General features: G+C 36.3%; 1 protein-coding gene across 1 annotated transcript; it reads right to left on the minus strand.

Moving 5' to 3' along the window:
* Window positions 1-3,886: 3,886 nt before the first annotated feature.
* On the minus strand, window positions 3,887-110,942 carry LOC131860134 (uncharacterized). The gene is made up of 5 exons (XM_059214507.1): window positions 110,518-110,942; window positions 110,320-110,388; window positions 110,139-110,207; window positions 109,939-110,016; window positions 3,887-3,973 (listed from the first exon to the last, which is right to left on the minus strand). Exons 1-5 carry the CDS (start codon window positions 110,914-110,916, stop codon window positions 3,887-3,889), a joined length of 702 nt encoding a protein of 233 aa, XP_059070490.1. The 5' UTR covers window positions 110,917-110,942.
* Between the last annotated feature and the right edge of the window lie 33,237 nt (window positions 110,943-144,179).

Here is a 144,179-nt window from a genome sequence, read left to right on the forward strand (position 1 = left end):
ATAATTATGAGGAGTTAAGAGAGGAAACTTAGGAGAACCCATAACAGCAAAAAGGAAAAAACAAAAGATCACAAAAGCACAAGAGACACCCCCCAAATTCAATCAATCAAAGTACCCCCCAAAAATGATGATTTTGGCACTTTACAAGTAGTGCGTGTACAATAGACCACTTGCAAACAATGGAAATGTGAAATTCTGATTTAAATTTTACAACTTCTCAAAATGAGATATAAGAGACTTCAACAAATACTACTAGTGATCTAAATTGAGATCCAAGCAAAATACAAGTATCAAATAGGCCAAAAAATGACCAAATACTGAAAGTACAATTTATACTCAAAATCACCGCAAACAAATGGCAGATTATGAAAGTAGACAAAAAAATATGCACTTTCAAAAAAAAGGGCACCTGAAAAAGAGTCTATATGAGCCCAAACGAAGCCTCCAAAGTTGTAAAAAATGAGATTTCACAATTTCAGAAAAACCTGTATCCGAAAATCAGAAAAATCCTGCAGCACTGTACAGATCACAAAATTATAATGCAAAACAAAAAAAATTGCTCAAACAAAGGAGTCCGGGTGATTCAGATATCACTATTTGAAAATTGCTTGCAACATTATAATTTCTGGAAAATTTCCGTCGCAGCTTCAAACTTCAAATGCCTCTAGATTTGGCCTCCGAAGTCTAATTTGGATGAAACAAAAGGCAAAAATGACTTTCTTGGACCTTCTCAATCCAATGGCAACCTCAAATTTGATCAATCAAGCTTCAATAATAACCTTGTAGAGCCCCTCCCTGATCAAGCTTCAGTTAACTCGGTTGACCATGGTTGACCTTACTAATAAATGCTATAATTCAATAGGATGGGCTATGTTAGATGGATAGATTGGTAAGAAAAGAAATTGAAAAAGGTTACGAAATCATTTCACCTTGAGGTGTACATTTTGATGTGTAATAGATACATAACTTTATATGATTCTAGAATAGGATATCTTGAGATGATGTATGTCATTATTGGATTTGCAAGACTTTACTATGATGATAGAAATAGGATGCATGTCTTATGTATGGATCAAAATTATGAGGATTATGATAATTGCTTATGTGGATCTAGTTGGATATAAGATATATCAATTTGTTTAAAGGTAAATTGTATGCAGAGTGTTTGATGTGTATTCTTATTCAGGTGTTTAATATTATATGAGGTTATTTGGAACTACTAATGTGTAATTGAGATGCACAGGAAAATTATCCATGTGACCATGGAAACATTATGGAGAACCAAACCTAGACCTATGTACGTTCGTAAAGCCACGAGTTGTCTATTTAGAGAGACAACACCCCGTATGTATCGTATTTTATTTGTGAAAGTAAATGTTGCATGTGTGTTAAATGATATTTATTGATTTATTTAAATCCAACAAGAGACAATTTCTATGTGTAATTTTGTAATGTATTTTATTGTGTCACTTGACACGTGTTGATTTATGTCTTGAATTTTGACTTGTCTCTTGAAGGGAGTTGTTCAACTATAGCTTTTTCAAAACATTTGAATGTGGTTCTAAATTTTCCTTGGGTAGAGAGTCTTTGGAGTGGTCAACATAGGTTGGACCCGAAATTTAACTTCAGATGGGTTTATAAGGGGTCAAATGGACTCCTAGGGGTAGTTTAAAGGTGTTTCCTAAAGCCCATAAGGTATACCTATGAGTTAGGAGTGTTTTTAGGCATGTGTCTACTCCTTTGTGACTATTGAGTCATCCCAAAAAGTGGGTTTTCTAAGATGTGCGAAAATTCAAAATTAGAAGGTGCCATCTAGGTTAGATAACCTTCCCTTTTGATGAGAGATCCTTTTTGATCTTTTTCTTACTTTTTCCTCTTTCAGTTTTAGAAACCTGTGAGAACTCTCACTGAGGGCTTCTCAGGCAAGAATGAGAGATTTTGTGGGTAATCACCCACTCTCCATTTTTGGAGACTATGCATTTTGAAAAGTTTGGTTTTTGGATTCAAAATTTTGGCTAAGTGTGGAAGGAAGATTTGTGGATTTGGGCTGCTCATCCTCAAACTAGTTCTAGCATACCTTTGGGCAGATTGAAGGTTGGTTCACCTCTTTGTTTTTACGTTGCATGTTTATGTTGAAAAGATTGCTTGTATGTAGAGGTTGGTTTCTTGTATTTTCCTTTGTGAATTATTTTTTGTTCTATCTTTTATTTTCTTGTATGAATTTTCTGTGTATTGGGGGTAACCAAGGCCTTCTACTCTTGGGAGAGTAGGATGGTCTTGCGAGTGGTAGAATTTTGACATCCCTCAAGTGAGAGACTCTCTTTATGAGAGTGAGCTCATGGGGTGTATTTGTGACACTTGCTAAATGGCTTAGTTTGTGCATTTGGGGGTCATAAGGGGAGAAAGTGTGGCATAGATGCCTTGGGGGGCATAAGGAATGAGGGGTTAATGATCTTATGAAATAACTTTGTTTGCCATGAGGTGGCATTGTGTTCTACCATTCTTGCAGTCTCCTCAGGGTATTTGGTCCACTACCACCCGTGTAAAATCATCACATTTTGTGATGAAGTGTAGCCTTGGTTGGGAAAGTGTTTGCTATATGTTTTCTCTTGCTTGTTGTGTTTACATGTCTATAACCTATCTAGGGCTTGGTTTTCTAAGCTCGAGGGTGGCTTCTAGTAAGCCTAGGCTGGGAGGTGAGCACTCCATGGTCATAGCCTATGATTTATTTGTAGGTTTTTTGGAAGAAAAGAAAAGGACAAGTAGAAGTTGAAGGATTTATTTGTTTGCAGAAAAAGATTTGGAAATGGAATATTTTATATATTCTTTTAGTTGCAGCAATGTAAAGGAAACTATATGTTGTATATATTTTGAAAGGAAATGTGCCTATTTTATTTAAAATCCTCATTTAATAGAAATGAGGGACTAGTTTGGGTATCTCACCCTCTTGTAATGTTGACTATATTATACTTTAAAAATGCCTTAAATATATGCATTATTTCTGTTAAATTAGTATTGCATAAATGAAATATTCTGTTGGGCTTTAGCTATGAAATGTTCTTAAAATATTAATGGTTGTATGCATCTTACTTTAGAAATCTAAAAGTTTATTTTACCCCCTTAAGCATTTGGATTATTGGAAATGAATGAAATAAGAAAGCTTGGATGTTAGTAAAAGAAAAAATTAAGCATTTAGTCCCAATCATTTATTCTCAAATACATATCATGGTTTAAAGAATTTACATGCATATCTCTAAAGTTAAATTTAAATGATTCTAGATTAATATAAGTTTATTTAAATCTGTCATTTACTTATTTGCAGAAAGTAAAATCTAAAGTTAAATAGTCTATCTAATTTAAATAAAAACATATTTATATAGTTGCTGTATAAATTTATTGAATTCTGTCAATTAATTAATTGCAGGAAATAAATCTAAGGTTATATAGTTTATCTCAGATTTTAGCAAACATGGAATTTAAAATAAAGAAAAAAAAATATACGTTGATTTAAATTAGAATATTTTAATCAATCTGTTTTAAAAGTTTCAAAAAAAAAAATATAATATCTATAATTTTGCGTAGTAAAGTTAGTTTGGTTTTCAAAAGCATCTAATATATATATATATATATATATATATATATATATATATATATATATACTACATTTATATATTTTTTTAAAAATGTGTTTATATATGTATATATATATATAATATATTTTAATTAAATAAATAAAAAAAATGCATGACAAAAGGGGAGCCTCAGCCTTGCGAGTCCCCGCTAGGCGGCCCCCTTCGCACTGTGGGCGGCGACCCCCAGCGGTGGCCGCAACCTACAGTGGGGAGGCTTTGGCCCCCCCTGTGGGCGGCATCCCACAATGGCGATGCTACCGAGCTGCGGGCTGCGTCCTTGTGGGGAGACCCCCACCCCCCATGTCCACTCCTCCATGGCCGCCATTCTTCTTCGTTCGGCCCTGCAACTCAAATAAAAGAAGAAAAAAAATTATAAAAGCCCTAACCCAAAATTTGGGGTTAGGGCAAGTATTGAGGTTTAAAAAAAAATATAGGGCATTTTTATAATAATAAAATTAGGGTTCATGGGTATATTGATAATAGTGTATGTTTAAAAAAAAAAAGGAATATCCTCACATATAAATATATAGGTGTTTAATAGATATATATGTATATATATAAATATAATCACATGTATATTGATAAATATACATATATATATTTATATATGTATGGGACAAATTGTGGATTTATTTATTTTATATTTTATATATGTTTTAAAATAAACATATGGGTATATTTAAAAATGTGGTTTTGAAATTTATATTATTATGGAGTTTAATCTTTTAGGATTAATTGACCCTTTTGTTGAATTAGTTAACTCCATTTTAATTATTGTTAAAATAAAATTTAGGCATTAATAAATCTATGTGCTAGGACTAATTTAATTAGTTCTTAAAAGCAATTAATGATTATTGGAGATTAATATTATCTTCGTCAATTATTTTAGAGAGTTTTGTTTAAATTAAGTTATTGATTAACATTGCTGAGATAATAATATTATTCTTTTAGAATTCTGCATTTTATTTAATTTATTTTCGCTTACTAGAGTTAGTGGTCAGAGTTAACTCAAACATAGTCAAGACAAAACTTGATAGTCCGTCTCGTATTAGCAACATTTAATGTTATTAGGTTGTTATTTAATGTTAATAAACAAAGTGCTAGGATTAATTTATTAGTCCCCCCAAAAAAACAATTAATGGTTATTGGGGATTAATATTAACTTTGTCTGTTAACTTAGAGATTATTGCGTAAATGAGTTTATTTATTTATTAAATGGTGAGATTATAATAATTTCTTTGGAAGAGGATATCGTGGTGGAATTATATATTTTCGAAAATAAGTCCAAGACCTTGATCTTGTGAACTCATTTAGCCTGGATGGAATCTTATACTAAATAAAGCAATTAACATTTTAATGTTTGACACTTCAATTTTCAATTGTTCGATTAATTAGAATTATTACGTTAAAATCATTTTAATAATTATTTTATAGATGCCAGATTTAATCAAGTTATAAAGGGAGGATGTATTATCATGGATGAAGGAAACTTGTTAGGAGATAAATAATTATTATTGAATCTAGTAATTATACTAATGCCTATTAGTAGAAGTCGATCTAATTAAGGATTATAATTTGTAACCGTAATAAAAGGGACATTCGATGTGAATATGTTATTGTCCCTTTAAAAATCATTTTGTTCCATTTGATTATAGGAGTTATCGTAAATTGATATGTTAGGAATATCCTGACTTTGTCGTATAGGAGTTTTATAGAAACCTAAGGCTTCTAGATAATTTTGTTCTATTCATCACTCACATTAGAAAAATATTTTATTATAATTTAAGATTTCGCTTGGAAGAACCTGTTAAGTTGTCACATCTAATTAAACAGGTTTTGCATATAATTAAGTGTATTGAAAAAAATTAGTTGTGTGTGTTTTTGCCCAAAAATTTGGGCATGACAAACCTGCAATAGAAAGCTCCAAAATACACAACCCCAAATAGCATCAAATTTCTCTCAATTGGCAAACCAATGACACTCTAATGGATCTGATACCATGTGAGATTTTGCCAAGATCTAGAGGCAATGGAAAGCACAAATTAGAGACAAAATATAGGTGATAGGAATAAACTATATTCTATCAAGATGCAAAATGTGATCAGCTGGATCATCAATCATTACATACAATGAATATGAGCTTGCTTATATAGGCAAGGCTATATGGATATGTGAGCACACAAACATAACATGTGGCTCAATAAGAAATAAGGGTAGGTAGGAAATAGGTGTGGTAGGTAGGAGAAACAATAAAATATTCCACATGAGGTGGATCACCTAGCGAAGGTGGAATTATCACTCCACAATAAGTGGATATGATAGAGTAGTAACAATATCAACACCATAAAATGTGGAATTTCTCCTACACACACTATCCCAATGTGGCACAAACACCCAAGTGTCTCATACCCAAACTACTATGAAACACATTATCCTAAGTAAACTTAAGTAAGGTGTAATAATATCCAACATGAATAATTATTTACACCAACACATTGCATAGAAAGGGTTTAACCTTATACACTGGTTTACCAGTTGAAATCACAAACTTAACATACTAGTTTACAACATCTTCCATAAAGCTCTTCCTACCGGTTACAAGCCAATATCAATAATAACAACAATATGAGCAATATCATAAATACCATTACTGGTTCAATTGACATCAATGACAACATAACATATCATTAATGCAATCTTCATGCAATTGCCAACAATCTCCCCCTTTGGCATTGATGGCAATACAAATATCAATGCCTCTGATTGCTGCTATGATTGATGAATAGGAATCCTAGTTTACATTACCAAGTATTCACCATGCTTTGTCTGTCTTCAGCCTGTCACCAGTTTCCCTTTGCTAGTCACATAATTCTTCTCCTCAATCACGTAATTTTTTTCCCCCTTTGACAACAATGCCAAATTGAAAGTAAAACATGTAATGTCAAATTTTCACTGTGCATCAACAACATACTACAACTTGATGCTCCCCCTATGGAATACATCCACTTCTTCATCAATCCATGCAAAATTTTAAAGTGATTCAAGGATTGATGCAACTAGCATCATGCTCAACTAACTTCATGAAGAGGGACAATCCCCAATTGACTTCTAAGATACTCAAAAGTGGTCTTAGGCAGACGTTTGGTAAAGATATGTGCAAGTTGTTCTTGGGTAGAAACATGCTCTAAGATAACATCTTTACATAGAATTTTTTCCCTCAAAAAGTGATACTTCAATTCAATGTGCTTGGTGTGAGCGTACAAAACAAGATTCTTAGAAATATTAATGGTAGTTGTATTATCACATAAAATGTTTATAGGTTCTGAGATCTTCATCTTAAAACCTTCCAAGATGTGCCTCATCCAAATAGATTGTGTGCAATTCATATAAGCTACAACATACTCAGCTTTAGCAGTAGATTGTGAAGTACAAATTTGCTTCTTACTACTCCATGAAACTAGCCTTCCTCCTAGAAAGAATGTTCCACCGGTAGTACTTTTCTGGTCATCAATATTTCCTGCCCAATCAACATTTGTGTATGCCTTCAAATAAAAGTTTCCTCCATATGGATACCATAATCCATAGTCAACTGTACCTTTTAGATACCTAAAAATTCTCTTTGTTGCTATCAGGTGTGCTTCCTTTGGATTCTTCTGAAATCTTGCAACTATACCAACTGCATGGGCAATATCCAGCTTGATGTGAACAACATAGTGTAATTTGGTAATCATTGACCTTTATTGCTTTTCATCAACAAACTTAGATGCATCCTCCTTGGACAACTTACAACCTGTAACCATTGGTGTTCCAACTGGTTTACAATCATTCATGCCAAAAGTCTTCAAAACCTCTTTTGCATACTTAGATTGAGTAATGAAAATACTATTCTTCATCTGATGTATCTTTAAGCCTATGAAATATTTTATTTCCCCTACTAAAGACATTCAAACTCATTTTTCATTTCATCTACAAAACTATTGCTCATGACATCATTACCTCCAAAAATAATATCATCAACAAATACTTCACTAACCAATATTTCATCTCCTTCAGACTTGAGATAAATATTACTATCATCACTAATTCTTGCAAAGCCTATCTTCATCACATGTGTATGAAGTCATTCATACCATGCTCTGGGTGCCTGCTTTAATCCATACAAAGCTTTATGCAATTTGCATACCATTTCTTTCTCATCAGTCAATGTCTAACCATCAGGTTGCTCTATGTATACCTCTTCTTCCAATATCCCATTAAAAAATGTAGAATTAACATCCATATGGTATACCTTGAACTTCTTATGGTCTGTAAATGCAAGTAAAGTTATGACACCTTCCAGTCTTGCTACTGGTGCAAAGTTTCTCCATAATATTCTCCTTCTTCTTGAGCATAACCCTTGTAGACTAATCTCGCCTTGTTGCGAACTACACACCATCTTCATTTAACTTGTTTCTAAATACCCATCTAGTACCTATAATATTCTTGTTTACTAGTTGGGGTACCAGGGTCCAAGTGTTGTTCTACTCAATTTGATCCAATTCCTCCTCCATAGCTTTAACCCAATGATCATCAACAAATGCCTCCTTAGCACTTCTAGGTTCAATGGTGGAGATCATGCAAGAGTTCTCTCCTATTCTTCTTCTAGTTATTACTCCAGCATCCTTATCCCCAATAATTTGCTCAAGACTGTGGTTCAGTCTTACATACGTAGGAATAACATGATAATTCTCTTTAGATTCAGCTTCTTCATTATCATCTTCTTCTGAATTTATTTGTTCTGGTTGAACAAGTACATCGAGATTTGCTTTACCAGTTTCTGATTTAATAGTTTCAGGTTCCAAAAGAAAAATGGAAGGATTTTCATCCTTTTTCTTTGAATTAGTTCCTTCTGAGACTTCAGGACATTCATCTACATGAACATCATCACTCTCAACAATTCTCTATGTCTAGTTGTTGAAGCATTTGTAGGCCTTACTCTTGGTGGAATAGCCAAGAAATATGCCTTCATCACTCTTAGCTTCAAACTTGCTTATGTAATCACCTCTTTTAATAAAACACTTGCTACCAAATATCTTAAAATAACTAACATCAGGTGATCTCCCATACCAATATTCATAAGGGGTCTTGTCCTTACCTCTTTTCATCAGAGTTCAATTCATTGTGTAGACAGATGTACTTACAACTTCTTTCCAAAAAATTTTCGCTACATTTCCTTGTATCAACATTGTCCTAGTAGCTTCAACCACTGATCGGTTGTTCCTCTTTGCTATACTATTCTGTTGTGGTGTCCTTGGTGCAGAAAGTTGCCGCTTGATACCATTTTCATCACAATACTTAGTGAATTCCTCAGAAGTAAATTCACCACCTTTTTGCCACTCTCTTTCTTAGATAAGGCCCTGAATGCCTTGAATTTACCAAAAGCTTCATTCTTATCCTTCAAGAATGTGACCCACATCATCCTTGAACAATCATCAGTGAAGATCATGAAATATCTATCACCTTGAATGCTTCTTGTTCTTATTTGTCCACATAGATCTGTATGCACCAAATCTAACAAGTGCTCTGCTGAGAAGGACTTGTCCTTGAAAGTTGAAGAAGTCATCTTTCCTAACTGACATTCTTTACAAAGAGCATTAACTGGTTTGTCTAGTTGAGGCAGACCTCTTCCTGTCTTGGACTTGCTCACTTTAACAATGTTATCAAAGTTTATATGACAAAATCTCCTATGCCAAAGCTAGATATCATCTATCTTTGAAATCAAATAGTTGCTAACTTTAGGATTAAGATGAAATAGATTACCTCTGGTTTGTTTCCTGGTTGCAATCAATTCACCTTTGTTGTCAAAGATTTTGCATATACCATTTCTAAACTCCAGTGGGTACCCTTTGTCATTAAGTTGTGCCACACTCAGAAGATTGTGCTTTAGGCCTTCAACCCAATAGGCATTGTCAACACTACTCTTCCCATTAAGAGAAATATATCCCTTACCTTTAACCATATAGGGTGAGTTATTGCCAAATTTGACAACACTTCCATCAAATTCCTTCAAGGAAAGAAATTTGCTCTGATCACTGGTTATGTGATGTGAACAACCACTATCAATGATCCAATCATCAAAGTTATCCATCCCAGACACTAGTGCCTTTTGATCTGATATCTCTTCCTTAATAGCTACAAACACAATATCTTCACTAGCATCATCATCAAATTCTTCATTAGTATTACCACTGTCAATAGCAATAAGACAATCTCTCTTGCCTTTGCCCTTATACTTCTCTCTTGTATTCATTTTCACTATTAGGACAGTTAGCTGCTATATGACCAATCTCGTTGCATGCAAAACACTTTAAAGGTAGTTTACCTCTATATTTCCCAATGCCTCTAGGTAGTCATTTTGCCAACAATGCTTCAAGTTCCACTAAGTTGTCTTCATCATCAACATCTCTGTTGGATCTAGATTCATAACCATGACAAGTATCTCTACTTTTTCTCACAGATGGGTTAGAGATAGAAGCTCTGAATGCAGATTTTGTTTTTTGTACACTACCATCATAACCGTTTAATTCAAAAGCAGTAAGTTTACCAATGATAGAGTCAAGAGTTACCTTAGTTTTGTCAATAGACTTTAGCTCCTGAATAGCTACAACTCGGATAGCATAGATCGGTAGCAGGGTTCTCAGTACCTTACTGATCACTATGGCATCTTCCACTTTCCCTCCTGCACTCTTTATTTCACCAACTATCTCTTTTATCCTTTGACCATACTACTGGATATTCTCAGCTTCATATATTCTCATGTCATCAAACTTTCCTCTTAGACTCTCCTCTTTAGCAATATTAACATGTTCATAACTGCTATAAATCTCTTCAAGTTTTTTCCATACTTCATACGCAGTTTCAAGACTACGAACATCTACATATTCAACATCAGACAGGGAACTGATAATAGCCTCTAATGCTTGATGATTTTATTGTTGTTCTTTCTCCTGATCATTAGTCAGAGTTCTAGTAGGTGCAATATACTTAGTTTCTACATGATCCCAAAACTGACTTCCCAAACCCTTAATGTAAATCTTCATTTTTTCGCTCCATATCCTATAATTATCTTTGTTGAACTTCAGATCTTCTTTCTTCATCATGATCTACAAGATCTTTTCCTCAAGCTGCTAAGATTTTAGGTTAAAGAGGACCTGAGATGCGCTGATATCAATTGATGGTATGATGAAAGAATAAGTATCTGGTAGAATATTGAGAGGGGGGGAGTGAATCAGTATAATGAAAAACTGATACAAACTTCCCAATCTCAAATTCAAACTCACAAAGTAAACTTTCATTTATCAAGATCAATACTCAACATTAACCGGTTAACTGTTATAACAACTTAATAGTAAATAACTTCAATCTTGTAAACATCAAAATACTTAATCACATCTCAACATATTTAATCTCATAATGCTTCTAGTTATCATGCCTTATCAGAATAGTTAATTAGTCAATCAAATCAACAAATAAGATCATAACCACAAAAACATTCACCACTTGATACAAATGTTTATACGTGGAAAACCCAAATAGGTAAAAACCACAATGAGATGAGACTCACAAGGATAGCTATCTGAACTCTTCTGAAGTTCACCCTATTAGGAGCCAAGCCTGTTAAAGCGTTTACAATAAGTCCCGTTAAAAACTGATTCTGTTAGTAGTCACCCAGTTAAGGGATTTACAAAATGCCATGATGAAAAAGAAAAATACCCTATTAGGAGTAACCTCGATAGAGGGTTTGAGAATCCAAGCTAATGGACCACATTGTTAGAGGATTTAAGAAGTAACCAAGCTTGTTAGAGCTTACCCAGTTAGGGGATTTCAATTCTATTGTAATTGTTAGAAAACAATAGGTTATCTTGATCTGTCTCAATAGCACTACATTTGCTTGATCAGATCCGTTTAAGCTTTAATCTGCTTCTATACAAACTACAGATCTATTCTTTGGTTAGGCAACCACACACTTAATTGGTTTTAGCCAAAACTTTGCCAACAATTTTACAAACAACTTCATCGACCTTAAATACAAATCAATTAGGTCGGTAATACAACAAAAACCTAATTCTCTCATAGAGATTACAAACAAGTTGGTTCAATCTTGAGCGCTAGAAATCATAACAATCTCTTCACATTCTTCAAGAAAATTCCAACCATTCCATGATCACCACTTCATCGGACTTTGTAACTCATCAGGCACTATGCATTAGATGCAATCCACTTTGCTCATTCCCTAGACAATCAAATAAACAAACAAACATGCCAAAACAATATGAATTTATCCTCATTCAATGATCACATGTTTTTCCATCATTATAGCTCATCATTAGATCTTAAACCAACAAACTTGATTGGTTAGGGTTTAACAAAAAAACAACTGGTAGGGTTTACTTGTTACATTGCATAGAAAGGGTTTAACCTTATACACCGATTTATCGGTTCAACTCACAAACTTAACATACCGGTTTACAACATCTTCCATAAAGCTCTTCCTACCGGTTACAAGCCAATATCAACAATATCATAAATACCATTACGGTTCAATTGACATCAATGACAACATAACATATCATTAATGCAATCTTCATGCAAATGCCAACAACATGTACCAAACCCTCATGGGGAAACTTAAGGTATTTATGAATCACTGATGGGATGACCTCCATAGAAATTAATTAGGGAATACCTAGCTTAGCTCTGAAGAGGTCCGACTCAGGAATGATCATAAATGTGGAAGATATAGGCTTGGGTCCCACAAGGACCATCAAGGTGATATTACCCAAATGAGGGATGGAGAAGCCATCGTGTGTCCTTAGGGTCGCTCAACACTCATCCTATGTAAGCCTATGCCAACCATTCACAAATAGAGTCCTTCATAATGAAATCGACCCTGCATAACGATTCAACCATCACACCCATGACAGTTTGGCCATTCAGTTTGGTAGGGATGTATAAAGGAGCAATCTCTCCCTAATACAGAGCATCCAGAGGGGTGAATGGAAAGGACACGTAAGACACCTTTCTCTTCTAACTAGGAGGTGAGAAAATAGGAGTGATGGTGACCATGTTCATAAATGGACCATCATCCAAAGAAGGATCTAATGCAGAGATGAAATTTTCTGAATGCGAGGGAAAGGGGTTGGTATAGATTTACAAATCCTTGTTAGCTTGATCAACAAATTTGTTTGACCTATTTTTCTGTGCATCAACTTTGATTGCACCACTATTGATGTGGTTCTGGACAATGTGTCAAAGATGATAACATCACTCAGTGTCATGGATAGGCACATGATGGTAATGGCAGAATTTGGATCCATTGTACCAATGCGGATAAGGTATGCTATCAAACAATGATCTAATATTAGGAAGGGTGATTATATTGTGATTCAACAATCATTGTATTATTCTCAAATAAGAGATTCAATTTCGGGAAGACTATTTTTTTGCGATCCTTGTGCAATAGCTGTCAGAGGAACAATCACAACATTGGCTATGACTTTATTCTTCTTAGACCCTTATGTGGGCATGCCTACAAAGGACCCACCACAAGGGTTCAAAGTACAATCTCCAAACTGTGACATGGTGTGCTAGTAGTCCGTAAGCATGGAACACATGTTAGAAAAGTTTCAATGCCGATAAACACCATCTTCAAATCACTATCTGGTAGGGAAAAGGGGATCCTATTAGAGATAAATTGTTATCTCAAGATAAAATTGATAATATTTTCATTAGGTTTTTATTTACAATGAACAAGGTCATCGATGGTGACCCTGCTGCCAATGTTAGCCCAAAATTGTTTAAGAAACAAATCCATGAGCTGATCAAAGGTACAAATATAGTGATCTGATAAAGAGCTATACCATTCTAATGCAGTTCCCTTAAGAGACCGCAAGAATAGCTTAAATAGAATGAAGTCCAAATTATGATAGTCACTACACGTGGTCATGAAGGAATCAATGTGCATATTAGGCTCCCCATCACCATTTAACTTATTGAACTTCAATGACTCAACATTGGAAGGAAGGACATTGTTCACGATGGTGATGTCGAGGAGACTCTTCTTGTAATATGCTAGCATGGATGACTAACTAGAGGCAGAGGCCAAGTTGGTTAACTATAACTACAACTGGCCCATGTTTTGTAAGATGGTGTTCAAGACTGGATTAGTGGATGGAGGAGGCAAATGTGGGCCAGATGCGCCACCACCTCCACCGACATCTCCAAGGAAACCACCACCACCAGCAAAGGTAGTACTAGTGTTGATCATAGAGAATTGAGATGTAGAAGAGGTAGAGGTAGAGGTAAAGCTACTAAACATACCTATATACCCCAAGGGAGTGGTTGATGCATTGATGCTAAGAATGGTAGGCCCAGGGTCGACCATGTGCACTATCAAATTGGGTATGTCAACACCTAACTGTGAACCACAAGTGTCAAACTAGATATCCTGTGGGGGTGGATCTACCAAGGGTACATGGTTTTTAATGATCATAGATAATGCCCTCATCATCTCTAAACCTTTCTTTTCTGAGATGAACATGTCTCTCAAGGTATTAACTACATTCCCAGCTTGAGGGAGGACATTCTTTTGATTGAGGAACCCTTAAAAATCTCTCAGGTTCTCCTCTAAAGACTAAATCCAATCAATAGTGATAACAAAATCGTGATAAACAGTAGGAGGAGAAGGTAGTGGAGAGTTCATCGGGAAGTTGTTCTATGAACTAGCAGTTGACGAGCCTCCCATGAAAGGTATGTAGAGAGTATAAAAAGGGAAAGGCTCGATAGAGTCAGGCAAAGGGTTTCTAATCATCGCATTAGATAAAAGAGGACCGTAACGATTAGGAGGGAAACTCCGTCTAGATGTCCTCCTGACTACAACTCTTATGACAATCTGGGTCGTGAACCTCATAGAAAAGTCTTGCAATGTTGAGACCAAACTATAGGGACACGAAGGATCTTGTCTCATGGTAAAGTTTGATACTCAAAAAAATGAAGAGGGTTATGCAAATGTTAGAACAAGGATGCAAAATAGGATTTATTTTTTAAATTTAAGTTTGATTTTAGCTAAATTAATGCAATGATCTAAATGACAAATGCACAATACAAAAGGAAAGTTGCTTCATGTTGGGTTTACCAAAATGTAATGGAGGGAATTTTCTACCTCAAGGATGATGAATCCCTAAGAACAAATCCACCATCTGATACCTCACTCAAACTAGCACTAAGGTGATCTAGGGGATGAAAATAGTCAAACTAAGCTATTAAATTACAAAGAGGACGTCCAGATGGCTATGTTGAGTCTCTATCCCCAAGATGAGCATGCAAAGTTGGGACACCAATGCGACGTGCTTTTGTCCTGTACAGACAGAGCACCGAAACCATACCAAAATGACAAATACAATTAAAATACTAAATTCTCATAGGAAAATGATAAAATAAAATAATAGTGTGAAGTACAAAATGAAAGAATAACTTAATAGGATGGAATATATGAATCTCACAAAAGGTCCACAATTGAAGCCTCTCATTAAACAATCTTCTTCCCATGATCAAGATCCTACACACAAGCAAGAAGGAAAATGTTGGGGGTTGTGTTTTGGAGCTTGCCTAAGTCAGACCCCTGTTTTGGTGTTTCCACCTCCACATAAAACCTAGATAAAAGCCATAGGAAAAATAAATGATAAAAATAATTGAAAGATGATGCAAAATAAAAGAACAATAATGTGTGAAATAAATGGAAAAGAGAACAAGTAAACTCCCGTTTTTGAGATGCTATGACAATGGTACTATGAGCTATTTAGAAAGCTACAACAATGGTGGTCTTCATAATAGGAAATGTGAATTTTGTCCAAGGAGATATCACCAAGAGCTTCAACCTATAAAAGATAATCTCAAAATGACAAAAAGGTCTCAAAAATGCCTTCAAACGGGAGAGATATAGGCCATAGAAGGCAAATTGACATCGGTGGGTGCATGCAGGGGCATTACAATTCTTTCCAGGTGCAGGCGTAATGCTCAAATGGCCACCTATGAACTATTAGATTCGTGGGATGCTAGAACACCATGTGAACGTCTTCGCATCATGCCCTAGTCCCCAAAGGTGATAGTTTGGCAGAGTTGGTAAGGACTAATTTGGAGTTGATGAGGTGATCCTAGGTAGACAAAAGGACAAAGGTGGCAATGCCTAACCTCCGATGACATGGAGGAAGGAACCATTTGTCATGTTGAACCACAAAGGGATAGATTTTTGACACTACAATACTTACCGACACCCTTATGCAATCTTCTGGCAATCAAAGCTTCACGCTCTTCAAGATCTCTTTCTTCTTATTCAAGCTCTCTCATCTCCTTCTCATATCTGGATACTCTTCTAGAACTTTCTCCTGAATCATATTTCTGCTTCCCGGATATGGTAGCTTTAAATGCAGATTCAGACTTAGGAGGGACTTCACCAAATTCACTCAACTCAAAAGAAATAAGCTTTCCAATTAGCATGTCTCTAGTCACATCTGTCATAGTCTAGATCTCCTCAATAGGAGCAGCCTTATACTTGTAAGTAGGAGGAAAGGATCTCATCACTTTAGCTACAATGTTAGATTCTTCCAACACTCCATTGACACATCTAATGTTCAACACCAACTCATTCACTTTCTACATAAAGGACGTAATGTTCTCATCTTCGCCCTTCTTCAGCATCTCATACTTACCTATCAAGCACTACAACTTAGAAACTTTCACATGGTTGCCACCTTCATACAAATTCTCTAGCTTCTTTGAGATCTCATGAATAGTCTGCAAATCCATTAGACTAGTCATCTTAGAATCAGACAAGACACTCAGAAATGCTTCCTTAGCTATAATATTGAATTCAACTTTCTTAATCTCATCCATAGTAGTAAGACCATTCTGAGGAGCATTATATACATTCTTAGTAATCTTCCAATAGTCTTCACCAATGCATCTAAAATGACATTCCATCTAGTTCTTCCAGATAGTTAATTCATTCCATCAAATCTCAAACTATCATTCTTAAAAGCAAAGGTTTCCATCCCGGATCTCCTGAAGCGATCAAGCTTCTTCTGGAGGATCTAGCTCTTATACCAATTGTTGGCAACAATGCAACAAAATGTGAGGGGGGGGTGAATCAATTTTCTCTCAAACTCTACACAAGTCAAACATAAATTTAGAACTGATAATAAAGAATAAATCAACACCACATCAATAACACATATAACACCAAGATTTTAGATTTGGAAAACATGGTTAAGGGAAAAACCATGATGGGAACCTACCCACAATGAGATAATACCCTGTTAGGAGTAAGTATAAATATTACAATGGGGAATGTGTTAGGGTTCCCACAGACACTAAGAGGGGGGGTGAATCAGTATCTGACCGGTAATGAGATTTTCTTAAAACAGAACATGCAGAACATAAAGTAACAGTATACCGGTACGCAAGAATTAATGTAATAAACAGAATCAAGAACATCCACATGAAAAGAACACCATAACACAAGATGTTTAATGAGGAAACCCGATGTGGTAAAAACCTCAGTGGGATTTGTGACCCACAATATTCACTTACTGGCCAATAAGAGAATATTACTTACAATAGGGGCCTGCACATGCAGGAAGGCCAACTGCCTAGAGCACACTGCTCAATAAGAAGTCACACTAACTTACAATGAGGATTATGCAAATCCAATGATCTGTATTGCTTTACAATAGCATCTTCAATGCTAGATTTAGTATCGGTTCTTGCTCTGTTCTTTACATATACCCTTGACCTATAATTCGCACATTAGGTCTGCCTAATAATTTTCTTTTTGCTTCCTATCCATATACTACAAATGTCTACAATGATCTCTTTTATATACAAGAGTCATTTTACAATTTGCCAAGTCGGCTTACAATAATAAACAAAATATTACATATCAAAAATTTTGTCGGCCTCTGTGCCGGTATACATCTTTTCTTCTATGCCGGTGCCGGTGTAGATTGTTCTTGCTGATGTCGGTGCACTGTCTTGCTTGAATAATGCTTTGCTGGTATAATGTCTTGCTGGTGTCATAGGATTGCAAGGTTGCTTGTGTAATGCTTTGCCGGTATAATGTCTTGCCGGTGCCATAGGATTTCAGGTTGCCATCAATGACAAAACCTTCAATCACACACAATGTCTCATTGGAGTGTCCATATGCCAACAATCTCCCCCTTTGGCATTGATGGCAACACTCATGAGAAATTTCAAAAAGATATCCAAAAATGTGTAGACCAAAAATGGTACCAAAAATGCGAGAACTCCCCTTGAGCATATGATCCCTATGTTTTGAATTTTCTCATCCTACTACTCCCCCTTTGGCATCAATGACAAAGGTTAGTAGAGTTTGTAGTTGTACCAATCCATAACCTTAACCTTGTAGTTGGGTAGTTATTATCTGAAGAAGATCTCCCAAAATTAAGTTTATACCATCCATAAACTTCTTACTGTCTTTTATTGTTGTCTCAGTTCTTTTTACTATACCGGTGAGATACTGCAGGAGCTCTGCCAATGTTTTGCTTCCCTGTATTAATGCCTTTGAGATTTCCTTCCGCAGAGATGCTAAATAGTCCAATCTTGGACTTAGTTTAGATCTCAAAAGTTTTGCCTTGTTTATTATTGCCTCTTTCTCTCTTTCCAATTTGAGCAATTCTTTCTCAAAATTTTCTATCTTCTCTTCAAAAACTGATAATGAATCAGGTGAGTTGACAAAATTGTCTGCAAGTTTATTTATCTCATCCTGTGCCTTGCTTATCTTTTTGTCAATATCTATAGTCAAAAAGTTTGTTTTACATGTATCTTTATACAGGTTTTTGTACTCTTTTAACAAATTACACAGTTTTGGTAGAAGTGTGTCTAACTCCCTGTTACACTTCTTTATTCCTTCCTCAAAGAATTTCTGTTTCTCTTTTTCTACAATTTTCTTTACAGATTCTACCTTTGTTTACTCAAAATTTCTAGAAATATATTTACAAAGTGTATCCAACTATCCTAAAGAATCTTTATTGTCTATATTACAATTAGGAGCTATTGATTTCAAAAATGGGATTGAATCATCTATTTCTTTATAAGCTTGCGAGCTATAATCAGTTATTTTCTTGATAGATTCAAGTAATACCTCAGTCACATTTGATGGTGACCCAACAAACTGAGTACCGGTGGAAGTGACCAAGCTTGTATTGACCTTTGGTAGGTCTGTTTGTGTCTGCATTTCTTTAAGCACTAGTTTTCCTACTTCATTTCTTACCGGTGGCATCTGTTCTAGAGCCTTTAGCTCTGTCGGTTTCTCTGTTTGTGTTTTAGATTCCACCTTTTTCCCTGTATCCATTGCCATTTGTTTTGTAGTTCCGGTTACCAGAGGCTCTTTAGCTATACTTGATTTATCTATTGTATCCTTATCTACCATTATGTTGATCTTTTGAGTATCAACATTCACAGTATATAGGACTTCAGGATTAGTATTATTATCCTCTGTATCCATGCTCTCAGCTGCCGGTTGATCTTCAGTGGTTGTTGATTTTACCAGTGGATTATTTAAGGGAGGTGGGGGTAAGTTGTCTCTAATCTTGATACTTGGTGGTCCACCAACTTTACCTTTCCTTTTGTCCTTCTGATATACCTTAATGGGCTTGGGATTCCTATATTCTTCTTATTTTTCTTTTTCAACCAAGAATATATCCCAACCATCTTCTATTTCCTTTCAAACCTTTGTAACTCTACCTGCCATCAGTGAAATTTGCTGGTGTGCAATAGAGAATACTGACCGGTTTGCTTGAGCAATTAGGTCATCAATTTCTCTAGGTGAGTTTACCGGATATACTGCAAGTAGTTTTTCTATTTTAATTTTCTTATCCAATTCAATTATTCCTTGCCTTCTGGTCTCAAGTCTTTTGTATAGTTCATCAGGAATTTTATTTAAGACTTGCATCAAAAACTTTTTATACATGTCCATGTGTAATATTACACTCTCCTCTACTTGCCCTTTCTCATCATCCGATAGGGTGTCATAAATTTTCCCTATGTTCTTCAATTTTCCTTCCTTTGTGATCTCATTCAGTAATATGTCAAGAGGGGCCAAGTCTGTGTTTGTCTTTTTCTTCTTTTTGGCTGTCAGCTTCTTTTTAGGTGTGACTTTTTTGACCGGAGATCTCACAGCTTGTTGCTTCTGCCTTGTCCTTCTAGGTGAAGGAGTGGTTTTCGGTGAGGGATCTCTTTTCCTAACAACTCTTTTAAAATTTGTTGGCATATCTCCTTCTGAGGAAGTACCTACCGGTGATAGATGAGCTTCAGGTTGTTGGGCTGCCAACTCATCTTCAGTTATGCCGGTTTTCTTTAATACATCTTCCTTTATGGCTTTTGCTTGTCTGGATCCTTTTCTCACAAATGCCTCAACCTTTTTCACTCTCTTCTTAAATTTAATTTGACTTTCTATGGTCTCAGCACTACCAAATACTTCTTCCTTTGGTTCCCTGGGTGCTTCCAGAAGTGCTTTAGCATAAGTTTCACTGATATGATCATCGGTCTCATAACCCATCTCTGTTACCCAAATTGTTCTAGGGATGACTGCTTCCATCCAGATCTCATCCTTTTAATTACAAAACATATATCATCCTTGTATTTGTTGACAATTTCCTATGATAGTCTAATTCTTTTGTTCATTCTGACCTTTAGTGCTTGAAAATACTCATTGATATTCTTTTCCTTGTTTTCACCCATGTTGTTGAATAAGTCTGATAACTGTTTTCCTACCGGTAAGTCAAATCCAAAATCTTTGTTGCCTATACCGGGAACCTGTTTTGTTATATGTAGCATTAAGCATACAAGTAAATTTCCAAACCTAAATGTTCCTTTCTTATCCTTCTTGATTTTGGCTAAGTTATCAATCAACTCATCTTTTAACCATTCACATACATCAATTTTCACATTTTCTTTTACCATATCATGAGCACTCTTAATGCATAAACTGGAAACTGATTTAAGTTTGTTTGCATGAGTTGCTTTGTACCCTAAAATCATGCTAACAAATCTAACATTTATATCGGTCACATCATTAACTGTTAGAGACCTTTTGTCTGATGTTGCACTAGTTAAGTTCATTACTAGGTCATTGGAGACCTTCTTAGTCTTGTCGGGTCTGCTACCGGTGGAAGGTAACCCTGTTACTACTTTCACAACTTCCTTAGTGATTTTGTGAATTGAATCAAGCCAAAAGAATGAGCCATGTACCCTTCTTAAAACTATCCTAACCACTTCCTTGGGAAATTTAGGATTGCAGAGGATTTCAGTGAATCCTAGGGTTTCAACAACTTTATGTTCAGGTTTCACATTTCCAGAATTGTCACATATAACAGTCTTATACATCTTTTTAATTTCTTCATCACCTAATTCCTCTATGTTGCAATGAGTATACATTCTAGGGTCTTCTGCATATACAACACCTTTTGGAATTTGGGAAAAAGCACCTGTATTGTCATCTTTCTTAGCTACCTCGGGAACTAGCTGAAACATGGGCCTAGGGCATTTTATAACCTCGACTACTGTAGGGTTTGCTATGAATTCAAGTGCAGAGGAGAATTCCATGATGATAAATACCCTTTTCTACCTTTGGATGGATTGATTGCTGAAATGCTTTGCCTCTTTGCTCAGAATGCCTTAGCTCGGAAATCTTCGTGCTATCTGAAAGTTTGAATGCTCGGTGAAGTGAAATGGAGCCAAAACCTTATTTTATAAAGTCTTTTCTGCTACCTACCACATTAATTGCTTGCCGGTAATGGATTAGCTTAACTTTATTTACCGATAATGAGTGATTTTCAACTTCTTTTCTCTAACTGAGGGAATAATAGCATATATGTCATTAGATTTCCAAACCCTCAAGATAATTTACTTCAATTTAATGAAGAACTTCCTACCAGTGGAGCACTGCTCTGTCCTACCGGTGGAGCATCACATTGTCCTGCCTGTGGAGCATTTGTTGGTTCTACCGATGGAGGAGTATTCCCAATATTTAGATCACCTTTTCTAATCCATTGCTTTGAGAATTCTTGCTTAACCTCTTCAACCTTTTCTTTACCTTGCAAGCTAGTACTTTTGTTGTCTACCAGTGTACCTTTACTTCTACAAAATTTAGCAATATGACCAATCTTGTTACATGCATAACAAGTTACATTATTTTTCTGAATAGCTTTCCCACAACCTATGCCGGTTTGTGTTCTATATTGATTTGATAAATGTCCAAATCTTCCACAAACATAACATCTTACATTCATTCTGTAGTTTTCAGAGTTATGACCAATTTTGTTGCATTTGGAGCATTCACCGGTGGGAGGATTGATATTCTGATAATTCCTAGATCTACATTCATTTTCCCTATGACCATATTTATTACAGTTAAAGCATTTTCCATTGAATTTGTAAGTATTAGGAGGTCTTACTGGTTTGCTGTGATCCTGAGTATTTGCAGTACCGGAGCTTTCTCCAACTTCAATTCCGATTCCAGAAGTGTCACGTTCGGGTTTTTGATTCTTCAATAAGGTACCAAGTTCTTCTGAGCTTTTCTTGAATTTTTCTTTGTGTTTATTTGTAGTTTCCAATTCCCTTTCCAAGATTTCTTTTTGTCTCATTAGTTCATTTGAGTCATTCTGAGTATGCATCAGATCTATCTTCAACATGTCATTTTCATAGCTAAGTCTTGTGTTCTCATTTGTTGCATCACTTAGTCTTCTGGTCAATTCTTCTTCATTCTTCTTTCTATCCTCAATCTCTTTGCAAAATCTCATAGTCATATCCTGCATTTCATTTTTTGTTGTCGTGATCTCTTGTTTCAATTTGCTTATCATATCATTAAGTGATTCCTTTTCATCATTCTCATTTTGCAATTTTTCACAAAGTTCTCTTCTCTTATTTCTTGTAACAGTAAAATTTTCTTGAAATGCTTGAATAATGTCCTGAGCTACTTTTAAATCATCTTCTAATTTGATATTTTCCAACTTCTCTATATCATACTCAGTAAGAGCTCCTTCAAGTTGCTTCATCAGAATTTCCATCTTTACCGGTGTCAAGATCTTCCTCAAGCTGTTAGGCTTCTGAAAATAGAGGACCAAGCTCTGATACCAATTGTTAGGGCTCCCACAAATACTGAGAGGGGGGGGGGGGGGGGGTGAATCAGTATCTGACCGGTAATGAGATTTTCTTAAAACAGAACATGTAGAACATAAAGTAATAGTATACCGGTATGCAAGAATTAATGTAATAAATAGAATCAAGAACATCCACATGAAAAGAACACCATAACACAAGATGTTTAACGAGGAAACCCGGTGTGGGAAAAACCTTAGTGGGATTTGTGACTCACAATATTCACTTACTGGCCAATAAGAGAATATTACTTACAATAGGGGCCTACACATGCAGGAAGGCCAACTGCCTAGAGCACACTGCTCAATAAGAAGTCACACTGACTTACAATGAGGATTATGCAAATCCAATGATCTGTACTGCTTTACAATAGCATCTTCAATGCCAGATTCAGTACTGGTTCTTTCTCTATTCTTTACATATACCCTTGACCTATAATTCGCACATTAGGTCTGCCTAATAATTTTCTTTTTGCTTCCTATCCATATACTACAAATGTCTACAATGATCTCTTTTATATACAAGAGTCATTTTACAATTTGCCAAGTCGGCTTACAATAATAAACAAAATATTACATATCAAAAATTCTATTGGCCTCTGTGCCAGTATACATCTTTTCTTCTGTGTCGGTGTCGGTGTAGATTGTTCTTGCTGATTCTGGTGCACTGTCTTGCTTGAATAATGTCTTGCCGGTGTCATAGGATTGCAAGGTTGCCTGTGTAATGCTTTGCTGGTATAATGTCTTGTCGCTGCCATAGGATTGCAAGGTTGCCATCAATGATAAAACCTTCTAGTTAGAGTTACAGTTAAGCACATATCCTCAAACTCTTCTCTTCCACACTTCTTCACACTCTTTCACACTTCTCCTCTGCTACTAAAAGATCAAATCAATGATTGCACATGCAAATACACCTCTCACATGAATATTACATATATTTATACGAATCATCAACCTATATTTCAAAGTCGGCTAAACCCTCAACACAAATTACAAAACAATAACCTCACAAGATACAACAATATATGTAGACCAAAACAATTTTGGCTAAGATATAGTCTAGACCTAAATCAATACCGCACACAAGAAACACCTCCGAAGATTGTGCCTTGAATATCCGCAACACACTACAATAAACATGAATGTCGCATAGCATGAAGAACTCTACCAGATCAAGAAAATGATCCACAACATGGACAACAATCAATGCAGACCATCAACATGGATATAAAACGATCTAGAAACATCCACAAGCAACATGAATAACCACATCAACAATCACAACATCACCACTTACTATAATATTCATCATCATTATACCAAACCTTAAGAACACACACTAAACTGACTTTCAAATTGAAAGATTCACTTGTAGACTTCCAAATAACAAACCATCTAAATTGAGGACACGTATGAATGTCCCAAACACTCTGCCAAATCTAAAAACCAAGATATTGCAATTCTAGAGTAGTGGAGAGCAAAATCTAGAATACCAAATAACACGAACAACTGAAAAATGAATCTCAATATCAGATCTCACAACTCGATCGAATCACTATGTGAACCTCTGAAACTTTTGCTGAATCAACTAGAGATACTTATCTTAAAACCCATTAAACCGCAACAACTTTTCTGCAACGCACTGACCAAATGAACTCATTTAATCTGACTACAACACTAGAATACATAGAAGAATATGTTGACATCAATGAAAACACATCATTCCAACAAACTTCTAATCAATATCCAATATATCCTTATCTATAATTGAAGGGATTATCTAGTGCTTGAATGTGTGGAAAGAAACTATTTTGGCCCTTACCCTAGGCTCCTCTGTAGAAATATATTTAAGCTCCTCAATCTCTTTTTTCACCATTCTTTTTGTTGCTTTGATAGTAGGGGGAACACTTGGATCTCTTTGTAATACTATGCACAATGTAATTAGATTATGATGTATTGGTTGCCACCTCTTGGACAATGATTCTAGGATGGGGCTATTCTCTTTGAATATTTCTAATGCTTTCAACAATGACTCATACCCTTTGTATGCATCCTCTACCCTATCCATGACATACTTTACCCTCTGCATCAATATCTTCTCATATATAAAAAGAATCCCTTGTGAAATTTTCAACTTGTTGTCTTCGTTGAATTTCCTCAAATCTGCAATTTCCTTTTCATACTTCTCTCTTTCTATAGTCCATCCCTCACTATCAACACTTTTACCCATGGTCTTTGGTGGTGTGTGACTATGAAGGACTAGTGCCTTAATGTGGCTTGCTTCTCCACCTTTCAAGTGATCCTTTAACATTTTTAATATACAACCTATTTATTTTCTCATTCATATCAACCTGAATTTTTTCATATTCAATCAACTTTTGCTGCATATTTTTCACAACATCCCTAGTGAACATGGAAGAATGCATAGTCATGGTGGCTGCCTCTAATGGGGAGGTATCTTTGAGTGTTTTCAATATAAAATTTCCTTTGGTCTCCTTGACCATATCAACTAGCTTTGGTTTATCAATGCTCTTGAATCTCACCCATGGTGCTAGAGTTTTTGTCTTGGGGTTATACCCTATTCCCCTCACTCTCTACTCTGATTCAAACTCTGCTACCAGCATTGGATATTCTTGATGAATAACTTAATATAATAGGAACATCTACTTTACAGTCATCCCAGGAACAATTAACATATTGGTTTTTAACAATATTTCTCTAGCTTCTTTTGGGGTGACATCTATCTCATCAAATCTCAACTCTTTAAAAGATTTCCTTGCAATATCATCATGCTGAGACTCATCAACACCCATCATATTCAATTTTGTTCTTCAAACTCCTCCATCTTCATCTTAATCCAAAAATATCCAAATTCAGGACTTTTTATAAATTCACCATCTTTAATAAATCTCAAAGAAATAGCCACTCTTTCCTCTTCTTGATCTTTTGGTAGCACACCTCCTTCAACCCGAGCCTCATGCCAATGTGTCTCCTCCTCATACCTAGGGGGTGATCCTTAGGTTTGATCAACCTCCTTCCTTCTTTCAAATTTCTTAAAGAACTCACTACTTCATCTATGTCTCCTTCTCCCTAAGGGTCATCATATGATACTAAGGGCATCAACTCATCTCTTTTCTACCTTTTTGGTGGAGGTGGACTAGGTGTAGACTCCTAAATAGACATAGTATCTTGAAAATATACAATTGGAAACCCTTTGGGCTTTCTCATAGTAAATTTTGCCTTTTTAGGTGAGGGAACTTCACCAACCAACTTTCCATACAACCTCTCAAAATTATTTATATATTATTCAATTCTTTTGAGGATATTTGTCTCCTTTGAATAGAACCTGAGGAAGCTTGGATCTTTTTTTATTTTTTTCTTTTCCAATTGCACCAAAATATTCCATTTCCTTTTTCTTTGAAAAATTTCATCAAAGGTTTCATAATTTTTGATAACATCTTCATCTAATTGCACTTCATGGGAGACACCTTGGCTAGTTAACACTTTTCTTTCCGCATGATTAATGTGACCCTCAGAGTCACACAATCTTTCTTTGCCAAGTTTTAAATAATAATTTATATTTAGGTAACCTTGGAGCTCTTCAAGTACATCTAATCCAATGGAGAGTCTTGCACATCTAGCCACATGGGGTAAAAAGGCCCCCTTCTTCATTCTCTCCATGACCTCCTTCTCCATCCACATTATTTGCCACATGAATTCCAAGAAGGAAATCCTATCAGAAACAAATAATGGCAATTGGTGTGGGGCTTCTAGGAATCCATATGCTCTGATCAGAGTATGATTAGGCATGTAGAACTAGTCACCAAAATTATGAGTCTGCCCTACTTCTGGCTTCATCACCAAAGATCTTATAATCTCCATTATCTATGGTGACAACCTATTTACTTGTTGATTGAATAACATAGAATTGACACAACAAAAACATCATGGAAAATTTTGTAATCATTGTTGGGGCACTTCTTATCCCATAGGTAACACCACAACTGCATTGGTACCCTATTTCCTATCTTATCAACAATGCCCAATTTTAGTTTGTCTTGTATCACTTGTTTGTTTTGATACAATATTATAACACACACCAAAGAATAATGGTGAAAATTACAAGCTCCCTTTTTCTCTTTTAATGCCACAAACTGCACATGGATCATCCTCTCAAGTTCCAAAGAAAAATCAAACTCCAAGTTCAATTCTGAATTCTAAATCCTCATAGCCATATACATCATGGCAATTGGTATCTTGCCTTTAGCATCCTCACCCAATATTTTTCACAAAGAAAAATAAGTTCTCTAAAAGTAAACTTGGAACTCATCAATAGGAAAAGGATCATTTACCACAATCTCCACAACATGGTTATTAAATCCCCTCCTATGGTATAGCGGGAGCTCATCTTTTCTATATGTCTTCCTTAACCTATTATAGTCTTGCTCAAACTTTAGCAACTCAATTTTGGTAATGGTCTGATTATTTAACATAAAGAAGTATACAATGACTAACCTGGTGATTACCAACAAAAGTTTCCACTTGGCATCCTCACTATCCTAGTGATAGGGAGATAGTTCTCAGCCAACACTTGAATTTTCTCAGCATCAACAAATACATTGGGTACTACCAATTTGGCCAAATCAAAGGTCCAAGGGTTTGATACTGAAACCTTTCCATCCCGAATCTTATAAAAAATACCAAAATAAATCTCTACCAATTATGGGAATCAAATAATCTCTACACCCCTACATACTGTCCTTAAAAACCTTTCATGACCCAATATCTTTTGACTACGGTAAAGCATCCAATAGAGATTTTTGAAGGGTCTCCATTTTGTTTTGAGCTCTCTCCTTTCTTAGGCATTGTTGCTACCCTATCTCTAGCTCAAATTTAACTGTCTATCCTTTAAAATTATCACAGTTCACATAGGTTTGAGGATTACAGTACTTGTTAAGTGTGTGGTTGCTTTTGTGTCTCCCTTTGCCATCACAGAGCTCAAATATTCAATTACTTAGGTGTATAATGAGGCATTCAAGTGGGAATTTTGGATTTAATAAGGATCTATGATTGTCACCTTAACATTTAATTCGTGCGTGCCAATTTACTTCCGCCACCCTTTCTGAAGAACTCAGTTATGATGTGTTGATGTCATCATTCATTCGTGTTTTCCCTTCACCACTATGTCCCAAGTTTTCCCTAGCATTTATCCTGACCACTATGATATTGCGATAATAGTCACCACATTACCACAATTCCTTTTTATGTTACACTTGTTATCTCTATGGTAATGTGGTATTAGAAGTTTTTTTCTTATCACCTTATTGCAATGTTGCTTTCACCCGGTTACCAATGTCTTGTGGTATAGCTCGATAACTTTTTATGTTATCGCTCTACTGCGGAGCTCATAAATATTCAATACATTAATTATGTGGGACTACAGTGGTACTTTATTCTTTTATCACCATGTTGGTAGCATGGTGACTATTAAATTATTTTATTCTTACCACTACACTGCCAAAGATTTACTAAGCTACAAAAAATGCCTTGCGGGATAGCGGTGAATTGATCTAACACCTTTTATAATTGTTATTGCCATCCCACAACCCTTTGACTATTCTTGAGGTTTAACTTTACGGTATTGTAGTGTGTTGCATTAACACTTCTTTTTTCTATCATTGTCCCATGACTTCCTTGCAATCATGGAATATGGTGCTTGCAGTATTGTGGTAATTTATGGTGGTGGATTATTTAGCCAATATAATGGGACGATTATAGCCAAAGAAGGAAAGATAAGGTTTTTATGTTTCATGACAATGGGGAACTTTGAGGCAGAAAGGATTTTCATAGGTTTTTAATACTTTAGAATGGAAATAGATAAAATGCAAGCTTGAAATTAATGGTCATTCAAAAATATTTGGGGGCTTCTAACATGACCCATGTGCTTCGAGAGGCCTATTAGCTCTGACATGTCAGAGGGCTCAAGAGCCTATTGGATTATTGGGAAGATTGCTTGATTTGGTTGGTCATTGTTGCTGCTAGGATATGTTGTTGTCATTGATGTCAACATATTCCTGTGACTTATTTCGGTGAGTTTGGAAAAGGTTTTTGGTCCGGTGTTGTAGTTTGGTTTTGTTGATAACTGTTTTGTAGTATCCGATATTCCCTCTAGTATATTCCGGTGTGATCAGATCTTGTGCTGATATTTTGGATTATTGTTTGGGATGATCTTGTGTATCTTCATTTCAGATGGTTCATGATTTGGCACACCGCAAGTTATCTTTCTTCGTGACAGTTGCTGATTGGTAGCATTCTTGAGCTTTGAGATGTTGACATATGAAAATTTGAAAAGAGATGATGGTGCAACTATTCCAGATGATTCTAACATTCTTGATGGTGTTTCTATTGGCATTATACACTCAAATGAGAATAGTTGATTTTGTCATTGATGGCAACCAACTAGTAATATGGTTCACAGGTTACACCGACGACAAACATCATCTACTAGCACCGATGGGCACTACAAGCTTATTCCCACTAGCATCCAGTCTACACGGACAATAGATCACACCGACACTCTAAGCCGACATGGAAATAATATTGTTTTGTATTATAATTATATTGTATAAACTGACATGATGTATTGTAAAGACTCATATATGTATGAGATCTTGTAGGTCATTTTGGAATGTAATTAAAAAATGAATGTAAGCGGTATATGAGAGCGAATAACTATATATGCATTATGATGAAATTATTTTATGAGTGAATAAGAGCAAAGAAAAGCGAAGAAAGGTTTATGGCAGAGGTATCTGACAAAGCTTAAACCGATACTGAATCTAGCATTGGAGATGTTGTTTTGAGCAGTACATTGTCATTGGATTTAACTATCCAATTGTAGTCAGTGGGACTCTATTTTTTATATTCAGTAGTGAGGTCTAGGTTGTTGGCCTTCCTTCATGTGCATGCCCCTTTTGTATAAGTAATATTTATACATATTGGCCAATGAGTAAATATTGTGGGTCACAAATCCCACTGAGGTTTTCCCCCCACCGGGTTTCCTCACAAAAAATATATGTGTTATGGTGTGCATTGATGGTTATACTTTTATTTCTCTTTATTGCATTATTATTTTCTTACTGGTATATTAATTTGGGTTATAAAGTTTCAAACAAGTTCAAATCTTTCATTCACCGGTTAGACACTGATTCACCCCCCCCCTCTTAGTGTCTTTGGGACTCATCAAGTATTTAACAATTGGTATCAGAGCCTAGTCCTCTATTTGTAGGAGCCTAACAGCTTGAGGAAGATTTTAAAACTAGTACTGATGGAAAGTTTGAGACAACAATTGGAAGGAGATCTTGAAGATTTTGATGGAGAAAAATTGAAGAATATCAAACTGGAAGATGAACTCAGAACTGCTCAGGAATTCATTAAAGGTCTTCAAGATAACCTGGTTATTGCAAAGAATAAGAGAAAAGAACTACATGTGCAATTACAAAATCAAGATGATGAAGAAAAAGAAACTCTTAGAGATATTGCAGAGAAATTGAGACAAGAGAACAGTAACATGAAGAATGTGATGCAAGATTTAACCATGAGATTATGCAAGGATATTGAAGATAGAAAGAGGAATGAAGAAGATTTGGCCAGAAGACTAAATGAAAGATCAGATGAATCTCTAAGGCTTAGTTATGAAAATGATATGCTTAAAACAGATTTGATTCACATGCAACATGACAAAGAGGAACTTATGAGAAAAGTTAGCACTTTGGAAAGAGAGTTGGTCACTGCAAATGAATACAAAGACAAAGACAAATACAAGAAGAGTTCAAATAATCTTGATGATATGCTGAAAAGTTAGAAACCTGATGGAGAAACAGTTGGACTTGGATTTGAACATGGAGAAAGTTCTAGGACTGCAAACAATCACGACCACAACAAACCTGTAAGATGGTTGCAAATGTTGAAGTACCTGATTTCAAACCAATTCAAGGTGAGGATGAACAAGTCTTCTATGTTGCTCCAAGAAGACAAATTTTTCAAAGACAAGGTATGCCACCTGATCCACTTTCCTTTTCTGGTTATAGTGGTAATTCTTATGCACCAAATAACCAATGTCAACCACAGTATTCTCAAATACACCCCATTCCACATTGGTATGGGTCACAAGGACAAGGACAACAATTTGCTAATCAAGTCCCCCAATGGCAGTAGCCACAGGGAAACTAGTATCCACCTCAAGGTCAAGGAAAAAAGTTTCAAGGGAATTGGCAACCTACCTCTCAATGGAGGGGAAACCCATCATGGCCATCCCAATCTTTTGGATATCAGCCCCTTGCTCAGCAGCCACAACCTCCTGCTTTAATGCCTCCTCCAGCGGCTATAGCTGCACCTCCTAAGCCAACGCAATTGCCTACTCAACCGTTGCCTAATCCAAATATCAAATCTCAGCAATCAATACCCAACCTATTGTTTATAACTAGATGATATTCACCTCCGATCTGCGACAAGTCTACCTAATCCGTCTCATCCGATTATTACTGAGGTACAAGAAGAGCAGCCAATCTTTGATCCTAAAGATACAATACCTCATAATCAAATATTACCACCATTTCCCCATAGACTAAAAGACAAAGAAGTTTCCACTGAACAACAACAAAGCTTTGATATTCTTGATCAACTGAAGCACATTTGTGTTAAAATTCCATTGTTGCAAGCAAAAAAGGATGTCCCTATATATGGTAAGGCATTGAGAGAAGCATGCCTAAAGAAACTTGACAGAAAGAAAAAGGATCCACAAACAGTTCATGTTATGGGTCAATTGGCTGATATTATGTTAGGAAAAATTGCCATTCCAAAGTATTCTGATCCAGGTAGTGCTGTTGTGAGTATAGTCATTAATAGCAGTCAAATAATGAAACATCTAGAGATTGATAGTTTAAGGGATACACCCATAGTTCTCCAACTTGCTGATGGCTCTGTAGTAAGACTTGATGGTATCATAGAAGATATAGTAGTTATTCTAGATTCCTGGGAATATCCTGCAAACTTTGTGATTTTATCTCCAAAAGCAACATTGGGGGGATATCCAGTCATTTTGGGTAGACCATGGCTTGCCATAACTGATGCATATATTGGGTGTAGATTAGGAGACATGACTATTTTAGATGACAGTTCCACAAAAATATTAGCCTTGTATTCCCCAGCACAACCTCAACTTGAGCAGCAACAGGCTATTTTGCTTATCTTGGGAGAGGAATCTGAAGAAATTGACTCTATTAATCACCTTATGATGATTAATCAAGGGCCACTCATGCAGTTATATGATGAAGAATAAATTCTTTATAAGGTCCTGATAAATGAATTAATAGAAGATCAAGAATTGCAGGAATTGGTTCCAAATATTGTAGGTTTGGACTTTCCTGCAGCCACTGATATCTTGCATACCTTGTTGCCACATGAATTGTCTTTTTTTCATTTTTTTGATATAAATCAGATTGATCTTACTATCAAGATAGAGGTGGAATTGAATAAATATCAAAACATCAATAAGAATATATCAAATACTCAAAAGGATAGGCTAGTGGACTTGCTAAAACTCCATAGAAATGCTTTTGCATGGGATTACAAGGATATGAATGGAATTGATCCAGCAGTTTGTACTCATCATATTTACATAAAGGATGAGTGTTGCCCCCTCAGACATCCTCAAAGAAGAGTCAACCCTACCTTGAAGGAGATAGTTAAAGAAGAATTACAAAAATTGTTGAAAGGTGGGTTTATCTATCCTATCTCTGACAGCCAATGGATATCACCTTTGGTGACAGTTCCTAAAAAGGGAGGCAAATGGAGAGTATGTGTTGATTATAGAGCCTTGAACTTAGCCACAAGGAAGGATCACACTACCATTTGTGGATTAGGTATTGGATTCTCTTACTGGTAAGAGATATTTTTCATTCCTAGATGGATTTAGTGGCTATAATCAGGTACAAATAGCTCCCGAGGATCAGGAGAAGACAACATTTACTTACCCATGGGGCACGTATGCATATTTTGTTCTTCCTTTTGGGTTGTGTAATGCTCCAGCCACTTTTCAAAGGAAAGTGATCAACATTTTTTCTGATATTTCTCAAGATATTATGGAAATTTACATGGATGACTTTACAACTTATGGCTCCAAATTTGATCAAGCATTGGATAATTTGAAAAACGTTTTGCAGCGGTGTGAAGACTACAACTTGTCTCTAAACAGTGAGAATTGTTTCATTATGATGGAAGAAGGAATAGTCCTTGGTCATCATATATCTGTACAAGGCATACAAGTGGATCCAGCAAAGATTGAGGTTATTCAGCATATTAATGACCCTATGAAGCAGAAAGATGTGAGAAGTTTTCTTGGCCATGTTGGGTACTACAAAAGGTTTATCAAAGATTTCAACAAAATTGCAAGTCCCTTATATTCACTGCTTACTAAAGATGCATAATTTAAATGGACCTCAGCATGCAATGAAGATTTTTTAAAGCTTAAGCATGCTTTGACTCAAGCACCAATTCTAAAAGGACCAAATTGGTCTTTACCATTCCAAATCCATACTGATGCATCTGATTATGCCATAGGAGCAGTGCTGGGACAAAAAGTTGACAAGTTGGAAAATGCAATATATTATATTAGCAAGAATTGGTAGGGACCTGAATTGAATTATACAGTTACTGAAAAGGAAATGCTAGCTATCATATATGCCCTTAACAAGTTTAGACACTATATTACAAGGTATCACATATCTGTGCATACAAATTATACTACAGTTAGATATCTCATGAATAAGTCATCAATCACTGGTAGATTAGCTCATTGGTTATTATTGATGCATAAATTTGATATCACAGTTGTTGATAAGCTAGGGAAGTCTAGTGTGGTTGCAGATTATCTTTCATGTCTTCAATTGTGGGAAGATTCTACAATGATAGATGACACTTTCCAGATGAGCATTTGTTTCTCATACAAGCTCATACTCCTTGGTATGTTGATATTGCCAACTATTTAGCTGCAACTAAGATGCCAATTTCTTTTTCTCCTAAGGAAAGAAGGTTGCTAGTTGAGAAAAGTTTTAACTTTTCATAGATTGTTGATTGTCTATTTTATATTGGACCTGACCAAGTCATGCGAAGATGTGTTAGAGAAGATGAAACATATGACATCCTGCATGCATGTCATGATGAGCCATGTGGAGGTCATTTTGCCACCAAAAGGATAGCACTGAAAATACTCAATACCGGATACTATTGGCCTACATTGCACAAGGATGCAACTGAATACACAAGGAAATGTGATAGATGTCAGCGAATGGGCAGACCTACAAAATCTGATGAGATGCCACTATATCCTCAAATATCTGTTACACCATTTGACAAATGGGGATTAGATTTTGTTGGCTCCATTGATCCACCTTCTAATGGCAAATCTTATATCTTGGTATGTAAAGACTATGTAAAAAAATGGGTAGAAGCTAGAACTATGCAACATACAAGAGATAATAAGGTGGCTGAGTTTCTTTATGAAGAGATATTTACAAGGTATGGAGTATGAAGGGAAATTATCTCAGATCAGGGACCTCAATTTACATCAACATTGATAAAAGCTTTGGTCAATGAATACAATATAAGCCATAGGAAATCTACTCCATATCATCCACAATCTAATGGACAAGTAGAAGTTACCAATAGAGAGCTTGAGGCTATTCTTACAAAAATAGTGTCTATCCACAAGAAAGATTGGTTTCATCAACTTTCAGAGACAATTTGGGTATATAGAACAACATGGAAAACACCAATTGGATTCACACCTTTTGAGATGGTTTATGGCAAAACAACAATGATGCCTATTGAATTTGAGCATAAAACCTTGAGAATAGCTCTACAACTGAATATGACATTGTCTGAAGCACAGAAAGAATGCATTCAATAGTTAAATGCTCTTGATGAATGGAGGAAGAGAGCTATTCAACAGATAGAATTGACTCAAAACCAAAGAGCAAGATGGCATGATAAATATATCAGAGAAAATAAATTCAAAGTTTGTGACTGGGCACTCTTGTATGATTCCAGATATAAAGATGCTATTGGAAAACTCCAAACAAGGTGCTTAGGTCCTTATGAGGTAGAAGAAGTTTTTCAGAATGGAGCAGTCCATTTGTTCATAATAGATCCTGTTCGATTTAAACTCTTAGTGAATGGACACCGCCTATGACTTTATCACAAGCCAGCTACTAGAGAAGAGTTCTTGTAGTAGTTTGTTCCATAAAGTGAAATAAAAGTTCCTACAGAAAATGGCAAGGTTCCTGTAGCAACTGCGGATGATGCTGTATCAATTCATGAGCTTCCTGTTGTACTTGAGCAGATTGATAAAGGTGATGTTCCTGTAGCCACTATAGTGAACTTATTTATCATATCATAATAAAATATTTCCATGGGAAGATTGTTCTCCATACGTAAAGTTCCATCCACTACATTCCATCCCACTTTCTCACCTATCACTTCCTTTCATTTTTCCATCATTTTCGCCCAATTGTAGGTACGTGTATATTGTACTTTATTTTAATTATGCATTTATTAGTTCATTATGATTTTATCCTATTTAAATTTGCTCCAAACCCAAAATCTTGTCAGCTTGTGTGCACACGTGCTAGGTTAAGTTGGGGGGGTACTTTATGGTCCTTTTTCCAATGAGATTTATTATCAGTTTTTTGGTACTCCGAATTGATTTCCTAATTGACATTACTTATGATGATTATTATTTCACGCAAGTGAATAATAAAGTCTGCAACCAAAATTAAGATATGTATGTAGATTTTAGTTTTTTTGCAAAACTGTCAAACATTTTGGTAAAGCTATGGAAGTATCAGAGTAAAAGATGGGAGGTGATCTAATTCACCTTGAGCCAATGGTCCATGAAGGGTTGTTGCAGGATGTTGTCTGTGAGCATTATTTCTGAAACCCTGGCTGGTTGGATTATTTCTTGAAAATCAGGGATTACAATGACGAAATTGCTAGATAATTCATGCATTCCTTTGAGGAAGGAGAAGCTAAAGTTAAAGGGTTGAGGGTAATTTCTATGGAGCAGTGAATTGCAGAGGTCATAGGGTTGCTATAGGAAGAAGATCTCTTTCCAGATTCAAAAGATGCAAGGAGTGCCAGGGTAGAGTTCACAATTTCTACTAACAAACCCTTAATGGTGGATAGACAAGGGATTAGAAGGGTTTCTTTACCAGCACATTGGCCTTAGGTAGCTTTGTATGTTATGAAATATATTACATGTGAAGGGTGGTATTCAAATCTGCATTCACCTCATTTTAAGTAACTTAGTTATCTGCGTCATGGCCAGCGAGTTAATGTCCCTAATTTCTTATACCATCTCATTTCTATAAGTGCTAAGGGGACTCAAAAGTATGGAAATCGCTCTGTTAGCCATCATGGACTGGTTAAGTTGTTGTACAGTGGTCCCTGAGAGATGTTTCACAAATGGAATGGGGTGTATTTGAGGATATTCTACAATTTAGGGTTGATGATGCCCCTATTGCAAATAATCCACCAACTCAAGAAGAGATTGTTGCAGAAGATCCTTCTAGTGAAGATGAGGGTTTGCTTATTGCTGAAGGAGCCACTATTATTATGGATGAAAATATTGAAGTAGAGTCATTTGAATAACAACTCTTTACTTGTCTACAAAGAGATTCACCCGTTTTACAAAGGGAAGGAAAAGAGTTGGAAAAGGATGAATCAGATGAAGAATTTATTAACCGACCGCAGGTAACTCAAATTCCTCTTACAGCCAAGAGGCATCAAACAAAAACAAAAACTCCTGCATCCATTTCAAAAGTGTATGTAAAGAGAACAAGAAGGAGGACACAGAAGACTCAACCTGTGAGTAATCCTATAGAGGTAATTGCAGTAGAAACTTTGGAAGAAGAAGATGTTGCAGAGAAAGAAATACAAGAAGATGTCATAGAGAAATCAATGCAAGAACACCCTGTGGAAGAAGAAATTCAAGAAAACCCTGCAGAAGAAAAAATCCAAGAAGAAATTCAGGAAGAGGTTGTAATGGATAAGCTAGCAAATCTTGCTTCCGTGGCATTGCAATGTGAGGAGATTGTTGATGATGTTCTATAGCAACCTAAAGAAAATGTGGGAGATATGTCAACTCAGAATGAGGAGTTTATTGAAGAAATTCCACGGTCTAAGATAGGACCTATTAGACCTCCTTCATCCCTAAGTAGTTTATCTATTGCTTTAACATTTTTTAGGCAATAGGAAATAGAGAAGGATAGGTTGCATGAGATAATTAATAAGCAGCAAAAAGAGATTGAAAAGAGAGATAATAGAATTGAAGAATTAGAAGCTAAGGTAGAAGTGATTTATGGTATGGTTGTTGAGTTGATGTAGTGTAGGGTACCCCCAAGAGTTTATGCATACATTTGAAAGAGCGGTATCTGAACTTCAAACTAAACTGTATTGCTAGGGACTTTAATCCATCCTTGGAAACACCTGAGGAATTATATCATGCTTAACAAACCTCTCCACATGCTGTGAGAAATTTGTTATGTGAATTATATTTACATAACTATGTTGTACCCCAAGATAGAGAATGAAATCCTTTATTATATATTGGGGATATCCATCTCAGAGCTTTAATGTAATGGATCCAAAATGAGATTATCATAGGGCCACAAGCCAGGGAGTTTGAAAAATTAGAGCTTGACTATCCATTACCATTGAGAAGGGAATCAGAAGCACCAAGGGTTCTTTATTATGATTGACAAAAGTTGCTAATAGGAGATGATGTTAGTAAGATAGTACTTCCAATGAGAGAGGAAGTCTATCAAGCGTATGAGCATTTGGTTCAAACACACAGGACAACTGTACTATAAGGGTTAACTCAATGCTGGAATAATCTACCAGATCATTAAAACTAGGAGAACCTTACTTATTACAAAATTTTCATGCAGCCATACAAAGAGCCTCCAGATACATACAGTTAGACAGGGAGAAAGCCAACAACTGGTTGCCATTGATCTTTCAGCCTCCGATCCTTATGTGGCCACTTTTGGCATGCCAACCAACATAACAAAATTATGATGCAGTTGCAGAAGAAATAGCTAGATGGTCCATGTTAGAAAAATGAAAGGATTTTATTAGAATTTGCCTTCCAAGGGAAGAGGACAGGACACTATTGGTGATTTTAGAGTTTCAGCGAAAATAAAAAATTTTAAAGTTGGGGGGCATGATAAGTTGATGCTTTGACATGTCTTTTATCATGACTCTTAGGTTTTTGGCATCTTTTGGGTTGCATTGTGATAGTAAAGTATTGTGAATTGACTATATGTAATCTATGTTTTAAATCTAAACTTATGAAATCACGTTTGAACTTTGTTAGTTAATTCTTGCAGCCATGCCAATTTATTCCTGTAGCCAAATGATTTGTCCCTATAATATGCAAATTATTTAGGATAATGTCATATGTGAGTTAATGAATGTATTAATTGAATAAGATACATATGCATGTCCTTGTATGTTGTTTTTGTTTTAGTGCAAATAATAATTGATGCTGCGGTGGATGATTTTCTTTCATGCCTAAGGACTGGAGAATCACGTTCAGATAACTAGAGATTAAACTGAAGGGGATCCGAGCAAGCGCAATGTATGGCATAATCGAAGCAGTTATACTTCACCATGGGAGTTTAACTCTAGTGCATATTGAATTCACAAAATATCACTTTGGCATGCAAAGACTGTGGTTCGGTTTCAGATCCACGGTTCCGACAGCCAAGCTCTTAGTTATCTCCTTCATCTGACAATCATCTGCCTCTTCTTCTGGGCGTGATTTGAGTTGTCCATTGTAGTTGATCTTTTCTTTATAATAAGCTCTTCCTTCTTTCTTAGAGTTAGACAAGATGGAAAGGAATTGAGTAGAGTTTTGACAAGCATTTTGAATTTTCTCTTTTAGAATATGTAATCATTTTCAGGAAGAAATGAGTAAAGAATATATTGTTCTGATCTATTAAAAGTATTTTGCTGGAAGTTTGATATCACTCATCCAAGGGGGCCCACTTGGTGAGTGATCCTATGTTTATGATCATTGAAGTTAGTTTTTACTTAGTTGTAGTAGAAGTTCATGACTGGATTGTTCCTACAGCCACTGGAAATAGATCCGCTGATTGTTCCTACAACCAAGACAGAATGATATGATTTCTGTTATTTTCATTAGATCATTCCAGCATTGTTTTGTGAAGCTTTCATGTAGCCTTTTATGATTTCCATTCTTGCCTTTCCTTTCTACATAATGTTAGTTACTGCAGTAATGCAGAATAATCATTTAAGGAGCTTAGTGCATATATATTGCAGACCCATTTCAAGTTTTACGTTCTTGGATTGATAACTAAATAAACACCAGCCATGAAAATAGTAAACTCTACCATATGAATGTCCAAACTTCGGATTGAGATTTCAATTAGAGATATTATTATCATTATAGTTGGGGTAGACATTTTTGGCGCAGCTACTAGAGATGGTGTCAAGTTAAGAACCTTTTATGATTATTTTAGTTTCTAGTTAATTGTTTGAAATTTCATGAATCTTCATGCATAATAGAAGAAGAGATGCCAGAGGTAGATTTCTACCCACTCATCCTACTCATGCAGAAGATAATTTTCTAGATATAAATCCTTTTGTTGAACTTTACCAAGCCCCACATAATTTTAATCAACCTAAGTCTGAATTTCTAGAAGGTAGCCTTCAATTCCTTTTTGGTTCACAAGAAGAAGAATTCCCTATAATAACAACCCCCACAAGTCCAATGCAAGGGAATCCTCCTCCTGGTGGGAATAATCCACCACCACCAGGTCCAACGTTTGAGTTTCCCATCTCTGACCAGCATGACAATGCTAACCTCAAGAATATTCCAGTATCTTCATTTCCTAAATTCTATGGGTTGGTGATAGAGGATCCAGATACATTTCTGTTTGAGTTTGATGTTCTTTGTAGGAGTTTTGACTATACTACAGATGCCCATAGACTCAAAATTTTTCTAGCCACTTTGAAGGAGTTATCCTTGAGATGGTTTATGAGCTTGGGTAGTAGCACAATCAACACATGGGATGAGATGAAATGGTTGTTTCTTGCAAAATACAAAGATTATTGTAGAGGTACTGATCGTCATGGGGATGATATCTTTAGAACTACACAAACTGAAGATGAGAGTCTTGAAGATTATCTGGAAAGGTTCCTGTTTAGTGTCAAGAAGTCCAAGCATAGTACTCTCAATGAAGATTCCCTCAAATTGATATTTTTGAGGGGCATCAATGATGAATGCACCGAATCCTTAGATCTTATTGGAGGAGGTGACATTACACAATCTACTTGGGCTAAAATAGGACAAATTTGCAAGAAGTATTCCAGATCTACTTCTAAGAAGAATAGGAGATTTAAGCCAGGGGCACCATCATCAACATCTAGAACTGGAGTTTCTAGACTGGAACTAAGCCATCTGTTAAAATATTTCAAGGAGGACATTATAAACAATATGGCTACTCAGTTGGATACATTGGCAGCTACGAAGAAGAATGAGGAAGCTGATGCATTTCTTGTAGAATTCTATCCTTATTGTAAGCAACGGAAGAAAGATTGCAGATGTAAGATGGTTGCAAATGTTGAAGTACCTAATTTCAAACCAATTCAAGGTGAAGATGAACAAGTCTTCTATGCTGCTAAAAAAAGACCAATTTTTCAAAGACAAGGTATGCCACCCGATCCACTTTCCTTTTCTAGCTATAGTGGTAATTCTTATGCACCAAATAACTAATGACAAACATAGTATTCTCAAATACACCCCATTCCACATTGGTATGCATTACAAGGCCAAGGACAACAATTTTCTAATCAAGTCCCCTAGTGGCAGTAGCCACAGGGAAACTGGTATCCACCTCAGGGTCAAGGGAACCAGTTTCAAGGGAATTGGAAACCTACCTCTCAATGGAGGGGAAACCCATCATGGCCATCCCAATCTTTTGGATATCAGCCCCCTGCTCAGCAGCCACAACCTCCTACTTTAATGCCTCCTCCTGTAGCTACAACTACACCTCCTAAGCCAACGCAGTTGCCTACTCAACCATTGCCTAATCTAAATATCAAATCTCAGCAACAACAACAAGCTTATTCAACTGATGCTAATCAATACCCAGCCTATTCTTTATCACTAAATGATATTCACCTCCAATCTGAGACAACTCTACCTAATCCTTCTTATCCGGTTATTACTGAGGTACAAGAAGAGCAGCCAATCTCTGATCCTAAAGATACAATACCTTAGAATCAAATATTACCACCATTTCCCCATAGATTGAAAGAGAAAGAAGTTTCCACTGAACAACAACAAAGCTTTGATATTCTTGATCAACTCAAGCACATTTGTGTTAAAATTTCATTGTTGCAAGCAATAAAGGATGTCCCTATATATGGTAAGGCATTGAGAGAAACATGCCTAAAGAAACTTGGCAGAAAGAAAAAGGATCCAAAAATAGTTCATGTTATGGGTCAATTGGCTGATATTATGTTAAGAAAAATTGCCATTCCAAAGTATTCTGATCGAGGTAGTCCTGTTGTGAGTATATTCATTAATGGCAGTCAAATAAAAAATATTTTAGTTGATCTAGGGGCAGCCATTAATGTAATGACAAGGTAAGTAATGAAACATCTAGAGATCGATAGTTTAAGGGCTACACCCATAGTTCTCCAACTTGTTGATGGCTCTATAGTAAGACCTGATGGTATCATAGAAGATATAGTAGTTATTCAAGATTCCTGGGAATATCCTGCAAACTTGATGATTTTATCTCCAAAAGCAACATTGGGGGGATATCCAGTCATTTTAGGTAGACCATGGCTTGCCACAGCTGATGCATATATTCGGTGTAGATTAGGAGACATGACTATTTCAGATGGTAGTTCCACAAAAACATTAGCCTTGTATTCCCCAACACAACCTCAGCTTGAGCAGCAACAGGCTGTTTGGCCTATCTTGGGAGAGGAATCTGAAGAAATTGACTCTATTAATCACCTTATGATGATTAATCGAGGGCCACTCATGCAGTTATATGATGAAGAATCAATTCTTTATAAGGTCCCAATAAATGAATTAATAGAAGATCAAGAATTGTAGGAATTGGTTCCGAATATTGCAGGTTTGGACTTTCCTGTAGCCACTGATATCTTCCATACCTTGTTGCTGCAGGAATTGTCTTCTTCTCATTTTTTTGATATAAATCAGATTGATCTTACTATCAAGATAGAGCTGGAATTGAATAAATATCTGAACATCAATAAGAATATATCAGATACTCAAAGGATAACCTAGTGGACTTGCTGAAACTCCATAGAAATGCTTTTGCATGGGATTACAAGGATATGAATGGAATTGATCTAGTAGTTTGTACTCATCTTATTTACATAAAGGATGAGTGTTTCCCCCTCAAACAACCACAAAGAAGAGTCAACCCTACCTTGAAGGAGATAGGTAAAGAAGAATTACATAAATTGTTGAAAGGTGGGTTTATCTATCCTATCTCTAATAGCCAATGGATATCACCTTTGGTGATAGTTCCTAAAAAGGGAGGCAAATGGAGAGTATGTGTTGATTATAAAGCCTTGAACTTAGCCACAAGGAAGGATCATTTTCCACTATCATTTGTGGATCAGGTATTGGATTCTTTTGCTGGTAAGATATATTTTTCATTCTTGGATGGATTTAGTGGCTATACTCAGATACAAATAGCTCTCGAGGATCAGGAGAAGACAACATTTACTTGCCCATGGGGCATGTATGCATATTATGTTCTTCTTTTTGGGTTGTGTAATGCTCCAGCCACTTTTCAAAGGGCAGTGATCAACATTTTTTCTAATATTTCTCAAGATATTATGGAAATTTACATGGATGACTTTACAACTTATGGGTTTGAATTTGATCAAGCATTGGGTAATTTGAAGAAATTTTTGCAGCGGTGTGAAGAATATAACTTGTCTCTAAATAGTGAGAAGTGTTTCATTATGATGGAAGAAGAAATAGTCCTTGGTCATCATATATCTGTACAAGGCATACAAGTGGATCCAACAAAGATTGAGGTTATTCAGCATATTAATGACCCTATAAAGCAGAAAGATGTGAGAAGTTTTTTTGGCCATGCTGGATACTACAGAAGATTTATCAAAGATTTCAACAAAATTGCAAGTCCCTTATATTCACTGCTTACTAAAGATGTAGAATTTAAATGGACCTCAGCATGCAATGAAGCTTTTTTAAAGCTTAAGCATGCTTTGACTCAAGCACAAGTTCTAAAAGGACCAAATTGGTCTTTACCATTCCAAATCCATACTGATGCATCTGATTATGCCATAGGAGCAGTGCTGAGACAAAAAGTTGAAAAGTTGGAAAATGCAATATATTATATCAGCAAGAATTTGTAGGGGCCTGAATTGAATTATACAGTTATTGGAAAGGAAATGCTAGATATCATATATGCCCTTAACAAGTTTAAACACTATATTATAGGGTATCGCATATCTGTGCATACAGATCATACTACAATTAGATATCTCATGAATAAGCCATCAATCACCGGTAGATTAGCTCGCTGGTTATTAATGATGTAGAAATTTGATATCATAGTTGTTGATAAGCCAAGGAAGTCTAATGTGGTTGCAGATTATCTTTCACGTCCTCAATTGCAGGAAGATTCTACAATGATAGATGACACTTTTCCAGATGAGCATTTGTTTCTCATACAGGCTCATACTCCTTGGTATGCTGATATTGCCAACTATTTCATTGCAACTAAGATGCCAATTTCTTTTTCTCCTAAGGAAAGAAGATTGCTAGTTGAGAAAAGTTTTAACTTTTCATGGATTGTTGATTGTCTATTTTATATTGGACCTGACCAAGTCATACGAAGATGCGTCAGAGAAGATGAAACATATGACATCCTGCATGCATGTCATGATGAGCCATGTGGAGGTCATTTTGCCGCCAAAATGACATCACTGAAAATATTCAATACCAGATACTATTGGCCTACATTACACAAGGATGCAGCACAGTACACAAGGAAATGTGACAGATGTTAGCGAATGGGCAAACCTACAAAATCTGATGAGATGCCACTATATCCTCAAATATCTGTTACACCATTTGACAAGTGGGGATTAGATTTTGTTGGCCCCATTGATCCACCTTCTAATGGCAAATCTTATATCTTGATATGTACAAACTATGTAACAAAATGGGTAAAAGCTAGAGCTATGCAACATGCAAGAGATAATAAGGTGGCTGAGTTTCTCTATGAAGAGATATTTACAAGGTATGGAGTACCAAAGGAAATTGTCTCAGATCAGGGACGTCAATTTACATCAATGTTGATAAAAGTTTTGGTCAATGAATACAATATAAGACACAGGAAATCTACTCCATATCATCCACATTCTAATAGACAAGTAGAAGTTACCAATAGAGAGCTTGAGGCTATTCTTACAAAAACAGTGTCTATCCACAAGAAAGATTGGCCTCATCGACTTTCAGAGGCAATTTGGGCATATAGAACAACATGGAAAACACCAATTGGATTCACACCTTTTGAGATGGTTTATGGAAAAACAACAATGATGCCTATTTAATTTGAGCATAAAACCTTGAGAATAGCTCTACAACTGAATATGACATTGTCTGAAGCACAGAAAGAATGCATTCAACAGTTAAATGCTCTTGATAAATGGAAGAAGATAGTGTTTCAACAGATAGAATTTGATGCTCTGCAAAAAGGATTAGAAAATCTGTTTGATGGCAACACACACAAGAGCACAAGAAACAAATGTTAGTGTTAGCAATAAAAGATTATCCTAAACATGCATATCAAGAGAGATATTAAGCATGAAATAGAAAGCATATAAACATAGAATAAAATAGCTAATCAAGATGCTCATAGTTTCTCCTCCCTTGTTCCTCTCCTCTCCAAGTCTCAAATGAGTGTAGCTCTCAGCTTTTAGCACTAGCCATGGATGCCATATGAAGATTCAAGATAGTTGAATATGATAAGCAAATGCTATGCAAGTGTAGAGAGTGATGCTATGAGAAAGCTCTATGCTAATGCTAGTATAACAACAATACTCTAATGCTTCTCTTTTTTTTGCTTGAGGAGAAGGGTTCTATTTATAGAAGAAATGGGGAAATGAAGGGTTAAGATTGAGTAATCTTAACAAGGGTTAGGATTGAAAGATATTCAATCCATATGAGACTTTCAACCCAATCCCATGTTGACAAGTGTCACCATGAGGAGGCTTGAGAGGAGAGATAAGGAGCATTAAATGCTTGAGGGGACATGATGGTTACCCTAGTCAAAGAAATAAATGCTTTGAAGAGACACATGGGTTACATAAGGGTTAAGTTAGGGGTCAAAGTCCTTAACCATGGGTGCAAGTGGAATTAACCATTAATGGTCATGTAAGAGCCATAAGTGGTTTGGAAGACTTTAGAGGTTAATTTGTTGAACACACAAAGCATTAATTGCTTTTCAAAGACTTTGGAGTCTTTGAGAAGTGACTCCAATTTTCTTAGGAATGTGACAATATTTAGGGGATGGATTAGGTTAATTAGGAAAGGTTTAGAAGAATCTAGAAGGGGTTTAGGCATGCAAGTGGATTTTGTAGGAAAATGCAAGTGGGAGGAATTTTGGTATTTTCAATTAAAATAAAATCATTTATTTCAATTAAATGGTGTAATTTGCATTTGGATAAATATTCAAATAAATATTAATTTATTTAAATGAGAAAAAGGAAGATAAAGCATTAAAATGCTTGAAGACTTTGAGGGAAACCATTAAAGACTTGAAGACTTTAAGGGAAGCAATTAAAGTCTTAAGAAGACTTTAAGGGAAGCCATTAAGTTTGAAGACTTTAAGGGAAACCATTAAAGGCTTAAGAAGACTATAGAAGGAAGCCATCGAGTTTGAAAACTTTAAAGCCATTAAGTTTGAAGACTTTAAGGGAAACCATTAAAGGTTTGAGAAGACTCTAGAAGGAAGCTTTTAAGTTTGAAGACTTTAAGGGAAACCATTAAAGGTTTCAAGTGGGTGAGGATAAATTGGATTTTAAATAAATAATTTTTTTTATTTAAAATAGTTGCAACTTGCATTTGTAGGAAAATGCAAGTGGGTGGAGGATAAAGGTGATTTAAATAAATAATTTATTTAAAATAATTGTGCAACTTGCATTTGTAGGAAAATGCAAGTGGGTGGAGGATAAAGGTGATTTAAATAAATGTTAATTTATTTAAATGTGAGAGGTGAGATTTTGGGGGATTTAAATAAGTATTAATTTATTTAAATGTGAGAGAAAATTTAATTAAATAAATATGATTTATTTATTTAATTAATGGTCTGAATTTGGTTAAGTGAATTAAATCAAATAAATTGAATAATTTATTTAATTAATAGGAGAAGAGGGTTAAGATGAATTAATTAAATATTAATTTAATTAATTATTAATTGATGGTTAAATAATCAAATAAATACTAAATATTCATTTAATTAAGTGGACAAATTTATGTGACTACATTTGCCCCTCTTTGAGACGGTGCAGTTTATCGCGTCATTTCAAAGAAAGAAAAATAGGTGTGAAGAAATGCCCCATAAAATATAAATTTAATGGGTGGTATGCCCCCTCGAGAGATGGGCCGAATTTTTTTTTTTGAAAAATCGGGCGGTCTCTCGAAAAAGAATGAAAAGTGGAGGGGATGTAGAATAGAAGAAATTAGAACTAATGATGAAAGAATGGGAGAAAATGGAGTGAATATGAAGAAACAACAAGCCAACGAGTACCCTGAGGTCATGCAAGAGATACATAGCAGATGTAGTGTGGGGTTTGGATTGATGCTATACAATTGATCAAAATTGGTTGGACAATCTGGTGCAATCGGTTTAATTGCCCCAGTCAAGTCAAAGCATGACAGTTGATGTCAGTTGGTCGCTTGGACATGATAAAGTCTGAGTAAATGAATCAAAGTGACCTGATGTGACTTAGACAATTGATATAATTGCCTGATGAAGTCAAGGTATATGAAGCAAAATACTCGTTGAGACGTAGACAATTGATGTAATTGTCCGTTGGATTGTGTTTGATTGGTTGATCAATTGATAGTGTGTGCGTGTGATGGATGGTTGTGGCTTAATTTTGTGGATGAGTGAGGATGGGAAGCGATGAAGGGATTAGGATGATGTTGATGATCAAGATAGGGAGGGTGAGGGGGGATTTGATGTTAGATAGAAGATATGGAGGACTAGGACCGAGTCCTATGGAAGAAGATGAGTAAAATAGAGTATGCATTATTATGACTATGTATGCATGATATGCAGCTATTATGAATGTATGGATGGGTGGAATGCAACGAAATGCAATATATACAGATGAGATGAGATGACGATCCATGGTGCTTTATTTTTCATCATTGAGCTTTAAAATGTTGTAAGAAAATACAAGCAACTTGACATAAAGATTCAAGATGACCAGAGTATTTCTTACATGGATTTGATATAGCAAGTTAATACAAGCAACTTGATATAATGGATCAAGTTGACCTGAGTATTGCTTGCGGAATAGACAAGGATTATCTCCTTTCATGCATGACTTGGATTGTCCTCCTTGATCTTAGGCTGATCATATCCTGAGACAAGTGCATACCGTAATAAGAGATAAAACCTTTATCCAGTTTGGATGAGGTAGGAGGAACCAAAGAAAGAGCATTGTACCTACAAACAAATAATATATACATAAAGAATAAAGAATATAGATCCTTGGTAATGGTTCATGCTCATATGGTCGAGGTATACGCTGTAGTCAGCAAGCCGTAGTGATCTATGACTGTATTTTTGCCTATGATCACATAGCTTAGTGAACTTCCCACGTAGACACCATTAGTACATGCCCCAGAACTTCATCGGAATAATGTGTCGAAGATACACAAACAATGCCGTAGGAACCTGATATAAATTACTAGACCATAAATCAACCAAGTATTTGATAGCGTAAACAGAATTTTCTTGTCAAAGAAAAGGTCATCTTGTCTTTGTTTTGGTAAGGAAGGATGCATCCTTGTTGAAGACAGTTTTGAGTGTTGATGTTGATTGTGTGGTTGATTGATAAGTGGTCATTTTGTGGAGTATATCACAATGTTTGTTTGGTATCTGTGCGGATGAGTATGTACAATGTGTTGCCATGTTTTTGTTTTATTTTTGATGTTTTTTTGATGTTTTTTGATGTTTTTGGATTTTGTGAGACGTTTTTTGAATATTTTTGGATTTTGTGAGACCTTTTTGAATGTTTTTGTCAATGAATCACCAGTAATGTAGAATCCACTTCCATCATCTAGATTTTTTTAAGGGTATTGCCCCCAAGTGTAGACATGACTATGAAAAAGTGGGATGCAAGACGCATGAAGTACTATCTTTGATTAAAGATCAAATAACAAGCCATGGTTTGGATGGATGGATGTGTGTATGTATGAATGTGATCGCAACGAGCCTGAAAGATACTGGAGCCATTGTCTTTACGAGTGGCGCCTGTTTGCCAGGTTTTCACCATTGCACTTACCCAAGGTGCCATCGGAGTGGTTGTTCACCATTTGGATGCATGATTTTTCTTTACTTTTTGAATGTTTTTGTATTTCTTTAGGACATTTTTCTGAATGTTTTTGGTATTTTCTGATATGCAGGGGAGCCTGATGCTTTGTACAGCTTAGGTATAAAACCGTTTGAGGTGCATGCTGTTAATTGGATCTGCGAGCGGTTCTCCTTCTGATGTAGCCAACTGATATGCCCCGGACCCGAATACAACAGTGACAACATATGGGCCTAGCCAGTTTGATTCAAACTTTCCCTGATGTTCTCTGTGTGGTTGGTTGCGAGGATTCTCTCGTAGAACAAGATCACCTACCTCAAATGTATGAGATCTAACTCGGTGATTGTAGCTTCTACTCATGTGCTGCTGATATGCTTTGAGGTGATTGTATGCAGCTTGTCGTTTCTCATCAAGTAACTCTAAGTCCTGAAGACGGGATACTCTGTAGGCTTCGGCATCGATGAGATTGTGCAAGGAAACCCGTAATGATGGTATCTCGACCTCAATAGGCAAGATAGCTTCTGCACCATAGACCAATGAATAAGGAGTTGCACCTGTAGGGGTTCGAATGCTAGTTCGATATGCCCATAGTGCCGGATTTAGTTGAACATGCCAGTCACGACCAACATCATTGACTATCTTCTTTAGGATCCTCAATATGTTTTTATTGGATGCTTTGGCCTGACCATTGCCTTGTGGGTAATAGGGAGTGGAAAAGCGGTGTTGGATATGAAATTTCTCACAAAGTTCGCGGACATCCTGATTTTTGAAAGGAAGACCGTTATCTGTGATGATGGACATGGGTACACCATACCGGCAGATGATGTAGTTGAGGATGAATGAGGTGATCTGCTTGCTGGTGACTTGGGTAAGTGGAACAGCTTCGATCCACTTTGTGAAATATTCGGTGGCGGTAATAATGAATTTATGGCCATTGGATGAAGATGGATGAATCTTACCCACAAGGTCAAGACCCCATTGACAAAAAGGCCATGGTGTTGTGATTGGTTGCAATTCCTGTGCTGGTGCATGTATCAGGTCACCATGAACTTGGCATTTCTTTCACTTCCTGACAAAGTAGTAGGAGTCTTTTTCCATAGATGGCCAATAGTATCCATAGCGCAGGAGTTTCTTGGCTAGTGATGGACCACTTGCATGGGTTCCACAAATTCCTTCATGTACCTCTTCCAAGGCCTTTGTTATCTCACCTTGTTCCAGACATCGAAGGAGAGTACCATCAAGACCACGTCGGTATAGGGTTTCGGCAATAATGGTATATCGAGCAGTTTGGCGAATGAAGGTTTTACGTTGGTTATTCGATTGGTTGGGAGAAAGGGTGTGATCGCGGAGGTAGGTGTAGAATTCACCGTACCATGGGGATTCAGAACCGACAAGGTGACATATCATTTCAGATTGGGGGATATCATAAGCGGGGATCCAAAGTTGTTCTACCAAGAACTCATAGCGTGTTGAATTCTATGGAAGATCTAGGAGAGATACGATGGTAGCCATAGCGTCAGCAGCTCGATTCTGATCTCTTGGTATCTGCTCAAAAGTAATAGTAGTAAATGATGTCTTTAGTTTGTCCACCATTTGCTTATATGGCATGAGTTTATCATCCTTGGTCTGATATTCATCTGTTGCTTGTCGAATGACCAGTTGGGAGTCACCATATACTTGTAGTTCTTGTAATTTCCATTGTACGACTAGCCTGAGTCCCGTGATCAAGGCCTCATACTCTGCTATGTTGTTTGTGCATGGAAATGTGAGCCTGTAAGACTTCGGGATGCTATCACCCTGAGGTGTGATAAACAGAATGCCTGCCCCCGAGCCGTGCCTAGTGTATGAACCATCAAAATATAGTTTCCATGGTTGTGCTGTTGTGATCATGAATATCTCCTCATCTAGAAAATTGGAAATGAGAGGATGATCGCCTATGAGTGGTGCATCGGCCAACTGATCTGCAATAACTTGACCTTTGATAGCTTTACGGTCCACGTACTCAATGTCAAATTCACTTAGAATCATCACCCATTTGGCCAAGCGGCCTGTCAATGCTGCTTTGTTAAGTAAATACTTGAGTGGATCAATCTTTGCAATGAGTTTTACTTTGTGTGTTAATAGATAGTGCCTCAGTTTAGTGGCTACTAAGATTACTGCTAGGCAAGCTCGCTCAATAGGCGTGTAATTGAGTTCATAGCCCACTAGTGTGCGAGAGATGTAGTAAACAACACACTCTTTTCCTTCTGCATTATGTTGTGCCAGTAGTACACCTAATGCTGTACTTGTTGCTGAGATATAGAGTAACAACAGTCTACTTGGATCTGGTGGGATCAGCAATGGTGGATTCATGAGATAGTTTTTAAGTGTCTGAAATGCTTGTTGGCATCGGGCAGCCCACTGAAAGTGGATGTTATTGTGTAGCAGGTGTGTGAATGGGTGACACTTATCAGCCAGTTGTGCGATGAATCTGGGGATAGATTGGAGCCATCCTTGTAGTGTCCTTAGCTGGCTGATATTCTTTAGAGGTGGCATGTCCATGATTGCCTTAACCTTTGCTGGATCGACTTCAATGCCTTTGCTTGAGACAATGTATCCTAGAAGTTTCCCAGAGGTTACTCCAAAGACACATTTCTTTGGGTTGAGTCGAACATGATATTGTTCCAGTCTATCAAAGATTCTCTCTAATATGTCCAAATGACCTTCTCTAGTGAGTGATTTTGCTAGTAAGTCATCCACATAATCTTCCATCATAGTATGCATCATATCATGAAAGATAGTAGTCATTGCTCGTTGATAGGTCGCTCTTGCATTCTTTAGACCAAAAGGCATTACATTCCAGCAGTATGTGCCCCATGGACATGTGAAGGTTGTCTTATGTTGATCTTCTGGTGCGATCTTTATCTGATTGTATCCCGAAAAGCCATCCATGAGTGAAAGCATGGCATGTCCTGCTGTCAGGTCTACTATGATGTCGATATTTGGTAGGGGGAAGTCATCCTTAGGACATGCCTTATTCAGATCTCTGAAGTCAGTACAAATGCGGATGCCCCCTTTTGGTTTGCCGATAGGAACAATGTTGGATATCCATTCTACATAATCAATTGGTCTAATGAAACCAACATCTAGGAGTTTCTTGAGTTCTATTTTGACTAGCACTGCAATTTGAGGATGCATCTTACGAAGCTTTTGCTTGATAGGTTTGGCTCCTTCTGCTACGATGAGGTGATGCATGACTAAATTAGGATCAAACCCAGGCATGTCTGCATATGACCATGCAAAGTTGATCTGACACCGTTGAAAGAACTCTATAAATTTAGGTTGTTCCTCTGGAGTGAGAAGAGATGCCAGATGTATGAGATGAGGATTTTCAAGAGTCCCCACATTGTATTCTTTGGTTTCCTCGCTGAGAATCGTTGATCGTTCCTATTTTGTACTAGCAGGGAGAATGTCAAACCCTTCATCCTCAGGCGCCTCAGAGAGGTTTTCACCATTGGATACACTCTTTCTTTTTACTTTTGCCGGATCAAATAGTGCCACAGTGTGGTTTTCACTAGAAGATCCATGTTTTATTGTTATATTTTTGCAGCTGAAAGGTTTGGCATCCACCCCGAAGTATGCTGCGCTATTAAGTTCTATGGCGAATCCAGCTTTGTGATCCCCACTTGGTAGGTTATCCCTTAATTCCAAAAAGTCAATGATGGCCTCATCATTTTGGAAGAAGTCAAGACATGGAAGATTTGGTTGGTTCCATTCGATGAGTTCAGGGTGGATAATGGGCATTACTTCATCGATTAGGTTAAGTGTGCTAGATGTATCAGTGAGGGTTAAGACGTTATGGTGAAGGTCGTTGATGGTACTCTCCCTGTCAGAATCAGGCATAGGATGAGATGTAGGGTCTGTGGAAGATGTTTCTAGCTCAGGAACCCAAGAAGTCATTATCTGTGCTTCTCCATAAATAGGGATGTCTTTGTGTGGTGGAGGTAGTGATGTGTCTTCCTCATCTGAAGTGTTAAGCTGTATAGAATCAAATTCCCACTCATGTGAGTCGGTCTCTGAATCACTTTCCAGCATCCGATTACTATACCATACTGGGATGTCCTTTGAGTTAAATACTGCAGGTGTGATTGGTTGATGTACCTTTGTAGATGAAATGATCGGTGCTGCAGGAAGGTCAATGGGGATTAAGGAATCCAATACGGGGAGTATCGGTAGTGTTGACTCAGTTGCTTTTGCTAGAATTGCTAGTGCCATAGATGCTGCTGCGAGCTTTGATACAGTTGTTGCTGCTAATGGTACTATGGATGTAATGGCTGTTGCGTATGGGATTACTAGTTTGATTGGTGGGATGATTGGTATTGTAGACAGTGGTGTTGGGATTTTGAGCTTCGGTGGGGTAGTTGGGATGGTGCTTGAGGCTGCTTTGATAATGAAAGGTGTCCTTTTTGCAGTAGGCTGACATAATGGTTTGCTGGGTTTTCCTTTGAATTTGAGCTTAGGAAATATCTCCTTTTCAAAGCCTAGGCCTGTATTATCTATGGGCTTTAATTCTGGCAGTAGAGGTTCATGTCGTCCTTGTTTGCAATATCCTAAAGAACTCTGACCATCATACCCCATTCTTTGCATAATGAGGAGGCCTTTGCCATACTGCTTTTTAGGAAGTTTAACTTTCGGTATATCAATGGTGATGGGATCTTTATAGATCCATTCTGCTAAGTCCTCATCTTGGGTTTCTTCTTCTTGACTCTTTGTAGGGATGAAAGGTGTCAAATCACATGCTAGCGTGATCAGTGGTTGTTGGAGTAACTGTTGTGGTTTACCATGTGTTCTAGGAGAAGTGGGCATTTGTCCCACACAAAAGAGTTGACTCAAGTTGTATTCCCCAGGACCTTCCTCTGCTATCTTCATCTTAAGATTTTCTTGCTTGGGTATAGTGGTGTTTGAACTGGCAAGAGAGGCGGGACTTATATATGATGTGAAGGAAATGGCTTCTCTATTATTAGGAACAATAATCTCTAGTTGATGGCTGATATTATGACAGTATGCAAGATGGGAGGTGATTTAATTCACCATGAGCAAATGGTCCATGAAGGGTTGTTGCTAGATGTTGTCTGTGAGCATTATTTCAAAACCACGGCTGGTTGGATTATTTCTTGAAAATCAGGGATTACAATGACGAAATTGATACAAAATTCATGTATTTCTTTGATGAAGGAGAAGCTAAAGTTAAAGGGTTGAGGGTAATTACTATGGAGTAGTGAATTGCAAAGGTCATAGGGTTGCTACAGGAAGGAGAACTCTTTCCAGAATCAAAAGTCACAAGGAGTGTTAGGGCAGAGTTCACAATTTCCACTAACAGACCCTTAATGGTGGATAGACAAGGGACTAAAAGGGTTTCTTTACCAACACATTGGCCTCAGGTAGCTTTGTATGCTATGAAATATATTACATGTGAAGAGCGGTATTCAAATCCGCATTCACCTCATTTTAAGTCACTTAGTCATCTGCGTCATGGCCGGCACATTAATGTCCCTAATTTCTTATACCATCTCATTTTTATAAGTGCTAAGGAGTCTCGAAAGTGTGGAAATCGCTCTATTAGCCATCATGGACTAGTTAAGTTGCTTGTACAGCGGTCCCTGAGGGATGTTTCACAAATGGAATGGGGTGTATTTGAGGATATTCTGCAATTTAGAGTTGATGATGCCCCTGTTGCGAATAATCCACCGGCTCAAGAAGAGATTGTTGCAGAAGATCCTTCTAGTGAAGATGAGGGTTTTCTTGTTGCTGAAGGAGCCGCAATTATTATGGATGAAAATATTGAAGTAGAGTCAATTGAAGAACAACCCTCTACTTCTCTTCAAAGAGATTCACCTGTTTTGCAAAGAGAAGGAAAAGAGTTGGAAAAGGATGAATCAGATGAAGAATTTGTTAACCAGCTGCAAGTAACTCAGATTCCTCCTGCAGCCAATAGGTGTCAAACAAAAACAAAAACTCTTGCAATAGTTTCAAAAGTTTATGTAAGGAGAACAAGAAGGAGGACACAAAAGACTCAACCTGTGAGTAATCCAGCAAAGGTTATTGCAGTAGAAATTTTGGAAGAAGAAGATGTTGCAGAGAAGGTAATGCAAGAAGATGCCATAGAGAAATCAATGTAAGAACACCCTCTAGAAGAAGAAATTCAAGAAAACCCTACAAAAGAAGAAATCCAAGAAGAAATTCAAGAAGAGGTTGTAATGGATAAGCTAGCAAATCTTGCTTTTGTGGCATTGCAATGTGAAGAGATTGTTGATGATGTTCTACAACAACTTGAAGAAAATGTGGGAGATATGTCAACTCAAAATGAGGAGTTTATTGAAGAAATTCCATGGTCTAAGGTAGAACCTATTAGACCTCCTTCATCCCTAAGTAGGTTATCTATTGCTTTAACATTTTTTAGGCAATCGGAAATAGACAAGGATAGGTTGCAGGGGATAATTAATAAGCAACAAAAAGAGATCGAAAAGAGAGATTATAGAATTGGAGAATTAGAAGCTAAGGTAGAAGTGATTTATGGTATGGTTCTTGAGTTGATGTAGTGTAGGGCACCCCCAAGAGTTTATGCAGTACATTTGAAAGAGTGGTATTTGAACTTCAGACTAAACCACATCGTTAGGGATCTTAATCCATCCTTGGAAACACCTGAGGAATTCTATCATGCTTATCAAACCTCTCCACATGCTGTGAGGAATTTGTTATGTGAATTATATTTACATAACTATGTTGTACCCCAAGACAAAGAATGGAATCCTTTATTGTATATTGGGGATATCCATCTCAGAGCTTTAATGTCATGAATCCAAAATGAGATTATCATAGGGCCACAAGCCAAGGAGTTTGAAAAATTAGAGCTTGACTGTCCATTACCATTGAGAAGGGAATCAGAAGCACCAAGGGTTCTTTATTATGATTGACAAAAGTTGCTAATAAGAGATGATTTTAGTAAGATAGTACTTCCAATGAGAGAGGAAGTCTATCAAGCATATGAGCATTTGGTTCAAACCCACAGGACAATCGCACTAGAAGGGTTAACTCAATTCTCAAATAATCCACCAGATCATTTAAAACTGGGAGATCCTTACTCATTACAAAATTTTCATGCAGCCATACAAAGAGCCTCCAGATACATACAATTAGGCAGGGAGAAAGCCAACAAGTGGTTGCCATTGATCTTTCAGCCTCTGATCCTTATGTGGCCACTTTTGCAATGCCAACCAATAGAACAAAATTATGATGCAGTTGCAGAGGGAATAGCTAGATGGTCTAGGTTAGAAAAAATGAAAGGATTTTATTAGAATTTACCTTCCAAGGTAACATGGTAGGACACTGTTGGTGATTTTAGATTTTCAGCGAAAATAAAATTTTTCCTTTTGTTGCAGGAGCAACAAACCCTTAAAGCTGGGGGGTATGATAAGTTGATGATTTGACATGTTTTTTATCATGACTCTTAGGTTTTTGGCATGTTTTGGGTTGCATTGTGATAGTAAAGTATTGTGAATTGACTATATGTAATCCATGTTTTAAATCTGAACTTATGAAATCATGTTTGAACTTTGTCGGTTAATTCCTGCAGCCATGCCAATTTATTCCTGCAACCAAATGGTTTGTCCCTGTGATATGCGGATTATTTAGGATAATGGCATATGTGAGTTAATGAATTTATTAATTGAGTAAGATACATATGCATGTCCTAGTATGCTATTTTTGTTTTGGTGCAGATAATAATTGATGCTGTGGTGGATGATTTTCTTTCACGCCTAAGGACTGGAGAATCACGTTAAGATAACTGGAGATCAAACTGAAGGGGATCTGAGCGAGCGTAATGTATGGCATAATCAAAGCAATTATACTTCACCATGGGAGTTTAACTCTAGTGCATATTGAATTCATAAAATATTGCTTTGGCATGCAAAGACTGTGGTTCAGTTTTAGATCCACGGTTCTTGCAACCAAGCTCTCAGTTATCTCCTTCATCTGACAATCATCCGCCTCTTATTCTAGGTGTGGTTTGAGTTGTCCATTGTAGTTGATCTTTTCTTTATAATAAGCTCTTCCTTCTTTCTTAGAGCTAGACAAGATAGAAAGGAATTGAGTAGAGTTTTGACAAGCATTTTGAATTTTCTCTTTTAGAATATGTAATCATTTTTAGGAAGAAATGAATAAAGAATATGTTGTTTTGATCTATTAAAAGTATTTTGCTGGAAGTTTGATATCACTTATCCAAGGGGGCCTACTTGGTGAGTGATCCTGTGTTTATGATCATTGAAGTTAGTTTTTACTTAGTTGTAGTAGAAGTTCATGACTAGATTGTTCCTGCAGCAACTGGAAATAGATTCGTTGACTGTTCCTCCAACCAAGACAAAATGGTGTGATTTTTGTTATTTTCATTAGATCATTCTAGCATTGTTTTGTGAAGCTTTCATGTAGCCTTTTATGATTTCCATTCTTGCCTTTCCTTTCTGCATAATGTTAGTTACTGTAGTAATGCAAAATAATCATTTAAAGAGCTTAGTGCATATATATTGTAGACCCATTTCAAGTTTTACGTTCCTGGATTGATAACTAAATGAACACCAGCCATGAAAATAGTAAAATCTACCATATGAATGTCCAAAATTCAGATTGAGATTTCAATTAGAGATATTATTATCATTATAGTTGGGGTAGACACCATCCAGTGGCACTAGGCCTGACAAGAAGAAGAAAATCCCTAACAAATAGGTTATGAGCTTAACTGGTGCTACATTTGACAACAAGTCACTTAGGTTCAATGATATAAAAGATAACAATTTTTAAATTTGCAAGTATGATCATCGGTTATAAAGTTTCTCATACTAACAGGTTGAATTCTGTATCTAGTTCCTGCATTCATAGTGCTCATGAGATGATTGTAAATAATGCTAAAATTTGCATCTGTGAATGGTTAAAGGATGAATTTCTAGAGAATTTGGATAAAATAAAAGGAGATAAGAAAGGAACTTTTAAAATTGGAAGTATGATTGTGTGTTTAGTTCATTACTTTTCAAAAGAGATTCCCGGTATAGGACATAAGGATTTTTCCTATGATATTTCTATTAGAAAATAGATAAAGGAGGCAAATAATAGTATGGGATCTAATGGCGATGAGTTGGTGAAAGACTATTTCAAGAATTTCCAAACTAAAATGAGACAAAGGGAAAGGATTCCCCAAAGCATTATGGATAAATATGATAAACAGATATGCTTTGTAGTGAAAAGAGATGAAATTTGGATGGAGATAGTTAGACCTAGAACTATCTGGATTATAGAGATGGGATATCAGGTGGATTCACACATCTTGGATTCATATGCTAAAATACTCCTAGATGCTCCACCAGAACCAATAGAAGAGATATTTGATAATGCTAAAACTATTGAAAGTGGTGTTGCTATGATGAAGTAGAGAAAGAAAAGAAAAAAGGACATGAAAGATGCTTCTAAGTTTTTTGAGATTGTCAAGAAAGGCTTATTGAAACTAGATCTAATGAAATATATTACTGAACAAGAAAGAAAATCAGAGCAGAAACCGGCAGCTCACATTTCACTTGTGGCTACTTAATTTGATTTTGATAGTGGTAAGGTAGCTGAATTCAAGAGAGTGGATAGGAAGAAAAGAAAATCTTCACCGACACCTGCTCCATCTCTCAAGGAGTCAAGGACATAGAGAAAGAAACAACAGGATGTAAGAGAGCCTAGTGGTCTGAAGAAGAAAGTGACTCCAAAGAAGAAACCTGAACCTAAGGCACCAGATACTCTTTCACCGGAAGAGTTGATAAATGAAATCACCCAAGATTGTAACCTTGGTAATGTACATAAATTTAATCATTCTTTCAAGGATTCAGATAAGGATACCATAGAAGAAAGTATTATTTTATATCTTGATATATATAAGAAAGTTCTTATTGAGGTTGTAGATGATTTACTGAATGATTTGTACTTAAGATTAGAGGCTAAGAGAATGTCTGTTATGGAGATTGACAAGAAATTAAAGATAGAAGCTCTATTAGTTGTGCATCCTATAAATTCCAAGAAGGAAATTAATGATCTGATATCTGAAGTGAATAGGACAGTTTATGTGAGTGGTCACCGACAAGTTAGTCTTATGGCCGACAGAGTTAAAGAAATAGCAGATGAAACAACAAATAAATGGGATATATTTTTTGTTGAGAGAGAGAAGAAAGAAGAGAAGGATAGACAAAAAATACATAAATATTTTGCTAAGATATATCAGAAAGATAAAGGTAAAGGGAAAATTGGAAGTGTACCTGATATCACGGTCAAGGATAACCTTCCTCCATCGGCACAGGACACCCCACCAATAACTGCAGCGACACCAACACAAACTGATAGTCAACCTAAAGAGAAGGCAATGGAAATGACAAAAGATAACATAGATCCAGAGTCAAACATTATTTTTACTATGAAAGTGGACACTCAGGACTTTAATATTTTCATGGATAAGGAATCAGCTAGAGTTAAGGAAACAAAAACTATCCCTGATAATACTCAGCCTAATATTGAGATGTCGATAGAAGTAGAAGCAAAAACATGAACTGAAACTAGAACAAGGCATGAACAAAATATATCTGAACCGACAATCAACAAGGCAGACAGTAAAGATGATGGTAAGGATGGTGGTAAGATTGAAAACAAAAGTGAGAATAAGGAAGAAATAGTGAATAAAGAAGTGGTTAAGGTTAATATGCAAACATCTAGAGAAGATAAGAAACCAACTGCAGAACCTAGGACTTCCACCATGGATTATAGACCAACAAATGTTATAGATGTACTTATAGATTCAATAAAGAATATCACAGAATGCAATGCCTTAGCATTTAAGGCTATTGATGATACTTTACCAATTTTGTAGATGATTGCACCGACATGTAAACTTGATCACATTGTTGGGTCTGTGAGTAAATTAGACACATTGTCCAAATTCATTTCTTCTAACATTCAAATTGTGGACAAAATAAATGAAGAGATCATTAACAAAAGGGTGAATAAGGAGAAAGATGAATTCTTTGACAAGACAATTAAGGACTGTACAAGACAGATTGATTCTTTGTTACCGACACTAAATTCCACCATTTTGGAATACAAAGAGTTGTACAGGGAAGCATGTAAGCCTCACCATCTAACAGAGGATATTGATGATGAAATAAGGAAGACTCAAAAGGAAATTGATGATATAGGTGATAATATGACAGGTTCTTTAGAACTTCAATTTTGGATTAGGAAATGGCAATCTATGAAGAGAAGATTGAGAAATTGGAAAGGGAGAAAGCAAGGCTAAGGATAAAAATCTGGGAGTTGAAGAACAAGCTTGGTCCTAGATTGGACAACTTACTAACATACCAAAATGAGATGTCTAAAGCATCTATTCAAGATAGTAGATCACTGGAGCAACAGATGCATTATTTGACTAGGATGATCTGACAAACAAAGACCATAATTTCTGACAGTATTAAATTTTTGCAAGGTCTTAACTTGGTTTTGGTAGATTTTTTTCAGATTGTACATAACTGGTTACAAGGTCTCTAGGTAAATTTTGAAAAGGGGGAGTAGTGGTGTATAAGAAAAATGTACAGAAGGAGATTATTTGCTTAGAGGGAGCACAATTAGTTTTTGGATTTTTCTCATGAGTGTTGCCATCAATGCCAAAGGGGGAGACTATTGGCATTATACACTCAGATGAGAATAGTTGATGTTGTCATTGATGACAACCAACTGGTAATATGGTTCATAGGTTACACTGGCGACATACATCATCTACCGACACCGACATGCACTACAAGCTTATTCACACCGACATCCAATCTACATCGACAATAGATCACACTGGCACTCTAAGCCAACATGGAAATTGATGCTCTACAAAAGGGAGATTGTTAGGAAAATGTAAAGTTGAACACAAACAACAAGCAACAAAACTAGGCATTAGTGTTAGAAATCACAATTTAAAGAATAGCCTAATCACTCATATCAAGAGAGATACTAGATAAGAAATGGAAAGTATGCAAAGACAAAAGATGTAAACTAAACTCCTACAAATGCTGACCAAAACATTCATAGTGGCTCCTCCCTTGTTCCTCTCCTCTCCAAGTTCCAAAATGAGTGTAGCTCTTAGTAGCTTTTTGCACTATTTTTTGGACGTCTTATGGAGGTTCAAGATTGTGAATAAAAGCTCATGAAAATGCAAACATGAACAAGCTAAAAATGAGATATTATCTAGTCTAGTGTTGATTTTAGTCCAAAAGAGTAAATGTAAATGATTATGCTAAATTCTCTCTAAAATTCACTATAAGTTAGATGCATACAAGTTTTCAGGATCTGGATTATGAAATGAGCTTTATTTATAGATAAGATGGAGCAATGGAGGGTTGAGATTGAATAATCTCAACAAGGGTCAGGATTGAAGGGCTTAAGATCCATGTGAGGACTTTCAACCCAATCCTAGGATGACAAATGTCAACAAGAGATGGGTTGAGAGGAGAGGGAATAATCATTAAATGCTTGACATGACTTGAGGGTTAACTTGGGAGGTAAGGTTAATATTAAGTTTGAAAGAATAAAGTCATTATCCAATAAATAATGTCTTTATCCAATGGATAAACTCTTGTGCAAGAGTTAGTAAGGATAACCATGGTCAAAGCAATAAATGCTTGAAGAGACCCATGGGTTAAATGAGGGTTGAGTTAGAGGTAAAGTCTCTAACCATGGGGGCAAGTGGATTTAACCATAATGGTTATGTAAGAGCCATTAATGGTCATGTAAGAGCCATTAGTGGTTTGGAAGACTTTAGGGGTTATCTTGTTGAACACATAAAGCATTAAATTCTTTTCAAAGACATTGGAGGTTTTGAGAAGTGACTTCAAGTTGCTTAGGAATGTGACAATATTTAGGGGATGGGTTAGGCTAATTAGGAATGATTAGAAAGTGATTAGAAGGGTCTAGAAGGGGATTTAGGATTGCAAGTGGATTTGGTGGGTGAGGGAAAAAGGGATTTAAATTAAAATAAAATTAATTTATTTCAACTTGTGGTTGCAACTTGCATTTGTAGGAGAATGCAAGTGGGGGAGGGGGGGTGGGGGGGGGGGGGGGATTTAATGATTTAAATAAATGTTTTATTAATTTATTTAAAAGAGGAAAGGAGATTTAATTAAAAAATAGGATTTATTCATTTAATTTATTGTGAATTTGGTGTAATGAATTAATTAAAATAAATTGAATAATTTAATTAATTAATAGGAGAATGTTTGAGGATGAATTAATTAAATGTTAATTTAATTAACTGTTGGCTAGTGGGTTTATTAATCAAATAAATAGTAAATATTCATTTTATTAAAATGGACAGATTTATGTGACTACATAAATAATATTGTTTTGTACTACAATTATGTTGTATAAGCCGACATGATGTATTGTAACAACTCATATATGTATGAGATCTTGTAGGTCATTTTGGAATGTAATTAGGTAATGAATGTAAGTGGTATATGAGAGTGAATATCTATATATGCATTATGATGTAATTATTTTATGATCGAATAAGAGCAGAGCAGAGTGAAGCAAGGTTTATGGCAGAGGTATCTGACAAAGCTTAAATCGGTGTTGAATCCAACATTGGAGATACTATTTTAAGTAGTACATTGTCATTGGATTTAACTATCCAATTGTAGTTAGTGGGACTCCATTTTTGTATTGAGCAGTGAGCTCTAGGCTGTTGGCCTTCTTGCATGTGCAGGCCCCTTTTGTATAAGTAATATTTATTCATATTGGCCAGTGAGTAAATATTGTGGGTCACAAATCCCATCGAAGTTTTCCCCTACCAGGTTTCCTCACCAAAAATATCTGTGGTATGATGTGCATTGATGGTTATAATTTTGTTTCTCTTTATTGCATTACTATTTGCTTACTGGTATATTAATTTGGGTTATAAAGTTTCAAACAAGTTCAAATCTTTCATTCACCGATTAGACACTGATTCACCCCCCCTCTCAATGTCTTTGGAACTCATCAAGTATCTAACAATTTCCTAGTTGTGTCTTATTTATTTTGGTGATAGGCATTGATAGTTGAGCGAGTTTTCGGTGATTTCTGTGAACTGGTGATAATTTTTGTGTTATGCAGTATTTTTGGTGGTGTAGCATGTTGTGGTTGATCTTGGCCGGATTTCTGGTGGATGTAATCATTTGGGAATTTGAATTTGGTCCATGCTATGTAATTTTAATCTTAATATTGGTCTGGTGGTCGCTCTTTGTATCCTATAATGTAATTTTTGTAATTGTGAGTTGAGGGTTGACGATTTAGCCGACCTTGTTACCAAGGTTGATGATTTGTATATATAGGTGATATGTTTATGTAATTTAGGTGTCAGTATTCTGTCTGCATTGTCAGAGAAAGGTAAATGTGTGAATAAGGATATATCATTCAATGAAGTGTTGTTGTGAGTTTGGTGCTGCAAGGCAGACAAATGTGCTTAACCAAAATTCTCATTGGGCATTTTTAGATGCTATTATTGTAGTTCATTCCTTCTGGATTGTAGTCTGAATCATTTTGTAAGTCAATGAGACTTCCTTGAGGGTTGTAGCCTTTTGGGCATATATCTTTTGAGCAGTGTGCCTAAATGCATGTGCATTCCCCGTTGTAATATTTTCACATACTACTATAGAGTATCATCTTATTGTGGGTAGGTTCCCACCATGGTTTTTGTCTTAACCGGGTTTTCCATGTCAAAATCTTGGTGTTGTGTGTTATGTTGTTAATTTGGTTATCTGTTATTGTTGTGGTTTATCAGTTAATGTTTTGGAAGTTTATTTGTTGTGCATCTAGTGAAGACTGATTCAACCCCCCCTCTTAGTCTTCCTTCTTTATTGCTGCTATCAATTGGTATCAGAACTAGATCCTCTGGTAGAAGCTTAATGGCTTGAGGGTATTCGAGATGGTAGCTCAAGGTATTCTTTTCAAGAAGGATAGTCTGAGGTTGGATGGAAGCAACTATACTATATGGAAGAAGTGGATGGAGGTGCATTTGAAATGTCTTGGAGATGATTATTGGAAGATGAATAAGAATGCCTATGTTGTTCCTCGGAATGGACCATCCACTACTGATGAGATTAAGGAAGATGAGTATAACATCAAAGTGAAGGAAGCATTACTTAGTGCCTTGGCTGATTCTGAAATGACAAATGTTATGGAACTTCAGACTATACATGAGATCTAGGTGAAGCTTGAGATCCTATATGAAGGTGATAGTCAAGTGAAAGTTTCCAAGTTGAAGAGTTTAAAAGGGAAATATGAAACATTGAAGATGGGAGATGATGAGAATGCACATTTATACATGGCTAAGGTGAATGAGCTTGTCCTTGGTATTAAATCCGTTAGTGGAAAGATTGAAGAAGATGAGATTGTTGCTAAGGTGCTAAGATCTTTGCATCTTGCCTATAAGCATAAGGTTGTTTCTATTGATGATATCTAGAGTGTAATTACTGTGACAAGGGATGTATTAGTTGGAAAAATTGTTGCATTTGAGCTGAGTGAATTTGGTGAATACATGGAAAGTCTGAGACAACATTCAAAGCATCAACATTTGTGTCTGGAAAGCATAAATTTGATCCTGATGAGTGTAGGATATACAAATTTGAAAGAGAAAGAAGATATATTGCAGAGCAAGAGAGAGAGCTTGATGAGCTTGAATCATTGATTTCCTAAAGATTACCTAAAGGTGTCTATAAGTATGATGGAAATTTGCCCTAAAAATGTTTTTCTTGAAATAAGATAGGACATTTTTCTTCTACATGTCCAAAGAGAATGGCTAAGTATAACATACATGATAAGTTTGATAGGAATGATAAATATGAGAAGCATGAGAAGTATGATAAGCCTTATAAGTCTAACCAAAAGTTTAGGAGCCAGAAGAACTATTATTATGTTGTAGATGAAGGTGTTACAGATGAAGAATCAAAAGAAGATGAAGTTGTGTTTATTACCATTAAAGAAGATAGTCATGTGCCTATTGATTCCACAAGCTTTGGCTGCTAAGGTAGAAGAAAAAGGTCAAAGGGTGATTAACAACAATTGTTCACATCACATGACTGGTGACAAAAGAAAATTTGTCTTGCATGGCAAGGTATGATGGTGGAATAGTTAGATTTGGAGATGACAAAGCCTATGTAATCCACGGGAGAGGTTCTATTTCTTTTGATGGTAAGCATAACACTGATGATATCTTGTATGTTGAAGGTTTGAAGCATAATCTTTTGAGAGTTTGATAGATGGTTGACAAGGGTTATGATCTACAATTCAAAGATGGTAAATGAAAGATCTTGAATGCCTCCGGTATAGAGATTGCATCTGGAACTAAGACTGAAGGTAAAATTTTCCTTTGAATCCTAGTGAGAAAAGTTGTTTGATTGCTAAGATAGATGAGAGTTGGTTGTTGCATAGAAGGATGTGTCATGTAAAATTTGATTCATTGATCTAGATCAGTTTTACACAAGTTGTTAGGGATCTACCCAAGATTGTTAAACCTGTTAATTTGGTGTGTAAGGAATGTCAGTTGGGTAAGCAAACAAGGATTTCTTTCAAGAGTAAATTATACACATCAAATGGATTGTTAGATCTTGTGCATACTGACCTATGTGGACCTACAAATGTTAGAAGTGTGTAGGATGATAGATACTTTATGTTGCTAATTGATGATTATTCCAGAATGATGTGGGTTGTCTTTTTGAAGAAAAAATCAAAAGCATTTGAAAAATTCAAGATATTCAAAGCTAAAGTTGAAACCGAGTGCAGATTGAAGTTGAAGTGTCTGAGATCTGAATGAGGTGGATAATTATGTTCTGGTGAGTTCAATTCTTTCTGTGAGATGCATGGAATCAAAAGACAATTATTTGCTCCTAGGAACCCACAACAAAATGGGATTGTTGAAATGAAGAACTGTATTGTTTTAGATGCTGCAAGAACCATGTTGATTGAAGGAAATGTTCTTAAGGTTTACTAGAGAGAAGCTATTAGCATTGTAGTCTATATACTCAATAGAGTTCATATCAAAGGTGATACCGGTAAGACTCCTTATGATATTTGGTTTGGTCATGTTCCTACTATAAAATATTTCAAAGTCTTTGGTAGCAAATGTTATATCATGAGAGATGAGGATATTGGAAAGTTTGATACTAGAAGTGATGAAGGTATCTTCCTAGGATAATCTACAAATAGAAAAGCCTACTGGTGTTACAACAAGAGACTAAGAAAGATAGTTGAAAGTGCAAGTGTGAAGGTGGATGAAAAGCTTGGGAAAGATATCAGAGCTTATGATGAAGGTCAACATATTGTTTTAGCTCCTATTCAGCCTGAAGAACCTAAGTAGAATGATTTAGTAGAGATAGAGACTGTTGTTTTTGCTAGTGAGGATATTCATGAGCTTGAGTCTAAAAATCAGAACAATCAGAAGACTCTGAGTTAGGTAATATTAAATCATTCTAAGAACCAGATTATTGGTGATAAGAATAAAGGTGTGATGACTAGAAGATGGTTAGCTGCTAAAGAGATATGTTTGATTTCTAAAGTTGAACCTAAAGATATTGTTGAAGCTTGTAAAGATGATAAGTGGATTAGAGCCATGGAAGAAGAGTTAGATCAAATTGAAAAAAACAACACTTGGGAACTTGTGCCTAGACAAATGTTATTGGTACTAAATGGATTTTTAGAAACAAATTGAATGAAGTTGATGAAGTAGTCAGAAATAAAGTTAGAATGGTCTGCAAAGGTTATTCACAACAAGAAGGGATTGATTATGAAGAAACTTTTGCTCCGGTTGCTAGAATTGAAACTGTTAGATTGTTGCTTGCTTATGTTGCTTATAAAGATTTCGAGGTATATCAAATGGATGTCAAATCTGCATTTTTGAATGGCGATCTAGAAGAAGAAGTTTACATTGAACAACCTGATGGATTTTCATTATCAGGTGATGGAGACATGATATTTAAGTTGATGAAAGAACTTTATGGATTGAAACAAGCCCCTAGAGCTTTGTGTGCTAGGTTAGATAAATACTTGCTAAAATTTGGATTTGTCAAAGGTGTTGCTAATAGTAATTTGTACTTTAAGATTAAAAATGATAACATTTTGATTGTTGAAGTCTTTGTTGATGACATTATTTTTGGTGGTGATGATGATATGAGCATGAAATTTGTGAGTGATATGCAAAAAGAATTAGAGATGTCTATGATTGGTGGGATAGAAAAATTCTTAGGTTTGCAGATTGCATAGGTAGGAAAAGGTATCTTTATATCTCAAACTAAGTATGTGAAGGAATTGCTGAAAAGGTTTGGATTAGATGATTCCAAACCGGTTGGGACTCCTATGGTGACTGGTTATAAATTGTCTAAAAATGATGAATCTCCTAAAGCTAATCGGAGTTTGTACAAATCTATGGTTGGTGGACTATTATATCTTACTCAAAATAGGCTTGACATTATATATGTTGTGTGTATGGCAGCTAGATATCAAGCTGATCCAAAAAGAGAGTCATGTTACTGTTGTTAAAACAATATTCAGATATCTAAAAGGAAATGAAGATTATGGTTATGGTATTCAAAGAATGATGATTTCATGTTATGTTCTTATACTAATGTAGATTGGGTAGGTGATGTTGATGACCGAAAGAATACTACCGGTGGAGCATTCTTTTTAGGTAAGAAGTTGGTTTCATGGGCTAGCAAGAAACATGATTCAATATCTTTATCTACTGTTGAAGTTGAGTACATTGTTGTTACTAGTAATTGCACTCAGATAGTATGGATGAAGCAAATGTTGAAAGATATCAGAGTTATTTATGATGGGCCTACTATTATATACTGTGATAATTCCAGTGCTATAAACATGTCTAAGAATTTGGTGAAACATCCTAAGACTAAGCATATATCAATCAAAAACAATTACTTGAGAGAGTAAGTCTATGAACATAAGGTGAAGCTGGAATATGTATCTATAAAGGAACAAATTGCTGATATTTTTACTAAGCCTTTGCTTTTAGATACATTTGTCTATCTGAGAGACAAGTCAGGGGTCTTCACCCCTCCTGATGAGAACTAGATGCATTGAATTGCATCAATCTAGTGATATTCAGATATTTAATCTTTTATCCAGATTGATGTGTTGGTGTTGCTCCTCTACTGGAGTAGTTTGTTGATTTGGTTGTGTGTTTCAGGGAGAGAGATTCATGCTTCCATGTTTTAGTGGGAGAGAGTTTGATTTTCTATTTTGGTGATCTTTGGCATTGTTGTCAAATGGGGAGAGAGATCTGTGAAAAACTACTTTATCTATCTTGATCTTAGGTGGAGTTTGTTGGTGATATCTTCTTTCTTTGCATTGACTCTTTTTAACATTCAAATATTGCGATCAATGCCAAAGGGGGATATTATTGAATTATTGGGAAGATATCCTAATTTGGTTGGTCATTGCTACTGATAGGATATGTTGTTGTCATTGATGTCAACATATTCCTCTAAGTTATTCCAGTGAGTTTGGAAAAGGTTTTTGGTCTAGTGTTGTAGTTTGGTTTTACTAATCACTATTTTGCAGTATTCGGTATTCCCTCTGGTATATTTCGGTGTGATCAAATCTTGTGCTAAGATTTTGGATTATTATTTGGGATGATCTCATGTATCTTTATTTTTGATGGTTCATGATTTGGCACACCGCAATTTATCTTTCTTCATGACAGTTGTTGATTGGTTGTGTTCTTGAGCTTTGGGATGTTGACAAATGAAGATTTGAAAAGAGATGATGGTGAAACTATTCCGGATGACTCTAACATGCTTGGTGGTGTATCCTAGTCATGTCTTATTTTTTTTGGTGATCAACATTGATTGTTGAGTGAGTTTTTGGTGATTTCTATGAACTAGTGATAATTTGTGTGTTATGCGGTATTTTTGATGGTGTAGCATATTGCGGTTGATCTTGGCAGGATTCCCAGTGGATGTAATCATTTGGGAATTTGAATTAGGCCCACGCTATGTAATGTAAATAATAATATAGTCCGATGGTCGATCTTTGTATCATGTAATGTAATTTTTATAATTTTGAGTTGAGGGTTGAGGGTTTAGTTGATCTTGTTATCAAGGTTGATTATTTGTATATATAGGTGTTAGTATTGTGTTTGCATTATCAAATAAAGGTAAATGTGTGAATCAGGATATATCATTCAGCAAAGTGTTGTTGTGAGTTTGGTACTGCAAGGCAGACAACTGTGCTTAATTGGATTTGTCATCAGGCATTTGTAGATGTTATTATTGTAGTTCATTCCTTTCAGATTGTAGTTCAAATCATTTTGTAAGTCAGTGAGACTTCCTTGAGGGTTTTAGCCTTCCGAGCATATATCTTTTGAGCATTGAGCTCTAGGAAATGTGCTTGAATGCATGTACATTCCCCATTGTAATATTTTTACATACTACTACAGAGTATCATCTTATTGTGGGTAGGTTCCCACCGTGGTTTTTCCCTTAACTGGGTTTTCCACATCAAAATCTTGGTGTTATGTGTTGTGCTGTTAATTTGGTTATCTGTTATTGTTGTGGTTTATCAGTTAATGTTTTCGATGTTTATTTGTTGTGAATCCGGTGAAGATTGATTCACCCCCCCCCCCCCCCCCCCCCCTCTTAGTATTCCTTCATGATTGTTTCTATCAGATCCCCACTAGATATTGATATAATATTTTATAAAATGGAAAAAAACACAAACACAAACTTAGGAATAAAAGAGAAACAAAAAGACCAAGTCACTCGGAGAAGGGGTTGGTGAATGACAACACTTTGATGACATAAACACATAACTAAAAATTGGGAACCTTCTACCGTCAATCACTGGTAAAATATTACACAAGGCTTAAGGAATATAATATATTTTGCAAGCCCAGGGTTTGGGGTTTAAGGCATAATAAAGTGCTATTAGTGGCTCTAGTTGGGGATGTGTGACCAAAAGGGTAATAATAAGGATTTAGATCTCTGGAGAAGTAGACTAAACAAAGACAGATGGAAAACCCAAAACAACGCCTAAGGGTAGAACAAACTAGAAAATAGAAACCCCAAAACTAAACACACCTATATGATATGGTACAATTGCATGGAATTGGACCTTATTTCAAGATAAATAGGGTTTTGGGAATTTTCTATGCATTGGGAATTCCAAATATTCACTATTTAGGCTCTATAGAAAATATGAGTCATGCTCATGAGTCTCCTTGACAAAATAAGGACCTATCAAGAGTGCTTCAAATTTTTCATGCTTTCCATTGTCCTATGCACTTGCATTCCATGTTAGGACCATATCCTCCACCTTAAACTTCCTTTCACTTGCCTTTTTATCAAATAGTTATTTATCTTTCTGTTGGCTATTTAGATTATGCATGTGTGTCATTCTCCTTATTTCATCCAAACATGTCAATTGATCAATCTACACTGTGTGTGTGAAAAGTGGGTAAGTCTGCAAGCTGTAAGACACAACACTTCAATTAAGTCATTGCATTCATGGTTAGACAGATATAATCATGAATATAAAAAACCATAACAAATCGACCTATTGCCTTCTAAAAGATGCGAGTATAGACTTTCTCTTAGATTTGTCTAAGCAATACCAAAGACTAGACTACACCAAGACGAAGGATTTAATCTATATGAGCACAAGAATAAGCTAAAATGGATGCAAGATTAAGCTAGATGGATGAATATTAAGCTAGATGAATGAATATTAAGCTAGATAAATGAATATTAAGCTAGATGAATGAATATTAAGCTAGATAAATGAATATTATGCTAGATGAATTCAAGAAATCATGATTAAACTAAGTATGCAAAAAGCTAAACTAAGATGCAATAATCTCAAAGCACAATATTTCAATGACTCTAGAGAAAGAATTGCACAATAACAATAAATCTCTAGGGTGTCTTGAATGAGAGATGAAGGGCTGAATTTATAGAGACTAAAAAGAGAGACCAAAGGTCAAGATCACTTAATAATGAGCAGTTGAGATTTCTCAAGAAAAAGCACAATCCAAGTTAATTGAAATAATTGAGAGATCATATTAATTTAATCTTGAGATAGATTCAATTATATCTTGATTGAATGCATTCAGATTATAAGTCTGAGTTTGCATTGGAGATAAAATTAGTTGATTCCATACACTTGAGATAAAATTTAGTTGATTCCATGCACATGAGATAAAATTAGTTCAAGATTTTTATTTAGAAAAAGCCTTTTCAACGCAACTAAACCTCTTTCCTTAAGAAAAGCTTTGAGTTCTAAATTTATTTTTAGAGAAAATGATTAATTCAATTTAATTGCTTTTCTGAAATTCCTCAATGTATCTCAATTTTAGAAAAAGAAATATCTTAAGTTTGATTTCTTCTCTCAATTTAATTATTTTCTTTACTTTCAATTTAACTCTATCTTTTGTAAATTTATTCCTCTTTTTGTGATTAATCTCTTTTTGTAAATTAATTCCTCTTTTTCTTTAAATTAATTCTTTTTTTTGTGATTTAAATGGAAAATTTATTTATTAATTAAATATGCTAGGATATTTAATTAAATAAATAGGATAATTGAGTAAAATGATTATGATTAATTAATTAAATTAATATTTAATTAATATTGAGTGATTAATTTGCCATGTAACATTAATGATTGAAGAATTAATTAATTAGGTCCTCAAGGTTGATTTAATTGCCTTTGGTTAGGACCTTGGTGATGTTGTTGAGATTAGGGGCCCATGGTTTAGGTGATCATTTTTAGGGTATTACATTTGCCCCTCTTTGAATTAATGTGCGAGCAGTGCATTGGTTCAAAGAATAGTTGATGTCAAATAGATATCAGTTTTGAACTTGATGGATCACAAACCGATGAAGAGCAAGATGTTCAGCTTGATTTGAAGCGATGAAGCTAAACAAATTGATTAAAGCGATACTGATCCTGAACTTGATTGAACTAGGACCGAGCAGAATGAGATACCATTCTTGAACTTGATTGATCAAGAAACGAGCATCGATCTAGAACTTGATTGAACTAGATTGAGCGAAGAAACAAAATCGATTTTGAACTTGATTGAACAAGAATCGATTGAGCAAATCAATTAAAATGATTTGAAACTTGATTGAACAAGAATCGACTGAGAAAAGCGATAAAACCAATTTCAAACTTGATTGAACAAGAATCGATTGAGCAAGAGATAAAACCAATTCCGAACTTGATTGAACAAGAATCGACTAGCAAGAGAGAATGTCTAGCTTGATTTGATGTGATGAAGCTGAACACCGATTTGAAGATTGATTCAGATAAGGACAAAAAAATTGTTATGCCCCTAGAGATTGATTTATTTGTCATCGAAGAATCTCAACTTAATATGATATGATTTAGTTAAGATGCCCCTAGTAACAAGGTTTAATTGATTTTCTTTGACTGAAAAGATTTCTGCTTGACTTTAGATGAAGATTTGAAAAATTTCTTGACTTTTGAAATAATGATAATCACTGAAAGGATGGAATGAGAAAGATGTATGAGTATGTCCCCTCAAGAGCAAAATCGAAAGATAGTGAGGGTACAACGATTTTAGGCAATTTTGAAAAGATAAAAAGATTTAGTGATGATAATTTGAGCACAAAGATTGATGTAAAAATTAATTTGAGATCAGAGTTGAATTGAGCACAAAATGATTCAAAAAGTGACTTGAGGATGAAAGTGCTAACTGGTTGACATCATGAAATTTTGACTAGAAAATTGACGTCAGATTTTGATTTCGATCCCAAAAATGGACTTAGGATAGTCGATTTAGGCAAGGGTAAATTTTTTATGTCCATCGGAGAAAGTTTGAAAATTAGGGTTTGGGCTATATAAGGGGTTCAATGTGTCATTGTCAATTTATTTTATATCTCAAAGTTAAAAAATGGAAAAACCTCCTACGAAGAAAAATTACAATTCCTATTCAAGAGAATCAATTCAAGTGCTAGAGATGACATAATTGATCATGGAACTATCCCCCAACAGTAAGTGATCGAACATAGACCTTGTGCATTTCTCATTTTTTAAATTTTTTGTTGAATATTGCATTTTGAATATCATTTGAAGTCATCTTGTATCGTTTTGTCGTGCGGTTTATTACTGTTTCTTGTATGAGTATCTTTCACTTTGTATTTCATCGTATGGTTATATAGGGTTTGTCATCTGATTTTTACCCTTGTATCATATGAGAGTGTTATTCAAGACCATTTAATCGTGCGACATGTTACTATTTGTCGTATAAGACTATTTACTCATGAGGGTTGTAACGTTTGCTCATACGAGTTGCTACTTGGCTGTGGTAACTCATATGGAAAACAACAAGTAGTTTTGGAGGTTGAAAGAGCAATTTTTGATTTTCAATGTTATAAATTTGGATTCTATAGAATGTTTAACACATTCTTAGCACAAATCTAATCACGTACTGACAATTTTTGTGTTCGATTTTGCAAATTCAGTTGCTTGATATTCAGTTTCAGTGTACATATCTGCTGACTATGAGATTAGTGCATGACTTATCAGATGCATAGAGAGGTCATATTGGGTTGTGTGGATTCGAATACTTGTTGCAAATATTGGATATCTGCGGGAATCATGGTTTGTTGACCGCATTGGTTGAGCGTTTCCATTTCGAGCATAACACTTTTCATTTAACGGTTGGAGAGATGATGATCACTCCTGAGGATATTAATAGGATATTGAGGATTCCTTTTGTTGGAGATAAGGTAGATTGCAATTCGACTCCATGACCGAGCATTGAGGCTCTTAGATGCATTTTTCATGATGATACTTTCCTTGATCATGCTATCACTTGGGACGATTTGATGAGTAGGTATGGTGCAGAGTACCCTTTTGCATACTGTTAGGATTCCCATAGATACTAAGAGGGGGGGGGGGGGTGAATTAGTATCTAACCGGTTATAAGATTTTCTTAACTTAAAACATGTAAAGCATATCAATATTGTATACTGGTAAACAAGAAATAATGTAATAAACAAAGATAACAACAACCACATGAAAAACACACCATAGCATAGTAGTTTAACGAGGAAACCCGGTGTGGAAAAAACCTCGGTGGGATTTGTGACCCACAATATTCACTTACTAGCCAATAAGAGAATATTACTGCTACAAGAGGGGCCTGCACATGCAGGAAGGCCAAGTGCCTAGAGCTCACTGCTCAATTACAAAATGGGAAGTCTCACTGACTTACAAAATGGATTATATAAATCCAATGTCTTGTACTGCTTCAAAATAGCATCTATTATGCCAGATCTAGTACGGGTTTATAGCTCTGCTTCATACATAAACCCTTAACCTATAATTTGCATAATAGGTCTACCTTATTTCGCCTATATATTTTCTTCCATCTATTTTTTTTGAAATGTTCTACAATGATCTCTTATATATATGAGTCATTTTACAACTTGCCAAGTTGGCTTACAATGATTTTATAATAATTAACCAAATATATTACAAACAAAATTCCTATCAGCTTTTGTGCCAGTATGCTTCCTTTCACTGCCGGTGGTCTCTGTGCTGGTGTAGAGTTTGTCTTTGCCGGTGTTGGTAAATTGTCTTGCCAGTGTCATAGGATTTTAAGGTTGCCATCAATGACAAAACCTTCAATCACCTACAATATCTCATTGGAGTGTGCATTTTCCAACACGTACGTTTTGGATAGCATGACTGGTTGTTTCGCGATGCCTGACAGAGGATGACAGAGATTCTTATGTGGATGGGGTAGAATGCTAGAGAGATTGCTTACTAATCTAGTTAGATTAGGGTGGGGTTCATGCTTACTCATGCATATGTACCGTGAGATGCATGAGATTGCCTATCGAGAAGGGAAGAGCATGGCAGCAAGTGTTCTAGTTTTGTAGATATGGGCATGGGAGCATATCCCAGTTTGCAGACCTATTATGGATGATTCGAGGGAGGCACAACAACCTATCATATACCGGTATTCAGGTTATGTCACATAGCCCCACCTGGGAAAGACTAATTTTTGGAGGAGGCAGTTAGATGACTTGATAGCTGTAGTATGGAGACCATATAGGGGTCTAGAGCTGTGGGATGATTGGAGGGTACAATAGAGAGATGTGTTTATGACTAGACCTCTCATTGACACATTGACTACTATTATTGAGTGGTTTGTAGTATCTAGGGTTTTGAGGCAATATGGGAGACCACAAAGTATATCGCAAGAGTTTACAATGTATGCTAGATATGGGGACAAGGAGAAATGAGGATGGGTACCTAGACTCTCATATACCTTGACCATGTAGGAGATAGTGGGTTCGTAGCTACAGAGATGGGAGTACCTAGAGGATGTGGCACACACAGGGGTATTGCCCCAGTATAGAGATTGGTTTTAAAGACACCCCTTTCCTTGATTTATAGATTCGGGAGAGCATGCACCTCTTATAGATGAGGTTGAGGAGGATGCACCAACATAGGTACAAGGACCAAGGAAGGTATGGGGATGAGTTCAGGCATAGGGACAGAGAGATGATCCACCTAGGTGGACCAGAGGGGATCCTAGTGCTAGTAACAGTAGGGAACCAGTGAGAGGTTGACAATGACAAAGAGGGGAGGGTGGATCCTTAGGAGTTGTTGGGGGTGAGACTAGAGATACTAGGGCAGTAGAGGTTGGAGGTGAGGAGGAGAGAGCGGCTCCTCAACAGGTGAAACAACAGAGGGAGGAGCAGGGAGGTGGAGAGGAGGAGGTGGGGAGAGACATGGTTTGGTCTTTGAGGGTGAGGGTGACAAGTTTGCAGTCATAGTTGACACTGGCACAGACGCAGTTGGTAGAGTGAGACCGACAGATTGTTGATATCAGAGCTGAGCATGATCGACAAAACACAGAGATGAGATCAGAGCGAGATTCTCTTTAGCAAGAGGTTTTGAATCAGATGAGCCGTGCAAGTTATTATGTTGGATCTTATAGCGTAGCAGTCCTAGTAGCGCAACAAGTTGTGCCATATTCTTAGTATATGGCTCGATCTGAGGGAGCTAGGGTACTTAGAGAGGATGGTAGTCAACAAGCACCACCTCCTCCACCTGACGATGAGGGAGAGAGAGAGAGATAGATTTGGATGCCTCCTAGATTTTGTTATATACCCCATTTTCGTAGCTTATACAATTCTTGCTCCGATGAGACATTGTATATGACAGTTGATATCATTTGTACTCTTGAATGCTAAGATTATGATGAGATATACAAGCTCTTTATTTGATTTCATCATACTTGTGTTGATTGATTATGAGATGTCTTTCTATATGCTTTATTCTAAATGTATGCATATATTTTTTTAGTATGGATGTATGTAATGGAGATGAATATGGATGTTATTTTTTTGTTAATGTTTCATATGCAAATAAATGATGAAAATGAGTAACTAGTAATGCAAATGTTTATTTTTCATGCAATAATATGAATTCAAATAAATATATAATGAAATGTATGGATCTATATAAGATTTTGATGACTGTATGCAGCTAACATCTCAATACACAAGTACTCGATCAGAGAAATGATTATTAAAAAGGGTACCACTTAGCTTGGAAATGACGATTGCTTCAGACTCTCATTCAAAAGATAAAGAGATCATTGTTATCATGCCAAAATCATCTGAAATGCAAAAAATTTAGAATGAATGCAACTTAAACTTAGTCATTGGATTTGGTATGCTTACTTATCATCATTGAGCCTTTTACAAACATAGCTGGCAAAATAGAGCTCCTTCCTTTTTATATACAACTATTGATTATCTTGTCCGCAATGACCCTTTTATCATTGATATCCTTGGACAGATTATGCATGCATCTAGATTACACATTAAAGAAATTCCCTCAAAACAGACAAAGAAATGACTCCAACCTCCCTATAGCATACAAATAAGCAGAGCTGAGGTATGTGTGGTGATTTCACCTTGATGTGAAGATACTTATCACAAAAATCTAACTTATTAGATGTTTCTAGATCATCGGAATCATTCCTACAAGTAGGAAACAAAGAAAAAGTATTATACCCCCAATCCTTGCTCCTCTTAGTCAAGATAGACTTCCTCGAGTAACTCAGAGAGAATAATAATCGAAAACCAATTTAAAAGACAACACAAAGAAAATTTCAATCATATCTCAAACAATTTAATAATTGTTTTCATTAGTCATGTTTTGTTTGTTTATTCAGTGATAAAACTTGGCAATAGATAGGTGACTGACTTAGAGTGGATGACCTGGCACTACCGACAGAAAGATGACTTGGTTACACTGCTTAGGGTATTTAGATTGATCAATTGATTACCTTAAGTTTAGGATATTCATTGGTTTCAAGCCATGAGGGTTCCAAAAAAACCAGGATGTCACAAAAGTGACTAAAAAATATGTACAAGCTAAAGCAAAAATATAGGAGAGCGGGAATAAAAATAGGAAATGCCAAATTTGAATTGATAGATGGAGCACTTTAAGTGCAAGAGGCACCTATTTACCAAGGTGACTATTTACTAGGTTTTCACCAGGGCATTTGATTTTTTAATTTTTTCAGGACTTTATAGTTGTTCAGATTGCTGGAGCAGAGAATACTAAGTGAAGAATTTATTCAAGTGGATAGTGTTGATCAGTTCATAGAGTTGTTCTCCTTCCGATGTTGAGAGTTGATAAGCACCAAAGCCAAAGACTGCAGTAACAATGTAGGGACCCAACCAGTTGGGTTCAAACTTCCCTTTGTTGTCTCAAAACTGTTGATTTTTAGGATTCTCTCTCAAAACAAGTTCACCAACCTGAAATTCTCTTTGTCGAACTTTCTTGTTATAACCTCTAGATACTCTCTTTTTGTAAGCTCTCAGATGATCAAACACCACTTGCCGATGTTCATCTCGCAACTCGAGCTCTTGCAATTTAGATATTTTGTAGTCTTCATCAGTAACAAGACCTTGCAAAGAAACTCTCAAAGAAGGTATTTCCACCTCAATAGGCAAGACTACTTCGGATCCATACGCCAAAGCAAAAGGTGTAGCCCAAGTAGGTATTCTGATACTTGTTCTATAAGCCCATAGTGCAGTATTGAGCTACAAATGCCAATCCTTTCTAGATTTGTTTACCATTCTATGCAAGATAGTCAGCAGATTTTTGTTAGATGCTTCAGCTTGTCCATTACCTTGAGGGTAGTATATGGATGACCAGTGTTGTTTAATTTTGAAATTTTCACAGAGCTCATCTATATCTTTGTTTTTGAACTGCCCTCCATTGTCAGTCACAATTGATGAAGGTATTCCATACTTGTAGATGATATAGTTAAGGATGAACATTGCCACTTGTTTACCAGTTGCTTTGATTAGTAGAACTGCTTCAACACACTTAGTGAAGTACTCAGTAGCAGTTATAACAAGCGGGATAGATTTGGCCAATGAGGTCAAACGCCCATTATTGAAAAGGCCAATGTGTGAGAAAAGGTATTAGATCCCTTGTTGGAGCCAGCATGTATGAGATTCCCATGTAACTGACACTTCTCACAAGTTTTAGCAAATTTAATAACATCTTTTTCCATATTTGGCTAGTATTAGCCAGCCCTTAGCAGTTTTCAAGCTAGAGTAAGACCGTTTGAATGAGATCCACAAATACCTTCATGGACTTCAGATAACATGTGTTGGGATTCTTCAAGTTCTAGACACCTAAGAAAAGTACTATCTAAACCTTGCCTATATAGATCATTAGTTATGATGATATGTCGTGAAGCATTTTGAATAAGGTTTCTTTTCTCATTATGAGTAAGATTAGTAGGAATAATTGGGTCATGCAAGTAAGATTAGATATGACTATAGCGAGATAAGTCATGTCCAATGATAGAATAAACCATTTGGGACTCATGAGAATCATAAGAAGGATAATGTAACTCTTCCACCAAGAATTCATAGTGGACCTCAGATTCTTGTAGCTGTGGAATAGATGCCAAGGTAGCCATAGCATCTACTGCTCTATTTGTTGATCTAGGAATTTTCTGAAATGATACAAAGCTAAAGTATTTAATAAGGTCATCAACCATTATTTTATAGGGCATCATTTTTTGATCCCGAGTCTGATATATATCATTGATCTAATTGATAATCAACTAAGAGTCTCCATAGATGTATTACTCAACAACCTTCCATTTACCAAGGCTTCATATTCTGTAATATTATTGGTACAAGGAAAGAGAATCTTGTATGCCTTTGGGATTGAATATCTCTGAGGAGTGATAAAAATTATTCCAGCACTAGAACCTTGTTGAGTGAAAGATTCATCAAAGAACATTTTCCAGGATCACTGAGTAAGATGCATGATGGATTCATCCAAAAATTCTATGTGAAAAGGTTGATTAAAGAGCAAAGCATCAACACATTGATCTACAATGACCCATCCTTTGATAGCTTTGCGTTCTATATATTCAATGCCAAATTTTGTGAGTATCATGACCCATTTAGCCAATCTTCCTATAAGTGTTGCTTTTCTTAGAAGGTATTTGAGCAGATCAATCTTAGCCACCAGTTTGATAGAATATGCTAGTATGTAGTGTCTTAAGTTTTGTGACGGAAATACCAATGCCAAACAAGCTTTCTCAATAATAGTATAATTCATCTCATAGGATACCAATGTCCTACTAATATAATATATAGCTCTTTCTCTTTTGTTCTCATCTTGTTGTGCCAAAAGTGCCCCCAATGATGTATCAATAGCTAATATGTAGAAAATCAAGGGCTTGCCTTGAATTGGTGGCATCAATATAGGTGGATTAGAAAGATATTCCTCGATCTGCTTCAGGTGATGTTCACAATCTTCATCCCAGTTGTATGTAACTCCTTTCCGCAATGCCTTTATGAATGGTTGAGCCTTATCTACTAGCTGAGAAATGAAGTGTCTTATTGATTGGAAATGTCCTTGTAAACTTCTCATTTGACTGATATTCTTTAGAGGTGGCATTTCCATTATAGCCTTAACTTTTTCTGGATCCACTTCAATTCCTTTTGCTGAAATGATGCATCCTAGGAGTTTACTAGATGTAACTCCAAATCCACATTTCTTAGGATTTAGTCTGAGTTTAAATTTTTCCATCCCATCTAATATTGGACCTAGTTCTGATAGATGTCTTGATCTTTTCATAGATTTGACTAGAGTATCATCAACATAGCCCTCCATATTTTTGTGCATCATGTCATGAAAAATTGTTGTTATAGCTCTTTGATAAGTAGCGCCTACATTCTTTAAGCTAAAGGGCATTACATTCCAGCAGAAAGTTCCTCATGCGTAGGTGAATGTTGTTTTCTCTTGATCCTCAGGTGCAATTTTGATCTGATTGTATCTGAAAAAACCATCCATTAAAGAGTACATTTCATAACCAACAGTCATGTCCACTATCATGTCTATGTTGGGTAGTGGAAAATCATCTTTTGGAAAAGCTTTGTTTAAATCTCTAAAATCTGTGCAAACACGTATTGATTTGTTAGGTTTGGAAATAGGTACAATATTAGATATCCACTCAACATAATCAATTGCTCTGATGAATCCAACTTTTAGTAACTTTTCTAGCTCAGCTTTAAAAAGTAATGCAACATGAGGATGCATTTTTCGGAGTTTTTTCTTAACAGGTTTAACTTCGGGAGTGATAGAAAGATGATGCATTATGAGGTCAAGATCCTGACCTGATATATCAACATATGTCCATGCAAAATTGATCTTTTTTTCCATGAAGAAAACAACATATTATTCTAGTTCTTTGACTGACAAGGATTGAGCTACATGTATGGTGTGTTGAGCTTCTTCTATTCTAATGTTTACTGGTTGTGTAGGTTCAATTAGCACTGATGATTGCTCTTGAAAGTGATCAGGCTAAATGTCAAGTATCTCACCTTTAGGTGCCTCAAAGAGGTTTTCACCATAAGGTATGTGCTTTATTTTTACTATTTTTGATTTTGACACCGCCACAGTGTGGTTTTCGCCATCAGGACTTTTATTTTTCTTTTTTTGATTTTTGAGACTAAGATGACATCTGGTGCTGTCATTTTCTCACTTTGTTCACTGGTGGAAGAGTCCATTTGTTCAACTCCATTAAGATAACAGGCTAATGTATAGTTATTGGCAAAGGTAGGTATATCCAAAGGTTGATCTTGGAGAGTACAATCAATAAGCTTAGGATGTACCAGGGATAAAGATTTAACAGGTTCAAGGGAATTCATGGTATTGTCATCACAACCTCGGACTGACAAGTTGACTTCTAGAAGACTACCTTACGTAAGCATCTCAAGACCAAGAAGAGTTAGAACACGATTATCTAAGTTTATGTTAGTATTTAGGGAACCTAACCCAACAGACCTACCACTAGCATCATTCTTTATTTCGGACTGGACTACATATCGTGGTTTGACAATAATAGGTTTAGCAAACAAATTTTTGACATTCATGATGAAATAGTCATAGTTTGGTGTCGAATAGGTAATGTCATTAATAGATCTTATTTCAAAGTGATCGGAGTTAGAAGATGAATCCTCTGACTCTTCTTCAAGTGGCTTAGTGAAAGCATGTACAATATCAATATCTACATCTTTGATGCTGCAAGTTCCTTCATGATTTGGTTCAATGATCACTTGTAGTAGGCATACCTATTGACATAACGTTGATGACTCCATTAGTCTCTATTGTCTTTTTCATTGAGCTTCCTCTGGACTAATGACCGGCCCTGCTTCTGTAGCCTCCAATTCTTCATTTGTAGTCCCATACCTAGTTTTCTCCATCTCATTAGAGGGAGATATAGTAGGTGAATAATTTTCTTGTGCACTTCCTTCTTTCAACTATTGATCATAGTCTTCTTGTCTTTTTAGTCTGATTTCCTCTATTTCCTTTTGTAGTTTTAAGTGCACTATCTCTTGTGCTTCATCTATGATATCACTAGGCTCTTTAGGATTTTCTTTAGTAGATGCATCTAATAAAGGTTCGAGACCCCATTCATACTCATTAGAGTCAGTTTCTGAATCATCTACTTGCATTCTTCCTATATATGTGACTGAAATGTTTAGTGGTACAAACAATTCTTTAATTTTGTCTATCTCTTCTCTCATATCTTCTGGGATTTTTACTCCTTGTAGTGTTATTGCTGATATAGTTGGAACTTGGTTACAAGATGCTTCTTCTCTCTTGATTGCCAGTTCTTCTTGTTATTTCTCATACTCTTCCTGAGTTTGTTGAGTGTTTACTTCATGTGATGTTTGATGTAATATCTTTTTCCTCCACTTAGACTGGTGATGAGAAGTATGTTTTTGATTTGGTGACTCCTCTAAATGGCATCCAAGTCCAACTTTATCATTTGTAGACATAGTTTGTAGCTTAATAGGTTCGAAACTTCCTTCTTGATGCTTTCCCAGAAGATTGGTACCTAAATATCCCATGCATTAAATCATCTTATAGCCTAGACCATATTGTTAAGGGGAAATCTCATAGTGTTGCACTTCTTTGATTTCACTTTCTTCTTTGAAAATCCATTTGAGAACAACCTCCTCTTCTATTTCATTTGCAAGGGAAGTAGAGGACTGTACAAAATACCATCATAAATGACATTTGGAGTTGAAGTTTCTAGCTTCATAGCCTCAGATGGTTTTCTAGACTGTCTTGGTGATGGGGGAAGAGACATTAGTGAAAGTACAGGTTCTATCTTGTATCCATCCATGCCAATACTTGTGATTTTCAATTTCTTTTCTAGGTCTTTCATCAATTTTTTTGAACTTTCAGCTATAGAGGTTGCTTTCTTATGAGGAACAAAGGTATCGGCACACTATTTCAATGCACTACAGGTGTATCTTGTATCAGCAGGAATGTTGACTTCAACTCCATTATAAGGAAATTTCAAGCACTGATGATATGTAGATGGTACTACTTACATTTCATGAATCCATGGCCTACCCAGCAAGATGTTGTAGGAAAGAGGAAGGTCAAGCACTTGAAAAATAATATCTCTTTCCACAGGTCCTACCCTGATCAGTAATAGTACTAGACCTTTAGAGGTTCTCTCTTATTCATCATAAGATTTGATTGTTATTTTCTTTGCTGGATCAATGACATTTCTAGAAAATCCCAACTGTATCAATAAATTGTAGGTACAAATATTCAACCTAGTGCCTCCATCTATCAACACATGTTTGACTTGGTGTTTATGGATCATAGCTTCGATATGTAATGGCAGGTTATGTGGATGATTCAATGAATTGTCATCTTCTTTAGAGAAGGTGAGGTAATGAGGTGAAGTTAGGTGACCCACCAAATATTGAAACCGATCTACATCTAAATCTTTAGGGGCATTAGTTAGTGAGAAAAGCTTTGTCCAGGATCTCTCTATGAGTGAAGAGATCTTAAGTAGTTCAAAAATGGAGATTTGAGCGGTAGTTCATTTTAATTGTTCGACAATGTTGTAACTAGGAGAGGATGATGAAGCCAACTTCTTAGATTTAGCCACGATCGTATCTGGTTGTCTGTTTGAAGAAGCCGATAGTTTTGATGTTGTTTGATCAGGAGTTGAGGAACTAGCTCCTTGGAGAGTAACCTTCTTTTGAGCACGGGTTATGATATTTATAGTTTATGTTTTATTTTGTTTATCTTTGACTATGATCACATTGCAATACTCAGATTGGGAAGATTTAATCATGTTTGTTACATTTTCATTGTTGTCATAGGTTTAATTGAATTTGGCACCTCCCTTGGATTTTGAGGAATCACCTTGTTCATAAGCAAGTAAAGGATCTTTGAAGGATTTGTGATTAGCATTATTCGTGTGATTTCCAACAATAATTTTGTCAGCACCGATGAGGTTTTGAATCTTGTGTTCGAGTTTCATGCAGTTGTTTGTTGTATGACTCTTGTTTTGATGATATTAACAATACTCATTTTCCCTCCACCATTTGGGTTTAACTTCTGGATCATATGGTCTAGAGTTATCAGGCAATGTGATCAGATCATTTGCCGAAAAATTCTTAAGAGCTAATTCATAAGATTATTCCAAAGGAGTGAAATCGCGTTTAGGCTTTGAAAGCCAAGGCTTCTCTTCAAACTACTCTTTTGATTTCTTAGGAGGGTTTTCTGCAGCAGTTTCAGCTGCTTCGAGGGCTTGTGTGCCGCTAGACAAATTAAATATTGCGGGTTTTGATTATGGTTTAACATTATCCAACACTCCATCATTAACCACAATAATGTTGTTATCTTTCTCGTATTTCCAGTATTTGTTCTTCTCTTTGGAACTAGAACCTTGTCATGTTTCTTTATAAAGTGATATATCTCCTTTCCTTATAAGTACATCTTTCATTTTAAGGGTACTATCTACAATTTTGTTTAATGAAAGGTATACTTGCATTTGGATATTATATTTCAATTCAGGGATCAGGTCATTGACAAAGATGTCCATCTTCTCAGAATCTAGAATAGGCTGTGAATATCTAGAGAACATCTTTCTCCAACGTTGAAGGAAAGTGAGAAAAGGTTCTCCTATTTTCTGTTTGGTATTTCAAAGCTTGATCATAGTGATTGGATGATGAATGTTATAGGATTATTGTTGGAGAAACAATTCAACCAATTCCTCAAAAGATTCAATTCCCATAGGTAGGCTTGAAAACCACTCCATAGTTTGTCCTCCTAGACTCCTCATGAAAAGGCGCATAAGATATGTTTGTCCATGCATGAAATCTAGACATAAAGCACAAAAATCTTTGACATGGTCTTGAGGATTTGTAGTACCATCATATTTGTCAAACTTAGGAATTTCCACTCTTGAAGGAAATGGAGGCATTTGAAGGTTTTTGTCAAATGGGAACAGGAAGATCATGTCCAAAGAATATTGTGTAGATGATTTATCCTTTTTTTTCATTTCTTTAATTTCAGTCTATAATGCTTGCAATTGTTTGTTTACCAATGCTAGTGGTGTATCTTCCTCTTTAGTGATAAGGCTTTCAACATTATAATTAGTGGGAAGTTTAATGCCTTGTTTTTCTAGCTCTAGAAAATACACTTTTTTTCTCTAGCCATGATAATTTTCATCATTTTTCAGAAATCTTTATCATTTTGACAACTATTTATAATAGATTTTGTGGGTTTAGAGGCTTCATACTCACTAGATGAGGAATCACTTTCATAAGCATGGGTATTGATATTGTCATAAGTATCGTGTTTAGAAGCTTCTCTTTCTTTCCTTTCTCTAGACATGGTGGGAGTTAAGGGTTGATCAAAAATTGGTATACTTGATGATGAAGGTTTGTTAGAGACAGGATCTTCTATAAAGAATGGATTAGTCTGGAGTGAAAAGGAATGTCCTTTACCTTTTGTAGCTTTCTTATGAGAACTTCTGGTTTGAATAGGTATTTATAACTGATGTGACTGAGAGCTAGAAGTGATGTAGATGTCAAGATCAAATTGAAGCTAGTTGTTCGTTTGACATAGCGATTTGAGAGAAGTGACTAGACTCGATCTGGTTTTAGGAATGATCTATCCTATATAAGACGTGATCTAAGTAACTTAGGCTGACTAAGTTTGATAAGTAGTTGATTGAACTAGTTGAAAGATGATTGACAAAATCATGCAACACAATGGCAGGGGTACACTGTCAAGATTGTTTATTCTCATGATGAAAAAGACAAGATATACACTCACTATAGACCGATTAGACTAGTATGATAGCTCTGGAAAAGTATGCAGCCAAACAAGGTTTGGACTAACAAAATCAAAAATTCGTACGATAGAGTATTCTGACCCAGACAACAATTTAGCAGGTTCCAAAGGATACAGGCAGTTTCTCATATGATTTGTTGCCTATACTCGAGAGACAATTTAAGGTTCTCTAGATGACAAACATATGTGGATAATTATTACTCGTACAATGATGTTTCTAATGCCAGGACCAAATGACAAACTGATAGGATGAATCCAGACTCGTACGACAGTGTTTTTAAGGCCAGACTATTGGCAGTATTGGCATTAAGTTATCATTAATGTCAAACTAGTTTGGCAAGGTCACCAGTAAGTAAGAAGTGTGACCGGTATAGGAAGAGCAATAAATATGATAGAAAATGCACATATGAGTAAGCAAATAGAAGTAAGGCTATCGGTACACATGAGTTGTGTCATCTACAAGTTATCAAGCTTACCGATAAGGTACAAACCAGGATGAAGTTTGTTTTGTTTGTTATTTAGGCACAATACTGATGAGCAGAATAGAGAGGACGTGTTTCCAATACAAAGGACATTTGTTAGCCATACCGGTAAGGTAACCTTAGCCATTAGTCAACCTTGGTCGACAAAGAATGTCAAACCAACATAGGAATCCAAGCCGGGGTGGATGTTGCCAAGCATGACAGTAGGATGTCAGGTGGAGGTATTGCATAGGTCGGTGGAGTGTGCATCGACGTAACAAATTAGCAAGTAGGTCAACATTTATGAGGAACCCGCAAGTCATGGAGGATGCTAGAGGATTGGGGCTCGAGGAAGGCAAGCTGGCAAAGCTACTGCAGTGATCCTGCAAGAAGATTTGATCTTTGTACCGATTTGATGAAGGAAACAACAAAGTCATTAATGGCGAATGACATAGAAAAGAAGAAAAGCATGATGCAGACCTCTAGGTTAAGAAAATGCACATTGGAATGCAAAGCTTCACTAGTATTGATTTATGTCATGAAGATCATATCCTTGGAAAAGCAAATCTAATCAAATCTGATTAAGTTTGAGATGGAGAAGGAAAAACCTAACATGGCAGTGTTGAATACAGTTTTAGGCGGGAATCCAAGATTATAAAGAGAGGTGCTCGAGACATAAAAGAATGATGCTTAAGGAGAAGAAGGAGAGTGAAGAGAGCTTGAGTGGAGGAAAGAATCATCTCCCTTAGAATTTATTCTAAGAAAGTTGTAGTGTGAGTTAATGAGAAAACCAGTGAGAGGGTTTAACTGGTAGTGATAGAGTACCGGTAAACTATAGCAGGTCTTACAGTTGAGCTAACCAGTGAGGTGTGATTGATCAAGAAGGCATCCAAGTATGACACGGTGTGTTGTGAGGTTGTGAGAGAGAAAGAAAAGAGGTGGAAGAATCAGAGAGAGCAATCTGTTAACCAACAGTGTGAGATCCAGTGAAGAAGAGAAGATAGTTAACCGGCAGAGATCTTTTTGATCAAGAGTTGCAGAACTCATTTGCAACCAGAAGCTATAACTATATCAAACTTGTATTTCACTATAAATCACCAAATTGGATCTTGGTGCAGGGGTTGTTTCTCCTTGGGTTGGTGCCCTAAATCGATAGGGGTTGGTGCTCCTTGGGTTAGTGCCCTAAATATTTGTAATTCAGTGTTTCACTTATGAGGCTAGATTGGAGTAGTAGTCTCCAGTAGCATTTCTCACCGAGGTTTTTCCCATATTGGGTTTTCCTTGTACATCTAGTATTGTGGGTTGCATTTGTGTGTTTTTCTTCTTTGGTATCCTCATTTGTCTGAACTAGTTTGACTGTTTAGTGATAAGGATAATTATCGATATTCTAAGGTTGCTTTGAAAAGGAAAAGAATTTAGGAACCATTGGTTCACCCCCCTCTCAGTGGTACTTTGTGTTCAACATAGACAACAAACTACCAGGATGAATCTAGACTTGCACAATAATAGGTATATAGTCACACAACAAAACAATAGACTCATACGACAGAGGACTAGATAGAGATGAGTTTTTGACAAGGACAGAGTTTTGATCACTGATTTTTTTGACATTTTTTTATTGTTTTCTCCAGTTTCAGTATTTCAGTTTTAGTTTCAAGGATGAAAACACAACAAAAACACAAGATGTATAATGACTTCAAGCACAACATGCTAACCCTACAAAGTTGGCTGAGAGAGAAAACCTTTGCTTGCAGACTTAGGTACACACCTAGTAGCTAATCAGAATATGGCCATAGAGTCTCATGCAATGGACTCTCAATGTCGTATTAGCCGAATCCAAATGCTAATGGGGGCATGAAATGGCAAGTATCTTGGGAGAGTTACTATCTCTCTTGCACAAAGATTATCCCCCTTTCGAAGGTGAATCGGGTAGATTCTATCTTAAATTTCTTAGTAAGGAATTTCTTTCAAAATTACCCCTTGAAGTCACGAAAGCATGATTGAGGCCTATAGCCCAACAAGGTACCGAAACAAGCTGTAGTCATGTAAATGAGATTGAGACTACGAGGCCCTACAAAATTCCCAATATGAGAGATCTCAAAGAGAAAATTCAAATAATCTTGTCCTCTGAGACTTTAATCACCTAAGGCCTATTTATTATAGTGAGTTGGAATGCTCAGGTGTAGCTGTACTTACTTGGTTCATTCTCATAGGGTGATTACTTTTTCCTACCATGAAAATCTCGCTAAAGGTACATAAATCTCAAACTTAGAAAAACTTTCAAGGTTCTAGATTTCTGATTGTCTGTGTAGACAAGAGCATACTCTCATACCTCTTGTTTTTTTCTTAAAACACAAAAGACAAATTTGTTCATTAACCAAATAGCAAATCAAGTGCCTAAAAATGAATTTAAAGAATACATGATATTCACTTGAATATCCACAGGCAACCTGCAAAAAATGAATCAGTAGTCATATTGTTTTTGTGCGACAGGCGTGTTCTTCGACAAATGTTATGCAAAAACTGGTTAGGCTGTAAAAAAAATCTCTCAGGGAGACAAAAAACAAGCTAGTGTTAGCATTAGTACCATCAAAATTCAATAAGAAAAACCATAAAATGCAATTTGTTTTAAAATCAGAAACCAGAATATCGTGTGATAATTATCATCCAGTCATACGATAATTCACCACAGACCGTACAATAACCTATAGATTGTCATACTAGCCTCTGTGAAAACTTGTACGAGTTTTTGCAATAACTGTACAGATAAAATCCAAAAAATAAAAATAAGTTGATCTATAAGGCTGAAAATTATAGTCTTCTGCCCCACAGTGGGCGCCAAAAATGTGTGTGAAAAGTGGGCAAGTCTGCAAGCTGTAAGACACAACACTTCAATTAAGTCATTGTATACATGGTTAGCTAGATATAATCATGAATATAAAAAACCATAACAAATCGACCTATTACCTTCTAAAAGATGCTAGTATAGACTTGCTCTTAGATTTGTCTAAGCAATACCGATGACTAGACTACACCAAGATGAAGATTTTAATCTATATGAGCACAAGATTAAGCTAAAATGGATGCAAGATTATGGTAGATGAATGAATATTAAGCTAGATATATGAATATTAAGCTAGATGAATGAATATTAAGGTAGATAAATGAATATTAAGCTAGACGAATTCAAGCAATCATGATTAAACTAAGTATGCAAAAATCTAAACTAAGATGCAATAATCTCAAAGAACAATATTTTCAATTACTCTAGAGCAAAAATTGCATAATAACAATAAATCTCCAAGGTGTCTTGAATGAGAGATGAAGGGCTAAATTTATAGAGACTCAAAAGAGAGACCAATGGTCAAGATTGATTAACAATGAGTGGTTGATATTCCTCAAGAAAAATCACAATTCAAATTAATTGAAATAATTGAGAGATCAAATTAAGTTAATCTTGAGATAGATTCCAATTATAGCATGATTGAATGCATTTAGATTATAAGTCTGAGTTTGCATTGGAAATAAAATTAGTTGATTCCATGCACTTGAGATAAAATTTAGTTGATTCCATGCACATGAGATAAAATTAGTTCAAGATTTAGAAAAAGCCTTTTCAACACAACTAAACCTCTTTCCTTAAGAAAAGCTTTGATTTCTAATTTTATTTTAAGAGAAAATGATGAATTCAATTTAATTGTTTCTTTTGAAATTCCTCAAGTTATCTCAATTTTAGAAAAAGAAATATCTTTAGTTTGATTTCTTCCCTCAATTTAATTCTTTTCTTTTGTTTTCAATTTAACTCTTTCTTTTGTAGATTAATTCCTCTTTTTGTAAATTAATTCCTCTTTTTCTTTAAATTTAATCATTTTTTTGCGTTTTGAATGGCAAATTTATTTATGAATTAAATATGCCAGGATATTTAATTAAATAAATAGGATAATTAATTAAAATGATTTACTTGGAATGATTAATTAATTAAATAAATATTTAATTATTATTGACTGATTAATTTGCCATGTAACATTAATGATTGAAGAATTAATTAATTAGGTGCTCGAGGTTGATTTAATTGCCTTTGGTTAGGACCTTGGTGATGTTGTTGAGATTAGGGGCCCATGGTTTAGGTGACCATTTTTAGGGTATTATACACTGCATTAAATCTAGAATATAATCATCATAATCTTGGATGAATCTATATATAGGGAGAAGATTGCTCACTAGCAGTCTTGCATCTGATCCATACACTCATTCATATGGTGATTTCTCAATCACTTTCTTCATTGTTACCCTATCTCCCCACTCAACCATTTTCAACTTTGAATTTCAAGCCTTTTTATTCTTTTCTAAAAGTCTTTTAATTATTTTCATCAAACTTCTACTGCTTGACTCTGTATGTCCATTTCCTTGAGGGTGGTATGAAGATAAAGGGAAAAGTGATATCCCATATTGATCACATAGTGAATTAAACTCTTCTGATCTAAAACACATAGCATTGTCTATGGTCAGCCTAATAGGAACTCCAAATCTAGTTATGATGTTATCAAAAACAAAATTAATAACCACCTTACTAGTCACCTTCTTTGTTGGAACTTATTCTATTTATTTGGTAAATTAATCATTGTCAACCAATATCCACTTGTGACCTCCACTTGATGTCTCTTTGATTTCTCCTATGGAATCAATTCCCCACTATTGGAATGGTGCCTCAAAGTCATGGTTCTTAGTAGAAGGGCTCCTAAATGCATCAATTTACTTAAATTTTTTTAACATGGTTCACACTTCCTTATCATTTTGTGTGTAGTTGCAAACATAGACAACAACCAATAACTAGCTCTCAAAACCTTGTTAGCAGTGGTCTTTGCAATGTAATGTCCCCCACAAACTCCTTCATGCACATCTTTTAGGACCTTTTATGCTTAATATTGATCCAAACAAAACAATAAGACCTCAGCTTTGTTTCTTTAATATAAATCTTCTTCCATGAAAACATACTAAATTACATGAAGCTTAAGTGTCCTCTTCTAATCCTCAAACATTCCTTCTAGACAATTCATATGGAACAAGTAATAGATAATATTAGTGTACCAAGGACATTGTGACAAGCTTACAACCATTTCCTCACTATCAGCTGCATTTACCTCTGCAACTTTCAAATTTTATTTTGTTGTGAGATTTACCATCCCCTATCCTCTCACTGGCTTAGTGATTTAGATTTCAATGTTAAACTCTTGAATTTTATTAATCCACCTAAACCTTCTTGATATCACTTCTTGTTGAACAAAGATATCCTTTATTGCAGTAAGAGGGACATAGGCAATTATCCTTGCACCCATTAAGTATGGTCTAAAAAATCTCACTACCTTAATTAAAGCATAAGATTTCTTCTCCATTATTTCATTATTCAATTTTGTTGCTTGCAAATTCTTGCTAAATAATTCAATAGGTTTCTCATATCCTTCATCATTCTTCTAAAGTAAAACTGCAACAATTGTGTGAAATGAGGCAAAAGAAAAGATTTGGAATGGCTTAGTGAAATTAGGAGACTTCAACACGGGTTCTTTCTTGTTTACTTCCTTGACTATATTAAAAGATTGGACTACTTCATTTCCCTAATCAATCTTTTATCATTTCTTTAAAATATTTAATATGACCTTATTCATCTTTGCAAAATTTAATACAAATATTCTCACAAAGTTAATTTGATCAAATAAAGATTGGATTCCCTTAACGGACTTGAGGACTATCTATTTCTTCAACTCTCTTAGGATCTATTTTGACCCCATCTTTGGATACAATGTGCCTAGAAGCTTCCCCTCTCTCACTCCAAACTTGCATTTCTTTGGATTTATAGATATATAGTATTCTAAGGCCCTAATGAAAATTTTCTAGTGTGCAACATGATCCTCTACCTTTTTGGAGAATGTACTCAAGTAATCTTGGTATACAAGTAAAATATGATTTATCAATCCTACAAATGCCACATCCATTGCTCTTTTAAAAGTTGCTCTTTGAAAAGTTGCTCCTACATTTGGTAGGCCAATAGGCATCCTCTAATACACAAATGTTTCCCATGGAGTAGTGAAAGTTGTCTTGTACTGCTCTATCTCTTTCACCTTCACCTGATTGTATCTGGAAAAACCATCCATCATTGAAAGAAACTCATAACCAATGACCTTTTGCAGCATGGCCTCCATATTTGGCAAAGGGTAATTTTCCTTCAAAGAAGACATATTCAGGTTCCTAAAATCAACACAAAGTCTAATATCTCTATTTTTCTTTCTAACAGGTGTAGACACCTATTTCTGTCCACTTAATTAAATGAATTTTACATTTATCCAACTATTAATTAAATTCAATATTTGAGTAATTAACCCCTTTTCACCTTTCTACTATCGATTAAAAAAAAAATTCAATTTATTTGATTCACTTAGCCAAATTCTTCTAGTAAATGAATAAATCATATTTATTTGATTAAATCTCCTTACCCACATTTAATTAAATTTAAATTTCATTAAATAAATTTTACCATATAAATAAATCAATATTTACTTATAAATCCCCAACCCACTTATGTTTTCCTACAAATTCAAGTTGCATCATTTAATTGAAATAAATGATTTTATTTTAATCGAAAATCCCAAAATCCCTCCCACTTGCATTCTCCTACAAAACCCACTTGCATGCTAATCATTCTTCTAGAACCTCCAAAATCCCTCTTAATTAACTAAATTCTATTCTAATAATTGTCACATTCCTAAATAAGAAGAGATCACTTCTCAAAAGCCTCCAAAGTTTTCAATAACCATTAAAATCTGTATGTCTTCAAATGGTTAACCTCCAAAGTCTTCCAAACCATTAAAGGTTCTTACATAACCTTTAATGGTTAACTCAAGCTCAAACCTGGGTTAGAGACTTTCTCTCTAACTTAACCATCCTTTTAACCCAGAGGTCTTGTTGGCAATTTTTGTGCCAACCCTTGCAAAGATCAGTTCAGAGATTTCAGTAACAATAATACATCATGTTAATCAATGAGGCTAACATGTCATGTTATTGCATTCTATAGAGTTAGTTGCTTCATATATTTTTCGTAATTCATAACACGAAGGTTATGTGATGCATCAATAACATGATATGATATTGACCGGAGCCCACAGTTACACCAGCGTCGTTGTAACCACTTCATGTTATTGATTGCCTCGTGTTTATACAACATGTTATATGGCTACAGGGGGGGCCTAATGTTTTGATTCTAGAGTTTCTGCATAACCTTCATGTTATATGATTTTGGTTGGCCTATTGTTCTGGGAAATGCATAACCTTCGTGTTATGCGCACTATGTTGGTATTTTGGATATGTTGATATGGTTTTGTCATTGATGTCAACACCTATTAACACTTATTAACTCTGGCACTTTGGAGAATTGGCAAATGTTCACCGGCAAGCAAGTGACTTATGCACAGTCACCGGTATTTGGTACACCGACAGGATATATTGTTCACCAGTACTTGGAATGACATGTAAAACACTTGGTTATGCTGAAGAAATCATTTGGACACTTTGTCTTGGAGATTTGTTCATTGGTATATTCGAGTTTACATATTTGTTGTTATCGATAAATAGGTCTAGAATAAGTACCGATAGGCTTATCTATTCCAGATCAGCACGACACGCTATAGAGATGACTTGTTATTGTTGAAAATGCATTAAGCTAACATGTTGAATTGGATATTGCATCGGTTATTGATTTGTAAATTATTTTCTTGTAGTAACTTTTAGAGCCGACCTACTAAAATTGGTCTTAGGTTATGGTATATATGTAAGATCTTATTTGTAAGATCGATATGCGATTGGAAAAAGGAATTATAAGAAGGTATATGTGAGCATAAGTAGAGCTATACACACAGACATCATTTGAAGGTGAAGGAAGATTTTTTTTGAAGGCATATCAGAACTACACCGGTACTGAATCCAACATATGAAGATGCTATTTTGAGTAGTGCATTATTATTGGATTTAACCATCCAATTGTAGTCGGTGTGACTCCCATTTGTGTTTGAGTAGTGAGCTCTAGGCACTTGGCCTTTCTGCATGTGGAGACCCCATTTGTATACACATACTATCTGCAGTAGTATCATCTGATTGTGGGTAAGGTTTCCCACCGTGGTTTTTCCCCTTATAGGGTTTCCACGTACAAATATTGGTTCTATGTGTTGTGGATGTTATTGTCTCTCTATTTCATGCATTAATCTTTACCGATACCACAATTAACTGATAAACTATCTACCAACATAAAGTTTGGTTCACCGGTATTAAGCATTAAGTTTGGATAAGTTGTTTTTGGTTTAAATTTATTAGACAATTGATTCACCCCCACCTCTTAGTTGTCTATGGGACCTAACAATTGGTATCAGAGCCTAGTCCTCTTTTGCAAAAGTTTAATAGCTTGAAGAGATCCAATGTCTTCTAACTATTTCATGAAGGACAGTCCTAAACTTGATGGAACCAACTATGGCATATGGAAGATCGGGATGGAGACACATCTGAATTGCATTGGAAAGGACATTTGGGAAGTTACAAAGAATGGCTATACTTCTACTCAAAATTAGCCTAATCCACCTACCTTAGGAAAAGATGAAGAAAATGATTGCAAAGCAAGAGAAGCACTTTTGAGCGCATTATCAGATCAGAAAATCATGGGATTATCAGATAGATCTACTGCTAAAGCTATTTGAGACCATTTGGAAACATTGAATGAAGGAGATTCCACAGTCAAAATTGCAAAAATTGAAAGCTTTTGAGTCAGGTATGAAAATCTGAAAATGGAAGAAGATGAAAGGATTTATGCTTTTATGGAAAGAGTTAATGAAATTGTTTTGGGTATTAAATGTTGTGGAGGAACCTTAAGTGAAGATCAAATTGTTTCAAAAGTTTTAAGAGGATTTCCATCGACATACAAAATGAAAGTTACTGCTATAAATGAGTTAAGAACAATGCCTAATACATCAGTAACTAGGGATACATTGATTGAAAAACTTTCAGCCTTTGAAATTGAGGAATTTGGTCATGTTGCTACTATAAAGATAGATTTATCTTTTAAGGCATCAACGTCATCTGCACCATTGTTTGACAAGTCTGATTGGAAAGCCTTTTATGCAAGAGAACTTGAAGAACTTGAAGCACTATTTGCAAGGAAGATGCCTAAAGGTCCAGTTGGAAGTAAGTATAAAGGTAAAACACCCTTTAAATGTTTCAACTGTAATAAGATTGGTCATATGGCTTCAAGATGCCCTGATAGACATGCTAGATTAAGAGAAGAAGCTAGAAGAACATAAAAGCCCAACTCTGAATATCAGAGATACAGATTTAAGAAGAATAAAGATAAATCTTGTTATCTTGCTGATGAAGGAGTCACTGATGATTCTAATGAGGATCCAGTAGACAATGGATGGGTTTTTGCTGCTATAACAGAAGATCAACCGACACCTACTGTTCAACTGGTAGAGTAGGCCCTGGCAGCTAAAGTTGAAGTTAAGGATGAATGGATCATTGATTCACAATGTTCACATCATATGACTGGCGATAAAGGTAAATTCTTGAACTTTCAAAAATATAATGAAGGTCTAGTAAGATTTGGAGATGATAAAGCTTGTTTGATCAAAGGAAAAGGTACTATATCTCTTGATGGTAAGCATAATACCGACAATGTTTACTATGTTGAAGGTTTAAAGCATAATCTTTTGAGTGTTGGTCAATTAGTTGAAAAAGGATTTTAGTTACAACTCAAGAATGGGAAATGCAAAATTATGAACAAAACTGGTTTGGAAATTGCAACCGGTAATCAAAGTAGAGGTAATATCTTTCATTTGAGCAACAGTGAAAAGACATGCTTGATTGCACATATTGATGAAAGTTGGCTATGGCATAAGAGATGTTGTCGTGTAAATTTTGATTTCATTGTGAAAATCAGTACTACTAAAGTAGTTAGAGATTTACCTAATATTGTTAAACCTCACAATCCGGTATGTAAGGAATGTCAATTTGGAAAACAAGTTAGAGCATCTTTCAAAAGTATTCCAGAAAAATCCAATAACACTCTTGACTTAATTCATACTGATTTATGTGGCCCAACTAGAACTAAAAGCTTACAAGGTGATAGATATTTCATACTAATCATTGATGACTATTCTAGAATGTGTTGCGTTACTTTTCTCAGAGAAAAATTAGAAGCACTTGGGAAATTCAAACTATTCAAGGCAATGGTAGAAAATGAAACCGAGAAGAAAATCAAATGTCTGAGATCAGATCAAGGAGGTGAATTTACATCTAAGGAATTTAATACATTTTGTGAAGTAAATGGAATCAAAAGACAATTATCAGCACCCCGGACACCACAACAGAATGGAGTTGTAGAAAGGAAAAAAAAAACTATCTTGGATGTAGCTAGAAGTATGTTATCTGAAGCAATTCTACCACATGTATATTGGAGAGAGGCAGTAAGAACAACAATCTATACATTCAACATAGTTCACATCAAAGGTGAAACCGGTAAGACCCCTCATGAACTGTGGTTTGGTATTACTCCTACTCTTAAATATTTCAAAATATTTGGAATTAAATGCTATATTAGAAGAGATTAGTATATTGGCAAATTTGATCCTAGAAGTGATGAAGGAATATTTCTTGATTATTCATCTAAGAGCAAGGCATATAGATGTTTTAACAAGAGATTGCAGAAAATTGTTGAGAGTATAAATGTGAAGATTGATGAACAGTTTAGAGGAACTTCAAGGTATATAGACTTTGAACCAACAACAAAAATACTGACAAATGAACCTACATTGAACCCACTGATACAAAATGAAGATCCAGTTACACCGGTATCATCTGAAAATTCCACTGTAACTGAAGAACAGAAGCAAATGAAGATAGCCTGGTATGTAAGATTGAACCATGCTGAAAATTAGATAATTGGGAACAAGTATTAAGGAGTTATGACAAGAGGAAGACTGGCAAATGAAGAGGTATGTCTTATTTCTCAAATTGAACCATCATCAATTAATGAGGCATGTGAAGATAAACACTGGATTAAAGCTATGGAAGAAGAATTAGAACAAATTGAAAAGAATAACACATGGACATTAGTTCCCCGGCCTAAAGACAAAAATGTAATTGGAACAAAATGGGTATTCAGAAACAAACTTAATGAAGATGGTAAGGTAAACAGAAATAAAGCAAGACTAGTGTGTAAGGGATATTCTCAGAAAGAAGGAATTGATTATAATGAAACCTTTGCACCAATAGCTATAATTGAGATAGACAGATGATTCTTGGCTTTTGCAACACACAAAAACTACAAAGTATATCAAATGGATATTAAATGTGCATTTCTGAATGGAGATCTTGAAGAATAAGTTTACATTGAGCAACCTGATGGATTTTCTTTGACAGATAACAAAAATATGGTTTGCAAGTTAAGGAAAGCTTTGTATGGGTTGAAGCAAGCTCCAAGAGCTTGGTATGCTAGATTGGATACATATCTTTTGAAGATTGGTTTTTCTAAAGGTAATGCTGACAACACTTTATACTATAAAGTGACTAATGATGACATATTGGTTATAGAAGTTTTTGTTGATGATATAATCTTTGGAGGAGAAGATGGTTTATGTAAAGACTTTTCTATTGAAATGCAACAAGAATTTGAAATGTCTATGATTGGAGAGATAAAATTCTTTTTAGGATTGTAGATTTCACAGACTGATAAAGGTATATTCTTAAGTCAATCTAAGTACTTGGAGGAGTTACTAAAGAAATTTGGGATGGAGAACTCTAAACCAGTAAGCACACCTATGACTATAAATGACAAACTATCACTAAGGGATGAATCTACACCTATTAATCTGACTAGGTACAAATCTATGATAGGAGGTTTACTATATTTGACAAAAACAAGACCTAATATTATGAATGCAATATGTATTTTTTCAAGATTTCAAAGTAATCCTAGAGAAAATCATGAATCAATAGTAAAAAGGATTTTTCGGTACTTACAAGGCACTACAAATCTTGGCCTATGGTATCCTAGAGATGAAAACTTTGAATTATGTGCATACACAGATGTAAATTGGGAAGGAGATGTGGATGATAGAGAAAGCACCACTGGTGGAGCATTTTTTCTTGGAAGTAGATTAATTTCTTGGTTGAGTAAGAAACAAAGTTGCACATCTTTATCAATAGCAAAATCAGAATATGTTGCAGCAACAACTAACTGTACACAGGTATTATGGCTTAAGCAAATGTTGAAGGACATAAAGGTAAAATGCAAGGAACCTATAACTATCTATTGTGATAACACAACAACAATTGATATATCTAAGAATCCTGTACTACATTCTAAAACTAAACATGTTTCTATCAAATTGAATTTTCTAAAGGAGAATGTTGAAGCAAAAGAAGTAAAACTAGTTTATGTGAATACTAAAGAGCAGATTGTAGATATTTTCACTAAGCCTTTACTTGAGGAGACTTTTGAATATCTAAGAGATTAGCTTGGGGTCATACCCCCACTGGTAGAGACTTAGACAGTTGATGTTTGTCATCAACCGACAGAATTAATAGAGAAATCTTTTACTCTGGCTTTGATGAGGTAAGCTACTTCTCAGGGGGAGTAGTTGGTATATTGAATTGGTTGGTATTTTGTATTTGAACCTGGTTTTTTTATTGGCTTTGACATTTGATGTTAAAGGGGGAGAGATTGATATGGAAAAACACAAGGAAAACTCATGTTACTCCTAGGAGGAGTGATTGTTACTTTGGGAGAGATTGATTACTCTTTTTATCTAAATTTTGATTTCTGGTTATAATCTCATTTAAGAGATTGTTGGGTTTTGGTACTTGGCATTTCTATTTTGGCACTTTGATGGTTTTTCCATCTTGTGTTGCCATCAATGCAAAAGGGGGAGATTGTTGGTATTTTGGATATGTTGATATGGTTTTGTCATTGATGTCAACATCTATTAACACTTATCAACTCTGGCACTTTGGAGAATTGGCAAATGTTCACCGGCAAGCAAGTGACTTATGCACAATCATCACTATCTGGTACACCGACAGGATATATTGTTCACCGGCACTTGGAATGACATGGAAAACACTTGGTTATGTTGAAGACATCGTTTGGACACTTTGTCTTGGATATTTGTTCATTGGTATATTCGAGTTTACATATTTGTTGTTACTGGCAAATAGGTCTATAATAAGCACCGAGAGGCTTATCTATTCCAGATCAGCACAACACACTATAGAGATGATTTATTATCATTGAAAATGCATTAAGCCAACATGTTGAATCAGATATTGCATCGGTTACTGATTTACTTGTAAATTGTTTTATTGTAATATCTTTTAGATCCTACTTACTAAAATTGGTCTTAGGTTATGGTATATATGTAAGATCTTATTTGTAAGATCGATATGAGATTGGAAAAAGGAATTATAAGAAGGTATATGTGAGAATAAGAAGAGCTATACACACAGACATCATTTGAAGGTGAAGGAAGGTTTTTTATGAAGGCATATCAGAACCACACCGGTACTGAATCCATCATATGAAGATGTTATTTTGAGCAGTACATTATTATTGGATTTAACCATCCAATTGTAGTCAGTGTGACTCCCATTTGTGTTTGAGTAGTGAGCTCTAGGCACTTGGCTTTGCTGCATGTGCAGACCCCATTTGTATACACATACTATCTATAGTAGTATCATCTAATTGTGGGTAAGGTTTCCCACCATGGTTTTTCCCCTTACATGGTTTCCACGTACAAATATTGGTGTTATGTGTTGTGGATGTTATTGTCTCTCTGTTTCATGCATTAATCTTACCAATATTGCAATTAACTGATAAATTGTCTACCGGCATAAAGTTTGGTTCATTGGTATTAAGCATTAAGTTTGGATAAGTTGTTCTTGGTTTAAATTTATTAGACAACTGATTCACCCCCCCTCTCAGTTGTCTCCAGGACCTAACACACTATTGGCAGGTGCAAAGGACCTTTTTTGCCTTTTCTTTTGGGCTCCATTTCTATTTTTGAGTTGACCAGGCCAACTGATCAACTCACTTAATTTTCAACAACTGGAGAGCTTCCCTGTCATTGGTGAGCCAGTCTAATTATTTTTACTGGCTGGTGGCAAGGCAGGGCTTCTTTTTGTTATCCCATAGGGTGAAACAAGTGATCATAAGGGTCATGCAAGATAAGAGAACAAAGCAAGGATAATTCTCCCCCTCCTTACCCCTCACTGAGATAAAGCTTTAATGCAACTTCGTGCAGGATAAGAACGATAAGAAATTTTCTTATCCTACAAGGCGAAGAAGGCAAAGAAAAGGGTCGTGCAGGATAAGATGTTGCAAGGCATAGGTGTTCTTTTTGTTATCTCACAGGGAGAGCTTCAATGGATAAGGGTCATGCGGGGTAACTATTGGCATGATTGGCATAACTGATACAGACTAAACTAGTAAATGATTGATTCTAGTAAAGGAGTAATTGTGATGACATTGTGATGAAGAGATTTTGATTGCATGATTGGATGACTTTGATCAGTTATTTGTGTTGTCATTGATGGAAACTGATGTTTACTATGTTGTATTTTGTCATCTTAGTCTTTTTGGTCTACCAAAAAGAGGTTACTGGTAAAGAAATAGGAAACTGGGAATTAGGACCTTAACCAGTAAATGAGGAAATGTTTTGATTAGATCTAGTGATTGGTGATGATTGTAGTGTTGCGGTTTGGAATGTGAGTTTGTATTGTTGTAAAGTATTTTTGACCAGAACCGCATCATGTTTTGGTTACTCAAAGTCATGTTTATGATTTTTGTTATATTTTTGCTAGGGTTTAAGGACTGCTAAATAATTCTCTTAACCGGTAATGATTTTTGGCTTGGCGGTGATCTACGTCAAGTTTAAATGTTGGTGATGACGTGGGTAGAACCACATGAAGTGTTTGAATGATGTTTTGGTGTGTTTGAAGATGGAATTTCTTGGGAAACAATGAAGCGCTTAGAAGAGTGTTCTAAGGGTTTGACTTTGTATCAGATCAAGGTGCGGTGATCATTCAATAATTGTAACTGATTTGTAATTGATTGTAATGATCCATATGATGATTAATGATGATCTGTAATGAGTTGTAAAAGACCAGTGATGATCTATGTTGTAAGTCTTAGGGTTTTGTAACCGATTAAGTTGTAAAGGTTATTTAGGTGGGTATAGTTGATGTTTGTTATGTCGGTCATTTTTGAGAAGAGTGTGAAGCCGAACTAGAGTATGAGAGATCTGCTAGTGTAGCAGATTTGGATCAAAATTGGATATGATCAAGCAAGCAGTTAAGTGTTATACCAAGATTATTCATGGTTGTTCCCTAACAGTTGTAACAGTCAAAATCCCTTAACCGGGTAGGTCCTAACATGCCTTTCATTGTAAATCCCTTAACTAGGTAGCTCAACATCTGAGTGTTAAATCCTCTTGCGAGGTTGATCCTAATAGGTCAAATCTTCTAACAGGGCTCATCATCTACATCCCTTAACTAGGTGACTCCTAAAAGGGTTTTCTCCTAACCGCGCTAGGCTCTTAATAGGGCACATTCCAAAAGAGTTCACAATTTTTGTGGGTACCAATTCCCACCGTGGTTTTTCCCTATTTGGGTTTCCACATGAAAAATATGGTGTTCATGTGGTGAATGTTTCTAATGTGTTGATTTGATTTACTTTTAGTTTATGCATGTTGATGAACACTTATTGAGCAGTTTTGTTAAAGCAGTTTAACAGTTGATTATCAATGATTACCGGTAATGGTAAAGAGCTTATTACTAGTTTATGATTGATTTGGTGAAGTTTTATAAGTTCAAGTTTTAAGTTTTAAATTATTATTAATATCGATTCACCCCCCTCTCAGTATTAACCAAATCCTCTAAGATTAATAGTAACAAACTAATGTTGTGGATAAGGTTCCCCTTATCCCGCGTTGCACAATGATCAAGGAAAAATGTGCCAAAGAGACAAGTATGAAGTATTGTGCGAGATAAGAAATGACAAAGCAAGGAAGGCTTACCCCCTTATCCCGTAGGGTAAAGTCAAGGTCCTATGGGACGGTGCATGGGTTCTCCCCCTTATCACGCACTTAGTTAAAGCACAAGAGATGGCTAGTGTGGGATAAGAAAAGAGTATGGGAAAGACTTTCCCCATTATCCCGCAGGGGAAAGTTGAGGTCCAAGCAGCAAGTGTGGGATAAGAGGGTCAAAGGGTAGATAATGGGCCTGATGACTCAACGACCATGTTAGTAGTGGCAAATGAATTTATCGGCTCGATGGGCCCAATTTTCACATAGAGGGCTTTCTGCCAAGATTTCTCATGGCGAAAAAGGGCAATTTTGTTTGGCCGAAAGGCCATTTTACTCCAAAATTCTTGGAGTGGGGCTAGTTGTCTCAATGCACAGTCATGATCGTCGATGATCAATTGAAGCCCAATCAAATGACCATGACTATTTCTTTCATTGGCCCCACTGGCACTCTCATAGTGAGATCTCACGTGTCCATTTGTGCGTGAGATTTCCTGAACGATGGCTAGCCTTTGAACTTCCTTTGAGCCATTAGCATTTAAAATTTTGTAGGTAGGTTGTTGTCGACCTAATGTTTGAGATGTTCTTCCTACTCAGTTAGCACCTCATTCTTGGTTAGATTCTCATCCAACCGCTAGGGATCACCTTCTTTACTCCAGATTGGACCCTATAGGCCAATTTTTTATGCCACCATACCACCTTCAATGCACAACAAAGACTTTTTGTCCCTACAAGTATGCTTGGCCATGCTTGTTGACATGGATTACTTGACTGATGGGTGATTTTTCTCTTTCCTAGGCTAGAGGAAATCTTTAGAGGTTTTTTTAACATGCTATCAAATATGTCTATCTAATCTTCTCCCCTCTAAGATATTTTTGTAAACTAACCCTGGTTAGGGTTAGGCTTTCTTGATTATAACCATCTCAGTTATGCCTGAACTATAGAGACAATTTTGTAGCCTATTCTTAGGATCTTCTCTTCTTTTTCTTTTGGAAAAGGAACCTTGTTTTCTCTGCATTTATAAAAAAAAATCTTGTCTTTGCGTTAATTAAGTTAGCTATTTTGCCTACTTTCAATTTGGATAACTTTTGTAATGTCTTACCTTTTTGTCTAAATGCGTTTTAGTTTGTTTTTTGAGTATATGTGACTGTGTTAATCCCTCTTAGAGATTCATCTATGAGCTAATTGCACCTCCTTTTGATCCTCATAAGAATTATGACCTTCACTCAAGCTTTAGAAAAGTAATTAAGATAGAAAGTTGTGCATGCTCTTAGTTGTTTTCATTAATGTCATGTGCAGCTATAGGTAGGAAGATCACATTCTATCTAGGTGCAAACTATATTTCCCTTCTTTCAGTTTCCCTTCTTTCTCCCTTTTCCCTCAGAATTAGTAGAATATGATTTATCAGTGTTGGGTTGGTCCAACACCCTGCATCTTTGATTGAAGAGGAAGTTGGCCTTCTCTAGAGATTCAACCTCACATTTAGCAAGGTCCCACACTTGAGAGGTTGATTCAATGTTTCACAAGGTTGATGATCAAGGTTTCTTGGGTCATCAAGGGTGCAAACTTTTGTGACAACAAATTTTGGCACATGCGATGGGAGTGTTGAACTTTTAGTTCATAGATGACCATCTGGGGTACAAACTCTTAGTCATTGGTCATATCTTTGTTGATAGTCGGTGTGTTTATCAACAACTCATCCTTTGGAGGCAGCAAATCACATACCTAGTGACTCTCTTAAGGACAAATTCAAACTCTTGATAATACCAGTTGCAGCCTATGCTAAGAAGACAAACCAGATCATCATCTATAGGTATCTTTTAATTTATCCAAGTCCCTTATTCAAATTATAGGAGTAAAAGGGATAAACATTATTTGTCTCCTGCTAGGGGAACTCAAGCAAAAGTATGAAAACCTTCAAGATCCCTCTCTATCCCTCTTATATGAAGATTAACACGACCTAAGGGCCCTTCCATCCATATCAATAGACCCCTATTTTCTATGGCAATTCCAAGAGTATATACATTTGTCACCTTTAATGGTGGCAACCCCTTGGTTATTTCCCAAAAGAATGATATTCTAGTGGCAGCCTTGAATGTTATTCCATATTTCACGAGAGAGACATCTACCTCTCTGAGGATCACAAACAAGATGTGTCAAGCATTTGCACTATGTTTGATGTCACTGAAGACAATGTTTTAGTGAGTCTTCTTGCCTCCTTATTCAAGGGAAAATCTCTCCAATGGTATAGAGGGCTAGCTCCTAACTCCATTCACAATTAGGATGAGTTAGGAGAAAAGCTATGCGAGCATTTTGAAGACAAAAGTGATCATCTATCACTTATGGAGCAGCTGACCACAATCAAGAGGGCTCCTCATGAGTTCATGACGAACTTCAACTATAGATTCTAAAAGACATGGGATAGAATCCCTGCTATTATGAAGTCATCATCAAATCACACATTCCTATACTACTTAAGGGCCTTGAACAGTGACATTGTTGCCATGATATAGTCAATGGGAGTAGACAATCTCCCATTAGCTTATGATATTTCCATAAGAGCAAAAAATTATTTAGTATAAGTCGGGAAGTTGTCCCCTAGGCCTCCAATGCCTCTATTCCCAGAGGCTCCTATTCTAGTAGTTTCCACAAGCCATTTGCTCACACCTACACCCTCCCCCTTATCTTTTGAGATTAAGGAGTTGCAGGCCTCCCTCGAGGCCTCAATGTAGGAAATGATCATTCCATTACAATAAAAACTATAGGAGTATGGAAATGAATTGGTCTTAGTCAAAAGGAAGTTACCATAGACTAACAACAAGCCTTATCAAGCATCAAATCAGAACTATCAACAACAAAGGCCTAACTTTCAAGGGTAGAACCAATGGAGCAATGTTAGGCCCTTGAACAGTTTGAATCCCACAACTGCAAGCACCTCAAAGGCATTAGTGCCAACACAAAACAATCTTTCTCAGGAACAAGATTGGTGTGTCCCATGCAATCAGCCACATAATCAGACCTCATGTCAGAATGGTGAGTTTTCTCAGGCCTTGGTAGCACAAGAGGATCCAACAACTTCAAGGCAGCAACAATTTGTTGATTGTCCTAGTCATCACAAGGATATACAACTTTTATGAATTGGCAGGAGGTTGATTTTTGTGGAATAAATCAGACAAGTGGGGACAATGTAGCCAACAATACAAGGTCAAAAAAGAGGGCCATAGACCCTAATATTTATTCTACCATGGCAGCTCCAACTCCACAGGATGCCATGAAAACTACAATGCCAAATACCCATGATAAGGTGGCTGCTCCGAATAATGAGAAGGATTTGACTCAAAGGGTCACACAAGGGGAGCCACGAGGGCTCCAATAATATCAAAAGCAAGCTTGTTGTTACACAAGTCCCTACTAAGGTTATTGTTCCCTTTAATATTGTTGAACAGATGAAGAGGCCTAACCTCAATGTATGCTTGTGGGATGCTCTTGCTATCCCATCTCAAATAAACCTACTTCAGGAAGCCCTAAAGGGGATGGATGTTGTAGAGGATACCATTCAAGGTTGTGTCTCTTCAATTTCTACAAGCCTAGTGCAACCTTTGGAGGCACATAATCCAAAGAAAATCAATAATCCTCCCCCTTTTTATCCATCATTAATCATAAGAAATAATATTGTTCATAATTGCATGATAGATAGTGGGGCTAGTAGTTCAGTTATGCCTAAGGGGATAGTTGACCGTCTAGTATCAAGTATGAACCTATCACAAGAGGAGTTGTGCAGGGTCAGTGCAAGAAGATGAGTCCACTTTTTGGCCAAAAAGTGGAAGTGTTTTCCCTGTTTTTCAGATTTTGTCTCACTTGAGCTTAAATTTTGAAACACTTAGAGATTGAATCTTGAAAAAAGTCAGTAATATAAAAGATAGCTCTCTGAGTGTACTTTTCAAATATGTAATTTATTTTAATACCCACATAATAAAAAATAACTTTTTGAATGAAGTTCTAAAAACTATGTTTTAAAAATGCCTGTTTCAGGACCATACCATGCATGTGTACGACCCACACTTTTTGACACAATTAAAATTATTTTCTCAAACCGTTTTGGGAAATGGTTTGTAACACACTGAAGATTGATGAGCATATTTTTCTGTATTTTTTTTTCAAATATTTTTTTTTTAATTAATTTTTTAATGACCGTAATTATCTTTTTAAAAATTTGACATGTACGACCCACATAATTTGACGTAAACTTAGTATTTTTTGAAATTTTTTTTTTTTAAATTGAAAAGAATTTTGTGTAGATTGATGACATATAATTTTTTTTTCAAAATTCATTAAAATAAATAAGTTATTAAATTAAGAAAATTAGTTAATATTTCAAATTTATGACCCTGATTTAGTATAAATTAAATGAAAAATATTTAAAATAATCAATTTTTAAATTAATTTACATATTTAGAATCTAGACAGTATAATCTGAAATGGGTTTCAATTTCGTATAAAAATTCTTTGATTAAAGGCACGTAAACTATTTCATTTCATCATATTTGTGCTTTCATTCATGGAGCTTTGAATTTGCAGGTTCATGTCTCAGGTGTGGCCATCCCAGGCCTATCCCGGGCCTAATCCCGAGGCAAGTGGCGGGTTGTGAATTCAAATTTTACATAACGGGCCCCCGTTTTATAAACGGGGGCCCGTTTATAAAACGGGGGCCCGTTTCATTTTCTGCCCGTTGGATTTAACAACGGGCCCCCGTTTTAATAACGGGCCCCCGTTATTTAAATAACGGGCCCCCGTTTTATAAACGGGGGCCCGTTGTTAAAATAACGGGGGCCCGTTATTAAAATAACCGTTGCTGTAAAAAAAAAAAAGATTGCATCGATTTACTACAATATCATTGAAATCCGTACTGACAAAGATTTTTTACATCATTTGGCAGTACTTTTTAATATTTTTTACGCGATTTTTTGAAGACAAGTTTGTAAAAATGGGTTCTAAGCAACGTCAAAAGAAAAAAAAGAAGACAATGACAGTGGACGAAATTCAAGCACAAAGAGAGAAGGAGGCAAAACGCCAAAGAGATCGAAGATCACAACAACGGCAATTGAATAACACTTTTGAAGCATCTAGTTCAGTGCCCGTTGTAGATGAGACCATTGAAGACATCATGATGGATGCAAAAAATATAGAACCACACACGGGTATGACTGTTGATGCAAATGTTGATGTGGATGCGAATCCTGGTATGTTTTTAAATCCTGATGACTATGATGCCAATCAAATTGCTGATTTAAATGAAGCTGGATATAAATTTCATACACCAATACGAAAAGAAATAAAAATTGAAAATATTACACCACCATCTCTAAAAGAAAATGAATGTAATTTGTTTACTATTGATAGCAATGTGCTAGATAATCTTAATGGGTTAGTTTCTTGGAGACAAATCAGAACACATGCAAACAGATTATATAAACAATTTTTCTATAATAAAAAGTTAGGATTCCAATGTCAATTAATGCTACAATTAATAAAAATGTTAAAAATGCGTAAAGTCATGAAAAAAATAGGTATTTATGCAAAACCAAAAAGAAAAGATGAATCATATAAGCAAGTTGTATCTACTGTTGCCAGTGCCATCGATTCTATAGGAAAAACAAGTCGATCTAAAGATAAGAATGCAGCACGTAGAGTTATAACGACTGCTATAGTTGACAAAATGATTGTTAATAAAAGAATGTTAAGTGATATAAGTGGCTATTTGAACTTACATCGTAGAACCTTGTCAAGAGCGGCCAAAAGAAGAGACACAATTGAAATTGATCCACTAAACCATTGTTGGAGTTTTAGTGGTAGACTTCAAAGGTCAGACATGAAATTAAATGATGAAACTAAACAATTAATTATAAAATTTTGGCATGATAACACTAGAGTTTCATCAAATGTTAGAGATGTTTTAAAGTTAAGGGTGGGATCAAAAATTCGTGATCCTCATCCAAAACATCTTCTTGACATGACTCAAACTGAATTCTTTAAAAAATTTAGTGATGAATCTGTGTTAATGAATTTACGAATTAGTCAAAGATCATTTGAAAAATGCAAACCCTGGTATGTTAAAATCAATAAACAAAGAATATCTTGTTGTTGTAAAACTCATGTCCAGTTTCGTTACTATTATGATGTTTTTCGATATATTCGTTGTATGTTGCATGGTAATGATCTTGTGCAGGATTGTGGTGTTTATGTTCCACCTGAAACTATAAAAGATTTTATTGGAAGTTTATTTTGTAAACCACCTAATGAACAGTTATTTCTTTCCAGTTCATGCATTTATGGTCTTTGCAATTTATGTGGGAACTATTCTTCGATAGGTGAATGTTTGCATGAACATGTTTCATCTGAGTTTGGACAAAAAATGGTTGATGTTAGGAGATTTAAAAATATAGAATACCCTCTAAAGGATGGAAAGATGGGGAAACGTTTAGAATTGATTACAGAACAGAATAGTGTGAATGCATTTATTAGTGAGTTTAAAACTCATATTGTTCCAAAATATGTGAAACATTCCCAACATGCCCGATGGCTTGATGGACAGTTTCGCATATGCAAGAACACATTTCCAATTGGAACAATAGTATCAGTTGTGGATTTTGCAGAAAATTATACTCTAAAACCACAAGAGGAAACTCAATCACAATACTACAACTCAGTGCAAGTGGCCATATTTGTGCACATTATATATAGACATGACCATGACAGTACAGAAGATAACAGAAAAATTTTGAGGGAGTATCATTTCTATGTTAGTGATAATCGATTACACCCTTCAGAGTTTGTCCAACATTGTTTCGAGGTATTTTATGATAATCTTAAGGAAAGAGAAATTGACATGAAACAACATATGATATGGTCAGATAACTGCACTGGACAATTCAAAAATGCAAGAATGTTTTATTGGCTATGCAAAGTTCACAAGATAACCAATGTCCAACATTTATGGAGTTTTTTTGAAGCGGGACATGGTAAGGGGGAACACGATGGAGCCGGTGCCTGTATAAAAAGAGCTCTAGCTAGAGAACAATTGAAATTCGAGGATGCAGTGAAATTCAGAGATGCTCGTGCAGTTGTAGATTGGTGCAATTCAAAGTTGTCAAAAGGATCAACTGAAAACTCTGCAATTCGACGTTTCTTCTGGTTGATAGAGGAAGATAGTATTCCTATTCGGCATGATTGTAATACCATCATTGGATCAACTAAATGGCATTCGTTTAAGAGTTCTAATTCAAACACATGGACTATATTCACAAGGCAACTTGCTTGCTTTTGTCAGTTTTGTGTTTCCGGAGATTGGGAATTTTGTGAGAATAAAGAATGGGTTGAAGAATGGCAACAAAGATCATTGACACCCATAGATGCAAATGATCCGCATGAAAGAACTAATGAAGATATGGATCAAATGTTTGCATCAAATGACTATGATCGCATTTCAGATCTTATACAACAAGGTAAAATTATTTTTGAAATTTGTTTTGATTTATTAAATAGTACATAAATTTATGAAATCTTACAGTGTATATTTTTGTTTTTATTTCTCATTAAATATTAAAATAAAATTGTTTTGTGCACAGGACATGTCTATGCTGTTGTTGCACCAGAGGACAATGAAGAGGGGACAGAGTATTGGTTGGCTCGATGTGTAGAGCCAAAACATAAGCTAACTACTCCTCGAGTAGATGATGATGGTTATGACTATCCAACAGGATCTGTGGTTGTTGTTGGCACTTGGCTACGCAAATATCTAACAAGAAAGAATGGATTGCCCGCATTTGAAGATTATGAATTAGAGAAAAAGATTATACATTACTCACATTTGGTAGTGGCAACTAATATAAAATTGGATAGATATCGTGGCAGGCCTGCTAATAAACAATTATGGACTCTCTCTATGGAAGAGCACGAGACAATTATAGATGCTTTGCAAAAGAGAGAGGATGCAGATAAGATTAAATTAAGTATTACATATTAATACCTCAAAGGATGTCGATGTGCGTTCAAATTGGCTCTGATCAAAATTATGAGGATAACCTATCCTAATGGTAGTGTCCACCTGCATACATGCATTTAATGAAATCATATTTAGTGAACATATATATGTGTACTAAATAATTTCAAGTAAAGTTACAATATTGTAAGAGTTCATATTTAAGTTAAGAATTATAAGATACATACCATAGATGGTGTCACAATAGTCAGACCCTCTTCTTGATGTGATGTAGAGGGTCCCTCATGACCTGAATCCTGGAGAAAGAAGCATTCAATGTATCAACATGAAAATTTATATAATATACGACGATAGCATATTAACTTAAAAAGATCTAGTACAATGTCTAGATATAAATTTATACTATACCCCATAAGGTGTGCCGAGTTGTCTTCCAGTAGATGCAATATTAACTCTAATATTAGGCGTAGTCCTTATCTACATAAACAAAATTTATTTAATGAAGTATTAGATTGTATAAAAAAAGAGATGCACTTAGTTTATACCTATATTTAATAAAGTACATAAAAACATTGACATGTACATGTATATTATATATATCTATACCTGGTCAAGATGAACATCCGAGCAAAGAAAATCCATATAAGATGTCATCATACTATCATCTGCTGCATCATGCTCATCTGGAACTGAAGTAGATCCTGCAGCAGTAGTAGGACCTAAACACGTCTCATGACAACTCGAACACATATGTGGCATCCATCGAGGAGCAGATGCCATGTGAGCAGCTTGCTCACTCAGGTTCCCTGTGAGGGAAGTCAAAGCATCTAATGTCGAAATGAATGATGTATTTTGGACATCTGCAGGAATCGATGGAGCAACAAGTGGAACTATGGGTGGATCCGGTAGGGGATTATTACTCCGTGCCCCTAATCTATGCTGTGGCATTCCACGACCAACACCCTGGAATGACTTAATATCAAAATAATTTGGTTTTTGGTTCATTACAAACTCACAGTATAATTTCTTCAAAAAATAAAAAGGGACCTCATAATTACGATGTGGTGGATAATCAAAAACCATCCACCATCTATCCCAAAAGTATCTAGCCATTTCTGGATGCACACACCACCTAATTGAAATTCTTTTCTGGTTAGGTTGCATTGGTTCTCTTGTTTTTGGGTTGGTAAAATATGGACATAAATGAGCTTTGGTTATTTTCAAATCTGTGATTTGTCTATAAGTTAAACCATCGGCATAAAAATCACGCAACTCTTGTCGTCGTCTATGAAATTGATCTAATTGAGAATCAACAGATCTAACTGACTCGACAACAGTTTGCATTGATTTTGCAAACTCTACAAGATGGGGTGGCGTGACTTGCTCATTTTGGATAGCAGCAATGTTTTGTTCAATCACTTGTAGGTTTTCATTAATTCGTTCTCTTAAACGAATTTCATCCAATCTAGGGGGTTGTGGTGGTGGTGGTGGTGGTGGTGGTGGTGGAGGAGGAGGAGGAGGAGGAGGAGGAGGAGGAGGGGGTTGTGGTGGGGGATTTTCACCTAATAGTTCATCTATGTCAAAAACATCCATGATGGCAAAGAACTCCTGCATATATAAAGATATGCATGAATTATATACAACTCTATGTCAAAGAAGAATCTATTTTACTAAATTAAAAAAAAACATTTATAAATAGTAACATTTCTATGTTGTTGAATGAGATACACATGAAATATATAATATAATATTGAACTTAAAAAAATATACATGTACATACTATTGAATCTTGAAATATAAAATTTGCGCATAAAACTTAATAAAAACTTTCAATGAAACATCATAAATCTATTAGAATTCAATTACGTAGTTTTGAGATAATTGTCATCAATTCATATTACATTGATTAGTCTTCAAACAATCTTAAAAAAAAACTAATCTCCCATGACTATAAATGACATACTTAAAACATATTATATTCTAAGTGGTTGTCATGTAAAGACAAAACATCAAAACTTTTGAAGAGTTAAGCATATTTCACCATTAAATTTCTCCCATAATCAAATCTACACAAGATTATAATTTACAAAAGGTCTTCAAAAAATATTATTTCCTATAAATCATTTATTATAAAACTCCGCAATCATTTGTTTTCATATATAATCTTTCTATAAAATTTAAGATATCAATCCATACACAAATTCTCTTACAAAGTTCAATAAGAAATGAAGGATAGAGGATTAAATACTAAGATTGTTTTGAGAGATCAATGGAGTAGATTGATTGAAAGGATTGTGTGCATTAGAAGCTTCCAAGTGGCAACTTAAATGTTTGGTGCACATGAGGAGTTCATGATCCAAGAAAGTTTTGAGGAAAAGGTCTTCTTAGGGGCGTATACACCAAGATGTTGTAAAAAAAGGTAGCCAAATGACCAAAAAAAGATAAACACGAGTGCGTTATTGGGAAATTCATTTAACGCATTTGAGGTCTTTTTTGTAGTGTTTTTTTCTTACACTATACTAGGCTTGTTTACACTATCGTAGGTTCATTAGGACTATCCTAGGTTCATTAGGATTGTCCCAAGTTCATTATTGCTTTCTTAGGCTCATTAGGACTTTCTTAGGTTCATTAAGACTGCCCTACATTCATTAGGATCATTTGAGGCTCATTGGGACTTTCAAAGAAATGTTGCTCTCTCATTAGGCAAGGAGGATATAGACCCTTTAGGTTCTCTCATGTTTTATAGACATTTGATAGGTTTTAAATTCGAAATATTCATTAATGGAGTTAGTCTAGTGTTTCTTGGTTAGTGAGGAGGATCAGTAGATGTACATCATTAAAGTTTACATAAGGGTTGCATTCAAGTCTTGAAATATTCCATCTCTTGTTCAAATATATGTAAGAAGGGGAGAACATTGGATATATTACATCATTAGATAGTGGATATAACCATTGAGTTTTAAAATTAATTAGCCTCAATAAAAAAATCTCAATTTCTATATATTTCATAAATGCATAATTAGATAAATTATTACTTATAAATAAATCAATATGCATTTCTTTCAAAGAAACAAGAAACATACAAATAATAATAAGTTGTGATCTATATATCTAAATATGAAAATAATTCCATTAAAAATTTTACCTAGGTTAAGCATAAAAGTGATAATAAAACATAATCACCATGTTTTATTTCAACCTTAAAAGTAAAAGAACTCTACATATCCTAAAATTAGGACTTAATCACATCAAATAATTCTAATATAACTCAAAATACTCCTTCAACATATAAGATGATCTATGCTAGATGGCCATGTCTTACTTTCATTCCATTTATGGATTTCTTACATAGTAATACAAAAAATAACTTTCATCGAAATTAAGCATCTTTAACCATGAGATTATATATATCCTCAATTGTATATTCAAAATACTTCTTGGGAATTATATTTTTCAAATCTTTCAGATGTATATATAATTAGCACCCCATTTAGAAAACTCATTATCAATCAACATTATAAATCAAGAATATTTTTTATTTTGTATTAATGAATTATATATTTGGCATATTAGCTTCCTTTATGAACCTATGTAAACCAAACTCCAATTTTAGTAACTTATCTAGTTTTGCTCTAAAATTGTGTCCATAATTGATCCTTTTATACCATCACATGACATAATAGGACCTTTATGCCATGACATGGCATAAACCTAAGCCTAAACTTTCATATCTAAAATTTGAAAAACTTAATGTTAATTACTTTTAAGGTTATACTAATTTAGTGGTAACTTTTGTATTGCCTAATGAGGATTAAGAACAATTTAGGTACATATGTTCGGTTTTATGTCAATTTCATTTTCGAACATTTTTGTTTTTGTTTCCATTTCATTTTTGGTTTTTTGTTTGTGTCGATTTCATTTTCGAACGTTTTTGTTTTTGTTTCCATTTCATTTTCGGTTTTTTGTTTGTGTTGATTTCATTTTCGAACGTTTTTGTTTTTGTTCCCATTTCATTTTTGGTTTTTTGTTTGTGTCGATTTCATTTTGTTAATTATCTAGGTTTGGTTTTGGTTTCTAAATTTGTTGATTACGGTTTAGGGTTAACTGTTCAAAAATATTTTACATCAAAATCAAGAATTTACAAATATAAAAAATAATTTATTTATATGCTACTATTAAAAAAAACTAAAATAATAAAAAAAAAACTAAATAATACACCAAAAAAAGAGAAAAATATACAAGAAAATTATGAACTGTGAAAATAGGTGACAGAATGTGCACCTGGGATAGTGGTGGAGGTTTGAAGTGGAAACCACAGCACGGGGGCCCGTTTTCGATATCTTCTTGTGCAACAGTAAAATGAAAAATTATCCAAAAAAAAGGGTAAAAATAGCTTTTCAAAACGGGCCCCCGTTTTTTAAAAACGGGCCCCCGTTTTGTTTAAAAACGGGGGCCCGTTTTGTTTACAAACGGGGGCCCGTTTATTAAAAAACGGGGGCCCGTTTTATCTGGCTTCGGCACCCCGTGACCTTTCGGCTCGGGAGCCCGAACCATTAACGGGCCCCCGTTTTTTAAAAACGGGGGCCCGTTTTGCGGAGCACATTTTCCAACGCGCAGACTTCCGCGAATTTGTGACTCATTAGCTTGCACATACCCTGCAACTTGATGACACATTAGTTCAGACTATTGGGGTTATTAAGGATTTAAATCTAACCTTGCATGTGTTCCTAGGTTGTAGTGTGTTGCAAGACATCTCAGTGATTGACCTCCCTGCTTATTGATGAATAATGATGAATCAGTTAGTACCAAACCAGTACTGAGAGGGGGGGGGAGTGAATCAGTATAGACAAAAACTTTATCTGAACTAATTTGACTACAAATACTGTACTTAATAGGTAAACAGTAACACTAGTCTAAATCAGGGCACTACCGGTAAAACACAGTGAGAGTATGAAAGCCATAAACCGGTAAACACTTAGATCTCTACACAATCTAATATCTCATTTCCACTTCACCCATATCATTAAACAAGTAATATATCATCAAAAATATAATTACTGTCGGTTCAACATGCTTTACCACTTGACAAAGAATATTAAAGCATCACGCATGACACACTGATTTTTCACATGGAAACCCAACTGGGAAAAACCATAATGGGGATGAATACCCACAAGCTGTTCTTTGAACTCTTTTGAAGTCCACTTTTTTAGGATCCTAGTCTAGCTAAAGACTTTTACAATAGGTTCTGCTAGGAACCGATCCTGCTAGGGATCACCCGGTTAAGGGATGGCTAAATACCCAGTTAAAGGTTAGAACCCTGTTAAAGATTACCTCACAAGAGGATTTGAAGAACTCATTGAATTGAGTCATGCTGTTAAAGGATTTACACAAAAGCTTGTTAAAGCTACCCAGTTAAGGGATTTTCCAACTACTGAAATGGTTAGAAGTCAACAAGTAATACACTAATTTGATAACAACACTCAATGCCAAGGCAAATCCACTTTAGCTCCTTTGCTTCTGCAATCACATTCTGCAAGTATTAATACACTTCTCCGGTCTGGAAAGAATCAAGTATCTCTTCACTTGGATACACACATAACATTTGCCAACAACCTCAAAATGAAAAACATCATCGACCTTATAGGAAACAGATAGGTTGGTAGCATAAACCCTAAACCCTAAACATTTAGGTTTAACAATTCAATCGGTTCAATCCTAACCGATAATCATACTGCATTGAATACAATAGTCTTGAACATATCTCAAGACATTCTCGAACGTTCATTATTTTCCACTGCAGGAAGTTGATAACCCATCATGCTCTCTCTACCATTTACAGAGACTTTGCACATTCCCAAGGTAGATAGGATCAATCTCCATGCAAGATCCTCAAGGAAATCCTTCACGTGCACAAGGCTGACATGGGAACACTATCTGATCTTCATTATAATGCTAACTCATCACAAGATGTCATCGGTTGAATTACACAGGCTTGGAATGCATCAACCGGAAACCCTGAAGTTGAGACTACCAACTGGTGGTCGTGCCAAATGAAACCTCGATACAAAAATTCCCATATAGTAGTTCTCATTCCAACATACCGCTTCACTTTTTCACATATACTAGTTCACAATATCATACCGGTTCTCTTGCCAGTTTGCTTACGTCAATATACCAGTTCATACTTCAGCATATTGACATCAATGACAACATACAATGTCATCATTTCATCGAGCTCTGCACATATGCCAACAATCTCCCCCTTTAGCATTGATGGAAATATACAAAGATATCTCTCTGCTTCACATCTTCTCCCCAATACTGTAGATATCTTCTCTACTTCACATCTTCACCCCCTTTGACAACAATGCCAAAGTGAAGGCACAAACAACTATGTTCCACTATGTTGCTCCCCCTAAGGAGTAGCATCCTTCTACACACCAGTCCTGAAAAAGATTTATCAATGCAATACCTGATTGATGTGGAGCACACACCTTTAGTTCACCTCTTGAAGGGGCAGGACCCCTAATTCACCTCTTAAATAGGTAAATGTAGCCTTTGGTAGAGGCTTGGTGAATATGTCTACTAACTGCTCCTTACTGGAAACATGTTCCAATACAATCTCTTTGTTTTAACCTTCTCCCTCAAGAAATGATACCTGAGCTCGAAGTGCTTGGTTCTAGCATGTAAAAATGGATTCTTGGAAATATTAATTGCACTTGTATTGTCACAAAATATACTTACTAGTTCATATATAGAAACTTTGAAGCCACTTAATACATGCTTCATCCAAATTGTCTGGGTGCAGTTCATAAATGTTGCAGCATATTTCACTTTTGTTGTAGACTGAGATACAGCTCTGCTTCTTACTCATTCATGAGACCAGTCTACCACTAAGAAAGAATGCACCACCGGTTGTGCTCTTCCAATCATCCACATTACCAGCCCAATTAGTATCTATAAACACTTTCAAGTTGAAATCATTACTATATGGATACCATAATCCATAGTCAATAGATCCCTTCAGATATCTAAGAATCCGCTTGACTGCTACCAAGTGGGATTCTCTTGGAGGTTTATGGAGCCATGCAGTAATGCCCACTACATGTGCAATGTCTAGTCTACTATGTACTACATAGTGCAACTTACCAATCATTTATTGGTATTCCTTCTCATTCACCAACGTTGAGTCATCCTCTTTTGATAATTTACAACCAGTCACCATCGGTGTACCAACCAATTTGTTGTCTTTCATGCCAAAGGTCTTCAACACCTCTTTGACATACTTGGACAGAGTGATAAAGATACCATCTTTCATTTGTTGAATCTGTAGTCCAATGAAGAACTTAATCTCCCCTATAAGTGACATCTCAAATTCCATCTTCATCTCATCTGCAAAATCATGACTCATCTTGTCATCTCCACCAAAAATTATGTCATCAACAAATACCTCACAGATTAGAATCTAATCTCCTTTTGACTTTAGATAGATATTGATATCTTCACTTGTTCTTTCAAATCCAATCTTCACAAGATGGGAGTGTAAATGTTCATACCATGCTCTAGGTGCCTACTTCAATCCATATAGGGCTTTATGTAGCCTACACACCATGTCACTATCTTCTAATAGGGCAAACCCATCTGGTTTCTCTATATACACCTCCTCTTCAAGTATTCCATTCAAAAATGCAGATTTTACATGCATTTGATATACTTTGAATCCATTGAAGGCTACATATGCAAGAAGCATACAAACTCCTTCCAATCTAGCTATTGGAGCAAAGGTTTCTCCATAGTCTTCTCCTTCTTCTTGAGTATATCCCTTACACACTAGTCTGGCTTTGTTTCTTACCACTGTGCCATCTTCATTCAGCTTATTTTTGAAAACCCATTTGGTGCCAATGACATTTTTATGCTTAGGTCTGGGTCCAAAGACCATGCACCATTCTTTTCTATCTGGTCAAGTTCCTTTTCCATTGCCTTGATCCATTCTTCATTGTTATGTGCCTCTTTAACTATTTTAGGCTCAAATTCAAAGATCATGCAAGAATTTTCCCTGACCTTTCTTCTTGTAATAGTTCCTGCATCCTTGACTCCTATGATCTACTTTGGATCATGATTTAGCTTTACATACCTAGGAATGATCTTAGTTATTTCCTCTTGCTTTTCTTCTTCATCCTCATCTTCATTAGCATCAACATCTACCGGTGTAGGAGCACTGTTACTTGTACTAGGTTGTTTTGCAATTGGTTCCCAGAAGGTTACAACTGGTTCATCTACCACTCGCTCACTACCAGGTTCCTTAGGTTTCTCAGAGGTTTCATCAACTCTGACATTAATACTTTCAACAATTTTTTGAGTCCTATTGTTGAAACACTTGAGAGCTTTACTCTTGGTGGAATATCTTAGGAATATTCCTTCATCACATTTTGCATCAAACTTGCTCTGATGTTCACTCCTCTTGATATAACATTTGCTAGAAAACACTCTAAAGTATCTTACTACAGGAGTCTTACCGGTCCAATACTCATAAGGTGTTTTATCATTACCTTTCTTGATGAGTACCCGGTTCATAGTGTAGACTACAATTCTCATTGCTTCTCTCTAGAAGGTGTGAGAAACCTTCCCTTGTATCAGCATCGTTCTGATTGCTTCAACTATAGTCTGGTTGTTCCTCTCTGCTAGGCCATTTTGTTGTGGAGTCTGGGGGGCAAACAGTTTCCTCTTGATGTCGTTCTCTTCACAGTACTTGTTGAATTCACTAGAAGTGAATTCTCCTCCTTGATCAGTTCTTAGGCACTTAATCCTCTTACCACTTTCCTTTTCAACTAGTGCTTTGAAAGCTTTGAACTTTCAATAATATGATGCACATCATTCTTGAGCAATCATCAGTGAGAATCATTAAGTACCTATCTCCCTGCACACTCCTAGTTTTCATAGGACCACACAAATCAACATGCACAAGATCAAGCAAATTGTCTGCAATGAATGGTTTACCTTTGAAGGTTGAGGAAGTCATTTTCCCTAGTTGACACTCTTTGCACAAAGGATTCTCTGGTTTGCTCAGCATAGGCAATCCTCTGACTGCCTTGATCTTACTGGCCTTCACAATATTATCAAAGTTTACATGGCAGAGTCTCCTATGCCATATCCAGCTACCATCAAACTTAGCCATTAGACATGTACTGATATTTGCATTTATCTGAAATAAGTTACCTTTGGTCTACATACCAGTGGCCATCAGTTCACCACTCTTTCCTTTTATTTTGCACACTCCATTTTTGAATTCCAGAGTGAGTCCATTGTCATTCAATTTGGCAACACTCAAAAGGTTGTGTCTGAGACCTTCTACCCAATACACATTATCAACACTTCTTTTTCCATTTAGAGAGATGGACCCTCTGCCTTTTACCATACATGGTGCATCATTACCAAATCAAACCAGACCACCATCATACTCTTCTAGGGATAGAAACTTACTTCAGTCACCAGTCATGTGGTGAGAACAACCACTATCAATAATCCACTCATTGGAATTATCAAAGCAAGAGATAAGAGCCTTCTTGTTTGACACATCTTCCTTAACTGCTACAAACATAATTTCTTCACTTTCTTCATCTTTTGACTCCTCATCAATGACATCTTCATCAACTGCTACAAAATAGTTTCTGCTGTTTCCTCCTTTGAACTTCTTTAACTTCTCTAATTTGTCCTTATATCACCATTAGGACATTTTACAACAATGTGTCCTATCCTATTGCAAGAAAAGCATTTCAAAGGGATCTTACCTCTGTATTTACCAATTCCCTTAGGAAGTCTCTTGGCAAGAAGAGCTTCAAATTCAATCATGATCTCCTCATCATCCATTTCTCTACTTTGTCTTGGTTCATGACTGGTACTAGCTTCTTTTCCCTTTCTAGATGGTGCAGCAGATGCTCTAAAGGCTGATTTGGTTTTTTGAATATTGGCATCATAATTGTTTAGCTCATATGCGGTCAACTTAGCAATGATGGAGTCTAGGGATACCTTTGTCTTGTCTATAGACCTCAACTCTTGAGTAGTAGAAACCCTTATTGCATAGACCGGTAATAAGGATCTCAAGAATTTTCTAACAACAATGGAATCATCTATTCTACCTCCTGCACTCTTCATGTCTCCAACAACAATTTTGATTCTTATTCCATATTGTTGAATGGTCTCTCCTTCAACCATCCACATGTCTTCAAACTTTCCCCTAAGGCTCTCTTCCTTAGATTGTTTCACATGTTCATCACCGCCATAGATATTCTCTAGAGCATCCCATACTTCTTTGGGATTATCTTTATCCTAAACATCAATAAAATCAATGTCAGATAGACTGTTGATTAAGGCTTCCATGACTTGCCAATTCTCTCGAATCTCTCTTTTTTGATCATCGGTGAGAGTAGTGGTAGGAATAACATAAGCATTCTCAACATATCTCCAATGTTGAGCACCCATGCTTCTAATGTAGATCTTCATTCTATCCTTCCATATCTTAAAGTTATCTCTATTGAACTTTGGACCTTCCCACTTCATCATTGGAGTAGGATCTTTTCCTCAAGCGGTTAAGCTTACAACACAGAGGACCTAAAAGATGCTCTGATACCAATTGATGAATAATGATGAATCAGTTAGTACACAACCAGTATTGAGAGGGGGGGGTGAATCAGTACAGACAAAAACTTTCCCTAAACCAGTTTGACTACAAAGACTGTACTTAATAGGTAAACAGTAACACCGGTCTAAATCAGGGCACTACCGGTAAAAAATAGTGAGAGTATGAAAGACATAAACCAGTAAACACTTAGATCTCTACACAATCTAATATCTCATTTCCACTTCACCCGTATGCATAAACAAATAATATATCATTAGAAATATAATGACTGTCGGTTCAATATGCTTTACCACTTGATAGAGAATATTAAAGCATCACATGAAAAGCATCACACATGACACACTGATTTTTCATGTGGAAACCCAACTGGGAAAAACCACGGTGGGGATGAATACCCAAAAGTTGTTCTTTGAACTCTTTTGAAGTCCGCTTTGTTAGGAGCCTAGTCCGGTTAAAGACTTTTACAATAGGTTCTGCTAGGAACTGATCCTACTAGGGATCACCTGGTTAAGGGATGGTTAAATACCTGGTTAAAGGTTAGAACCCTATTAAAGGTTACCTTGCAAGAGGATTTGAAGAACTCATTGAATTGAGTCACCCTGTTAAAGGATTTACATAAAAGCCTATTAAAGCTACCTGGTTAAGGGATTTTCCATCTACTAAAATGGTTAGAAGTCAATAGGTAATACATTGATTTGATAACAACACTCAATGCCAAGGCAGATCCACTTTAGCTCTTTTGCTTCTGCAATCACATTCTGCAGGTATCAATACACTTCTCCTATCTGGAAAGAATCAAGTATCTCTTCACTTGGATAAACACATAACATTTGCCAACAACCTCAAAATGAAAAACATTATCGACCTTATAGGAAATAGATAGGTTGGTAGCATAAACCCTAAACCCTAAACATTTAGGTTTAACAATTCAATCGGTTCAATCCTGACCATTAATCATACTGCATTGAATACAACAGTCTTGAACATATCTCAAGATGTTCTCCAACATTCATTCTATGCTACTTCAGGAAGTTGATAACCCATCACATGTTCTCCACCGTTTACAGAGACTTCACACATTCCTAAGGTAGATAGGATCAATGTCCATGCAAGATCCTTAAGGAAATCCTTCACATGCACAAGGCTGACATGGCAACACTATTTGATCTTCATTACAATGCTAACTCATCACAATATGTCATCAGTTGAATCACACAAGCTTGGAATGCATCAACCGGAAACCCTGAAGTTGAGACTACCAATCGGTAGTCCTGCCAAATGAAACCCTGGTACAAAACTTCCCATATACCAGTTCTCATTCCAACATACCACTTCACTTTTTCACATATACCAATTCATAATATCATACCAGTTCTCTTGCCAATTTTCTTACTTCAATATACCAATTCATACTTCATCATATTGACATCAATGACAACATACAATATCATCATGTAATTGAGCTCTGCACATATGCCAACACTTATTTTACCATTTGTTTATCTAGGAATTCACTATCAAGATAGGTGGCTACCTATCTTTTGATTGCTCCCATATTTTTTTTAAGGACTAGGTATGGTCTTAAATTAACCATTAGAGCTGAGCCCATTTCCAATGATCATATAGAGCCCTATACCCCAAGTCATATCAATATGAATTGTACCCTCCATGAGGAGAAAGAAAAAAAAATTGTAAGGGAGCCTGCAACTCAATTGGAGGAGGTTCCTGATTGCCTACTTGATGAGTGGGCAAATGCTTTTCATTTTGACCCCATTGATGAGGTCAAATATACAGGCCTAGGTACATATTTCATTCATGAGAAGGATGCCCCTATCCTCAATCTCTCAAAGGAAGACAACAACTTGCATGGACTATGGGATATGTTCTTTGATGGCTCAAGGAACAAAAGTGGTGGAAGGGCTGGTATACTAATGATTTATCCTAAAGGTGATAAATATTACTTTTCTTTCAGTATTCATTTTGGTTGCACTAACAATCTAGCTGAGTATGAATCCTTGATTTTGGGTCTCCAAATGACACAAAAGAGAGGGATCAAATCCTTGAAGGTGCATGGAGACAATGAGTTGGTTGCTAATCAAATTAGATCTTAGACCACCACTAAGAACAACCTTCTCAAATCCTACAAGCATAGAGAATGGGACCTAATTTAAGGATTTGAGACCTTCAATATTTCTAGTGTCCCTAGAAATCAAAATAAACATGCTAACCAATTAGCAGCAATTGGTGCTCAACATGACATTCCATCTCATGTTGCAGCAGAGAAAGAACAATAGATTAGACTTGTGGTGAGACCTGATAACCAAGTGAATTGGCAAGTCTTTGAGTCTGATCAGTATATTGTGAGCTTCTTGCAAGATGAAGAAGAGTTTGTCATATAAGAAGTGGGGCATGCCATAGGTTTAGTATGGAGATCAGATTATGCAGCTAAGATCAAACAAGCCACCCAAGGGATTAATCACCTTGGAGGGGATCTTCAACATCGATGATTAGATGAAAGGGAGAGAAATAAACCTGGATGCAAAGAAAGGAGACTACAAATCAGTCCCTACATCTGATGGCAAAGCTCTCAACTTGGGAAAGGTATTTTCCCAAAGTGATCAAGGTACTTTTGTCAATTTTTGTCAAGAGTATAACAATATTTGTTCTTTTACATATGATGATCTAAAAGGATTTGATCCTATCTTATCTCAACATACCATAGAGTTAGATCTTAATGCAAAGCTAGTTAGACAAAAGCAAAGAACTATAAACCCCAAAATTGAGCCTTTGAAGAGGAAGGAGTTATCTAAGCTTATAAAATCTAGCATTATTTTTCCAATCAAGCATTCTTCTTGGGTAGCCAATCTTGTCCAGTTAGGAAGGAGAATGGGGAAATCAGATTGTGTGTAGATTTTAGGGACCTCAATAGAGCCTCGCTCAAAGATCATTATCCCCTCCCTTCTATGAAACAATTTTTAGCCAAAGTTAGTGGCTCACAAATATTTTCATTCTTGGATGGATACTCAGGGTATAATCAGATTATGTTACAAGCTAGGGTTGTCATTGCACCAAAAGATTAACCTGTCAATGCTCGATATAACCACTAGACTTATAGAATCCACAAAAGATTGTTAAACCATGTCACGAATCCCTATGAGGGACACTGGCCCATTGCCAACAATCCCCCTCCTAGTGTCATCGTGGCCTACCTGATTCAAACCTATGACCAAGCTCTGATTCCACTTGTTACAAGCTAGGGTTGTTGTATTACCAAAAGATCGACCTATTAATGCCCGATACAACCACTAGACTTATAGAATCCACAAGAGGCTATTAAACCATGTCGCGAATCCCCACAAGGGACGCTAGCCCATAGCCAACAACCTAGTGCAAGAATCAAACCAATTTAAGACTACATTTACTACTAAATGGGGCACCTATGCCTATTGTAAAATGCCTTTTGGACTTACAAATGTAGGTGCTACTTTTCAAAGAGCCATGGATATGGCCTTTAAGGGAGTATTGATAGAATTTGTACTAGTATATCTTGATGATATCACTGTATACTCCAAGCATGCAACATACCACTTTTCTAACCTTGAGAAAGTATTAAAAAAGTGCAGAGAATATGGTGTGTCCTTGAGCCCCCATAAATGTGTATTTGCCACTGATCAAGGCAAACTACTTTGAGAAATTATATCCAAGGATGGTCTAGCCATAGATCCAGATAGGGTGGAAGCCATTATATCTCTTCCACTTCCACATCACAAGAAAGGACTTCAGAGCTTCCTTGGAAGAATCAACTTTGTTAGAAGGTTCATCCCAAACCTTGTAGCATTGGTTAAGCCTCTCACTATTATGCTAACGAAGGATTTGCCCTTCAAATGGACCAGTGAGGGGAAGGAGGAATTTGATCAGATCAAATAGGCCATTGTTTAGGCTCCTACCTTAGTAAATCCAAACTATGAGAAGGATTTCATCCTTTATACATTGGGAGGGGATGCAAGTATATCTATTGTTATAGTTAAATCAAGCAGGATTGGAGCAACCCATAGATTTTTTCAGCAAAGGCCTAAAAGACTATGAACTCAGGTATAACTATGTGGAAAAGTAGGTCATCACAATTGTGAGAGAACTAAAAAATTTTAGACACATACTCTCAAACAACCGAGTTCAACTCTTAGTCCCATAGTCCCACATGCAAGTGTCAAATATTTTCTTCTCAACAACGATATTGGTGAGAAGAGAGATGGGTGTATCACTAAGGTCATGGAGTATGACCTTGACATAAAAATTACCAGGATAGTAAGGGGAAGAGGACTTTGTGAGTAGTTTAACTCATCTTTTGGGAAAAATTCAGAGGTCTCCCTCTTGCTGTAGGAGAAGGAACAACTTGAACACCAGGAAAATGTGCAATCTGATTGGTTCCAAAATATGACTATCTTCTTAAGGGATGTCAACTATCCTCCTCACTTTGATAGAACCAAGAGGAGGCATCTCAAGTTGCAGCCCATTCCATATACTTTGGTGGATGGGGTTTTGTTCAAGAGGGGCCTAAGTGGTGTCCCACTAAGGTGCATTCAGGGTAATCAAACCAATAGGCTGCTAAAGGAAATTCATAGTGGATCCTTAGGTGGCCATTTCTAAACAAGGACCACACCAATGAAAATCATAAGGGTTGGCTATTATTGGCCCTATTTCTTTGGTGATGCTCACAAATGGGTCAGGTAGTGCAAGGAGTGTTCACTCTTTATAGGCAAACAAAGATTGCTAGCCCTACTCCTTCATCCTATCTCCATTAATGATCAACCTTTTGCACAATGGGGGCTTGATTTTATTGGCCCTATAAATCTAGTATCAAGTGTAGGCCACAAGTGGATTTTGGTTGCCATAAACTATTTCACAAGGTGGATAGAGGTGGTTGCTTTGAAACATGCAACCAAGAATTCCTTGATGGGATTGCAACCAGATTTGGAGTCCCTTCCACCATTATATCAAATAATGCTAAGGCCTTTATATGGGATCCCAAAATAGTCTATGGGCAGTCCAGCATGATGTGTTTCTAAAAATGTCAGAAAATTACTATCCCCAGAGCAATGGCTTAGTTGAGTCCTCCAATAAAAATCTCATTAGAATCATCAAGAGGACTCTTGGAGACAATCAAAGGTCATGGCACCTCAAATTAGGAACAACCCTATGGGCTGATAGAATTACTCCCAAGAGAGATTTGGGTAACTCACCTTTCATGCTAGTATATGAAAGGGAAGCCAAGCTTCCCTTATCCCTTGATTTGCCATCTCTAGACCTAGAAAACTAGTTGGAGCTCCTAGAAAATGAAGCCTTGTTAGTAAGGTATGCTGAACTTACAGAGATTGAAGAGGTTAGAGAGAAGGCTAGGAAGAACTTAAATGTCCATCAAGGATAGGTAAAGAGGTATTTTGATAAGAAATCCATTTTGAGGACCTTCCAAGTTGGATATTTTGTCCTGAAATGGGATGCTCACAGAGTGAAACTAGGTAGGCACTCAAAATTTGATGCCATATGGAGTGATCCCTATGTAATTACAGGATGCAAGGAGGCTAATGCTTTCAGTCTGGCCAAACTTAATGGTGAAGGTCTTCCCATTACAGTCAATGGCATACATCTCAAAGCATGTGTTTAAGGGATTTGTAGATCCTTTTGTAGATATTGTGAATATCTATTGTCTATGGTGAAAATGGATAAAACAATTATAATGATATTGAAAGACTAAATGAATTCAACCACAAAACCCTAGCCTAACAACAACAAAGATCCACCATAACATATGAAGATTACCTAAGACAATGCAAATCAAATGAAATCACAAAGATTATACCATCACATGTCCAATAGGGTTTGAATCTCCATTCTTCCTATCTCCATTGATCTTGCTTGATATATTTGCTCTCAAATTTTATGTGCACAAGAGCTCAACAAAGAACGAAATGTGGTTGCAAGTAGGATCGCATATGAAGGTGCAAAGCGTAGTGTAGTCAAGTGCATAATTTAATTAGCCAAGTAGTCTTGATAATGAAGGAAGCATCTCCTTATATAGAAGACACTATATGAAATGGAGGGATAAGATTGAGAGGTGTAAAAAGAGGTCGGCTATGATTAAAGGGTAGGTAAAGGAAATAATAAAATAATGAAAGGGGGTAGGTAGTGTAGGAATAAGAGATGAATGACATGTGTCATGGGTAGAAAAGGTTAATGAATTAATTAAATAAACAAGGATTTATTTAATTAATAGAAGAAGTGGGATCAATTAAATAAATAAAATATTTATTTAATTTAAGAAAATGATAATTTAAATAAATAAATGTATTTATTTAAATGAGAAATAAGGCTAGAAGAGGATAAATGAATTAATTAAATAAATAAAGATTTATTTAATTAAATAGAAGAATTAGGCTAAAATAATTAAATAAAAAAAATATTTATTTAATTAGAGATGACAATTTTAGGTGTCTACATTTTACCCCTCTTTGAGACAATGCGGCTTGTCATGTTGTTTCAAAGAAGATAAGATGAACTGATACAAAGTTGCCCCAAGATGGGAATGATATGCCCCCTTGAGAGATTGGATGAAAAATGTCTGAAAAGATTGCAGACAATCTCTTGATAAGAAAGAAATGCTAGAATGGACTAACCGGATAAAGTGACAGAATCACGGGATAACAAAGATTGACTCGGGAAATGAGGGCTAGGACTAAGGCTAGGGCAGTCTATAAATAGACCACGAGGGGAAAACATCCTCATTGTCATCCACACCTTCAAGAGATCAGAGTTTAGAGAGAGATAGAGCAGCAATAGTCAGCAGTGATGGCAATGATTCACAGATTCAATTGCGTTCGTCGATTTCAGAGGCCAACAGAGGTAGGAGAGCCGGTAAGTACCACAAAACCTCCTTGTACTTTGTTGTATTAATTGTTGTCATAAATGCAAGATAGGTAGTGCAATAAATGCACTTTAGGAAAATGTCTAAAAAGTGTCCAAAACACGTAGGCACGTCTATGCTGGTGCTAGGCACGTCTATGATGGCTAGGTGCGTCTATGTTTGTGCCAGGCGCGTCTATGCCAGAAAAGGCGTCTGTGTAGGATGCAATCACGTTTGTGTTTTTCAAGTGCGTTTATGCTAGGAAGACACATTTGTGTCTTTTAGGCACATCTATGCAGAGCATAGGCACATCTGTGTGTTTCAGGCGCGTCTATGCTAGGCAGGCGCATTTATGCAGTCTCTAAGCGCGTTTATCTCATGAAAGCGCGTTTGTGTTAAAAAATGTGAATTTGTGTCTTCTAGGTCAAATCGGCAGTTCTATGATGAACATACACTGTCGATTGGATAAGCTGCTAAGAGGATACACTCAAGCAGGTCCTCTAGGGAAGACTAGGATAGCAAATAGGGCTAGGATTGACAATTCTGTGATAGGACATACGTTGCCAATTAGGAAACTACTCAAGAGGATTCACTCAAGTAGAGGCCCTAGGATAGGATAGATCAAGGAACTTTGTGATGAATAGTGAGTACCAATATGATGTAGAGGATGGAGGATCTGGTTGCAATCTTGCAAACTAAAGTATAATATGGAACCAAACCCCAACACTCCTATGGTGTTTCAAATGCTCAAAGTGCCTCAATAGGCTCAAAACTTGTCTTCACCTTAATCAAGTGTTTCCTCCACCTCCACACACATCAAATAACTTCAAATAACATGTCTCTAAGGTTTTCAAACCCTCAACTCGTCAACTGATACAAAAACCCAAATCTACCCCTTCACTAGGCCTAGTCTCCTAGTAGCTGGCTGGACTGTTTTTGGCTCTTTTCACACACATTTCCCAAAAAAACAACCAATTTTATGACTGATTTAGATACCCAATATCAGCCTCTATCAACACCCAAAATATTTCCTATGGTTTTTTTGGAACAAATCATTCAAAAAACTGTTATCCTTAGTCACCGTGAGGGCTAATTAGGTCACTTTTGTGAAGGAAGTACCCTCCAAACTCACTTCTAGGCTTAACCTTTTTGTATAGTCTCTTTTTATGGTCTCAATACAAGGGATTTTCATGTTTTAAGTTCTAGTTGCACTCCTAGATACCCAAACTCCAAAAACCTCACTAAATCCACCTTACAACTAGGGCTTTCTCAAAATCCCACCTCTAGTCACTTCTGAGGCTCAACCAAAGTTCAAACACATTCAAAATGGTGTGTCTAGACACTTCAATACATAAAATACCCCCATTGTTCAATTAGATTCTCTGCTGCTACACTCTAGCCTTCATTTTCACTCATTTTTAGTCACTTTTTTTCAACTTTCATGCAACTTTCATGGTGTACACCTGCACTCTTCACTCCTTCCTATCAATAAAAGGTTAGGAAATTATTTTAAATGTTATTAGGCATCCACCCTATGAGAATCAGACCTTTACATTCATAGGAAGGATCCATACATGCTTGGAAACTCACAAAATTAGTGAGAAATCACTGGTTTTCCTGGGATAGTCGGCAATAAAACAAAAATGATATCTTTTCAGAACTTCAAAATGTGTTAGTCATGTAAAGAACAGTCTATGGAGTCCCTAAAACATAATAATATCAGCCCGTTCACTTAGCAATGCAAGAAAAACTTGAAAACACAAGATTTTGACAGCAAATAAAGAGGTTTTTTAATTGATTTTCTGGAACAGTCCATACAAATCTATACGAACATCATCGAACCACACAAAAATGACATAAGAGACTTTATAAGTCCTTCCCCAACCAGCTCCAACTGATCCCCAACTGATTAGAATGATTAAAATGCTTAAACAAGGCTTAATCTACTTTCCCTCCAAAACTGGAACTAACCGTTGGAAGTCCAATTTTTAAATTTAAACTTCATTTTTAATGCATTCAATCAACTAAACCTATCAAATAAATGGGTTTTAATCATGATATGATCATTTAAAGTATATTAGACCCTTATTCAACCTATCTAGACTCCTAGGCATCATTTGCCCAATTACATAGCAGTTTGGTCCTTAGGCCTGTATCAAGACCTTTAGGACTTTTACACATTACAAATGACTTATTGCTTTCAAAAGCCATGATTAGCTCCAAAACTCTCCAATCAACTTGATTTTCTTCATAAAATCTTCCTAGTATCTTCATTGTCTTCTCGGTTTTGTAGGTTTGCCAGGGTGCTCATGCACCACAATACATAGTACTTTGTGATGAACAGGGAGTACTAAAATATGAGCAGCACTTTGTGATGAACAGTGAGTGCAAATGTGAGCAGCACTTTGTGATGAACAGTGAGTGCAAAACACATAGTACTTTGTGATGAACAGGGAGTACCACTATGATAGAAGCAACATTTTGTGATGAACAGTGAATGTCACTAGGATAGAAGCAACACTTTGTGATGAACAGTGAGTGTCACTAGGACAAAAGCAACACTTTGTGATGAACAATGAGTGTCACTAGGACTGACATGATTGATTTGCATGACTATAGGAGTATTTGTCTATGCTAGAGTCACAGGAGAGATTCCCATTGACTTAAAGGTTGCGACCAGAGTTGACATTCTAGGACAGAGCTGCTATTGAGGCTAAGGGTCTGCGACATATTCTGTATGTGCCTAAGTTTCGGGTGAACATGGGTTTGCTGACTGAGCTAGCTAAGAGATGGCACTTAGAGACGTGCATGTTTCATTTGCCGATGGGTGAGATGATAGTCACCTTAGTGGATGCATACTGGATTTTGAGTATACTGATCGATGGGGAGTTAGTACCCTATGATCGAGACAGAGACAGGGATGCCCTGAGATGAGTATTCTGAGACCAAGGATTGGATATGAGGGCAGGACATGTCGCATGAGACACCATGACAGCTACAGGATTAGCGCTACCAGTAGTGCTAGGGGGAGTGATCAGTGGGTTCCTGTGTCCCGATAGGGTGACACGAGGTTTGGCTGTGGGCTAGGCGAGCACCTTGGAGATGCTGGTTACACAGCACACCAGATAAGCTTGGGGACCATGTGTGCTGGCACACTTGTATTAGGAGCTGCATCAGTTTGTTTATCATGGATCCATAGGATTGGGCTGTGGGGTTACATTTCTATAGGTGTGGGCATAGGAACATCTCCCAGTGACATGACCTATACACTTCAGGGGCAGGGGGCATGGATGTAGCTTTGTGCATTTGTACGACAAGATTACATCACAGCAACGGATTGGCAGGTTGGAGTACTGGCGTCGAGTCTTGGATGAGATCAACACGATGATGTGGAGGCCATATCTTGGGTGTGAGCAGTGGGAGGATGATGCAGTAGAGTTACCATACACCTTTTAGAGCAGATATTTGATTGGGTGGACACCCTATGTATTGGAGAGGCAGCTAGTGGACAGAGTGGGCAGATAGTTTGGTAGGATTCAGCGGATGCCACGGGGCTTTGGTATGTATGCATGGACAGTGTGTGACCAAGCACATTTTGGGCCACTACTATCATATGATCAAGCCGTGATGCAGCTAGTGGAGATGGTTCCCTTTCCATGGGATATGTGGCCAGAGATCGAGGATGCAAGGATGGATGCAGAGTACACTGCATATTGGGTTGAGCATCCCTTCCCACGACTGATAGACCCTGGAGAGTTGATAGATGGGGATGGCGGAGGAGATGATGATTATGATGGAGATGGTGGGGGTAGAGGCTAATAGAGGAGGCAGGGTGCTATCAGAGAGAGGAGGGTGGTTCCACGGAGAGAGGGTGGGGAGGAGAGACAGGCTCAGGTGGTGAGGGGTCACAGTGGATTTCCATGACAGGTGCCAGCAGCACAGGGTCTAAGATAGGTGCAGGGACAGGGACAGGGACAAAGGCAGGTACAGGTACCAGCACAAGGACAGGCACAGGCATAAGCACCTATATAGGGGGAGCCACAGGACGAGCCACAGGTAGAGGTACAGGGGGTTGAGGTGGAGGAGGATGAGCTGGTTGAGCTGAGGGAGATCTTCCAAGAACAGGCAAATGAGATTCAAGACTTGGAGAGGGAGAGGGATAGACTCAGGAGGTGGCTTAGAGATACTGAACAGGAGCAAGATCAGGCTATACAACGCTACACTGAGGCTGAGGCATCACTAAGGGCTGGGAGGTAGGCAGCAGAGGACACAAGGGCTGGATATGCCTATGTTCTGCGGGTAGGGGAGGAGATTTCTTACTGGTGGGATCTCTATTATGGTGCAGTGCTAGCTGATCAGCGGGCCAAGAACTTCTAGAGACCATCACATACAACAATGGCCATGAGAGGGAGCCAGAGGAGACAGGCATCTAGCGGTGGGGTTATGTGTCCTCCACCACCACTAGATAGAGGGGATAGGAGAGATGATCTTGAGGCGGGTCCTTCTAGGGCTCAGATTCCATCGAGGCCAAGCAGCTCCGAGGGAGGGAGTTCATCATAGCCGTAGAGGGATCCCTATGTATCAGTATTGTACCATTTTTGTATGATGATGTAGACACCTACGGGTGATTGTAGCCATATGAGTTTGACATCATTGTATCATGACACTTTTTATATATATATATGAGATGATTCATCTTTGCGGTAGCTATATGCATGTGTACCTATGTGATGAGATGTTTAATGATGTATGTTTTATGTGATGGTTATGATATGGATGCAAATATGTACATGATGAAATGCAATATTTTTGTTCTTTTATGTTTTAAATATTATGCAAATGTGAATGTGAATGTATGAAATGCAAATGAACTATTTACATGATAAAAATGTAAGATAGCTAACATGTGTTGCGTGTAGGATGTGATGTATGAAATGCTTATATGTGGTAATGCAGGTGCAAACAACATGAAATGCAAATATTTTTTGGCGTGTCATTATACTCAGTCATGTGATAGCAGGCTATGCGGACTCGAGAAGGATGATGGAAGTAAATCAAAAAAGGGGGGATGGAAGATAGAAGATATGAAAGTGAAAAGAGCTTCTTGTACGTTATCATCATTGAGCTTTATTATGGCAAGTGGGTTATGACAATCAAGGCATATGTTCGACCCAGAAAGTCATTGTACCTATTTGCATGGAGATAAGATAGTCACAAACAAGGAATGCCCCAGTTCACACTAGACTCACTGTGTTCTCATATCCTTGGACAAGTCATAGCATTATTACGAGACAATCCACAAACAACAAAATAAAAAATAGGTGACGATACCCCATCCTGGCCTTTCTGGTCAAAGACATCCTGGAAAATCTAAAAGACATGTCACCAGAAAGATAAAATCAAAAGAAAACCAAGACTCGACACCAACATCCACTGTAATCCTCAAGTTTAGTGTCTCTTGTCACTTGTATAAGTCTCATTTGATTGTGGTCACAATGTTTAGTTTCACAAAAATGATAGATCGCACTGAACCATAATGTTGTCTGAGTTTGTTGAAGCCCATTGTTGCTACTGTGTCTCATTTGAAACTGACTGAATCCATGAAACTGATACTTTATTGCGAAGAAGATGGAACTTTATTGCTTATTGGCGATGCAACTATTGCTTTATTATGGATTGTGTGCATATAGACTGAAGGAAGCTGGAAGAAACTAAACTCCTCATAATATGTGATGATCTCAGTTCCACACCTATCACTAGACGTAGGATTTTCCTTAGCCACAGATAGGAGCTGATTTATTATGAATGGAAAGGGATGAAAATGAAGTTTATTATGAATGGCGAACCAATCTTGGGTAGATCAATAACAAGCCATGATGGGAATGGGTATGTTTATTATGAATGGATAGATTGTGAGTGTGTGCAAAGTGAAAGGATGAAAGTGAATCTTGAAGGAGGGAGGAGAAATGTCTCTATGCATGGCGTTGGTAACCCAATTTTCACCATGGTACTTTCCCAGGGCACCACCAAAGTGGTTTTAACCATTGGACAAAATGTTTTTCTTTACTTTTTTAATTTTTTTGATTTTTTTTTTTGTCACAACGCCCCTATTTGCCAGGTTTCCACCAAGTAACGATTTTTTTGTTTTATGATTTTTTTTGTATTTTTCAATTAGGATATGCTAAAGAGCTATGTGTAAAACCAGTGAAGGCACATGTTGTTGATAGGATCCTCTAAAGGTTCACCCTCTGTGGTTGAGAGCTGATATGCACCAGATCTATATGCTGCTGTAATGATGTAAGGACCAAGCCAGTTTGGTTCGAACTTGCCCTTCTTCTCTTTGTCTTGCTGATTTTTGGGGTTTTCTCTAAGAACCAAATCACCTACCTCAAATGTGTGAGGCTTGACTTTATGATTGTAGCTGTGACTCATTCATTGTTGATAAGCCTTGAGATGATTAAAAGCAGTTTGTCTTCGTTCATCCAATAGTTCAAGTTCTTGTAAGCGAGAGACCCTATAGTCTTCATCACTGATGATGTTTTGCAAGGAGACTCGTAAAGAGGGTAGCTCAACCTCAATAGGCAAGATGGCTTTAGTGCCATAGACAAGTGAATAGGGTGTAGCTCCTGTAGGTGTACGGACACTTGTACGGTAGGCCCAAAGTACGGGATTAAGTTGGATATGCCAATTATGGCCAGCACCATCAACTATCTTTTTTAAGATTTTAAGGATTGTTTTATTAGACGCCTTAGCTTGACCATTACTTTGGGGGTAATAAGGTGTGGAGAAATGATGGGAAATATGGAAGTGATCATAGATTTCATGAACATCCTGATTTTTGAAGGGAGGCTCGTTATCGGTGATAATAGAAACAGGAATACCATATCGACAAATGATATAATTGAGAATGAAGGTAGCAATTTGTTTTCCAGTGACTTGCATGAGAGGCATGGCTTCAATCCATTTTGTGAAATACTCTGTGGCAGTGATAATGAATTTATGACCATTGGAAGAAGGAAGGTGAATCTTGCCTATGAGATTGAGTCCCCACTGACAAAAAGGCCAAGGAGTCACAATTGGTTGAAGTTCTTGTGCTAGCGCATGGATGAGGTCTCTATGAAGTTGACACTGCTTACATTTCTTGACAAACTGATATGAGTCTTTTTCCATATTGGGCCAGTAATATCCAGTCTTGATGAGTTTCTTGGCTAAGGTAGGACCACCGGAATGTGGACCACATATCCCTTCATGTACTTCACGTAACGTAATCTGAGCTTCGTCACTTTCCAAACATCTAAGAAGAGTGCCATCTAGACCTTGACGATATAGGATATCGGCTAAAATGATGTACCGAGAAGATTGGCAAATGAAAGTGTGACGTTGGTTATTGGATAGATTAGGAGGTAGGGTATTGTCACGAAGGTATGTGAAAATGGAACCGTATAACTAGGACTCAGAACCAACGACACATATTATCTCAGTAGGAGTGATTTCATATGAAGGAACCAAAAGGTTATCCACCAAGAACTCATAGCGGGTCTCATTCGAAGGTAGATTGATTAGTGAAGCAATTGTAGCCATGGCATCTGCAGCTCGATTTTTCTCTCTTGGTATTTGCTCAAAGTCTATCTTTGTGAAATGTTGTTCCAAGTCATCCACCATTCTTTTGTAAGGCATTAATTTCTCATCCTTTTTTTGGTAGTCATCAGTTGCTTGATGGATTACAAGTTGAGAGTCCCCAAAAACATGAAGTTCCTGGATCTTCCACTGAACTGCTATTCATAATCCAGTTATTAATGCCTTGTATTTCACTCTGTCATTAGTGCAAGGAAATGATAAGTGGTATGATTTTGGTATGGAATCCCCTTGAGGAGTTATAAAGAGGATGCCAGCTCCTGCACCATGCTGTGTGTGTGAGCCATCAAAGTATAGTTGCCATGGTTTCACATGCGACACTGTTAAAATGGATTCATCTGGAAATTCTGAAGGTAGAGGAACATCATCTATCATGGGAGCATCCACTAACTAATCTATGATAGCTTGTCCTTTTATTACTTTTCTATCCACATACTCGATGTTGAATTCACTCAAGAGCATCACCTATTTGGCTAGTCGCCCAGTAAGTGTTGCTTTATTGAGAAGGTATTTCAATGGATCGATCCTTGCAACCAACTTAGTCTTATGAGTTAGAATGTAATGTTGTAATTTCTATGAAGCAAAGACCACGGCGAGACATGCGTGCTCAATTGGTGTGTAGTTTAGCTCATATCCCACCAATGTGTGACTGATGTAATAGACTACCTTTTATTTGCCTTCAGTAACCTATTGTGCTAAGAGTGCCCCTAGTGCTGTTGAAGTAGCTGATATGTATAGTAGTAGAGGTTGATCTGCAATTGGTGGCATCAAAACTGGCGGATTCAGAAGATAATTTTTGAGTGCCTAGAAAGCTTGTTGACAATTATCATCCCATTTGAATTTGATGTTTTTATGTAGCAAGTGCCAAAAGGGATTACACTTATCTGCAAGTTGTGCTATGAATCTTCATATGGATTGAAGTCTCCCTTGCAAAGATCAAGGTTGACTAATATTTCTTGGTGGTTGCATCTCTAGGATGGCCTTGACTTTTGCTGGATCTACTTCAATTCCTCTCTTTGAGACAATGAATCCTAGGAGCTTCCCGGAGGTTACTCCAAAGACACATTTCTTGGGGTTTAATCTTACTTTATATTTTTCTAACCAATCAAAGATGACTGAAAGTATGTCCAAATGTGTATCTCTGTCTATTGATTTTCCCAAGAGGTCATCAACATAATCTTCCATAGTAACATGCATGAGATCATGAAAGATAGTAGTCATGGCTCTTTGATATGCAGCACCTTCATTTTTTAGCCCAAAGGGCATGACATTCTAGCAGAAGGTTCCCCAAGGACAAGTGAATGTTGTTTTGTGCTGGTCTTTAGATGCAATTTTTATTTGATTGTAACTAGAGAATCCATCAATCAAGGATAACATCACATGACCTGTTGTGAGATCGACATTCAGGTCAATATTTGGTAATGGAAAATCATCCTTAGGACAAGCTTTGTTGATGTCTCTAAAATCTATACTTATTCTGATGCTACGATCTGGTTTACTGACAGGCACTAAGTTGGAGATCCATTCAGGATAATCAATTGGGCATATGAATCCGACATCCAATAATTTCTCAAGTTCTGCTTTGACTAGTAATGCCACTTGTGGATGCACCTTTCTTAATTTTTGTTTCACTGGTTTTGCCCCTGTTTAACTGTCAAATGGTGTATTACCAAATCCGGATCCAATCTCGGCATATCAGCGTATGACCATGCAAAGTTGATTTGTCATTCCTTGAAGAAACTTATGAATTTTGACCTTTCTGACTCTTGCAAAGATTGAGCCAAGAATATGTTGTGTGGAACTTCTTCAGTACCAATGTTTGTTTTGATAGTCTCCTCTACCAACATGGATGACTTTTCCTCATATGATGCTGGGAGAATGTCGAGCCTTCCATCTTTGAGTGCCTCAAAGAGGTTTTCACCCTCAGATACATCCTTTCTTTTTACTTTTTTGAGGTCAGACAGCGCCACAGTGTGGTTTTCGCCATAAGACCCTTGGTTTGTTTTTATTTTTATATTTTTGCGACTAGAAGGTCCGACACCCTCACCAAAATATGTCACGCTATTGAGCTCTATCGTGTATCCCACTTTATGGTCCCCAAGGGGAAGATCATCTCGTATGCCAAGATAGTCAATAAAAGCTTCATCATTTTGGAATGTGTCAAACTGTGTAGGTCCTTCCTGATCCTAGTCAATGAGTTGGTGGTGGACAAGGGGAAGGCCTTTGATGTCTTCGAAGTTAGCAGGGTTAAGAGTGAAGATGTAGTTATATTCCGATATGTCGAGGTAGTTATCGAGGTCATCGTTGGCACTCTCCTCATTAGTCTCGATCGTGAACGAATCCAAATTATCATCACTAGTAGCACATTCTGGGACAGGTGTTCTCATTCTATGTGATTTCAACCTAGGACCTAGAGACAAGGACTGTGTGGAATCCTCTGGGGTTGTTTCTTGACCAACTTTGAATTTCCTATTAAATTCCTCTTCTTTTCTGGGTTCATCTAGCTCTCTAAATGTCTTGGTGAGCTCATAGTCACTAGAGGATTTGTCTGAACCCCATTCCCATTCATTGGAGTATGTGGAATAGCGATTTTCTTGTTGAATTTTGGCAGCTTTGATTTGTAATGCTTCTTTTGTCTTTTGAGTATGAACCTTGGAAGTCATGAAACCAAGTCCTTTGGAGCGTTCCTTTTTGAATGTCAATTCAGGTTGTAAAGGTTCAATGATGCCTTCCTTTCTTAACCTAAGAGGACTTTTGCCATCATACCCAAATTTTTGTAGAATCTTGAACCCTTTGCCATAATTCTCACATGGTAAACAGATGTGATCTTGTGTATCATTTGCAAGGTCTTTGTAAAGCATTTTGTATAAGTCTTCCTCTTCCAGTTCACCCCATTTTTGGAAGATTGTAGGATCCCATTCAAGTGTAATGATAGATACCCGCTTAGTAGGATGTGGTTGTCCATATTCTTTTGGTGAATTCATGACTTGTTGTAAGTAGATGGTCTAATTCAAAGTGTATTCACCCATGCCTTTGTCCTGGAATTTGCCCTTAAGTTCACCTTGTTTTGATGTCGAAGGTTTAAATGACTTAGGATCAATGTACGCAGAAGAAGGAATAGCTTCGCAATTACTGGGAATGATGGTCTCAATTTTTGGTCTCAAGTTATTGCAATATATGAATGGATTAGGATCACCATTAACTGTTATTTCAACTCCATTATGAGGAAACTTAATGCATTGGTGATATGTAGATAGGATTGCCCTCATTTCATGAATCCAAGGACGTCCTAGCAATATGTTGTATGTGAGATCAAGATCAAGTACTTGACAAACCACATCCTTTGTAACTGGCCCAACTCTGAGAGGTAAGGTGACTGTGCCCTTGGATGAACGCTCTTCATCATCATATGCTTTGATGGTAATTTTTTTTGTAGAATTCACAACTTTATCAAAATATCCTAATTTTTTAATAGTGCTCAATGTACAAATGTTTAGACCTACTCCTCCATCTATCAAGACTTGTTTTATGTGATGTTTGTGTATGAAGGCTTCAATGTGTAAAGGTGCATTATGTGGCTGACTTACGGAGGCATCGTCAGCTTCTGTGAATGTAAGAGAGTGTGGAATGGAAAGGTATCCCACCATGGCTTGAAACTGGTCTACATTTAGATCAGTAGGAATGGCAATGTCTCTCAAGATTTTGTCAAGAATAGCTTTATGTGCAGGAGATATACGTAAAAGCTCAAGGATGGAAATAAGCGCGGGTGTTTTTCCTAATTGTTCTACAAGGTCATACTCAGCCTTGGTTGATGAGGAAGTGGTTTTTTTAGTTGGAGCTCCTTGGAAAGTGAATTTACCTTGATGGGTTGTAACATGACATTTAGAGGTAGGTTCAGAAGAAGGTCCAACGCCTTTCAGAACGATCTTGGGTCTCTGGGTAGAATTCTCAGGGGTTTTGTCCTTGATGATAATAGTAGAGACATAATTGTCCATTGAAATGTGATTGATGGTTGAATCATAGTTATACGATACTCTTGTATAGTTGGTTTCATCATCTATAGCTTTAGCTTTTCCCTTCTCATGCTTTGGGAATGGTTCCTTAAACATTTCATGTTCTTGATTGGATGAGTGTCCTTCAATCTCAATGTCACCTCTATTAATGAGATCTTGTATGATGTTTTTCAGTCGATGACAATTTCCTATTTTATGACCCTTGATCTTATGAAATTCACAATATTCATCATCATTCCACCAATTTGGTTTCACCTTTGGCTCATATGGAGGAAAATCTGGAATTGTTATTATCTTGTTTGCCACTAGTTTCTTGAAAACTGACTCTAGTGGTTCTACCAATGGAGTGTACTTCCTTCGTGATTTTGAAGTTGTTTGAGTATTCACTTGATTGTTTGTAGAACTTGATCCCAAAAATATGAATTTGGGTCCCACTATATTGGCATCAACAACACCATCATTGATTGTGTTCTTGTTTTTATTCCAAAATCTTGGCTTATCTTTTCCTTTAAAGTCATCTTTGTTTTCCTTCAATATCTTAATGACTCCTTGTTCAATTAGGACCTTTTCTGTCGCTAATCCTTTTTCAATGACATCCTTGAAGGTAGAAAAACAAGCTTTCCTTAGATCATAGCCAGTGTCTTTGTTAACATTTTGGGTGAACATCTCTACTATTTATTTTTGTGGAATTTTGCAACAACATCTGCTAGCTAGATTCCTCCATCTTTGTAAAAATGATGCAAAAGACTCTTCCTCTTTTTGCTTGGTGTTGCACAAAGTAGTGACTGATATGTCTGTCTCTATGTTGTAGGAAAAATGTTGGATAAATGCCTCTGCTAAGTCACCCCATGACTTAATTCCAGGTGGAAGTTGGGAGAACCATTCCATAGCTTGATCGCCTAGGCTCTGTGGGAATAATCTCATCAAATATGTCTCTTTTGTTGCTACCTCAATGCAAGCTATGAAAAATTGTCTTATGTGTGCCTTAGGATCCCTTTTCCTCTATACTTATCAAACTTGGGTGTCACAAAGTGTGTAGGAAAAGAAGGCATTGGAATGCTCTTGTCAAATGGATAAGGACATATGTCTCTCATTGTGTATGTTGGCTTCGGTGTATTTATGTCCTCCATTTGCTTTTGTAAGTCCCTGATTTGTTGCTCCAAATTTCTCTTAGGTGGAGATCAACTTCTTGGACCATACCCCATGCTTGAGGCACCAATTGGAGGAGGAGCATGTTGCATATATGGATGATATTGATCATACACATGTTCATATGGAGGAGGTCTATAATGATGCTGTGTATATGGACCACTTGGTATAGATTCATGTTGAGGAATGAAATATCTACTTTGTCCATGTATACCATACTCTATAGGCATGTCATGAATTTGTTCTAGTGTGTTGCCCCCAAATTTGACACGAGGTTTCCTTGTGTCCAAATTTTGAGCATGCCTTTGAATATCCAATTGCTTTGGTGGTTGATCCTTAGCATTGATATGTGATTGAGCATATTTTTTTGCATAAGACTTCCATAATGGTCTGTGAAGGTGAGTATCATATGCTTGGCCATGTGTGTATGGGACCTCTGGTTTTTGAAACAAAGATGATTGTGATTTAGATACAAAATGTGGTCCTCTATTGCCTCCACTATTAGGCCTCCTTTGATCCATGTTGGAGTGAGATTGTTGCAAAGGTCTATGTTCCATTATTTGAGACATGTCAAAATCATGAGGGATCTTGGCTCCACTTTGTGCCATCACTTGTAGAAAGTATTGTCTATCTCTCCTCATTATTTCCTCAACCAATCAATTGAAATGGGGATTCATAATGGTGTCTTCCACTTCTGCTGAATGTACTAAAATATTGTCATTGTGTGTATCATTGTTGTTTGTAGTGTCAATGTTTTCAACATTTGGAATGTTTCGATAAGCATCTATGTCAGGTAATGTAGTATGATCAGAATTGAAAAAGATATCATTGTCATACTCATAGGAACTCATGTTTGCGGACTCTTGAGCCTCTTTAGTTTCTCTCCTAGATTTTTGGGAACGAGTTTCAACCATGAACTAGGTATTGACCAAGATGTGTGAGACTAGATAAAAAATGAAAAGAGTATGGAAGACCAAGAGTTGGATAGAATGTAAATGAATCTGAGGTATACTTGCAATGTCCAAAGTGTAAGACTGAGTATGTATGTAGTAGAGTAGGTGTGGCTTCCAAAGAGAGGATAGTTTCTCTTGATGAGGTAAGTTGACCTTGACTCTAAGTAAGACTAAATGAGACCCAAAGGTGATAGACCTTGATGAGGGACCACTTAGCAAAATGTTGTTGTATGTAGTGTGTTGACAAAGCAAGATGAGGACAAGCAAGTGACCTTTTGACTCAAGTTTAGACAAATGTGAATGTAATGTAAGGTGTAAAGAAATGATGGACTATGTGAGAACCAAAGACAGGTTGAATGCTAGATGAAACCCTAGAGAAATAACCTAGGAAGCTCAAGAATTCTGAAACTGACTGTGTTTGTTTGTTGGACTATAAAAGTTTTTCAATACTGAACACAGACGTTCCTGTATACTGCACAGACGCGATTTCCTAACATAGACGTGGTTCCATTTAACACAGACGCGTTTATGAGATTTTGTCAATGCAATGTTGATTTTGGAAACAGAGACGCGTTTCTGCCCTTCATAGATGTGGTTATATGACACAAACACTATTATGTTAGACATAGACGCGTTTCTACAAAATTTGTGCAATTTTTTCCAATCTATGAAGTTGCTTTGTTGTGACCAAATCTGAATGTTTAACTGGTTTTTCATGACAAGATGACACAGTGTTGATGAGGACTCAATGTTTGCAAGTGTCTATACTCAAAAATATGACTCAAAGAAAGTGTGTTGTTTGATGTAAAAATGTTTTGCATACACTTGAAGATACAAAAGACACAATGTTTTGTTGTTTGGTCTTGAATGTTTTGAAAGTTTAAAATAAGTCAAGCATAATTCTTATGGTTGGCCAAGACAATAGTTGTTGATCCCACATGGGGTTTTACCCCTGAGGCTATGCTATTCAGAGCGGATACTTAGATGCTTGACCCCATTGGCTCCACCCTCGACACTCACTTCTCAGGGCAGCCAAGCATCAGTCCCCATAAAAACTCCTTGTGGCAAACTTTGTATCTCTACTAAGAACCGTATGTGTGTGGGCCGCTACCAGAGGTCCGACCTCCTACCCCAACAACTAGAAGGATTTGGGCTTCTAAAACAAAAAGGTGCTAGTAAGGGCATCCGCTCATGTGGCCATACATGTGGCACTTTCAACTCTGTAAATATAGAAGGCGCCCAGCCGGTAAGGGTTATGCCCTACAAATGATCAAATAAATTTGATCAAACAGGTTTATGGGGAGACATAGTGTTGGTATGAACTAATCAGCACATGTTATCCATAGTTTTCACCATGAATACAGCTGTTTATAGTGGTTTGGAAGAAGATGGCTTTTCTTTTGCTACCACTTGGGTCGTTCTCTCCTCACTAGTAGTCCTAATGACCACATGGGGAGATAGGCCCTCTAAAGATTAAACAAAAAGAGCCTATTGCTCAAGACACAAAAGACAATGATTCAATTTTAGTGTACCAATTGAAGTGTTTGCTAGTCTATGAAAACAAGGCACACAATAAAAACCCAAAACCCTTGCCAAGGACCTGCAACAAAGAGTTATTAGTAGTTTGGCTTGTTTCAAATGATCACCCCTTCCTGCAAGCACACAAGTTAGGTAAATTTTAGATCTAAAAGACTTTGTGAAATAGGGGCCTTCAAGAAAATGATTTTGCTTTCAAGACAAGCTGCACCAATTTCATTAGCTAGATCTGAAGATGTTAGCTCAAAATAAACCAGATCTGAAAAACTGAATGACTAAAAACTTGAATCAATAAAAATCCAAAATGCAAAATAAGTGTACATAGATGCGGTTACCATAAACACGAACGCGACTTTTGGATGCAGACGCGCTTGAAAATCACACAAACGCGGCTTATGGACACGGACACGCCTGAAAATCCCATAGATGCAATTAGGGAACACAGACGTGATTAGGTAACACAGATGCAATTTTTGGAATCTGCAAAAAAAATAAAACTGTCGAGGGTGTAGACGCAATCCCAGGTGTCGCAGACATGGCAGAAAACCAAAAATGTGATCTGAAAGTACGCAAACGCGAAAATATCAAAATGTTGTCAGAAATGTCAGATCTGCAACTTCAAAACACCAAATTTACAACAAGGAGGTTAAATGCAAAAGGGACAAGAGTCCCACCAGGCATGCCAAAATGTATATGGTGAAAATGGATAAAACAATTATAATGATATTGAAAGACTAAATGAATTCAACCACAAAACCCTAGCCTAACAACAACAAAGATCCACCATAACATAGATTACCTCAGATAATGCAAATCAAATGAAATCACAAAGATTATACCATCACATGTCCAATAGGGTTTGAATCTCCATTCTTCCTATCTCCATTGATCTTGCTTGATATATTTGCTCTCAGATTTTATGTGCACAAGAGCTCAACAAAGAATAGAATGTGGTTGCAAGTAGGATCGCATATGAAGGTGCAAATCGTAGTGTAGTCAAGTGCATAATTTAATTAGCCAGGTAGTCTTGATAATGAAGGAAGCATCTCCTTATATAGAAGACACTATATGAAATGGAGGGATAAGATTGAGAGGTGTAAAAAGAGGTCGGCTATGATTAAAGAGTAGGTAAAGGAAATAATAAAATAATGAAAGGGGGTAGGTAGTGTAGGAATTAAGGGATGAATGACATGTGTCATGGGTAGAAAAGGTTAATGAATTAATTAAATAAACAAGGATTTATTTAATTAATAGAAGAAGTGGGATCAATTAAATAAATAAAATATTTATTTAATTTAAGAAAATGATAATTTAAATAAATAAATGTATTTATTTAAATGATAAATAAGGCTAGAAGAGGATAAATGAATTAATTAAATAAATGAAGATTTATTTAATTAAATAGAAGAATTAGGCTAAAATAATTAAATAAATAAAATATA

This window comes from Cryptomeria japonica, chromosome 11, assembly GCF_030272615.1.
Source record: "Cryptomeria japonica chromosome 11, Sugi_1.0, whole genome shotgun sequence".
Lineage (NCBI taxonomy): Eukaryota > Viridiplantae > Streptophyta > Pinopsida > Cupressales > Cupressaceae > Cryptomeria > Cryptomeria japonica.

Excerpts from the sequence above, each read along its gene's own strand:
- LOC131860134 (XM_059214507.1), bottom strand. The coding sequence starts at position 110,916 with ATGAACCAAAAACCAAATTATTTTGATATTAAGTCATTCCAGGGTGTT. Across the intron at positions 110,389-110,517 it reads CGGATGTTCATCTTGACCAG|ATAAGGACTACGCCTAATAT; the intron begins GTATAGATATAT and ends TTGTTTATGTAG. Across the intron at positions 3,974-109,938 it reads GCACATCGACATCCTTTGAG|GGCCGAACGAAGAAGAATGG; the intron begins GTATTAATATGT and ends TTTGAGTTGCAG.